General features: G+C 48.6%; 5 protein-coding genes across 11 annotated transcripts; 3 read left to right on the top strand and 2 right to left on the bottom strand.

Annotated features, from left to right (window-relative positions):
- Window positions 1–16,995: 16,995 nt before the first annotated feature.
- XIRP1 (xin actin binding repeat containing 1) lies at window positions 16,996–22,518 on the top strand. The gene has a single exon (XM_058549429.1). The coding sequence runs from the start codon at window positions 16,996–16,998 to the stop codon at window positions 22,516–22,518; it is 5,523 nt and encodes a 1,840-aa protein (XP_058405412.1).
- A 21,395-nt stretch (window positions 22,519–43,913) lies between these two features.
- On the top strand, window positions 43,914–57,145 carry CSRNP1 (cysteine and serine rich nuclear protein 1). 5 transcript variants are annotated; one of them, XM_058555470.1, is made up of 5 exons: window positions 43,914–43,987; window positions 51,654–51,907; window positions 53,783–54,042; window positions 54,543–54,857; window positions 54,954–57,145. In XM_058555470.1, the coding sequence occupies exons 1-5, from the start codon at window positions 43,977–43,979 to the stop codon at window positions 55,932–55,934; spliced, it is 1,821 nt and encodes a 606-aa protein (XP_058411453.1). In that variant the 5' UTR covers window positions 43,914–43,976; the 3' UTR covers window positions 55,935–57,145. The 5 variants fall into 5 exon arrangements, with proteins under 5 accessions (XP_058411453.1, XP_058411458.1, XP_058411467.1 ...); XM_058555475.1 differs by lacking the exon at window positions 43,914–43,987 and adding an exon at window positions 43,998–44,043; XM_058555484.1 differs by lacking the exon at window positions 43,914–43,987 and adding an exon at window positions 45,038–45,152.
- A 2,953-nt stretch (window positions 57,146–60,098) lies between these two features.
- On the bottom strand, window positions 60,099–92,987 carry TTC21A (tetratricopeptide repeat domain 21A). Its single transcript, XM_058555485.1, has 29 exons — window positions 92,934–92,987; window positions 91,502–91,631; window positions 90,549–90,659; window positions 89,686–89,852; window positions 87,762–87,884; window positions 85,676–85,833; window positions 82,297–82,381; window positions 80,471–80,569; window positions 79,298–79,490; window positions 76,120–76,217; window positions 75,752–75,952; window positions 74,933–75,062; window positions 72,725–72,882; window positions 72,285–72,500; window positions 68,481–68,719; window positions 67,558–67,630; window positions 67,352–67,462; window positions 66,871–67,009; window positions 66,589–66,692; window positions 65,159–65,347; window positions 64,110–64,220; window positions 63,351–63,432; window positions 62,316–62,466; window positions 61,915–62,076; window positions 61,586–61,778; window positions 61,265–61,489; window positions 60,611–60,731; window positions 60,374–60,441; window positions 60,099–60,273 (listed from the first exon to the last, which is right to left on the bottom strand). The coding sequence occupies exons 1-29, from the start codon at window positions 92,958–92,960 to the stop codon at window positions 60,196–60,198; spliced, it is 3,942 nt and encodes a 1,313-aa protein (XP_058411468.1). The 5' UTR covers window positions 92,961–92,987; the 3' UTR covers window positions 60,099–60,195.
- Window positions 92,988–93,192: 205 nt separating this feature from the next.
- Window positions 93,193–103,909, top strand: GORASP1 (golgi reassembly stacking protein 1). Its single transcript, XM_058555461.1, is given in 10 exon segments — window positions 93,193–93,310; window positions 97,098–97,178; window positions 97,809–98,012; window positions 99,339–99,425; window positions 99,571–99,701; window positions 99,956–100,039; window positions 100,041–100,119; window positions 100,926–101,076; window positions 101,560–101,712; window positions 101,895–103,909. Coding segments are annotated over 10 exon segments (1,287 nt in total). The 5' UTR covers window positions 93,193–93,247; the 3' UTR covers window positions 102,149–103,909.
- A 70-nt stretch (window positions 103,910–103,979) lies between these two features.
- Window positions 103,980–134,590, bottom strand: WDR48 (WD repeat domain 48). 3 transcript variants are annotated; one of them, XM_058555449.1, is made up of 18 exons: window positions 134,512–134,590; window positions 133,354–133,436; window positions 133,105–133,234; window positions 132,910–133,023; window positions 130,805–130,893; window positions 130,292–130,393; window positions 125,944–126,168; window positions 124,180–124,254; window positions 123,155–123,257; window positions 122,226–122,323; window positions 116,956–117,063; window positions 116,530–116,626; window positions 114,122–114,217; window positions 111,789–111,894; window positions 110,730–110,817; window positions 108,283–108,359; window positions 106,635–106,827; window positions 103,980–105,992 (listed from the first exon to the last, which is right to left on the bottom strand). In XM_058555449.1, the coding sequence occupies exons 1-18, from the start codon at window positions 134,567–134,569 to the stop codon at window positions 105,897–105,899; spliced, it is 1,938 nt and encodes a 645-aa protein (XP_058411432.1). In that variant the 5' UTR covers window positions 134,570–134,590; the 3' UTR covers window positions 103,980–105,896. The 3 variants fall into 3 exon arrangements, with proteins under 3 accessions (XP_058411432.1, XP_058411435.1, XP_058411429.1); XM_058555452.1 differs by lacking the exon at window positions 132,910–133,023; XM_058555446.1 differs by lacking the exons at window positions 130,805–130,893; window positions 132,910–133,023; window positions 133,105–133,234; window positions 133,354–133,436; window positions 134,512–134,590 and adding an exon at window positions 110,008–110,043 and having other exon boundaries at window positions 130,292–130,413.
- Window positions 134,591–141,627: the final 7,037 nt, after the last annotated feature.

Genomic DNA, 141,627 nt, shown 5'->3' with positions numbered 1-141,627 from the left:
AGTGACATCGAGAGTGGGTAAAGAGGACTGGGAGTAAGGAAGAGGGAATAGTGAGGAAGCCAGGCACACCTCCCTTCCCCACTGAGTTTCCAAGCTAAGCTAGGGCAGCCTTCCTTGGCCACACCTTCCTCCCCTCCTCTGCCTGTCCAGCTTGCCCTTCAGTGTTCTGACCCCTCCAGAGTCAAAGTTCAGGAGGTCAGGCAGGAAGCGAGGTAAAAGGGCAGGAGGAGATCACATGTCTGGCACTTCTCTAAAGCATGGGTCCCTGAGGTTGGCAGTCGTTCAAGGCTGGCTCTTTCCATTATGGGGTGTTATGAAGATTCTTTGGGGAGCCTCCCAGGCCCATACCCTCTGCAGTTACTGACACGGGTGATGCAATTTCCAGCTTGCTCCTGACAGTTGCCATGCAGCCACTGGACCTATTTCATCTCCACAAAAACTTTCTCTTTGGGGGTCCCTTTGGCCCCCCAAAGGGAGGGGCCAGCTTGGCAGCCCCCTTGGACAAGTCCTTTGAAGATGTCTCTCTCCATCTTAAGGTACGAAGGACTCCAGTATTCTCTACTCAAACACCCCAGTTCACTTCCAGGGCCCGTGTGGGTCTCTTTTCTAGGTCCATCCACCCAAGAACAGACTATTTTGCCATGGTACACACCTCTTGGCCCAGGGGTGGACAAGGAGAGGGGAGTTTATTGTTGCAGTTTGGACCTGCGGCCTGGGGTGTCCTCACATATACACAGTCCCCTCACAGTGCAGGACACAACTAGGGACAGGAAGAGAAGAAGGATGGGGCTGGGGTCCATTTACACTCTTGCGACCATCTGCAGATGTTAGGGGAGGGAAGGGAAAAGGATGGGGCTGAAGTGTCCCCAGCAGCTCAGAAGAGGGAACAGCAGGTGCTAAGACCCTGAAGCGGGAGAGAGATTTGTGCATTCTGGGGACAGGAAAGGGCGGGAAGGAAAGAGCTCTGTGAGGCAGGATTGGGAGTTCAGAGCCTTGTGTGAGCCCCTGGCAAACACTTTGGTCTTACCCTGGGAGCTGCGGGAAGCCTTGCAGTGTTTAAGCATAGGGGCAACAGGAACAGACTGGCATTTAGAGAGACCCCTCTTGCTGCTCTGGGACTGGGGGGTGAGGACACCAAGAGTAGACACTCAAGGGAAAGTTGGGATGCTGACGTGCTAGTGAGGGATGAGAAATGGTGGCCTGGGCTAGATCAAGGGCTCTGGAGATGGTGTGAGTGGGGACACCCGCAGGCCCATCACCCCAGAGCTGCCCCTGGACCTCTCCCAGCTTCCTGTGTGCCCTTAATAGCCATTCTCCCACCAGAGATCCACAATGACTCTGAGGAAAGGGAGGTTATTAGTACATGTAGTATTCTTGGAGATAACATAAAGAGGGGAGGTGCCTGGCGCGTGGTAACCTTGTCACAGCTTCAAGTTTAGGTTAGCCCTGATTCCTGTACTTTGATTACAGTCTGTTTTCCCAGCTGGACAGTAAGTTCCATGATAGCACAGACTCTGTATGTTCTATTTACCCTATATTCCCAGCCCCCAGCAAAGAGCCCAGCAGAGAGTAGGCCCTCATATATATTAATTTAATTAATTGTATCTATCTATCGCTGTATAACAAACCACCCCCAAATTTAAGCAGCTTAAACCAGTAACAGTCATCTATTTTGCTCACAAGTCTGCATTCAGGACCAGCTCTTCTCTGCTCAATGTGGCTTCAGCTGGTACAGCTCAACTTGAGACTGGAACATTCACCTCCAAGATGGCTTGCTCTCATGGCTAGTAAGTTGATGCTAGCTGTTGGCTGGAACTTTGCCAGCACCGTGGGCTGCAGGCCTTGGTTCGTCTTCACACAATCTCCCTGCAGGATGCTTGGGCCTCCTGACAGTGTGGTGGCTGGGTTCCAGTGTTCCTAGAGAATCAGGTGGAAGCTGTGTTGCCTTTAATGGCCCAGCCTCAGAAGTCATCGAGTGTCCTTCCACTGTAGTCACAAGCCCCCCTGGTTTCAAGGGGATGGCACATGGACTCTGTCTCTCAACTGGAGGAATGTCAGAGTCACATTATAAGAAGTATATATGGGATGGGAGATATTGGAGTGGCTGTCTGCGGAAAATACATTCAATCTGTCCCGCGAATAAGCAAACACATCACTTAGTGGTGGACCCAGTATTTGAACCCAAGTTCTGTTCAAGGAGGAAGGGATATATGTCACACGTTCTAGAAAGGTTACCTTGCAACTTGGAGAAGAAACAGCTTTGGAGTTTAGAGGGTTAATTGACAGTTATGAGGACAATTCACTTATTTGTGTTATCTGCCCCTTTAACAAAAATGTGGGCTCCATGAGGATATAGATGTAGAAATGTATCTACTCCAATATCTCCCATCTATAAAATCTGCAGTGCTTAGCCCAGAGCCCAGGCTATAGTAGCTGTGCAAAGAATTCTTATAGAATAAATAAACGAAATGATGAAACGCACTGCTTGGTCCTGTGAGATGACATGTCACTTGATGAGGTGCTGTCACCTTCTGGGCACTGGGGGCATTGCCAGCCATTTCCAATGCTCCATGCCCCTGCCTGCCTTCAGAACTAAGCACCCCTCTCTGGCCAGAAGCCACTCTCAGTTTACAGGGCGGTTTCCTGCTGGCTGATTGATCTGGTTTTTAACAGCAACCCTGACTCCTCTATTGATTCCCGTTTGACCAGTGAGAATTGTGAGGACTAGAGGAGTTATTTACCAGAATTGTCTCTACCTGGTGTCTCCATATGCTCACCCCAAGCCCTCCTCAGCCCTCTACAGCTTGGCTTTGCTGCCCCCACCTCACTGTGGTTTCTCACCAAAGTCCTCAAGGGCGTCCTTGTTGAACCAGGCAGCCGCTTCCCTCTCCTTATCTTACTCTGTGTAGCACTGGACACTACCGCTCTCTTCCCTCCTCAAAATACGTGCTTCCCTGGGCATCTTCCATGAATAACTCCTCTCCTGACTTTTCTCCTCCCGCTCTGGCTACCACTTCTCTAGAGTCCACCTTCTCCCAGGTGTGTCCCTGAGCCCGCCTCTCTCCACAGACCCCTAGGAGATCGCCTCCCCTCGCAGCCTCGATTCCCATCTGCACTGAATCGGGCCGCCAGGTCTCTGTCACTGGCCCAGTCTTCTCTCATGACCTCCAGATCTGATTATCTGGCCCCCTGAAGACCAGCTGTGCCTGGGAGACCCTGGCACCTCAGGCTTACCTTGCCCAAAGTCAAGCTGTCCTCTCTCCCTCCACCAACCACCCTGCCCTTCCCCTCACCCCCATCGCCCAGCTTAGGGAATGGCATCCCTACCCACTCACTTCCCCAAGCCAGGCAGCTGGGGTCACCCCTGCGTGCTCCATCTCCTTATGCCAAGTCCACTAAATAGATTTCAGTCTGCTACCTCACATGGTGCACCAGGCACTCACGCATCTCTTAGCTCTTTTAGGTGTTGTCTATTCTACCTCCTCAGCATCCTTCAGACTCAGCCCCTCCTCCCTTCCTCTCTGCCACCACCGAGATCTTCCTCATTTGGCACCTGGGCTGCTGTGACAGGCCCTCATCACCTGCATCCTGTGACCCAAATTGCCCCTGGTCAAAACCCTTCAGGAGGGGCCCAAACTCCTTGCCTGGCATTCACAGCTTGGCCTCCGCCTGCCACCCAAGTCCACTCTCACCCTCTGTCCATCCATCTGCACTCAAGTCACACTGTACATGTCACACCACCCACACCTCTGAGCCTTTGCTCACTCTCTTCCCTCTGACCAGAACACCTTTCCTCATCTGCTCATGTCCAAAGTATGCCATCCCCATGATACAGACAGGGAAACTGAGGCACAGAGGGCTGACACAACTAGTCCAAGTTTGTAGAGCTGGGAAGTGGTAGAGCTGGAGTTCCAAAGGCGGAATGTCTGAAACCAGCTCCTTTCACTACTCCGCAGCATCCAGGTTCGGCTGCAAGCCTCAGTTTCCCCAAGTGTAAAATGGGGCAAATGAAAGACTGTGGGTTCTTCCTGCTCTGAGTTTCCCTAACCAGGATTTCTTGATTCTGAGATGCTCTGGGGTGACCTGGGGTTACCGAGTACAGGATACCCTAGCTGGCCACCGGGTAGACAATGCTTAGGCCGAGCTTCGGGCTGACTGGGTGACTGTTATAAGTGGGCAGGCCCCCCGCCCGCCCTCGACTGCTCCAGTTCCCATTATGTGTTAGTTTTCTGTTGCTGTGTAGCAAAATACCACAAACTCAGCGGCTTAAACAACACCATTTATTAGCTCGCAGTTCTGTAGCTAATGCACAAGTCTGGCAGAGCGGGGCTGCGTTCTCTGCTCAGGGAATCACAAGGCCGAAACTAGGCTGAGTCCTCAACTGGAAACCGAAGAAAACTCCTGTTCCAAGCTCGTTCAGGTTAGTAACAGAACTCGGTTCCCAAAGTTGTAGGACTGAGGACCTGCTTCCTTGCTGGCCGCCTCTCTCAGCTCCTTAAGCCACCACATTCCTTCTCACATGGCCCTTCCATCTTCAAGTCACTGATGGTGCATCAGTTCCCCTCATGCCTCAAATCTCTCTGACTTCCTCTTCCGCCACCAGCTGAAGAAAACTTTCCACTTCTCAAGGGCTCACCTGATTGGGTCAGGCCCACCCAGATAATCTCTTTATTTTAAGATCAACTGACTTGGGACTTTAATCACACACACAAAATCCCTTCAGGGCAGTGCCTAAACTAGTGTTTGACTAACCACCAGGGGACAGGAATCTTGGGGGGCCACTTTAGAATTCTGCTGACTACACCCTCATTCATTGGACATTTGCTAAGACCTGCTCACACTAATCTGTACTCAGCAGTGCATGGGGACAAAACTTGACCCCACAACCTCTGGGACCCCTGAATCAATGCCCCTCTATCTGTGCTGGGCTCAGTCAGATTTTTCTACCTCCTTCCCTATATTTAGGCCATGCCTTCTACCTAAATGCTGTTTCCTACTATCTTAGTCAGCTCAAGCCATAACAAAATCCCACAGACTGGGTGATTTAAACAACAGAAATTATTTTCTTACAGTTCTGGAGGCTGGAAATCCAAGATCAAGGTGATGTCAGGTTTGGTTTCTCCTGAGGCCTCTCTCCTTGGCTTGCAGACAGCCACCTTCTCACCGTGTGCTCACCTGGCCTTCCCTCTGTGCACAAGCATCCCTGGCGCCTCTTCCTTTTCGTATAAGGATATCATTCATATTGGATTAGGGGTCACCCTATGGCCTCATTTAACCTTAATCACCTCTTTAAAGGCCCTATCTCCAAAAACAGTCACATGCTAAGGTGCTGGGGGTCAAGGCTTCAACATATGAATTTGGGGGAGACACGATTCAGTCCATAATACACTGTCTCCACCCATCACGTGTCTCCTCATTTGGGGGACTCAGCTATAGGCTGCCTCCTCCGTGAAACCACACCAGGTGCCCCCAGTTGGAGTTTACTTTTCCCTTACTCGGCCCCCCAACATCAAGCTGGTACCTCTGTCCTCACCAGGGCTATTTCCCACTGGACTGTGAGCTCCCAGGACAGGCTCCACAGCTCGTAAGCTGGTGTGTTGCAGGAATCATCCAGCATAGGGCCCAGCTCCCAGTGGGGCATCAATATGTGTTGGGGAAGGATGGGAGGAGGGGAAATTTGCTAGCAGAGGATGCTAACAAGGTCAAAGGTCAGGGACCCGTGGCCCAGGAGGCTGCCAACTCCAACCCTTCCCTAGCCACATAATCTTGTAAGTGAACATAAGTGAGCCCATCTTGTCACATCAAATGACCCTTTCTTAGTTAAAACCTTTCCAGCATGACGTAATCATTATAAATTACTACAAGCTTTCATGATTCTCTGGCCCTGATCCTGTGCACATACTCCTGCTGAGGTACTCTGATAGCTTTGTTCTTCACAATCTTAACAAATTTTCCCAAGAAACAAGAAGGCCCCCAGGAAGAAGGAACACCTGTGAGACGTCCATCATCACTGGCAGAAGAAAAGAACAATGATGGGCCCTGGAGTCCATCATGCCTGAAGGCCGACATTTCTAAACCCTCTCCTTACTGCCCATTTCCCTATATAACTGCCTCAAGATTCTGTAATTCTCTAAGATGGTTTTTTGAGACCCTAGCTTGCCATCTTCTGATTATGCTGGCTAATCGAATAAATGCTTCCTTTCTTGATCTCTAACTCGTTGTGATTAATTGGCTCAGGTTGCGGCGAGCAGAGTGAGCCCATTGCTCGTAACAATCTGAGGCCCCCAAACTGTGCTGCAGGACTGGTAACAGTTCTCCAAGCCCAAAGACTAAGGGGCAGCCATCTCCCAGCTTCCTGCTGCCCCCACCAGGCAGAGTTGGGGCATCTTGATCATGGCTACTTCCTTAGAGAGACCAGGTCTGTCTCATCCCCATCACAACCATCCTCACAAAGTATCCCCAGGGACTGGAAGTGTGCCAACCACCCTGGCCTAGGCGTTAGGAAACCTGAGTTCTAGTGCTTACTGAGCCTGTCACTCGTTATGCCACTTTAACATGTCAACCTAACTTCTCTGAGCCTTCATTTCCTCACCTGTAAAATGGGCACAAAAATATCTTTCTCATAGGGCCTCTGTGAGGATTGCATGAGATCAAATGTGTTGTAGGAGTTCAGAGCACTGGAGCTGGGCATCAATTAAATGAGGGGGAATTGGAACATTGGTAGATCCGGGAAAGGTGTTCTAAGCCAAGAAAAGTAAACCGAATGTTAGCCCCTTACCTTCCCTGTGCCTGTTGCTTTCCTTCACTGGGTCCGTTTTTTTAAATGCAAAATGAGAATCTGGACTCAAATCTCTCTCTGTCAGTGAGACTTTAGACCTGGAGAGGCCTTTAAATACCATCGACTATTGTCCTACACATTTCAGAGACAGAAAAATGAAGCACAGGAAGGGGGTTTGTTGGGGGCAGAGCTGGAACCAGGACCAGGATCCCTGACTCCCAGGCCAGCGTGAGCCTCGCACCTTCCTGCCTCTCTCAGTAAACAAGTCACAGCCACAGCGGGAGGAGCTGGGGACCACTCGGCACCAAGCTCCATCCTAATCTCCATACTTGAATGAACCCTCTATATCTGCACTGTCAAAAGTCGTCACTAACCACATGTGGCTACTGAGCACTTGAAATGTGACTAATGTAACTGATGAACTGCGTTTTTTATCTTATTTAATTTTAATTAATTCAAATTTTAAAACTGATACTCACATAGGTTATTGGAAAGTTTTAAGTATATTTGGACAACTCAAGTATCTACTTTTTCAACTGGAAATACCATTAAAGCTAAACAGAGATCAAGCATCTCTGATAAAAATTTAGTGTCTACCTTGAGATGTACTGTAAGTGTAAAATAAACAGCGCAGACTTCGGATTTCCGGTTCAGCTTGGACCTCGCCACTCCATCCTAACAACAAGTAAAAAGCTGAACAAACTGCAAAATCGACAATTCTTCTTAGATCCATCAGAGACGTGAAGTCACATGGTAAACTGCTAGCCCCAAAATTGCAGAGACAGACAGGTGGATGCAGAGAACCACAACTTAGGAGAGCAGAAGCCTCCGTGGGAATCAGTGCCAGGGTGGGAAAACCTGAGCTGTAATTGATGAACTGCTAGGGGCACAGTGTGGACAAGGCTGAGTGTGAATAACACCAGGGAACCCCCACATTTTTGTGACTTTTACCTCCTGAAGCTCTACCAGAGCTTATCAGAGAAAAATTCCCTCTTGCTTCCAGCCTCCTCCAGCCATCCTGTCCCACCTAAGACGAAGGGGAGGAACTGAGATCACGTGTGAAGCTCACAGTCCAGAGGCCCAGGCTCACTAAAAGACTGAGACCTAATCAGGGGACTATATAAAAGCTTCTCCTCCCTGCACACATCCCCACCACATCACTCAAGACCTGTTTACAGCAGTTCATTTAACCCCATACATCATGTCTGGCTTTCAACAAAAAAACTACAAGGTAGACTAAAAGGAAAAAACATAGTTTGAAGAGACTAAAGAAGCATCAAAACCAGGCTCAGATATGGCAGAGATGTTGGAATTATCAGGCTGAGTTTGAAACAACTGTAATTAATGTGCTAAGAGCTCTCATAGAAAAAGTAGATGACATGCAAAAATATAAATATAGTCAACTGATCTTTGACAAAGGAGCAAAGGCAACACAATGGAGCAAAAATAGTCTTTTCAACAAATGGGGCTGGAACAACTGGACATTCACATGCAAAAAAAAAAAAAAAGGAATCTAGACACAGACCTTATATTCCCGACAAAAACTAGCTCAAAATGGATCACAGACTTAAATGTAAAACACAAAACTAGAAGATAACATAGGAGGAAATGTAGATGACCTTGGGTATGGAGATGACTTTTTAGATACAACACCAAAGACATAATCCATAGAAAAAATAACTGATAAGCTGGATTTCATTAAAATTAAAAACTTCTGCTCCTTGAAAGATGCTGTCAGGAGAATCAGAAGACAAGCCATAAACTTGGAGAAAATATTTGCAAAAGGCATATCTAATAAAGGACTATTATCCAAAATATACAAAGAACTCTTAAAACTCAACAAAAAAACAAACAACCTAATTAAAAAATGGGCCAAAGATCTCAATAGACACCTCACCATATAAGATATACAGATGGCAAATGAACACATGAAAAGATGCTCCACATCATATGTCATCAGGGAAATGCAAATTAAAACAATGAGATACTGCTACACACCTATTAGAACCGCCAAAAATCAGAACACGGACAATACCAAATGTTGGCAAGGATGTGAAGCAACAGGAACTCTCATTCATTGCTGATGGGAGTGCAAAATGGTACAGTCACTTTGGAAGACAGTTTGGCAGTTTCTTACAAAACTAAACATACTCTTACCGTCAAATCCAGCAATCACACTTCTTGGTATTTACCCAAGGGAGCTGAATTTACCCAAAACTTATGTACACACAAAACCTGCATACAGATGTTTATAGCAGCTTTACTAATTGTTGCCATAGCTGGGAAACAACTAAGATGCCCTTCAAAGGCAAGTGGATAAATAAACTGTGATACATCCAGACAATAGAATGTTGTTCAATGCTAGACAGAAATGAGCTATCAAGTCATGAAAAGACAAGGAGAAAACTTAAATGCGTATGACTAAGTGAAAGAAGCCAATCGAAAAAATCTGCATACTGTATGATTCCAACTATATGATATTCTAGAAAAGGCAAAACTATGAAGACAGTAAAAAGATCAGTGTTGCCAGGAGTTAAAGGAGAGAGAGGGATGAATAGGTGGAGTACAGAATATTTTTAGGGCAGTGAAACAACTCTGATACCACAATGGTGGATACATGTCATTATACATTTGTCCAAACCCAGAGAATGTACAACACCAAGAGTGAATCCTCATGTAAACTATGGACTTTGGGTGATTATGACGTGTCGATGTAGGTTGATCAATTGTAACAAATGTACCATTCTGATACATTGGTTGATAGAGGAGGAGGCTGTGCCTGTGTGATGGGAACTCTCTTTACTTTCTGTTCAATTTTGCTGTAAACCTAAAACTACTCTAAAAAATAGTCTATTTAAAAGAAAAAAAGATACACACTGGAATCTGAAGATTCAATTCAAAACAAAGAATGCAAAATATCACACTAATAATTTCAAGTATTCATTCAATAATTTTTTATTCATTCATATAATATTTTGGAAATTTGAATCAAATAAATATATTATTAAAATTAACTTCCTCTTTTACTTTTTGCTTTTTTTAACGTGGCTTCTAGAAACTTGTAAATGACTTACATGGCTTGCATTATTTTTCTACTGGACTACACAGGTCTAAATCTTCAAAGCAACCACACGATGTAGGCACGTTATCATCTCACAGATGGGAGAACCTAATGTAGCAGATGCTGCCAGTGCGCCCCATAACCCCTCACCCCTCCCCAGGGGTCACCTGCAACTTCAGTGGACCTCCCCTGCACAGGCCCACAGCTGCATTGCACCTCAGACACCTGCATCTCTCTGCCTGAGGGGCGGGCCAGGAGTGTGGGAGAGTTAGTGCTTCTAGGAACAGCCCTCAGCCAGTGGGGGTGAGGATTGGTGGATAAATACCCTGGCTTCCTCACCCCAGGGAAGGCATGTTCTCCACCAGCTCTCAGAGGGTGCCCCGTGGGATTAAGCCCACTTCTTCACCCCCTCACCACACTCCTCCCCTCCCACTTGCACCCAAATGTTCATCTCAAATTCTACTGTTGGAAGATCCCAAACTAAGGTACCAGGGGACAGAGCTGAAGACTCTCAGAGGTCATATAAATAGGAAGAGATGGGCTGGCTGTTTGATCCTGGCAGTCCACCACCAGATCCCACGCTCTCAAAAACCACACTCTGCTGCTTCCCCTGTAGTAGCCACAACGTTCCGGTGACAGAACGGGGGAGACTCACCCCTCAAATCTGCCCACCCTTTGAGTGGACCCCAGAGCAGAAAAGCCCTTCTCTGGGTTCAGATGATTTTATCAAGAGGCTGAGCAGGCCTGTCTCCTGCAGGCCTGTCTCAGACCCAGCCTGGCCTGCCCAGAGCTGTCCCTTGGCACCAGTGTCTGCTTCCTGGCTGGAGGGAAGCCAGGACTGCCAGCCAGTGCCTTGAAGGGCGCTCGTCTTCAGACCAAGAGGACACACTGTGATCTGGAACCCAGAGAAGCTGGAGGTGGCCAGCATCCAGGGAAAAACTTACTGAACCCCTTTATTGAGTTTACAGAGTGCCGGGCACAGTTCTAAATGCTTTATGTTGGGGGTGCAGTGGGGGGAGTAATAAATGTATATTCCTCACAGCTACCCTTTGAGATATGCACAATTATTAGCCCCATTTTATAGATCAGGAAACTGAGGAACAGAAGGGGTAAGTAAGTTGCCAAGGTCACACAGCTACCAGGTCTAACAGGAAAGATTCAAACTCAGGCAGGTTGGCTCTTAATCATTCCTGGATCCTGCCTCTCCTGAAACTCCGGTGATTCTGCTGCCAGCTACGCACTCCGAGCTCCACTTAGAGTGCCAGTTCTGCAGGGACTTAGGCATGAACTTCTGCCCGATCCCCGACCTTGGTGGAGCCCCCCTTGGATGGAGGGGCTAGCAGGGGAAGGTGTCCTCAGGACTGGAAAGCAGGAGGCTCCAGAAGGAGGGACTGTGATCACTGGAAAACAGCACCCTTCCCTTTCCACCCCTGCCCCAAGGCCCCTCTGCCTCTTAACAAAGATCAGTTAACGAGCATAGCCATTCAACTTCAGTGTATTTATTTATTCCTAGCCTCATTTCCAAAATAATTTAAGGAGACTTAAAAGAATAGATGCACAGTTTCTCCACCAAAGGTACTCTGATAAATAATGCCTGATTTATGGCCTTAATGGCCTTGTAATTGACACCTTGATGATGTGATACAGTTAGATCATTACACTTAGAGTGACCAACTCATTCTGAATGTCTTAGAACTTTCCCAGTTTTAACACTGAAAGTCCCTTGTTCTGGGAAATCCCTCAGAGATGGGCAACAGGGACAGTTGATCACCCTCCTTACACAGGAGGCAGGCCACAGTCTACCTGCCAGAAGACTAAAAATTTAGCTCAGAGCTTCCTAACAGCCAAAGCAAAGACAGAAATACCATGCGTTATGAGATTTTCAGTGTCTATAATAGTACTACCCAATGGAACTTTCCTTAGTGATGGAAACGTTTTGCACTGTCTAATATGAGAGTTACTAGTTACATGTCTCTATGGAGCAATTAAAATGTGGCTAGTGTGACAGAGGACCTGGATTTTAAATTTCATTTCATTTTAATCTATTTAAATTAAATAGTCACATGTGGCTAGTGGTGACTGTATTGGACAGCACAGTAGTGTCAGATAAAAAACAAAACAGGTGAGGGCCAGTCCAGTGGCACAAGCGATTGGGTGCGTGCGCTCTGCTGTGGCAGCCCGGCGTACCACTTGTCAGGCCATGCTGTGGCGGTGTCCCGTATAAAGTGGAGGAAGATGGGCACAGATGTTAGCCTAGGGCCAGTCTTCCTCAGCAAAAAATAAAAAAGAAGAAGAAGAGGAAGATTGGCAGATGTTAGCACAGGGCTGATCTCCTCACAAAAAAAAAAAAAAAAGAAAGAAAAAAAAACAGGTGGTCAGGAAAAACCTCTCTCTTAATATTGAGGCTTGAGAAATTTCTACCATGAGCTATCACACTTGAGGTGAATACAGAAGTGAGTCCCACCTCGGTGCTTTTCTTTTCTTACATATATGTAGCAATAGCAAGGACTTCTATAGCATAGGCCATGTGCTAAGCACTCTCATTAAACCTTCTCAAACGTTCATTCACTCAGTTCTCGAAACCATGCTAGCAGGTAGGCTCTTTCAGTATCCCCAGGAAGAAGGTTCCTTCTGGGAGACCCTGAGACGCCTAAGGCTCCTCCTTTCCTGGCCTGAGAGGAAAGTACCGCAGTACCTCGGTACATCCCGTCCCCCTGCCCTCCCCTGGGGACAGCCAGAAGCCGGGGGAGCAGACGGAGAGGGAGAAAAGGGCAGGGGAAGCGGGAAGAGGGAGGAGACCAGGGAGAGGGGCTCCCACATGTCCCCTCCCCGCCCCCAGCGGGCACTGCATGACCCGACATTGACTCAGTGGAAAAAGTGAGCAGCGGCTGGTGACTCCCTGGCACCAGAGGGCATTCAGGATGTCGGAAGGAAGACCCTGTTCTGCCAGGTAACAGAGAGCACCTGCACGGCCTTAGACAGGGAGCCTGGGCGAAACGTCTCCTCCGCGTGTGCTCTGAACGCCCCCTGACGCCCCTCACCACACTGGCCCCTTCTAAACCTAAATGCCGGCGTCTCTGAAGCCTGCTGAGCCCCTTGGGCATCAAAGGAGGGGCAGGCATGACCCCCCCACTCTGCCTGTGACTGGGAAGCTGATGACTCCAGGGTCAGAAATAACCCCACAGTCAGCTCCCCACATGCTGCCCCTCCCCTCCCCTCCCCTCCATTCCCAGAAGGTCTGGGCCCTGAGTCAGAGGGAAGAGCCCACAAGTAAACATGGACCAGATCATCTGCTATGAAAACCACAGAACCATTCTGTGGAATTCTTTGATAAATCAGGGACCAAGTAAAGAGACGAGGCCTGGAAATTCAGATGTCTTTCCCCCAAATCCAGCGGCACTCAGGGCTGTGCAGATCTGTGCTGTGGGGCATGAGGAGGAATGGATAAGAGAGGGGGAATCTTTAGTGCAGAGGGAACTGGGGAGAAGAAGAGAAAGGCCTTACTCTCAGAGGCGTCCAGGCTGGCAACAGAGGAGGAGGGGGCCTATACCTGTCCTCAAGGGGCGTCTAGTTTCCCAGCATGGTGGACACACACACACACACACACACACACACACACACACAGGTCGGGACTAGTCAGAGGCCAGTCCAGAGTAGGGAGGTGGGGGCTCACAGGATTAGGGGGCAGGGCTGTCCAGGTGTCAGATGCCCCTCCTTATTCACCCCCTGAAAATAGTCTGAGATACCCGCACCCCACACCACGGCTGAGTCATGAGCCCAATCCTCAGATCAGACCTGGATGAATGAAGCTCTCCCCACTGCCTCCCCTTCCCCTCCGCAGCAGAAAGGACATGTAACTGATTCCCCAGCATGGAAGAGGGACTTCCACAAGCCCTAAAAATAACTGAACCACTTCACGCTCTGAACTTAGCCTCTCCCCTGCACCCCCACCTTGGCCCACCCCCTAGCCAGCAAGATAAAGGCAGCTGCTGGGGTTGGCAGGGGACAGAGACCCAGAGCCAGGGCAGCGAGGAGGCATCTGACAGAGACCACAGAGCAGGACCAACCCCGAACAAGGAGCTTGAGAGGAACAACAGACACTTAGGACGCACCTGCCACAGACCCCGAGCACCCCATCAGCCAAGCGGGCCCCTCACGTGAGTAACCTGCCCCTTTGTCTTTCCAGGGCAGGGCTGGCTCTCCAGCCTGGGATCCCCTCTGGGTCCTCTGGGATGGCTCTCAGGGTGGAGGCATGTATTAGGGCGTCTCTGGCTGAGGAAGGAGGTTGAGGGGCCATGCGTCTGGATATAGGTGAATGGAGGGGTCTCTGATATAGAGATTCCATGAGGAAGTTAAGGAAGAGTTAGCGTGAGCCCCACAGGAGCTCTCAGAGTGGCTGCCATAGGCCTGAGGCCCGCAGAAGGGACAGGTTCTTGCCAGTCTGGCATAATCCAGAAAGGCTTTCAGAAGGAGGTGGCCTGGAGTTGTGATTTTTAAAATACAAGGTGGCGCTCCTCAGGCTTCAGGGCTTCCTGCCAGGGAAGCCCCAGGTAGGCCCGGTGTCTGGAGGAAAGAGGGATGGAAGAGGGGTGGGAAGACATGGGCACTGGTGGGTGGTAAGAAGGCCCGACCCCGCATTACTAGGACAAGCCCCATGCCCAGCTGTTGTGGGGAAAGTCTTGGCATGTCTGACCCCAAGATGTCTCCCCAGGGCTGGCTTGAGCCCAGCTGCCCACATATCATGGCCTAGGACCTAGAGTGGGATGTAGACTCTGCCCCAGGGGGAAAGCCCTTGGGGCAGATCTGGGGGGCTCAAGGTGAGGAGACCAGATCCGAGTCTGCCCAGATGTGGAGATGTGTGGAAGCGACTGGGTCAAGGAGGAGCAGACCTGGGGGCAAAGGCAGGGTCACCCTGAAAGTCTGGCCCAGCCCTAGGAGGCCAAGCTCTGGGACAATTCTTGGGGCTCAGGCCCCCATCCTAAGTCTGGTCCCCGCTCTGAATTCTGCCCTCATCCCACCCCATCCCTGCCCTCTAGAAACTTAAACTCCAAGAGTCTCAGGCCAGGCAAGGGCAGGGGTGTGTCAAGGGTCGGGAAATCTGCTTCAGGCCTTGCCACTGCCCTGCAGAGCCTCTAGGACAGCTCCTCTCCCCTCTTTGGGCCTCAGTTTCCTGCCTGAACAATGAGGGGGTTAGGTTCAGTGACCTCCGAGGGTCCTTGGGTCTGACATCCCTAGACTTGGTGATTGTAACAATTTGTGACCATAGCAGGGATTCTGGAGATTCCTAGGGGTGGGGGTGGGGTGGAGCTGGTGGCCTGTACGTACCATCTGCTCAGGCCACACGGGCGGTTACAGGACAGGGGGGAGGTGGGGACAGGCATGGTTTCGTTTGGCAGAGGGTCCTCCTCAGAACTCAGAGACAAGGACCCACCCAGAGCACACGATGAGACTCGGGCTGCAGGTTTTAGAGTCCACACTCCTCAGGGCTCCTATGTCTTTGGTGGACCTGCTGGGGTGGGGGTGGGGCAAGCAGGTCTCAGTTTCCCCCCCTTCTGAGGTAGCCACAAGGAGGATATCCTGCCCCTCACCTGCTGCCAGTGTCCCTGCACCTCCCCCCACCCCCAGGCCCCTTTGGTCAGAGGAGAGTTCCAGGCCCCAGCACGGGTCATCTTACAGGCCAGGGGCCTGACGCCAGCTCAGGAGGCTGGGGCAGGATCAAGGAGCCCAGGGTAGAGAAGGAGATGAGGGGGGCCAAGGAGCCCGGGGTCCCACAGGCTGAGCCCGAGCCTCCCTCCCGAGCCTAGGGCTGCTCTGCTGAGGCCAGGACCTCGCTATATTTAGCACCGAGCGTGGAGCAGAGCAGTGGGTCAGGGGCAGCGGGAGGGGGGACGTGCTTCTCATTCCTTCACTACTGGCCTCTGGGGACTGTTAGTACACCTGTCACAAGACAGATAAGACACACAGAGGACAGAGACCAGAGAAGGGCTTGAGGGGTGGGAGGACATTAAGGTGGGGTGGGGCGAGCTAGGGGGAGGCTGCGCCTTGGTGGAAGCGATTGCCACAAAGAGGGAGAAAGAAGAGACGCGCAGGAGACTCGGCCAGCTGCACACGGTGGGGACGAGTCTCCACGAGCAAGGGTCAGGGCTATCTCTGCAGAAAGGCCCTCGGTCCCACTGCCTTCCCTCCCTGTCAGTGTCGCCCTCACACTCTCCTGAGGTGCCTGCTGGGGAACAGAGGGGCACGTAGCCAGTAGTAGAGCTTCATACCCCCACCCTCTCATTTCTTGGGAGCCAGGCCCCACATAGGGTGTAGTAACCCCGAGCCAGCATTGCCTGCCATTCATTCACCAAGATCTGACTCTTTCTGGTCTTCAGTTTTCTCATCTGTAACTAGGAGTGGTTGGGCTCGAAGACCTTTGAAATCCCCCAGCTCAGACCTTCTGAGTCTTGCCTTATGGCACAGAAAACCCCTAACCTGGGATTCAGAATCTGGCTCTGCCTAACCATGAGATATCTGGGAACAACTGCCCCTCGCAGAGCTGTGACCACCTCTGCTACCGCATGGGCTGCTGGCTCCTGCTTGCCTGCCTGGGCCTGGGAAAGGTTGGAGAGTGAGTTGAGAGCCAAGAGGTGAAGGTTGGGCAGGACTTCCCGTGAAAGTGGCAAGTGCGCCCTCTGGTGCTATGAAAGGGTATTTCTTCTCCATGGGAAGGGGTCACCAATTTAGGGACCCCAGGCCACTCACTTGGGAGTTCACCAGGGAAAACTGATTTTGGCAAAGGAAGGTGAGGATGGAGCATGTCCACTTTGCCAGCCAGAGGTTTGGGCATCCCTGTGGGGCTGAAGGACAGAGCTTCAAGGGCAACAGCAGTGCCCTGCTTACTCCCTAGCAACACAGGTGACTCTGGGGAAGCCGGGACCCACCTTGATGGACGGCTCCCTATGCCCTAAGTTCAAGACTTGTCATACACCAACCATGCAGGTGGCAGAAGGAGACCGTGGTGAGGTCTGGAGAGGGAGGGGGTCTCTAAGTACATGTCACCACAGGGCTACTCTGGCCCTGGGCCCTGCTCCCTGCTATTTCTCCCAGCAACTAGCCCCCATCCCACCTAAGGCTCCCAGCCCCATCCTAATCTCTGCCCCTTCTCCTCAGGAGGATGGCCAAAGCCCAGACACAGGCAGCCCCCACATCAGCCGTCCCCATGGCAACTGCAGAGGACCTCCCTCTCCCCCAACCCCCAGCCCTGGAGGATCTGCCACCACCACCACCCAAGGAGTCCTTCTCCAAGTTCCACCAGCAGCGGCAAGCTAATGAGCTCCGCCGCCTTTACAAGCACATCCATCCTGAGCTCCGCAAGAACCTGGCCGAGGCCGTGGCTGAAGACCTGGCTGAGGTCCTGAGTTCTGAGGAGCCCACCGAGGGTGACGTCCAGTGCATGCGCTGGATCTTTGAGAACTGGCGGCTGGACGCCATTGGGGACCGTGAGAAGCCACCTGCCAAGGAGCCCGTGCCTGGCGGCGACGTCCAGGCCACCTCTCGAAAGTTTGAGGAAGGCTCCTTTGCCAACGGCATAGACCAGGAGCCAGCTGGACCTCAGCCATCCAGAGGGGATGTTCGTGCCGCCCGCTGGCTATTTGAGACGAAGCCGCTGGATGAGCTGACGGGCCAGGCTGAGGCACCTGAGGCTACAGTGAAGGAGCCTGCAGCCAGCGGAGATGTCCAGGGTACCAGGATGCTCTTTGAAACACGGCCGCTGGACCGCCTGGGCTCCCGCCCCTCCATCCAGGAGCAGAGCCCCTTGGAGCTGCGCTCAGAGATCCAGGAGCTGAAAGGTGATGTGAAGAAGACAGTGAAGCTGTTCCAAACGGAGCCGCTGTGTGCTATCCAGGACGCAGAGGGAGCCATCCATGAGGTCAAGGCTGCCTGCCGGGAGGAGATCCAAAGCAATGCAGTGAGGACCGCTCGCTGGCTCTTTGAGACCCAACCTCTGGATGCCATCAACCGGGACCCCAGCCAAGTGCGGGTGATCCGGGGGATCTCCCTGGAGGAAGGGGCCCGGCCTGATGTCAGTGCAACTCGCTGGATCTTTGAGACACAGCCCCTGGATGCCATCCGGGAGATCTTGGTGGATGAGAAGGACTTCCAGCCGTCCCCAGACCTTATCCCTCCTGGTCCAGATGTTCAGCATCAGCGGCATCTATTTGAGACCCAAGCACTAGACACTCTAAAGGGAGAAGAGGAGGCTGTAACAGAGGTCCCACCCAAAGAGGAAGTGGTCCCTGGTGATGTCCGCTCCACCCTGTGGCTATTTGAGACAAAGCCCCTGGACACTCTCAGAGACAACGTCCAAGTGGGTCACCTGCAGCGGGTGGGTCCCCGGGAGGGTGAGGGGCTCGTGTATGAGCGTCCATCCAGTGATGGCTCCTCCCCACAGTCCCTTTCTCAGAGTGCCCCCCAGAGGGATGGGGTGAAGGGGGATGTGAAGACCTTCAAGAACCTTTTTGAGACCCTTCCCCTGGACAGCATCGGGCAGGGTGAGCCTTTGGCCCACAGGAGTGTGAATGGAGCAGAAGGAACTGATTCTGCTGGGCAGTCTCAGGACATAGGGTCCCCAGTGTACGCCATGCAGGATGGTAAAGGCCTCCTCCATGCCCTGACCTCTGTCAGCAGAGAACAGGTAGTCGGAGGTGACGTGCAGGGCTACAGGTGGATGTTTGAGACACAGCCCTTAGACCAACTGGGCCGAAACCCCAGTACTGTCGATGTGGTTCGGGGCATCACCCGGCAGGAGGTAGTGGCTGGAGACGTGCGCACTGCTCGGTGGCTCTTTGAGACCCAGCCCCTAGAGGTGATCCACCAACGGGAGCAGCAGGAACGACAGGTAGAAGAAGGAAAGAGTCAGACAGGTCCCCAGCCTGAGGCACCCCTAAAGGGTGACGTGCAGACCATCCGGTGGTTGTTTGAGACATGCCCAATGAGTGAGCTGGCGGAGAAGCAAGGGTCAGAGGTCACACATCCCACAACTAAGGCCAAGGAAAGGTCCTGCACCTGGATGTTTGTGCCCCAACCCCTGGACAGGCCAGAAGGTTCCTGGGAGCAGCACCTGCAGGTTAGCCAGGTCCAGGCTGGGGAAAGACAGACAGACAGACATGTCTTTGAGACTGAGCCTCTGCAGGCCTCAGGCCGTCCTTGCGGAAGAGGGCCTGTACGATACTGCAGCCGAGTGGAGATCCCTTCAGGGCAGGTGTCTCGTCAGAAGGAGGTTTTCCAGGCCCTGGAGGCAGGCAAGAGGGAAGATGAGGGATCCAGAGTAATCCCTGAGCCCATCCCTGCTGGCTCTGTGCACAAGTTCACCTGGCTCTTTGAGAATTGCCCCATGGGCTCCCTGGCAGCTGAGAGCATCCGAGGGGACAACCTCCAAGAAGAGCAGCCTGCAGGCCCCTCAGCCAACAGGGTGCTGGAGAGGCAGAAGACTGCAGCTGAGGGGACCCTGCGGACTCTGCATGCCACGCCTGGCATTCTGCACCACGGAGGAATCCTCATGGAGGCCCGAGGGCAGGGGGAGCTCTGCCTTGCCAAGTATGTGCTCCCAGGCCCAGGGCAGGGAGGCCCCCATATACAGAAGGAGGAGCTGGTGTCTGGCGAGCTTCCCAGGATTGTCCGCCAAGTGCTGCGCCGGCCGGACGTGGACCAGCAGGGGCTGTTGGTGCAGGAGGACCCAGCGGGCCAGCTCCGGCTCAAGCTGCTGAGGCTGCCAGCTCCAGGCAGCAGCGGGACCGTCGAAGACATGGACCCTGAGTTCCAGCAGTTGCTGGCTTGTGGCCTGGGGACCTCGGTGGCGAGGACAGGGCTGGTGATGCAGGAGACAGAGCAGGGCCTGGTCTCACTGACCGCCTACTCCCTGCAGCCCAGGCTAACCAGCAGGGCCCCTGAGAGGAGCAGTGTGCAGCTGCTGGCCAGCTGCATAGACAAAGGAGACCTGAGTGGCCTGCACAGTCTGCGGTGGGAGCCACCAGCTGACCCAAGTCCAGTGCCAGCCAGCGAGGGGGCCCAGAAGCTGCCCCTGACTGAGAGCATCATTCATGTTCCCCCACTGGACCCCAGCATGGGGGTGGGGCATCTGAGAGGCCGGGGGGCTACCCCCTGCCCACCACAGGCCATTGGAAAAGCAGTCCCTCTGGCTGGGGAAGAAAAGCAGGAAGACAGTTGCACTGGGCAGAAAGGGATGGCAGCTTTGAGAAAGTCAGAAGGAGCCACAACTACACCCCCAGGGCCCGGGACCCCAGACCCCCAGGCCGCCATGCAGAGTCTGCGAATGGCAACACCCAAGGCCCAAAGCCTGCACCAGCAAGTTGTGAACAAGCACAAGCAGGGCCCCACCCCTGGAGCCACCTCCAAGCCCTTCCAAGATGGTCTTCGGCAAGCACCGGCCACGGCCACTGTGGCTGCCCAGAGCAACACCAGCCCGATGGCTGGAGGTGACGCCAGGATCCCAGCAGTCCCCAGAAAGGTCAGTGGGGAACAGAGAGCACTGCCTGGAGGGCTGCCGGAGGGGTGGGTGACTATTCAGGACGGCATCTACACTGCTCACCCCGTGAGGACCTTTGACCCACCTGGGGGTGTCCAGCCTTCTGTGGGGGAACCCCTGCCAAGGGGTAAGGAGACTGCCCTCTTGGCCCAGGCTCCCAGCACACTCCTGGAAGGCCCCGGTCAGAGTCTTGGGCCAGGGCAGGAGGAGCCTGGGGGCTGCACACAGAGGGCCTGGGGGCCTCCAGAGAAGGCGATGGCAGGAATAGGCCCAGGGGGCCTCCAAGCTGCAAAGACCACCCTGAAGGCTGATCCTTTAGCTCACCACACTCTGGCCTCTGGGCCTCGGTCCACAGGTTCCAGCCTGCACTCCCATAATGCCTCTGTTCCTCCTCCTCCTCTCCCAGCTGCTGTGACAGGACCTGACTTCCCAGCCCAACCCCGCCATGATGAGGACTCCGTCCGCCAGGCCTCAGAGCCTCTGCAGGACCCCCTTTTCCATTCCCACAACAGCCCTGCTGGCCAGAGACCCCCTGGGGAATCACAGACAAAGACATCAAAACTGGAGCCCACCATGCCCCCAAGGAAGAAGCCCCAGCTGCCCCCCAAGCCTGCACATCTAAGCCAGATCCCCCCTCCTCAGAGGCTGCCCAGGCCCTCAGCTCTGTCTCCCGGCTGCTCCAAGGAGTTGGGGCGAGGAGAACACAGACAAGGTGAGAGAGACGCAGCCATCCTTCGGCCAGCCAAGGTCCCCACCACTGCGGGCCAGGGCCGCGTATCTCTGGCAGGATGCCCCGATGGACAGAGCCAGCCCAGCCCCCAACGTGGCCCCAGCACTGCGGCGCCCAAGCCCACCAAGAGTCAGGCTCTGGGCAGCAATAGCCAGAGCCCTGAGCCCCCCAAGCTCTCGGCTCTCAGCAGTGACCCCACCTCACCGCAGAAGAGCTCCAGCCCTCCAGGAGAGAAGCCCATGGAACGTTCCCAGCCAGGGGCCCCTGAGAGCCCTGAGATTCTGCAGGGAAGCCAGCAAGAGCTCCAGGGCCTCCTGAACCAGGTACAAGCCTTGGAGAAGGAGGCCGAAAGCAGCGTGGACGTGCGGGCACTGCGGAGGCTCTTTGAGGCTGTGCCCCAGCTGAGAGAGGCCTCTCAGGTTCCTGCTGCCCCCTGCAAGCCCGAGGCCTCGGTGGAGCAGGCTTTTGGGGAGCTGACAAAGGTCAGCACAGAAGTGGCCCGGCTGAAGGAACAGACCCTGGCCAGGCTGCTGGACATTGAGGAGGCTGTGCACAAGGCCCTTAGCTCCATGTCTAGCCTCCAGCCTGAGGCCAACGCCAAGGGCCGTTCCCAAGGACCCCCAAAGGACCACAGTGCCCACAAGGTCAGTGTCATGGACAGCAGTAGAGCCAGGCCCAACTGCTCAGGCCAAGAGGTCAGGGGTCAAACTGCAGTCAAGAGCCAAACCAAGGTTACATGCCATGCTGAGGTCCAGAGTCAGGCCAAGGTCAGAAATCACACCAAGGCCAGAGGTCAAACAGCCTCAACTGCCCCTTCCACCAGGGGGCTGGAGACATTGAGAGAAGATTCAGGCCTCCCTCGAGTCAAGTGTCCCAGCAGAGATTCACCCTCCTCCCCAACCTTCATCTCCATTGAGTCGGCCACAAGGAAGCTTCCAGAGGCTCCCAGCCCCAAGGGCAGCCCCGATGTCTCGATGAAAACCACACACCTGGCTCAGGATGTGGGCCAGGCCCTGCTCCACCAGAAAGGTATCCAGGATGAGGTCAAGAAGAAGGAGATCACCCAGTGCTCTGGACAGCCCGAGCCTGCCCCTGCCTCAGCCAGCCCCATGCCCACCGGGCGGCAGAAGAGTGTTGTGAAGCTGCAGACGGGGTCGGGTGGCTCCCACCACTATGGAGCCATGAGAAGCGTGACTGAGCAATATGAGGGGGTGGACCATTGCAGGAACACAGTCCTCACATCCTCCACCACTGTCACGGAGCAGGCAGAGCCGCCCAGGGGCTCAGGCCCCCACCTCGGACCCCACACCTCCCCCTTGTTGCGACAGTTCCTGCGCAGCCCAGCCGCCCTCAGCGGGGGTCTGGCAGAAGCCGGGATGGTGCGCGTCCCCTGCGGCCACTCCCAGCCAGCTGCCCAGTGAGCCCTACTGCCTCCCACCACAGCCTCCCACCCATTACTGGGGCGCCTCCCTCCAGGGCCCTGGGACTGAGGTGGGTGCCTACCTCCTGCGCACATGAGGCCAGGACCAAGCAGAAAGGGCCTCTTTGGAGACTTGCGGGCAGTTTCCCTTTCGTCGGTTCCATCAATAGGCCCAGTTCTTACAAAATGGGAGAAGAAAGGTTGGGAAGAGGCCCAAGGAGTAGCCCAGGCATGGAAGTAGGATGGGGGCTCACAATTGCTTGTAGAGGGTGTAATACGTACAGACACAGGTGCCCCTCACACAGGCCTGGCCCACAGGCTGACAAGCACGAATCTGCATGCCACTGCCTGAGACAGAGCCCCTGAGCGACCCTCCACCCTCAGCCTTTATGTCTTCTATTATGAGTCGAAGTCTTCTCAGTCATCTGCTCCTTAATTCCTGGAGCAGACAGGGCCGACTAGACAGGGGATTTGTTGGTCTCTGGGATTGGTCTGAGGGCTCCAGAAAGGGCCCTGCTGCAGCCCCTTCATCACCATCTCCATCGGCCTGCTGGTCACCCTGGCAGCCCACAGGTCACACAGACAAGGGTGGCAATCAGCAATGTCCCTAGAAGCCGCCTCTCCACCCACACCGCCCCACGCTCTGCACAGTCTGAATAAACCCATTTTATTCTCTCCTCTGCGTGTCTGACTATTTGTGCATCTGTTCCAGAGTCTGAGTTCCCACTGTGGGGGAAAAACAGCCACACCTCCAGGTGCCCGTTTTCCTGGCAACAGTGGTGTTGGAAGGCTCTGAAAAGCCACCCCTTCTTCTGCCACTTTGGCTGGGAGCCAGAAAGGCCTGCCCACTCCCCTCTTCTCCTGGCTTCCCTCGCCCACCCACACACACACAGACTGCTGCCCCTCCACCTCTGGCCTCCCCTTCTGGAGGTTCTTGGACATCATCCTGGAGTGGAATCTGACCAGAATCTTGCTCCAGAGTGGGAGAGCAGCCCAGTCAGGCCTGGGAAGGAGGGAGAGCCTCACACCAGAAGGCCGGTGGCCAAGATGGCTGGGCCACTTTTCTCTGCTCAGGCGAGGTGCTGTGTGCAGAGCAGGGGCTCCTGGGAAGGGGGTGCACAGATCCCAGCCTGGAGAACCAGAACGATTTGATGAAGAGCTCTTTTTACTCTTTCTTTCAAAAAGCATTGAGTGCCTGCTGCAGGCCAGGCCTGTTCTAGGCAGCAGGGACACAGAGGTGAGGTCTAACGGCGTCCTGCTCTCAGGGAACTCACTTTCTAGAATTAGGAGACAGAGAGACAATGAATAAACAGGAAAAATCGGATCAGGAATAAGGGCAATGCACCTGACTAGGCCATCTGCCCACTCTGGGGTAGGAGTCTTAATGTGACCATGACAGGTGATTGCCTTAGGGGATGTGGCCAAGGCAGACCTCTCTAAAGAAAAAAAAAATCTCACCTGAGATCTGAATAACAAAAAGCCAGTTCTGTGAAAATCAGGGTAGGTGCATGCTGGGCAGAGGCAAGAGCAGATGCAGAAACCCAGAGGTGGGGATAAGTTTAGCTCCTGGATTTCCTGGATACCCCTTTGCAGGAAGGGGCTGTAGCACTTCGCTTCAGCTGAACAGGTATGCTCTTATCCTCGGGGGCTCAGCCTCCTCATTGCCTGCTCAGCTGATGTGGGTGGGTTCCCCTAGGGCAGCAGAGTTCTGACCTGGAAGAAGCCCATCTCCTGTGGAAGACTGTGGTGTGTGGGAGCAATTAAGATATCAAATGTACCCACCTGAGCCTGACACCCACTTCTCACTGGGCCCCTCGCCACACGTCCCCCTCCCCTGCCCTCTGTGGGCCCTCACTGGATTACAAGTCCCAGCAGGTGATAGCACGACTGTTCTCAGTGTTCTCATCTGTAAAGTAGGCACAATTGTAGTATCTACTATTGTGAAGATTAAGTGAATTAATACGTGTAAAGGGCCTGGAGCTATGCCTAGCATCTGGAATTCAGAGATGTTCACTTTTAGTGTTATTGTAACTACCAGTTTTAATATATCTCCTTTCTCACCTCCAGGTGGAGTCCCTGTCTTGTTCATCTCAGTATCTCCAGGGCTTATCACAAGTGCCTAGAAGGCATTCCACGAATGTCAAATAAACGAAAGCATAGATGAAGGAAATGATTGAGTGAATTCACTGAGTCACCCAGCTAACATTTATTGAGCACCACTTCAGCCAGGTTTGTTCGAGTAGCTGAGAATATTGCTGATCACGGCAGAATTTATCCTTAACGTCGTGGAACTTAGGTTTAAAGAGGGAAGACAACATATTAGAAGCAGATAAGATAATTTTAGTAAGGGGCGATACTGTGAAGGAAATAAAAACGAGGTCAGTCCACGAGAAGAGTGTCGGCAGTTACTCTAGTTTGGGTGGTGGGGAAGGCATCTCTGCGGAAGTGACCTGAATGACAGAAGAGCCAGTCCTAATGGCTGGGGGCAGCGTTCTACGCGGAAGAGTGGGGAGACGCAGGTGGATGGGTGGTGAGCGCGCCGACGGCAGCGTGCACCAAGGAGAGCAGCGGCCGCTCGGTGAGGCCTAGCCGGGTGCGCGGCACACCTGCTGCCACACCTGCTGCCGAGCCCCGGGCTCCGCCTCACCGGCTGCGAGGAAGGGGCGGGGCTTCAGCGGGGCCGGTCGGCGGAAGGCGGAGCGCACCGCGCCCAGGCCCCGCCCTCAGAGCGGAGCGGAGGGGCGCGTTCCCCCCGCCGTCGCCAAGGTGACGATGACGTCACCGGGCCGCCGGGTTCGTAATGTTCGGGTGGCGGCGGCCGTTGCCGGGAAACGCCGTGCGGGCGCGCCGCCGGTACTGGCTCCGCGCGGCGGATGCCGGACGCCAGTACGCGCCGTCCTGGTAGACGCTTGCTCGTAGCCTCCCTCCAGGATTCCAGCGGGATGCCGGGTTCCGGTCCTCACTGCGTCTGTGTCCCTAGTTTGTCCACCAGTCCCCATCTTCTCCGCCATCACCCTGCCTCAGGCCCCCATCCATCCCCCCCTTCCTGGACCACGGCCATAGCCTCCCAAGTGGTCTTCCTCCCTTCCCCCGTCTGTCCTTACAGTCTGTCACCCACCTCTCAGCCAAAGCTCTTATCAAGAGTTTTCCAGACCAAGTCACTCCTGTGTAATACCCTCCACTGGCTTCCCAGCTCACTCAGTCTGAAATCTAACTCTTCTCAGCGGCCTGTAAGACCGGAATGATTTGCCCCTCTGCCTTCCTCTCCAACTTCGTTGCCCCCACTCTCCTCTCCTCCCCACATCCCCCTAGATACACTGGCGTTCTTGATCTTCACAGAACACACCAAGCTGATTCCTGCCTCAGGGGCTTTGCACTTGCTGTACCTGCTGCCTGGAAGTCTCTCTCCCAGATCTTGAGCGGTTTGGCTCCTTCTCACTCAGATTCCAGTTCAAATGTCTCTCCAGAAAGCCTTTCCTGATCCATACCTCCCCTGCCTATCCCCCACCCCCACCCCCGTCTAAAGAAGACTTCCTCCAAGTTAGCAAGCTATTTTATGTTTTCCTGAGGATCTATCACAATATGAAATTATCTTGCTCATGTATTTGTTTGTTTATTGTCAGTGTTCTAGATACTATTTCTGCATAGTAAACCACCTCAAATTTAGTAGTTTAAACAGCAACCATTTTATGATGCTCATGAATTCTGTGGGTCAGGAATTTGGGCAGAACACAGTGGGGATGGATGTCTCTGTGCCATGATGTGTGGGGCCTCAGCTGTGAAGTCAGCAAGGCTGGGGGGGGTCTTGACAGCTAGAGTCTAGAAACATCTAAAGAATCACTCACACTCACTTGTCTGGCAGTTGATGCTGGCTGTTGGCTGGGACCTCAGCTGGGATGTCAGCCAGAACACATGTGCATGGCCTCTCCATGTGGGCTGGGTCTCATCACAGCATAGCAGTCTGGAGCTGGACTTCCTACATTTCATCTCAAAGCTCCAAAGGCATGTGTCCCAACTAACAAGAGAGAAGCTGCATTGCCTCTTAATGACATAGCCTCAGAAGTCACACAAAATCATTTCTGCTGCATTCTGTTGGGTACAAGTGAGTCACAAGTCTGCCTAGATCAAATGGAAGTGGTATTAGACACCACCTTTTGATGAAGAAGAGGCAAAGTTCTAGAAGAACATGTGGCCATTTTAGAAAGTGCCATCTCCACAGTCAAGGCTTCCCTCACTAGAATCACCTCCATGCAAACCACTTCTCGTTTGTTTACTGTTGCATATCCAGTGCCTGGAATGGTGCAAAAGCACATAGTAGGTGCTCAGTCCAAGTTTTAGAGTAAATAAATGAAAGTTTGTCTTTCAAGGAGTCGTTCGAGCCCGGCTCTTCTCCCTGTAAGTGTATTTCCTGCCCCAGACCTTGATCTTGGCCTGGTCTGCTCTGGAGGAAGCCCAATGTTTGCATTGGAAGGTGGGAGTCAAGTCTAGTTTTTTGTTTTGTTTTGTTTTCTGGCAGAGGAGTGGGGGGTGGGGACAAGGAAAGGGCAGTTATTGGGGATTGAGAAATGTGTAGCCAAATGAGGTTCTGGAACAGTATTCTACTGTAAGGGGTGTTGAAAACCCAGTCTGTTTTTTCTCATTCTGAACTCTGGAAATGCCCAGGTGAGGGCTGTGGTTTTGTCCTCTGGGCCATGGGGAGCAAGAGAGTGGCCCAGTGGGAATGGAGCTTTGGAGAGGTGCCTCCGGCAGCAGAGAGGGGGTTGGAATGCCTATTAGGAGCCACTGCAGAGATCTGGGGACGAGGAGGCCCTGAAGCCGCCCACGTGCTTGTTAAGGTAGGCAAATTCTCCCTGCTTTGTGATTGGGGAGGGACCTTCCATTTGATCTTCCCAAAGTGCTGAAGCACTTACAGTTTCTCCTCTGGTTTTCTCCTTTCCCATGAGGGGCTGTGGCAGAGGGACAAGCCAGAGAAGTCAGCCCAGGGTGCTCCCTGCCCCACGCCCTCACATCAGTCTGCTGCAGCTTCCCAAATCCCTCCTTTCCCCTCCCTTCCATCCTCACTGTTGCTCGCGAGAGTTCGAATGTCATATCGCAGCAACAGCCATCCCAATGCTCTCCCCCGCTCCACCCCAAACTGTCAGTTGTCCAGTCCAGCCCTGCAGTGGCTCCTCACCGCCTCCACAATAAAATCCACGCTCCTTAGGTCATTCAAGGCCCTTCTTGTGCAGCTGCTGCCTGTGTTTATAACCTCTCTCCATCCACTCCCCCATGAGAATCGTACCTTCTAGGGGCTTCAATGTTCTATCCAGGCTGTGTCACACCACCCTGGCTTGGCCCAGGGCCAGCTTACCCACTGTGCACAGCAGGCCTGGAGCCTCGGACTCACACTAATTTTAGGGGCCCATGAAAATGTTTTAACTTCTTTTAAAATCAGAAGGAAAAAAAAAGAACTTTTAGGTAGAAGAAAATGCTTTAATATATAATATTAACATATCTGTCTTTATACCACCACACTTGTAAAATATATTTTTGATTATTTCTTTATGGAGGAAGGAGCCCAGAAGGCAGAAGTGTCTGGGGCCTACAAAAGTCATAATGCAGCCCTGGTTTTACTTATGCTGTGCTCCCCTGATTTTCCAAGACTTGGTCTTGAAGACTCAGCTCTGAGACAACCTCTTGAAGGAAGCAAAAACTAGTGTCCTTCTTTGACCTTGCAACCTTATACAGCTTTGTAGCTTGGAAAAGCCGGTTGTAACCTTTCGGTTTTGCGGCGTCTCTCTCCCATCATACTGCTAGTACCTGCGAATCAGTACGTTTTCTCCATCTCGGTACCTGCTCCCCACCTGTGGCAAAGCTGCCAAGTTAGATGTCAAGCTAACTTCCAAAGAAAACTCGGGCAGAGGCTCACCTAGGGGCACTTGGGAATCGCCCCCTGATCCCAACCCAGAAGCGATGGGGACTGGGGTCTGCGCCCAGAGCCACCCGCGTCCGCGGCAGGGGCGCGCGTGAGCCCGGCTCCTGGCCGCGGGGGCGGGTACTCGAGTCTCGCTGGCGGCAGCTCGGCCACACGCCCTGCCAGCTCCCCCCGTCCCTGATCGGAAGAAGGAAGCTGGCTCTGTGACTCGCTGTTTCTTCTTCTCCAACAGCTCCGCCACGCCCCCTTACGACGCACCCCCTTCCTCCCCCCCCCACCCCCGTTAGGTTTCTTACGAAAACGTGCTGCTGAGAATTCCCAGAAGGTCCCGGATGTGAAGTCACTGGCGTGAGGTCACTGAGCCTGGTTCCAGGAATCAGAAACTTGTGGGGGAGGAAGGAACGTGCAGAAAACGAGGGAGCGAGTGGAGCCGTGGGTGCTGTCGGCCCCCGCCTGGTTCTGCTGGGTCCCAGGCTCTCCAGCCGGCTCTCAGCCAGGCTGTTCTGACCCCAGGAGAGGTTCCTAGGAAAAAGATGCTTCACTCTTCCCATAGTGTAGAAATGCCAGTTAGACACCAAGATACCGATCCGATCCATGTTAACCAAGATCAAAAAGTCTGAGACTGCACGATGGTGGAGCAGGTGAGGAAAGACGAGTCTTTTTCCACTGTTGGGGGAGGCGGAGTGGAGGTAGGAAGAGCTGGCTGGGCCTTCGAGTTTGGAGAACAACTTGGCAATATGATCAGAATTTTAAATGAACAAGCCCTTTGACCTAACCAATTGTGCACACAGGGATTTATCCCACAGACATGAATACAAAGATAACTGCACAAGGTGGTTCATGGCAGCATTGTTTGAAATACCAAAGATTGGAACCCACCTAAAGGTCCATCCGTAGGGAACTGGTTAAAAAATCACATGGTCCTTCTGGACCCGGGAATACTATGCCTGTGGGAAAGGATGAGGCAGTTCTTTATGAGCCAAATGTCCAAGATATAGTGTTAGGTGAACACAACCACAGAGCATCCTCCAAACTCCTGTCTGTGCTCCCCACTGTGGTGATGTTTTTGAAGATGTTATTCATTTAACAAATGTATATTGAGCACCTACCAAGTACCAGGTACATTGAAGACGCTGGGGTTACAGCAGTGAACAAACAGATGGAGGTGCTGATTCATGTGGCTTAGGGGTAGAAGTCCACAAATGAAATGCATTAGGCGTGCATATGTGCTGTGAAGGAAAATGAGAGCAAAGAGTTTACAAAACGTTGGAGGCTGTGCTATTTTAGATGGGATGGTCAGAGATGGCCTCTTAGACAAGTTGGCATTTGAGCAGAGAATGAGGTGAGAGAGCTTCAAATATCTGTCAGGTAGAGGGCATAGAAGGTACAAAGGCCCTGAGGCAGGACTTTACTTGGTATGTGGGGAGGCCAGTGTGGCTGACGCAGAATGAGCAAGGGGCAGAGTGGTAGAAGGGGGTGTGGCCAGGTTGGGAAGGTGAGGGAGGAGGACCATGTAGGTCCTTGTAGGGGCTTTGGCTTTTATAGTAAGATGGGAAGCCAGTGAAGGGTCTTGAGCAAAGATCTGACTTAAGCTTTATTAGGTCACTCTGGCTGCTGAGTAGAGACAGATGACAGGGCACAAGAATGGAATCGGGGAGCCCAGGAGGAGGCTGTTGCAATAATCCAGGTGAGACACAATGGTGGCTGGACCAGAGTGGTAGAAACTGTCAAGCAGCGAGGTGCTTCTGGATCTATTTTGGTCACAGTGCTGATAGAATTTGCTGATAGACCAGATGTGACTGTGAAAGAAGAGTAAAGAGTGATTGAGTCACTGCAAGCATGGAGTTGTCATCACCAGGAGAGGGAAGACTGTGGGAGGAGTGGTTTTAGGGAGTGGGGTGAGGAATCAGTCGTCTGAGCTGCTTACGTGGGTCAGGAGTTCAGGGGTGATAGAAATAGGAGAGCTGTTTGGGATGTAGCAGAGAGGGTCCCAGAGGGAAACAGCTGGCACGCTGGGATTGAGGCATTTGAGAAAGGTCTAATAAAAGGACTCTTCACAGAAAGTAGGAGAGGATAGAGAAACCTGGAGGACCATGTAGGACCCCAGGGCTAGTAGCAATGGGGACTTAACCATCCACAGTTCTGAAGGGGTCGGGGGAGGGAGTTGCTGGAACCTGGGGACAGAGAGAGCCAAGTGGAGAGGACAACATCCAAACTTATGTGATTTCATTCAAGGACGGGGATTTATTTTTGATATACAAGTTTGAATGTTGCCAACTGACAGGCGCTGTTGAGTGTCGGTGGAGGAGTGCAGCCAGTCTCTCCTACAGGCGGAACATATATCCTGATCTCGCTCTCCTCCCTCCCTCCGAACTCATGGCTGTGTTGGCCAGTGGCCAAAGCCCATGGGAAGCCAGAGGGCATGGGAGCCCATTGAGGCAGCTCACACGGGGCAGTCCCCAGGCACAGAGCTGGGAGGAGAAGGCTGGAGAGGGGGTCTGGAGCAGCTAACGGAAGGATGAAAGCCGCCCAGAGTGGAGGCCAGGGGTGAAGACGATATGCAAAGCCATGGCTGGAGACGGGGCCATGTAGGGAGTGGATATAGATAGAAAAGGGGCAGAGGTTGCTGCCCTGGGGCCATCTGATATTTAGAGATTGAGAGATAAAAACAGAACCAGGAAAAGATCCTCCAAAGGAGCAGAAGAACTGAGAGGCATGCCCACGGCCAAGTGATGCGAGTTTGTCTAGGAGGAGAGAGGGAGGGAGCCAGAGGGAGGGCTGGGATAAATGCTCCTGATAGGTCAAGTAGGCTGAGGAGATATATCTGTCTGTGTGTGTATGAATAATGCACATAGACTGTTTCTGGAAAGAGAGAAAAGAAAAAAAATACTAAGCCAATGAATAGTGCCTCTATTAGAAAGACCTAGAGTAAACAGAAGGAAGGAGATCAAACTTTTCATTTTCTTCCAGTCTGAATATTTTTAACCATGTACATGTATGAATTTTATCAACGGGAAAAAAATATAGTTTTTTAAAAAAAGACTCTCCCATGGAAGAAAGATATAATTTTACAGAAAGAGCAGATCCAGTTTTCCCTGATTGACTGAAAGACAGGCTTGGGGTAGCACTGAGACCTGAGGAAGAGAACTGATGGAGTCTGGGAGGGGCGAGGCAGAGAAGAGAGTTGCTGGAAGGATCTCCTCCCTGTGTCAGTTCAGCCAATGGCTTTAGGAAAATGTGGTTTGAACTGTGTCCTCTTAGAGTTGTAATTCCCCTCAGTTATTTACCTACCCCACTCCCCACCCCTGCCCTGCCCAATCCATCAGGAAAACTTAATTCTTCACATCTTAGTATCTTTTTAATAATTTTACATGTCATGCTTTAAGTATTTTCAATCTTGTGTATCAAAAATAAATCCCCTTCTTTGGATGAAATCACACAACGTTGGATGTTGTCATCTTGCAAGACAGCGATTCCTCAGAATTCTCTTTCTGGTGAAGCTGTGCCTTGGACAAGGTATTTCTTCTCTGCAGAGCACAGAATCCTTTGGATTAGAAGCATTTTATTTTTCCAGTTAAGAATCAGCTCCAAGTGGAAATTATTTCAAGATTTTGCACTGATTCTTATCTCTATCCCAGATCCTGAGGTTGGGGACCCAGTTAAGGGTCCCAGTGGAAGCAGCCTCCCAGGAGCCTCAGGCCAACTTCAGGAAGCTTCTCACCAACAGACAGAGGGATGCGATGGAGAAAGGGCTGGTGGAGGTAGCACTGGGAAACTTGTGTCCTCTCATTTCCTGGGGCTGCTTCCTTGGCCTGGGAGGGCAGACTCCCGATCTAACAGGCTTGAGACTTTTCTGATTCAGAGTTTCTCCAAAGGGAAGGGCCAGAAGAGGGAAGGGAGCCACCAACACATCTCTCCTCTTGGGGACTGACTGTGACATGCTAAATCTGGGCTCCACTTCACTCTCCATCTCCCACTCCCAGAATAACTCAGACTTTTCAATATGCCCTATGCCTTTGAGTTTGTCTGTCTCTGTCCTGCTAAAAAGGAAATTCTATGAGAGCAGAGACCTTGTCTGTATTTTGCCACTAATGATCAGTGACTATAATAGTGTCTGGCACATAGTTCAGTAAACAACATGAGTGAATGTGCGCAATAACTTCTCCACAGCTCAACCTATATTTCAAGGAAGAAATCTTGAAGACTCCCCTGACCATCCCTCACCACACACACTATCTCCATCATCTCCTCAGAACATGGGTCCTAGGGTTGGCAGCCTCTGCTCAGTGGTGTACTGAAGCCAGCACAAGTGTGCACATCTCTTCCCCATTTCACCTGCAGTACCAGTAGCTTGAAATCAGCCATGGCGGGAGAATTTACACCATGGAAATTGGCAAACACTGCAAATCATGACTTGTTTTTTTCCTCCAGAAAACTGGTTGTTAAACATTTACCAGCACACTACTGCCTCCGGTCCTGTTTCTGCCACTTAGAAGCTCTATGATTCAGACAAGTGACTCAATCACTCTGAGCTTCAGTTCTCCATAAGGTGGAGATCCCATAGTATCTACCTAATAGGATTGTCTGGAGGATTAAATGTGATTATAATCCTGTAATGTGCTTAGCGCAATGTTTGGCTTCTAGTAAACACACCATACACTTTAGCATGGTTCCAGTTATTTACTGATGCATAATAAACCACCTCCAAAATTTAGTGGCTTAACACACAACACTTATTTTGCTCATGAATCTATAATGTGGGCAGAATTTAGTGAAGATAGCCCATAACTGGAGAGGCATGAAGGCTGGGGGTTGGAATCATATGAAACCATGTTCATTCATACATCTGGCATTTGATGCTGGCTGTCAGTGGGGACCTTAGCTGGGGCTATTGATTAGAACACCCACACATGGCTTCTCCATGAACCCGGGCTTTCTCACAGTATGGTAGCTGGGTGTCAAGGGTGAGTGTCCCAAGAAAAAGCCAGGCAGTAGCTATAACACTTTTTCTAACTTGTCTTGGAAATCACACAGTATCACTTCTTCCACGTTTTATTCATTAGAAGCAAGCTATGAAGGCTGCCGATTATCAAAGAGAGAGGAATTAGATTCCCCCTTTTGATAAGAAGAATGTGAAAGAATTTGTGGACGTGTTTTTAATCCATCGTAGCTAGTATTATTATTGTGGCCCTTAGTATACTCTAGCTTCTAGTAAATGAATTATCCCGCTTCTTAGCCTATGAGCTCCATGTGGGAGGGCAGGGATCCATTGGATTCATTAAGGTCCCTCACCCTTGCTGCTCGCATGTGAACCGAGGGCCCTGTGCACTGCAGAGTTCAGTAGATGTTACAGAGGTGAATTTCCTCTTGCAGGAGCTGGCCCTGGACATTTGTGCTCCAGTTCCTTTGGATGATATCCCTGTTGGCCCCATAGAAACTGAGGTGAGGGACCTGGGCAGGGCACAGCCAGGAGGGCAGGTGGTTTTACCAGCAGGACCATGACCCAGTGTGTTCTGCTCATCCTGGGATTGTGGGTGACCATGCCGGTAAGTTTATGGCTTAAACAAACTCGCTCCCAAGCCTGCACTGAAGTTGGGATGGCAAGTTCACTGTCTGGGTGTCAGATCACGGGCTCATGGTATAACTTCTTTCTTGGCTTTAGGTTTCCCAGTCTGTCAAATGGGAATAAGAAAAGGTCTGTGGGTTGAACATTTGGAACCGATTATCATATTATTTAGAAAGCTGGGCTAGAAGCCAATTTCTTCTTCTGGAAATGGTTGGCAGGGTCACAAACTTCTCTCATAGGAAATAGGAAAAGACAAAGCAGAGAGAAATGGACATGAATCCATCTCATAGTGTCTGTGAGATCCACAGAGCTGGGATCTAATTGCAGAGAGAAGCATTTGTGTGTATATGAGAGTGTGTATATGGGATGTTTGGGGAGAACTTGTTCAGGGAAGATTTAGGAAGGAAAGACCCAGAACCTTCACGTCAATGGTGGGGACAGTGAGCAGGAGGAGCACCACACAAGGGCTGGGAGAGGGAGCTGAGCCAGGCTCAGGGGAATGAGGAGATGAGAGCGGTCAGGCCCAGCCCCTCAACTGGCCCCAGGCCCCACCTAGCCTCAACTGCCCCTTCTCTTATTCCTCTCCTGCCCTAGCTTATGCCAGCAGGTTCCAGTCCTCTCTCAGAAGATCATCCAGGGAAGTCTAGGAAGGGCCGAGGACCCAGTGTGCCACACCTGGGTGGAGCAGTTCTGGTCAGACCCTCCAGTACAGCCCCCAACAGCATCAGGACCCCTGCCTGTGCTGAGGGCATCACAGGGAGCTCCACGGCTGACTGGGCTGCCTCTGACCACAGAGTGACCCTAGGCACATCAGGTCCCCCACTCTGAGCCTCAGTCTTCTCATTTGTAAAATGAGCAGAGTTGTCTAGAGCAGTTTTTCCTAAAGTTGGGTTCATGAATCTCACGGCCGGCAGGGATAGTTTGGAGAAAGAACTACCTGGGGCTCCTTTCCCCCAGAAGCGTACCCTGAGGCAAAGATTTGAGTGCAAGTCTTTCACTTGGGAGGTGATCCCAGGAAGCAATCGTGGAGAAAGAAGGTAGACAGGGAAGGGAAGGAAGCCAACTTAGGGTGTGTTGGTGAGTATTTGCCACCGTGGGCAACTGCGGCCTTTCCCACTGGGACCCCTGGGAGGTTGTGTGGAATGTGCCACAGAGGGCTCCACGCTAGCCCACCACAGTTAAGGGCTGTACCCAGGGGCATTAGCTCCCTGGCACTTCTAGCCTGCCCTGTGTGCCAGGGAGCATGGTCCTGTGGCCCGAGAAATCCCCCAGGCTGAGAGCCGCATGTGTTTGCAGTGAGAAGCCATCGACACATGTGAGAATTGTGAGGACGCGGGGACATGAGTAGGGCATGGGCAGGGCCTGCTACACAGACAAGCCATTTTGTTCATGTACGTTTCATAAATGTGAGATCAGTGATAATTTCCACAGAAATCTCATTACCTTTGTAATGATTATCATGGTGTTGTAGGTGCACCTGTGCCACCAGAACTGAGTTGGCCAGTTCAGCTCAGCTCATACTTAGTAAAGAGAATGACATTAACTGTATTCAACTTGCTCAAATATTTTCACGTTATTGTTTACATTTGTTGTGTTTACACTCTATTGTCATTATTATATGGTAGTATGGCCCCAAACCATAAAGATGGATCAGTAGTTCAAAAGAGGTTCATGCAAGCATAAAAGTAGTATTGAAAATAGTAACAAAAATACTGCAATATGAAATGTGATTATATATACCAGGGTAGATGAGTGTGTTGAATGAGATGATTTTACACAAGCAGAAAAAAAGTGTGAATCAGAAACATAGGTATGGGAATGAATATTTGAAAACGGGATTTTGTTAGCTGGTAACGCATTTGCTCTAGTCTCTGAGGCATCGTCTATTATGACGATTGTCATAATATGATTGTCAAATAGCGTTCTGAAGCCCACTGGGACTCTTGCATCATCTCCACATCAGCAGGTCTTGTAAGCTGGTTAGAAAACCAATCAAGTCTTTCCAGAATATCGGTAAAATAATAACGTCCAGAGTGAGAACGATGCATTTTGTCCCTAACGACAGAGAAAAGATCAAAACCAGAGAAGCATAATTAAAGTTGTTCAGTTTACAGTGAAAACTAACACAATTCAAACTATGGCTTGTAAATTGAGTCATAGGCTACTGATGAAAAACAGAACGAGCTCTTGACAAAATTACTTGATCAAACAACACTTGTGGATTTCTCATAAAATCAATGGCACATAGTGTGAAAGAGCAATTGCTGTCCTGAGTGAGTGCTAGCAGACAATTGGCTCTATTGTTGAATAAAACCATTTGTGGCAAGCCTTGTTCATTGTCCATCTAGAATTTATTCCATCCCTTCTTTCTTGATAACAGACTCCTGATTTTGATCCTGCACCAAGGTCCCCAGTCTCAGGTAGCTGATTACAAGTGGTCTAAATCAATCATGACCAGCCCACTTCTCACTTTCCTATGCTCTCTTGCTGCTAGAGGAGACCATGAAACCCAGTTCTGGCTAATGAAATACGATGGGAAGTCTGCTGAGGGTACTTCTATGAAAAAAATCTTTTTTTAAATAAAATAGATGTACGTGCTGATACCCCTCTTCTCCTTCTTCCTAACTTAACCATGGTCATGATGCCTAGTGGCGGGCAGCCATCTTGCAAATATGAAGCAACCAGCACAAGGTAAAGGCTGAGAGAATTCTAGAGACACCAGCACTGACATTATTGAATGTCAGTGGCAGCCTCCTTCCAGCCTTCCTGTTACAGTACAGAAGCAAACCCCTCTGTGTAAAGCCACTGGAACTTGGGTTCTCTGTTACTTATAGTTGACAGCATTTCCAATGAGTGTACCACTAATGTGTCAGCTCTCCACACGTTTTCGGAAAACATATGAGGGAAATGTACCTCATGAGTTTTTGTTCTATTTATCACTGAATTCTTTTGCAAGATAAGATGAAGGAGCTTCTGGCTTCCAGTTGGGTTCAGCCATGAAGATCCCCAGCAGGAAAAGGAGAGGGAAGAGAGTGAGATCAAGGCACTTCGACCCCTGGGTCCCTGCCTGTGAGTCTCCATGGGTTGGATGTATCCTTCACCAGGGGGCGACTGGTCCTCCCAAGGCAGCCAGCCCACTCTATTCAGTTCTCTCCCTTCTGGTGACCGCTCCCCCACCTTTTTCCTTCAGGCCTGTTGGTGGTAACAGCTCTACTGCTGCTCCTCCCAATCCCTTGGGGTGCTGCTACACCCACACATTTGTAAATAGTCCCTTTGTGAATAAGCTTTCCTCAATCATCCTATTTTGAGTGTGCCATTATCTGTTGGTACACTGACTGATCAACCAGCATCAATTCACAGATTTAAAAGAATTTTCTCACACACACAGAAAGACTTGCATCTGAACGCCAACCACACACCACTGTATTCACAAAGACCAGCTGTCAGGCAACAATCTGGCTCCTGATCTCGATATGTGTAGAGACAAATAGCAAGAAGAGTCAATGCCCTCGATTCATGGCCTCTCCAACTATGTCTCTTCAGAATACTGTGCAGAGAAACAGACAGCAAGTAAAAGACACTGTTGAACAAAGTATGCTGGCTATTTAGGAAAGATATTCACATGAGTTTAGAAATGAGACGGGATACAGCATCTCTTTGTGGCACTGAAAGCTCTCTGCCGTAGGTGGTTAGCTCAAGCAGCGTTTCAGTGGCACGTTGAGTATCTTGATCACCCTGCACCTTTGGCTTCAGGGTGAGACTATCACCATTTTTCAAGTTGTGTATTAGATATCAAGAATTTGAGGACACAACTGTGGTGCCAAGGCTCAGCCTTTGAGAACATAACTCTTTCCCTATATTTGAAGGTTTTCTTCTCTTTGCAGAGAAACAAATCAACATAAAGGCAACCACTAGAAAAATTAAAAACAGACTATAAACCTTCAAATCATCAGACAAAAATACAAATGCATGTGCACACATTCATGCATATCAAAGAAAACAAAAAAAATACACATAGAAAACAGAGGAAGCATTAAAATAGAAAACATAACAGAAGATAAGATGACAGAATTAAGGCTAATATACCAAGAAATGCAAATAGGATAAACCCATCCTTATAATAGAAAAAAGATTCTTATATTGGATCATAAAACAATGTCCTATTGTATGTCATATAGAAGAGATGCATCTTCACCAAAATAACTCAGAAAAGTTAAAAATAAAATATAAACCAAGGTATACAAGAAAATACTGAGCTGAGACCTCAGTGTTACCATCAGTCAAGGTTAAATTCAAAATAAAAATGTTAAATGAGACAAAAGGAAGTTAAACAGGAGAGAGAGCAGTACCACATAAAAAATCCAGTTTTAAGAAATCTCTGTGCACCAAATAGCACAGCTTCAAAATCAAGAATAAGGTACGACAGTTAAGAATAACAATATACAGAAAATGCAAGTAGAAAGTGGATGAAACACAAGAGTAGATTTTAATTGACCCTGTCAGCTCAGGAGCGATTTAGAAAACCAAAGAAAAGGAGGAATGTGGAGAATAACAATAGTAACTAAATATGATTGAATTGGAGATGCAAAAATCTCAAATAAAATACAAGCAAATATAAATCAACAATATCCCAAAAGAATCATTCATCACATCCAAGTAAGCTCATCCTAGTAATGCAGGTGGTTCAATAACATTACAGAATCTAATAAAATTGACCATATTAATAGATCAAAGGAGAACTATATAACATCTTCTCAATAGATGCCAAAAAGACATTTGACGAATATCCCACCTCCATTCCTGCTTAAAACAAACAAAACCATAACAGAATAGCAAAATTATGTACAGATGATGTGATTGAAAAATGCACAACTATTAGAGACAATAAGAGACTTCAGGATGACAGTTTCCAAAGTTAATATACAAAACTCAGTAGCCTTCCTCTACGTTAAAAAAATACCACCTATCAGAAAATATAATAGAAAGAAATTGCAGTTACAATAGCAATCAAAAAGACAAAACATTCAGAAAAATATTTAAAAGACATATAGGGCCTTTATGAAGACATTAAAATTATAGAGGGAACACTATATCGTGCTTTTGAATAGAAAGACACAATATTGTAAAAATGTCAGTGCTCAATTAATCTATTACTTCAATGTGGTTCCAATTAAAATACTCATCAGATTTTTTTGTTTGTCAGGTGGGTAACTTGTTAAAAAGGATAGGAAATTCAAATGGGGAAATAAATAAGAGCCAGGAAAGCCCTGAAAAAGAAAAGTAATACAATGGGACTAGACCTATCAGATGATAAAACACATGATGAATTTACAATTTGTAAAGCAATTTGATACCCAAAAATGAAATAGACAACCCAGTGGACTAGAACAGAAAACCAGAAACAGACCCCAGTACACATGAGAATTCAATTTCCATTTAAGGTGACCTTAAAATTAGAAGAGAAAGATGATAAGAAAATTAACTAATCATTTGGGGGCAAAAACAAAGTGGGAACTCTAGTCCATTCCTTAAGTCAAAATAAATTCCAAATGGATAAAGGATTTATACATTAAAAATCAGACCATAAAACTCTGGAGAAAAGAATAGGTGAATTTATGCGTAATATCATGTTAGGTAATGCAGCACACAAAACGCAGGATTCCTAGAGTAAATGTTTAAGAACTTTGACTATGTAAAAATTTAAAACTTCTGTCTGGTAAAATACACTATAAACTAAGGTAAAAAACAAACCGGGAGTAAGTGCAACATGTGTGACAGACAGAAGGGTTCATCTCCTTAATCCTCCAAGACTTAAAACAACCCAATACAAAATCAGTAAAGAATGTAAACCAGCAGTTTAGAGAGAAACACAAATGGCTTACAAAAGTCTCAGCTTCACTCATGATTAGAGAAATGCCAATTAAAACAGTAAGATCTCTTCTTTGTTTCTCCTATCAGAGTGGCAGAGATCAATAAGTTTGATGATACCCATTGCCAGGGAAGGTGTTGGGAAATAGGCCTGCTCAGATACCATTGGCTGAAAGTGAAATTGGTGCAACTCTTGGGAGGGTGATTTGGTAACATCTGTCAAAACCCTTTGACCCAGAACTCAACTGCTCAGATTTTTAATCCACAGATCTACACTCAAATGTCTTTCAGTTTACATAAATGAGAAGGTTCAAGAAATGTGCCTGAAAACAGTCCTCTTTCCTGGGTTTTGCTTTCCAAGGCCTTAGCTCACTGGGTGTCAAACTTTGATGTGCACCAGAATCAGTGAAGGGCTGGTTAGAACACAGGTTGCTGGGCCCCACTCCCAGTTTCTGATTCAGTGGGTCTGGGAAGGTCCCAAGAATCTGCATTTCTAACAAGTTCTCAGGTGATTCTGATGCTGCTCATCTGGGAGCCACATCTTTAGCCTGTTGCAGGGACTAGGGCAGGGGGAGAGATGGGGGCCTGGAGAGGTGAGTTCCTTTGAGGGCAAGGAGGAAGAGGCAAGGTGGAGAGGAGCAGGACTCTCCCCAGGACTGGGGAGAGGAGGAGATTGCGGGGTGGTGTTGTCCAGAGATGGATGTTTGAGCCTCCTAAGAAGACCTTAGTCCCTGCTCCCAGCCTCACTAGAGACTCCTTCCTTTCCTCTTCACAATGAAGGGTGGCTCAGAAATAGCAGAGCCCACCACCTACTCTCAGTGAATCCATAGGCTTGGATAGGGCCTTATTACCTGTGAGCAGACAACACGGACTGAAAATCAGAGAGCTGGGCCATCCTGGACAGGGGAAAGCATCCCCATTCCTCAGATAAGCCTTGGAGGGGGCACATGGGAGAGTATCCCTGCTGACTGAGGTTGAAGTTCTCCTGGGGAATCAGCTGCTTTGATTTGATTTTAAATAACATCTTTTCAACAAGTGGTGCTGGGGAAACTGGATTTTCACATGCAAAATAATGAATTTGGACTCTGACCTTAGACCATATACAAAAATTAACTCCAAACGGATCAAAGTCCTAAATATAAGAGCTAAAACTATAAAGCTCTTAGATGCAAAAAATAAAAACTTCCTTGCACCTAGGAATCACGATGGAATAAAATTCTTACCCGTTACACTAATTTAGATGGAGAGAAACCTAAACAGTTGAACCTGACCTATGAGCCCCAGGTATCCCTCATTGGCCAGGACATAGACTTACTGGGAAGGCTGAAAACAACAGCAACCCTTTCACAATTAAGGCACTACGATCGTCATCCCCTCCCACCTCCTTTTATCAAGGTAAAACCTCCATAAGGTGAAGTGAACAAATCTTAAGTGTAGAATTCGTATTTTTACATACGTATGTGCCTGTCCAACCACTGCTCAGATCAAGATATAGAACATCTCCAGCACCCCAGAAGGCCCTCTTGTGGCCTTTCCCAGTCAATATTCCCAAAGATAATGTTATCCATCACTGTGATTAAGTTCTGCCTGTTTTTAAACTTCATATAAATAAATGGAATTATAGTTATTCTTCTTTTGTCTTTGGCTTCTTTTACTCAATATAATGTTTTTAAGATTCAGCCCTGTCATTGCATGAGGCAATCACTTGTTCTTTTTCATTGCTGTGCAATATTCCATTATATGATAAATCACAATTTGTTTCTAGTCACCTTTGGGACATTTGAGGTTGTTTCCAGTTTTAAGCTGTTATGAGTGAAGCTGCTATAACATTCATATATCTTTTGGTGGACATAAGTACCTTGTTTCTCTTGGGTATATATTGAAGAGTAGAATTACAAGATCATAGAGTTTATCTGTGTTTGGCCTTAGTAGGTACTGCCCAATTATTTTCCAAACTGATTGTATCAGTTTACCCTCCCACCCACAATGTATGATAAATCTGGTTAATTCTTAATCTTGCCACATTTGGTACTTTTTTAATTTGTCCTTTTAATTTTAGTCTTTCTGATGGGAATGCATCAACAATTTGTAATTTTTAAAAATATTTATTTAAAACTATCTTTTATTTACCTAAAATGGGTGGTCCATGGATGCTGAATGTTTGAGAAACTCGTTGGATTCTCTTAAGCATTCAGAAATTCCCTGAGGATGTGTGGGTGTGTTTCTGCCTATGTATGTGCCCAAGTCACAGATGGAGGCTGCTCCAGACCCCACCCTCCTTGCCTTGGAACAGACCCTTCATTTCCCCACCAACAGAAAGAGCTTAGTTGGGATCCCAGAGGGAGATGTTTCCCATCACCAGCAACATCTGGGGAACATCTGGTGAGCCCATCCCAGGACAGGGAGATGCTTTTCTGGAGAAATCACATCACTTATTTGATTCTTTTTATTATCCTATATTTTCCCTTTTATTCTCTCCTTCTCTTCCTGCCCCCCAAATCCCATCACCCACTGGGCTCCCTGCTCTAAGCCTCCACTCCAGCTCTTACCAACTCCCGGCCCCGCTCTCTGTCCTGTCTGCTTTCCCCAATACACAGCCCAGCAGGACGCAAATCTAGGCAGCCTGAGAGACCCTCATCAACTCTAGTGCTCAATTCTGCCCAGTTCCCTGATCAGCAGGCAGCATCTTCTAGAAGGTAACTCAAGAAATGTTGAAGCCGGTGAGGTTCTCTGGTCCAATGCCCCTACTTTTCCAATTGGAAGACTGAAGGAGAAAGAGAGAGAGAGAAAGTAAACTAGAACTCCACTCTAGGTCACAGAGACCCCCCTTTCCCCTGGGGACCTGGCCAGAGGATGAGAGGTAGGAAGGAGGCAGTGGAAGAAAGAATTCCTTTGGACCAGCAAGGTCTGCAACCAGCCACCACAGGGAGAGCACAGCTGAGTGTCTGAGGGGGTGGTGGGTGGGTGGCCACCCGCCATCATAGCCTTAAGGGCTGAGTCACCTCTAGCAACTGACATCCAGCTCTGTAGCCTCCTGAGCTGTCTCAGCCACGCCTATGGCTTCAGTGTATCCGCTGTAGCGGATGACCCTTCCATCTCCACTTCCAGCCCTGCCCTCTCCTTGAGCCCCAGCTCCCTGTACACATTTACTAGGTACATTTAATTTATTCAACAAGTTCTTACCAAGCACTAAGGACTGTCAGACACAGCCCCTGCCCTCCCACTGCTCACAGACAACACACAAGGAAATGCACTAGTAAACCATACGACTAAGTGGGTGCAAGGCAGGTGCAGGCTGGAGATCAGCATCTTCGGAAGTTTGAACCAGGATGAGCAGGACACACCCCCAAGAACTGACTGCTGGCAAACAGGCTGGAGTGTAGTTATCAAGGACGTAGGGTGGGAGTGTAGAGGTCAGGCTGGAAGAAACTTAAAGAGATATAGAACAGAATACCTCGCGTGTAAATTAAAACTACATATGCTGCACCAACGTCACATGTACAATGTACAAATAAAGAGACATACACACATTAAAGACATTAAAATGGAGGAGCAGGGAAGGGAAGGTGGGATGGGAACATGCAGAGAGAGAGGCGAGGCTGCAAAGGTGGGCAAGGGCCTGATTACTCTGGCTTTGTAGGCCCCACGGAGTTGAGACTTCATCCTAGGGCACTGGGAAGTCACTGGAGGCTTGGCTCCAGCTGTCCAGACACCTCTCCCTGACAGCCCCCCCAGGTCCACACATTCAAGGCATCCAGAAAGGACAGGGGATGCAGCTTCCCCCAATCTGCTTTCCTTCCACTGTTCTTACCTGGAAAGACAAAGGGCAGGCAGACCCCTACTGGCCCCTCTACACACACACCTGTGGCCGAAAAAGGGCCCTCACCATCTTCTCCACTCCAGGCGCCATCCAGGCAGGACAGGTCACCCCCACCCCCACCTGGAGGAAGGTGGAAAGGAATCCAGAGGGCTGGGCTAGTCACTGACAGCACTCATCTAGGACAGTCAGGGAAGAACCCAGAATGCAGCGGGAGCTGGACTGGGAGGGGGAGGGTCAGGCTCCCACGAAGGCTCCCTGGAGGAGGCAGTGCAAGCGGAGTCCTTCCAGGCGATGGGATTCTGGTAAGCAGCGAGAGGGCAGGAAGGGATTCCAGGCCAGAGCAACGGCTGCAGCAAAGGTGTGAGGATAGAAACGTTCCAGGGACACGTGGTGGGTAGGACTGGACCAGCGTTGGGAGGAAGGGCGGAGGGTGGGTTCCTGGGCCAGGACTCGCTGCAGGGTTTGCACACTTTCCCCTGCGCCGTAATACAGGGAGAGTTGGCCCCTAGTCAGGAAAGGCCTTGGCGGGAGCAGAGAAGGCAGTGGGCCATCTTAAGTGGCCAGGGTCTGGCTCGGAAGAAACCAGCCTTTTTTTTTTTTTTTTTTTAAGAGACGGATGGGGTGGGGTGGGGGTGGCGGGAAGCTGGTTCCAAGAACTCCTAGCTCAGGGCTTCTGCAGGGTCTCTGGCCGGTGGGCAGAGGTGAAGGTCAGGCCCACAGATGACCTCCTCCCCCTCCCCCCTGCCTTCACCCCCATCCCCCACCCCAGGTTCTTCTCCAGTCATAGTTTATTTTTCAGGCGGCTCTGGGGGTGGGTGGTAGGGAGGGCGCGGAGGAGGGAACTTGTAGATTGTATTATAGTAAACTGCCTGGGACGGGGTGGGGGTGAGGGCGTGTAGGCGGCCGCGGCACTGCCACCTTCTCGCCCGGTGGCCTTCAGGACGCTCTGCGCTGTTCCGAGCCTCAGTCTACCCATCTGCAAACGGGGGTCTTGGGGTTAGGTCGGGATCTTTACGGCCCTGCTCTGCTGGCTAGCAGCGTCGGCGACTTGATGAAAGTGCAGGAGAGGGGACGGGGGAGGGCGGCGGAGGGCCGAGGGCGGAGAGCGGTCGAGGCGCCGTCGCGGGGTCAGAGTCCGTAGGGAGGCCCCGCGGCCGCGGCGCCCGGCTCCGGGCGGGGGAGGAGGCGGCGCCTCCGGGGCGGGGCTGCCGGGCGGCCTGGCGGGAGGCCCGGCGTGCGTCAGCGCCGTGAGCCCCGGAGTTTTCCACTGACGAGGGGGGCGGAGCGGCGGGCGGGGCCGGGCGCAGCCAGTCTCCCGCCGCCGCCGCCGCCGCTCCGGACGCGCAGAGCTCGGGGCGGCTGGGCCGACGGCTGCCCGGCCGAACGAACGCAGGGGTGCGGCGCGGGGGACGTCCCCGGGCGGGACGCGAGTCGCGTCGGTGTCGTTGGTGAGCGCCAGGATCGCAGGTGAGTGCTGAGGGGCTCCGGGCGCGGCTGGATGGGACCTTGGGGAGGGGACGTCCTGCGCGGGTGGCACTGCCCCTCCAGCCCCTGCCATTTGTCCGTCGTCCCCCTGCGCGGGCGCGGGGACGGGGACAACCCAGCCTGGCCACAGCCTGAGCGCCGTTGCCGGAGTCCGGGGCTGGGAGCCCGGGAGGCGAGAGTCACAGGTTTTCCGCTCCCCTCCCCCGCCTCGCCGCCGGTCCCCCCGAGAAGTCACGGCCCCGAGCTCGGGGTGGGGGGCGGCCGAGCCGAGGTTGCGCGCGGGCGGCGGGGTGACGGGGTGCGCGCGTCCGCGGGTGAGTTTCGTTTTGACCCAGTTGTCTGAGAACTTTTCAGAAGTTCCTCGCGTGGCCGGAGCAGGTGACATTTGTCGCCTTCCTCCTCGGGCTCCCCCCGGGGGCGGGTGCCGGGGCTGTGGCGCGTGTCTGGCGCCCCCGGCAAGGCAGGGGTCAGGGAGGGAGAGGAGGGATGAGCGAGGAGTGAAGCTCCGTGAGTCACGGACCCCGGGAGGGAGGGAGGGATTGTGTCGTACGCTCACCTGTTTGTCAGTCACCGTCACACGCAGAGGCCACCGCTGTGAGTCACGAGCGCAGCTACCCGGGCCACCCGCGGGCACACGTAGGCTCTCTCCCACGCGCTGCTCCCCTCCCCGGCACGTACTTCCTCCTGGTCCTCAGTTTCCCCTCCCCGGGGGCTCTTCCGTAGGCTGTTGAGATGCCCACACGACAGCAGCCCTCACACACTTAGTCACTCCTGCTCCCTGGCACAATCACACGTAGCGCACACTCCTGACACAAGAGGGTCCCTCCTGGGCCCGCTGCCCACCCGACACCTCCACTCAGATGTCTCATAGTTCTCTGGAACGGAACTCATCACCTCACCACCAAATCCTTGACATCACTGCCCTCATCGGTCTCCACATCCAGAAGTCACCAAGTCCATTCCCCTTTCTCATTTGCCCTTGTCCTGTCATCTCTCACCTAGCTCTGGCGGTGCGGTCCAACCGGTCACACCCCTTCCCACCCCCTCCAGTCCCCTTGCTGAGCCATCTTTTTAAAATGCAAATCTGTTATTGTCACTCCCTACTTAAACCCTCTGTGGCTTCCTGTGCCCTCAGGCTAAAGCCTGCCCTGTCACCCCTGGCGTCCTGCAGCCCCCTCTCAGGCCTCCCCTCCCCCCTCACTACTCTGCCTCTCTCAGCTCAAATCCCTTACACTGCTCTGCCCCCTCTCTGGAACTCTTCCTACTTCCCTTCCTCCGAGAGACCTGTCTTCACTGCCAGCTGTACCCCTCCTGCCCCACCCCTCCCACCCTCCATCCCAGTACTCAACACTGGTTTGTAACTCTGATTATACTCCTTCCCACTAAACTCAAAGCTCAAGGGGGCAGCACCAGTGTCTGACTTGCTCCCTGTGTGTCCAAGTGCCTGACACAGTGCTTGGCATGACATAGGAGCTCGATAAGTATTTGTTGAATGAATGAATGAATGAATGAATGAATGATGAGAGTGAAGGAGGCCTTGCTTAGGTGCAGGAAGCAGTCACTGTCAGGTGCAATTTCCCTTCTGCAGAAGCAATTGCCTCACATAGCCAGCAAACATTTGGCACCTACCCAGTGCCAGGCCCTGGAGGCCAAGGCTGAGGAACTGTCCCCTCCCCCAGGATCACTTTCAGAGGGATGGGTGGGGGAGGGGTGTGTCTGTGCTCTCTGGGCTGCCTAGGCTGTTTTTCCAGCCAATCCCAGTGGGGGCTGGAGGTGCTCAGAGATGCCCTCCCCTTCTCCCAGGAAGTAGCTCCTGAGGGCCTGGGGTCATGTGACCCCAGGTGTTAGCGGGGAACTGACCCAGCCAGGCTAAGGCCTGGGGCTCTGAGGTTAAAGCACGCATTCTTCAGATTCCTGGAGGAGGATGGAGGCAGCTTAAGGTGCCCCTTCCCCATACCAGCCCTGGCTGGGGGCTGGGGCACTGGGACTGCTGAAGTGCTCAGAGGAGTTGGTGTGACTTTTCAGAGGCCTGGAGATATTCCTTCCCCCCGCAAAACAGCCTTTGTTTGCTTGGTGTCCAGGGTGAGGTGGCCTTTCCTGGATTCACATCGTGTGGCCTGAGTGTGTAGACAGTTGTGGCAAGCAGGGTGGGAAGGCGTCCTCCCTCGTCCTGGGCTGTCAGCGCCTGTGTGTGGTGGCAGAAGAGCTGCCTGATTCTCAGGGCCCAGGCAGATCCCTGAAGAAGCCTGGTTCTCTTTGATTCAGGGCCTGTCTCCAGGGCTCTTCAGGGGTGTGGTGTTTCTGTCTGAGGCAGCTCCTGGGAATTGCTTTTCCTTCCTCCAGGACCCTAGGAGGGGGCTGTGCGCACCCTGGGAACGGTGCCATGGTCGGGATCTTGATTCCTGGGTAGCTGCTGAGGGCCCCTCCCCCACCCTCTGACTCACTGTCTGACACTTTTCTTGGACTCTTTCACTATCTTTCATTCCTTTTCTGACTTGGCCTCTCCTTGTCTCTGGCTGAGTCTTTTAGTCTCATCTCCCGCCTCTGCCTCTCTCAGCCTCTGGATTCCCAGGTGCAGGAGATCCAGGGGCTCTTCCCCCTCCCCCCACCCAAAGGCATATCAGGGAGGAGATAACTTCTCATTTCATCCCAGGTCTGCAGATCCTGCAAGGGCTTCCTCACTGGGACGTGCAGCACGGCCAGAGTCTCCTTACTGCCCTGTTTTCCTGTCTGCAGCCTTGGAGCTAATGACCCCTCACCTGAAGTTCCTGTTCTGTAGACATCCTTGAGGCACAGCCAGGGTGTCTGGCTGGAACCTGCTTCCTTGACATCTCTCTCTAGCTGTTTACTCTTGGGGAACAGGGACCCTCCTGAGATTCCTGCAGCCAAGCTTCCTTCTCCTGCCCTCAGAGCCATCCCTTTCTGAGTACCGTTCTTGCTCAACTCCTCTGGTACAGGCTGAGGGATGTGCATGTGGCCCCCCTCGTTAAACTAACTGTGGCAGGAGCAGGAGAAGATCACACTGACCAGTCAACCCCAGAGACCTCATGTACCTAAATCTTGTCTGTGTTTATACGTGGCGCAGCCTGTTTACTTCTGCTGGTCCTCAGGTGCTTTCTCTATGCCCAACTCTGTTCTAGGCACGGGCACAGTGACGGCTGGGCAGAGAGGCCCTCAGCCTGGTGTAAGGGAGATGAGCAGTTGAGGCCGTTGCAGGATGGGGAGATAAGGGCTGTGATGGAGGAATCCCAGGGCCCGTGGAGGCCAGAAAGGCGTGTAGTCACTGAGGAGGAGGGGGGTTTCAGGGTGGCCCTCTTGGAGATGACTTCTAAAGTGGGGTGAGGCTGGGTTCCAGCTTGTGCAAAAGCCAGGAGGTGAGCAGGTCATGGGCATTAGGGGAACTGCAAGTTCAGCTGGAGTACAAAGTGAGAGGAGGGTGGGGAGAGTCTTGCATGATGAGTCTAGAGGGCAGCAGCAGCCAGGCCTGCCTCAGCCTCTCCTGGAATTCTGGACTTGATCATTAGGGCAAGCTCCCCCAAGGGGAGCTACAGAGTGGTTCTAAGCGTGGGGGTGGGAGGTTGATCTAATATGTGGTTTAATAAGATCACTGGCTGCAGGGTGAAGAATGGCTGTGGGGAGAGGGCAGGAGCAGAGGCAGGGGACGGGGCTGGTAGCTGTGGGGACAGAGACATAAGGGTAATAAACTTTAAAAATTGATGAAGACACACATAAAATGCATAAAGTATATGAATCTTACATGTACAGCTAGGTGAATTTTTACAGTTTTAGACACCCATGGAGCTACCACCCAGATCAACATAGAACATTTCAAGACTCTCTCAGAAGATTCCCTCATGACATGCACCAACCCCACCACCCCATCACCACTATTCTGACTTCTGTCATCACTGCTTGGGTTTGCCTTTTCTTGAACTTCATTCACATGTATTCTTGTTCTGGCTGCTTTCACTCAGCATGATACCAGGGAGATCCATCTGTGTACTCATCCTTTTTCTGTGTTTTGTTTTTTTTTTTTACAGTGAAGAATTACACATTCACTGAGCACTTAATCGCTAAGAACTTGACGTGTATTGATTGTAGTGTAAACCTGTAAACATGTATTGATTGTATCATAAACCTGTAAACGTGTATTGATTCATGTAAACCTCCTAACCCTTTCCGGTTGTAAGACAAAGAATTGGAGATACAGGGAGGTGAAGGAACTTACTCAGGGTCACCCAGCCAATGAATAGCCAAGCCAGGGTTCAGATGCAGGCAGTCTGGTTCTGGAGCTGAGGTTCTTAACACTGTGCTGGGTGGCCTCCATGGTATCTACTGAGTCTGTGCCGGGCCTTGTGTGGATTAAATGAGCTAATGTGTACTTCCAGGACTGAGTGATTGGATGTCGATGGAGGGAGAGGGAGGAAGGAGTTGAGGATGACTGCAGGTTTCTGGCTTGAGTAACTGGGTGGGTGGCAGTGCTGTTACTAAGATAGGGAGCACAGGAAGAGGAACAGATGGCAAGGGGGGCGGGGGGACAGAGACAAAGGGTTCGATTTGGGGCCCGCGGAATTTTATGTTTCTAGGGACGGCCAGGCAGACACCAAGTGGGCATTTGAGGGGTCTCAGGCTTGGGGGTGTGATTAGGGAGGCATTCGGCAGCACCTTGTAGACAGCATCTGGAGTTGAGGAAAGGATGGGGTCTCCAAGCAGGACTGTGGTGGGGACAAGACGCGTGGGTGTGTTTTTGTCGGTGTGAGTTTCTGTGTGTCTGAGTGTCTCTGTGGTCTGTATGTGTGTGTGCCTGGCTCTGGGTCATGACTTCCCATGACTCCTGGGAGAGCCTGCAGGTCAGCGGGGAACTGGGTTGTTTTTGTTTGTGGTTTGACCCTGGGAGGGGGAGTGCCACGCCTGAGAAACCACCCGCTGAGAAGCCCCCGGAAACACCTGTGCGGCCTCTTCCCCCAGGCCCAGTGCGGAGGGTTGGCAAAGGAGGGGAGCTCTCTTGCCTCTTTCGTGCCTGCAGAGAAAGGCCGTCTCAGGACGGATTTTATCCAGCAAGTTGGTGACAGCACACCCTCTAGGTCCAGGATCCAGGGACTTAGTGAGAGTCATGGCAAAGGGGGTAGGGGTGTTTAGAAAGGACACCTGAGGAGGGGAGATGGCCAGCCTTCTGGTTGGTTTTTCCTGTTCTCTCTCATTTCCTGTGATGGCAGTGGGGGAGGGGCTCCCCAGCACTGGGGCCTCTGCATCGTTTCCCCTTCCTCCTGTGACCTCCTGAGGCCCAGCCTTGAGTGCCAAAGAGGACACGCAGAGAGACAAGGTAGTTGTGCTCAGCCCTTAGGACTGAGTCCTTTGGGGATTCCCAAGCAGTGGAAGGGGCTATTATTTGCTGCAGCGTTTAGGGGAAGGAACCCCAAGTCCTCTCCACTCGGATGAGGCCAGCCAGGCTCTGGGAGTTCCTGGTTGCACTCTTGAGGAGGGCTGAGACCCTCAAAGGGGGGACGCAGATGTGTCTGGGGTGTGTCCTGGGGCGCTCCAAGTCACCAAGCTATAGACAGGAGAGAGTGGGACGTTGTCTTGGCTGGTCAGTTTCACTAGAAGAGGGGTTTTTTTTTTTAAGGGGAAAAAATAATTTCCAAAGGAAGTTAATTCAAACAAAAAGGGTTAGATATTGGAGTAGAAGGCAAGATGTAGGTGAATTTTTGAGATCAAATGAGATGTTAAAGAGACATGACGTCTAGGTGGCTCCGGTCCCACAGTCGGGCCTGGGGACTTCTGCAGAGCGGGAGTTTCTGAGGGAAAGTCTGAGCAGCTCCATCTCAGGAGAAGAGGGGCTCAGGAAAGTCCTGGGTCTGGGAATTGAGGCCAGTGTCGAAACCAGCCTGTTTCCCCAAGTGCCCTGATCAGCCTGGCCCGGGAGGGAGGGCCTGCGGCCCATATGTGTGTATGCAGGGTGGTGTGTCTGTGGGTGTGCTGGGGGAGGAGGAGGAGGAGGAAGCAGAGCCACTGTACAAGGGCTGTGCAGGCTGTCGGTGCAGACGGCCTCACACACACAAAGGCGCACAGATGTGAGCCATGTGAATCACCCAGCCAGTGACTCAGCCCCCGGGATTCCTGTTGGGGAATGAGCGAGGCTGGACCGAAGGCTGTAGGTCCATCTGTCGGTCTGGTGTATGTGTGTGTGTAGGTGGGTTGTAGGAGGTAGTGGGGAAGGTGCCTGGCCGTGTCCTGGGAAGGCTTTAGGGCAGACATGGTGGGAGTCTGCAAGCGCCAGGACAAGGGTTGGGACCTTGGTGCTCTGTCTTGTGCAAAGAAGCCTCCTGGAGATGTGCCCCCTGCACGGAGAGCCGCATAGGCCCAGCTGGGAGTTCTAAGGGGAGGGACATTTCGGAAGGTAACTGGGAGAGATGATGGTCATGGCTGAGGTCCCACCTCTTGCCCTCAGGCCTGCCACTTAGAGCTTTCTCCTTCCCCTTCCAGGCTGTCTGTGCCCAGACTCCGGAGCACCCCCTGCGCCACCATGACTGGGCTGCTGAAGAGGAAGTTTGACCAGCTGGATGAGGACAACTCCTCGCTCTGCTCCTCCTCCTCCTCTGTGTCCTCCTCGGGCCGCCACTCCCGCTCCTGCTCCCCAAGCTCTTCAGTTTCCCCGGCCTGGGACTCGGACGAGGAGGGTCCCTGGGATCAGATGCCCCTGCCTGACCGTGACTTCTGTGGCCCCCGAAGTTTCACCCGTGAGTCCTCCCTCCCCTGGGAACCCCACTACACCCCTCTTCCTTCCTGAAGATGAATTTGGGAAGCCCCTAACGAAGCCATTCCAGCCCCTGGAGGTTGTGTCCCTATGACTTGAGTGCCTTACTTGACTCCCCACCTTGTCCACTTTCCATAATGCAGTGGTCACTCAGGAGTGCCCACTGTCCAGAGGCACTTGAGCTGGGCTAGATTGACCTTTGACCTTGGGACTCCCCTCCTCAGAAGACGTGCAGGATGGAGCTCCTCAGAGTGGCCCTCAGGCTTTCCCCTCTGGCTCCTCCCTTCTGTTCCAGTTTCGTTTCTCCAGCTTGCACCCTGTCCTCCTACCACCTGAACTGCTGGAGTCCCACGCCCCACACTCCTCCACTGCCGGGCCTGTTAAGCCTGTCCCTCTCCTGTTAAAGTGCTATTGGGCTTTGCCTGAACATAGTGAAAAGGTTTTTTCCCAGTTATTTTTCAAGCTGGTGTAATTCTGATTCCAAACTGACAAAGATGGCCCTACAGCAGTGTTTCTCAAACTTATTTTTCATTTTTGCTCCTCCCAACGCCAAGGAGCCTTTTTAGACTTTTTTTTTCCTAATTACCCTCACCATGACATTTTAATACCACATATATGATGTCTGGTTATGTATTATATACATATCTGCATTATACATTAAAAAAGAGTGTGATTTTTAGCACATAGACTCTAACAGTACATTAACTGGCTAAACTACTCTGGGCTTATTCTGGAAATACCAGGATGGTTTAATGTTATAAAATCCAATCTTATAGTTTACCAAATGACTATGTTAGAGGAGGAAAAACATGAGAACCACTGTTGATGCTGAAAGAATATTTGATAAAATGTAATGTTCCTTCTAGATAAGACCCTTGGTAAGATAGGAATGTGTAAATTCTACCTTAAATGATAAAAAATATGTCTCAACCCAAAAGCTGGCATTCTGATTAATGAGGAAATACTGGAAGCAGTCCCATTAAGTCAGGAACAAGATGAGGACACTGTCACCGCTGTTAGTTAACATTGTTCAGGAAGTGCTAGCCAATTCAGTTAGCAAAGGGAATAAGAATTCTATGTATTGGATTGGGATAGGCAAAATTGCCATTATTTGCAGATGGTTAACTACTTGGTGAATTTAAAAATAGAAACAGAAAACCTTTTAGAAGGGAATTCCATCAGGTAGCTGGGTACAAAATTAATATATTAAGTTGAAATATATGCAATTGCTAGTATTCACCTATTTTATGGTAATCTCTTATGGTTCAACCTAATAAAAAGCAATAATATACCAATAAATGTATTGAATATACCAATACATAGCTTACTAATCAATATACAATCAATAACTTAAAGAGAAGGCCTTTCTAAGCCTGATGCAAATGCAGAAGCTATAAAGGAAAATATTAATATATTTTTTAGGAGATAAACCTTAGAAATTATTTTGTAAAATGCCATGAACAAAAATAAAAGACTAAAATATTTGCACAGATAGGTTAAACAGATGATTGATGTCTCTAATATCGTATATAAAGAGCTCCTACAAATAGATAAAACTAGAAAACTGTACAGGAGACCTATAAATGGCTAATAAAAACGGGAAAGCTGTTTAATCTTACAAGTGCTCTTATTTGGACTGGTAAACAACAGTAAGCCAGTGTTGACATAGGGGAGGTATTCAATTTTACCAGCTCCAATCCCAGCCAGGCTGGCTCCTAAATTCAGACCCATTTCTTTTTTGGGGGTGGGAGGGAAGTGGGGGAGGTGTGAAGAGAGACAGTTCAGCCTCATCTTCCTGGAGGTTATGCTGTGCCTCACAGAGAACTAATGCCCTGCCCCCTCCCTGCCTGCCTTCCAGCCCTGTCTATCCTGAAGCGGGCTCCCCGGAAGCGCCCAGGCCGCGTGGCCTTCGATGGCATCACCGTCTTCTACTTTCCTCGGTGCCAGGGCTTCACCAGCGTGCCCAGCCGTGGCGGCTGCACTCTGGGTATGGCCCCTCGCCACAGTGCCTGCCGCCGCTTCTCCTTGGCTGAGTTTACACAGGAGCAAGCCCGGGCCCGGCACGAGAAGCTCCGCCTGCGCTTGAAGGAGGAGAAGCTGGAGGTGCTGCAGTGGAAGGTGGGGAGACCCCTCTACAAGGTCCACGCCCTTGGGCAGCTTCTGAAGTCCCAGCCTTGAGGGGAGGGGGCTTGGGGTGGTTGCCGGTTTGCTCATTATGTATGTGGGGAAAGAGGCCCATGGGGCCGGTAATTGCCTGATCAGGGTCCGTTGCCTGAATTATCTGCAGACAGTGCAGAAGGGCACGGAAGGGCTCGAGTGTGCTGCAGGGGCTGGGTCCGTGATGCCTGAATCTGAGTGACCTCACTGGGGAGGGGGACGTGGATGTGGAGTTGATGTAACATTGAGGGTGGCTGTATCTGTCTGGCTGGGGGAGGGAGTTTGTCCATGAACTGGGAAATGACGTGAGCAGGAAATCTTGTTGCAAATGCCCTAAGAGCGGTGTTCTTGGTTATCCCATTCACTATGGTATCCACAGTGCCCAGCCCAGAGTAAGCACATGGGGAGCGTTTGTCGAGTGTCTGTGCCTCTCACATCACTCCTCTCTCCCGTGGACGCAGCTTGCAGAGGCTGGGGTGCCTGAGACGGAGGCCAGCCCGCCACTTACCGTGGACGCCATTGATGATGCCTCTGTGGAGGAGGACTTGGCAGTGGCCGTGGCAGGCGGCCGGTTGGAGGAGATATCCTTCCTACAGCCCTATCCAGCCCGGCAACGGCGGGCTCTGCTGCGGGCTGCCGGTGTGCGGAGAATCGATCGTGAGGAGAAGCGGGAGCTGCAGGCTCTGCGCCAATCCCGAGAGGACTGTGGCTGTCGCTGCGATAGGGTCTGCGACCCTGAGACCTGCAGCTGCAGCCTGGCGGGCATCAAGTGCCAGGTATGGTGTCCAGACCGGGCTGGGAAGGGGAGCCTGAGCTTGGGGGCTTCTTGGGACTCCACGGGATCCTCACTCGTGTCTCTACTTGCTCTGCAGATGGACCACACAGCATTCCCCTGTGGCTGCTGCAGGGAGGGCTGTGAGAACCCCAAGGGCCGTGTGGAATTTAATCAGGCACGAGTTCAGACCCATTTCATCCACACACTCACCCGCCTGCAGCTGGAGAAGGGGGCTGAGAGCCTTGGGGAGCTGGAGCCTCCTGCCCAGGGTGGCCCACCCAGCCCTGGTGAGCAGGTCTTGGCCCCCACTTTCCCACTGGCCAAGCCCCCTGTGAGCAGCGAGCTGGGAGACAACAGCTGCAGCAGCGACATGACCGATTCCTCCACTGCATCAGGCACCAGTGAGGCCCCTGACGGCTGCACCCACCCGGCCCTGCCTGGTCCTGGCTTCCCTCCTAGTGTGGATGATGATAGCCTGGTTCGGATCTTGAGTTTCAGTGACTCTGACCTGGGCGGAGAGGAGGAGGAGGAAGAAGAAGGGGGTGTGGGGAGCCTCGACAACCTCAGCTGCTTCCACCCAGCTGACATCTTCGGTACTGGTGACCCTGCTGGCATGGCCAGCTGGACCCACAGCTATTACAGTTCTAACCTCACATCAAGCATCCTGGATGAAAACGCCAACCTGGATGCCAGCTGCTTCCTAAACAGTGGCCTTGAAGGGTTGGGAGAAGGCAGCCTCCCTGGCACCTCAGGGCTGCCCAGCATGGACGCCGGCCAGAGCAGCTCAGTGGACCTCAGCTTGTCTTCCTGCGACTCCTTTGAGCTGCTCCAGGCCCTGCCAGACTACAGTCTGGGGCCTCACTACACCTCCCGGAAGGTGTCTGACAGCCTGGACAACCTTGAGGCACCCCACTTCCTCTTGCCTGCCTTTTCTCCGCCTGGGGATGCCAGCGCTTGCTTCCTGGAGTCCCTCGTGGGCTTGTCCGAGCCAGCTGCCGAGGCCCTGGTGCCCTTCATGGACAGCCAGTTGTTCGAGGATGCTGCCCCAGCGTCTCTGGTGGAGCCTGTGCCTGTGTGAGGACTGAAGTGCCTTTCTCCGGCCCCAGGAGCCCTGTTGCTGCTTTGTTGTAATTTGGGGGCTTCCTGAGGTCTGTCTGGAACGGTCTCCCGTGGGCTGGCTCACCCACGTGGGCACTCCTAATTTTCAGGCAACACTCTGGATTGATTTATTTATTTTTGTCATTTTCTGTGCTAAGAGGGGGTGGGGAGGGGGCTTCCTCTTTCAGCTGCCCAGCCCCCGCACCCTCTGCCCCCACAGTCCCTTCCGCTTGCACGGCGCCGTGCCAGGAAGCGGAGGGAATGTGGCTCCTCTGGAGCTTTGCAGACCCCTTTTCAGTCTTGTATGATGTTCCTTGGCCCAAAGACAGCGAGACAGGGCTGAAATCAGCCACTTCTTATGGCTTCTCCTGCCACCGTGAGCCGTAGACCCATGGGTGGCTGAATCCTCTGGACTGTGAAGACTATAATTTATTTCCATAATTTATTTGGAGACTAAGTGGCTTAGGCTTCTCCTCTTTGGCTGGTGGGCAGTGCTGGGGTCGGGTGGGGTGCAGACCCCTCTGAGTCCCTTTTGCCTTATAGTCCTGCAGCCCTGCCTGTCTGGTCTTTGGTGTAGACCAGACAGGGTGTGGATCTGAGCCCTATGTCGACTATGGCAGCTGCCTGGCTCTGGATGGCTGAGCAGGGAGGGGCTGCCCGGGACAGCGTCTGGGCAGGGGGAGGGGCTGGGCTGACCAACCATGACCAAAACCCTGTTCTGCCCCACACAGCCCTCTCTGCTTCCTGTCCTCTGCCCCATCTTCCCCGTTCCCAAAGGTCACAGCCTTTATTCGGCCCTTTAATGTAGGAGGGGGAAGCAGGAGGCCCAAAGAGGGCCAGGGGTTTGCCTCAGGGCCTGCAGCATGCCCCTGACTACTATCTCAGGGCTTTCTGGGCACTGCACTCCAGCCTGGTCCACCTGCCCATGCCCTAAGGCCAGCTGGCCAGGGACAAGGGGTGGCTCCTTATGGCTTTTATGCCCTTCGTTTGCTGATGTTGAATTCCGCATCATAATTTCTATATTGTCCCTGAGTATTAGAACTATAATTTATTCATTTTTCTCTGTGTCTGTGCCAAGAAGCCCAGGCTCCGGGCCTTCCCTCTTACCCAGGAGGCCTTGCCAGCCTGCGTGCTTGTGGGAACACTTTGTACCTGAGCTTACAGGTACCAATAAAGAGGCTCTATTTTTAACAGCGTGGTCTGCATTTGTGAAACAGGGAGCATGGGTCCTCCCTCAGCAGGCAGTGGGAGGGTGGGGAGACAGGCCCCGCAGGGCAGTGTGGACATAGGCTGTGTTGAGGATGGGAGGTGGGGGGCACAACACATTAGGCTTCTTCCACGCAGCCAGGCAACTTGGAGACAGGAAGTCAGCAAAGAGAGGCTGGTCAGGCAGAGGGAGCAGTTTTCCTTCTGGATGACCCCATTGCTCTCCAGTGGTCACCTGGGATGGCCGTGGGGAGCAGCAGGAGAGCAGTCTTCTGAGACAGAACTATCTGCTTGGGATGGGAAAGGGCTCACTCCTTCCCACTCACCTACCCTGAGCTGGGTCCCGACCCTGAGAGTGAGGTCACCTGCACTAGATGGGGGCGGGCAGTGGGCTGTGGCTGGTGGAGGCCTAGTGTGGGGCTTAGCGGCTGAGGTCCCTGGGGACTTGAGCACAGGAAGCTGCAGAACCTCATCCATCTGCACCAGCCAGACCTGTCTGACCTGTCCCCGGCAGCCTGGGCTGCAGGCCAGAGGAACAGGCTGCACCTTGCCCTGGGGAGCCCCAGTCTGGGGGCCTGAAGAGCAAGGTTGACCTCCCCCTTAGGAATAATAATGATTATACAAGTGCTGGTGAGGGGGACCAAAAAATGATAACTGACTTGGGTGTCCTTTTCTTGCTCTGCTTCTCTGCCTCTGTTGATCTGTGCTGGCTCCCCTTACTTCATCTCGATGGCTTATAGGTTAAGAGCACAGACCCAGAATCCAGCTCTTCTACTACCTGGTGAGGTGACTTAGACAAATTACTTCCTCTCTGCCTGGGTATCTTCAATACTGTGCAAATAATAACACTGCTCGTCTCATCAGCTTGTTCAGTTCACATATACACAGCACTTGGAAAAGTGCCTGGAACATGAGCCTCGTGTGCGTGTTTGTGACTTCCATTCTGTTTTCATGTTTCTGCCTCTATGTTCTGTCCTCTGGTTTGTCACTTCTGTCACCCTTTAGGTATCTGTTTCTTGCCTCCAGGCATGCATGGACATGGCCACATGGCCATATTGGCAGTGGCCATTAAAGGACTCCGCTTGGAGTCTGGCCTATGGTGGGGCAGCCTGTCCCTGTATCCAGCTCAGGCAGGGACAGCCAGGTCTTAAGTTTCTCAGGATGGAGTATCCTGGTACATTCAATTGTCCTGTCTGCCCTCTCACTGGTCCCTGGGAACCCTTTTGTAGAGATTGCTTCAGTATGCAGGAACTAAAACTGGGGTCTCTCCAAGGGCTCTGAGGCTCTGCTCTGCCCAGCCTGGGGGTCTGGATGCCAGCTCCCAGCACCTCTGATACCCTAGCTGGAAGCCCCTGCTAGCGCATAACCCATAGACACAGCCCAGGCAGGACTGAGGCTGCCCACTCCCCATCTAGGGCCACAGAGTCACTTCTTGGCTTTTTTTTTTTTTTTTAAGATAAATGAAGACAACTTAGGTTTTACAGCAATAAAAACATTATTAATGGACAATCCTTTACAGTATCATTCTCCATACAGACAGACCTGCCTCTCAACACAACCTGCCCCAAGAAAAAGCAGCTCATAGTAAAGGGGACTGCTTTCCATAGGAATGATGGTAGTAATCTGGGGAAAGTTTCCAGATCATTGACTCAGACAAGAGGCCATGCAAGGGATCAGCAGTAGGTTATAAAAACAAGGCTGGGCAACCATCATGGACAACTTAGGCTGTTGTAAAAGCCTCACCCGTTCCCTGTTTCCAAACCTTAGTCACTAAGATAACTTCTCTTGAGAACTTTGCCATAGCTGCATTCTCCTCGTACTGAGTATTTTACTTTATATCAATTATATCAATATACTTAAAAGTTAGAACCATTCTTTGTAATAGCACCCACAAATTCATGAGTTTGTTGTGCTAGTTATTTTTCTCTATTATATAAAAATGATATCTAAACACAGTTATTAGACTTTCAAATGTTGGCTGTGTATCATTGGCAGGGATTTGTACAGTGATTTGGGAACACACAGATCTAGTCTCATTTCCTGCCACAGATGGGGACACTGAGACCCACAGAGGGGAATGGTCTTGGGAAGATCACACAGGAAGATTCTAGACCTCCTGACTCCCAGATCAGAGTTCCTCCCCGTCAGGTCAGACTGGCCCGTTACTGCCATCCTGAAAAACAGGAAGAGAGGTACTGGGAGCACAGCAAAGGTGACCTCTGTCACCCTCTTGCCAGTTACAACTAACATTATTCATCTAAATAGGGAGCACTGCTTATGTCCCCTTAAGTGTTAAGAGGGTTTCCAGAGGATGAATTAGTTGGTCAGTGTCTTTTACAAAAGCTGAAGTGGGAACTCTTTTTTCTTGGGAGGTATTTCCCTGCACCAGGCTGGGGTAATCAGGTTTGTCCCAAAACAGTGAGGACCAGCAGAGGCCTGCTCAAGACTTGGGGAGGAGGAGAAAGGATGTATGGACAGAGTGGGCCACTGGCCCTTAGGACCTGCAGGATGACGGCCTCTCTCACACAGCCTCAGCCTTCTACAGCTGGTCCTCCTGCCTGGGCCCACTGCCAGGGAGCACGCAGCAGGCAGCATGGCAGGGACGAGCAGTTGCTTCTTTAGCTCTAGGATTCTGGGGACCAGACAGGAGAGGGGAGGCATTTATGGGCTGACATAACAATATTAAAATAGCTGTAGGCTATTTTTTTAACCACCTCTTTGTTCCCCTCTGCCCCCCACAGTCTTGGATAAAAGTGGGGCCCATTAGAAGGTGCCCAATGAGCCCAGCCGAAGCTAAGCTGGTTGACGTCTTTCTTCCTCAGAGCAAAACTGCTTCTTGTGCCTTAAAAACATAAAGCTTTGGGATGCCCTTTAGACCAGATGAGGCATGCTTCAAATAAACCACACACAACATAGAAATGAGGAAGAATATGTCATTTTCTGAATCTCTTCGCCACTGACCCACTTCCCACCCCCCTCCATGAAACTTCTGTAAGTTGATGGCTTCTACCCACCCTGGCTCCCACTGACCACAGCTAGGGTCTCAGAGATCCTTGGGCCTTTTCCAAAATTTCTTCTCTGATTTTGGGGTAGTTGGGGTACTCCCTGAGGACCTGGGACAGAGTGAGAAAGGGTGTGAAACATCAGGCCGGGCTCCTCGCCACTGTACCAGGCCACTGCCCCAAGCCCTCCCTGCCAGTGTTGGTGGCTTACATTGTGGCAGACTTCGATGGCCTCCACGTATCTCTTATCCTTCAAGTAATTGAAAGCGAGTTTGAAGCCTGTCCAGGGGCAGCGAGAATATAGATGGTGGGTAGCACCCTGATGACCTGAGAGCCCCTCTGATTCCCACAATAGCCAGAATACAGGCCTTGAGTTCTGGGGTCAGGGTGGTGGTCCTCCTGCCCAGCTCCCTCCTGCACCCACGTGCACCTTGGCTAGCTGCCTTACCAATAGCAGGGCTGGCATGATGACTGTACTTCCAGGCCAGCTCGTAGTTGGTGGCTGCGTCCTTGTAGGACTGCTCCTTCTCCATGATGAAGCCCATGTACTCGTAGGCCTTGCAGCAGGACTGCAGGAAAAGCCGGTCAGAGCCCCTGCAGGGTAGGGGGAAGCCACAACGGGTCCCAGAGCCTGGGGTTGGGGGGAGGAACCAGCCGGGGCAAAGGATGGCTGCGAGCTGCATTCACCCAAACCACTCAGGGACTCCAGCAACACCCCCACCTTTGCGAGGGGTGAACTGTAACCCTCTTCTCAGCTATTTGGACTCTGGCATGACCCCTTCTCCCGCAGCCCTCCTGCTCAGACCTGCAAACACCGTCCTGGCCAGACGGACCCCTGCATGCCCCTCGACCTCATGAACTTTTGCTAGCTCTCTTCCTCATTCCGTGTTCCCCACTCGGGGTTGCCCGACCCTGTGCACCTCCTCTTGCCTTTGCCCCATCCCCCGTGGTCCCCCTTCCCATCCTGCTCTGTCGTCCATGCGCCCCTCTTGTCCCACCTCTTCTCATCACATTTCTACCCAGCATCTCCGTGGCCTGAAGCCCACTCGGCGGGCCCCGCTTCCCCCAGCCCCGGCTGCCCGGACGGCAATGCGCCCCTCGCCTTGTTGTATTGCACGCAGCGCCGCAGCAGCTCCGAGGCGAGGTCGAACTTGCCGCCCTGGCAGTAGATGTCGGCCAGCAGGAGCCAGCTCTTCTCCAGGTCCTCAGCCTCGGCCAGCGCCCACGGGGCCTTGGCCAGGCGCTTCAACTGCGTGCGCGCCTTGGGGACCTGCTTCAGCAGCGCGTAGGCCTGCGCCATGGCCAGCAGGGCGGGGACACTGTCCTTCTGCGCACCGGGTTGGGGGAAGAGGGGTGGAAACAAGAGTCTTCGCTCGGCCCTTGGCCTGGCCCCGCCGCCCTGCCGCCCCGCCCGCCGGCGCACCTCGGCCTGCGCCATCTCGATGAAGGTGCCCAGCGCCGCCTCCACGTTGGCCTTCTCCCTGGTGGCCAGCAGGCAGAGGCTCTTCAGCAGCCGCAGCTGGGTCTGGCCCCAGGCCGAGTGCGGGTAGAACTCGCGCAGCAGCTTCTCGGCCGTGCGCACGCCGTGCTGATCCGACTCCCTCCTGTCGGGGGAGCTGCCGGCATGGGACGCCGAGTCGGAGGCCGCCCCTGCCCATGTGGCCCTCACCTGGCCTGGACCCAGAGGCCGCAGGCTCTCCCCGCCTTCCCCAGGGTCCCACCCCTGCCCGCGCAGGCCAGCCGGGCCCTTACTTGCTCTCAGCCACCAGGTTCTCGAAAGCCTCTCCGCCCACGATCTCGCTGTCTGGGTTCAGACAGATCTGCACCATATAGTATGTGGCGCTCTGGCCCCAAATGCTGTCCTTGCGTGCTTTGTTTAGGAACTTCAGGGCTTCGTTGGGCTGCCCTATGTGCCTGTAGTGGAAGAGAGAAACACCAAGCATCAGGGAGGGAAACTGAGGGGTGGGGAGTGCAAAGACACACAGGGACCACTCCAAGTGTCTGCACAGAGCAAGGGCTGGACTGCTGGCCTCCTGGCTCCCTGATCTGGAAGGTGAATTTCTGCTTCCCTAGTGCTGAGCAAAAGCCCAGCATGTCTGTTAGAGGCAGCTTCCTGCACATACCTGCCCTGGCACACCCACCCCCCAACTCACCAGGAGTAGATGCCTCTGCAGTAGTTGAATCCTGGCTCCAAAGGCACACGACTGGACATCTTCTTGGCCAATTCAAAGAAGGCAGGGGCATCTTCAAGTTTGCCACTTCTTCGTAGCAGATCAATTAGTTTATTCAATATGAGAAAATTGTCTAAAATAAGAGAGCAGAAATCTCCAGGCTGTGATAACCAACAGCTGTATCAGGTGGGGTGCTATGGCCTGGCAGGGAGAAGCAGCGAGGACCAGGAGACACTACTCATTTGGGCTGAGCAAGGACATCTCAGTGGCTCTAGTGTCTCCACTGGTCTCCAGTGTTGAGAGAAGAATAATGCTTAAAAGTAGTAATAATAACAGCTAACACTTACATACCACTTATATAGTAGTTGGCATTAAGTGCTTTACCTATATATTAACTACACAATGAAGTAGGTACTCTTATTGTTCCGATTTTACAGATGAGGAACCTGAGACACAAAGAAGTTATCTGCCAAAGGTTACACAGCTGGTAGGTGGAAGACCAGGATTCAGACCTAGGCAGTCTGGCTCCAGGACCCGCATTCCTAACAGCTGTGATCCGCTGGGCCTCTGGGCAGACTCTGCTGTGAGCCTGTGGGGTTCCAGCCTGAGCTTCCTGTGAGGCCCCTTCTCCAGCAGGTTTTATGCTGCCATGAGTGTGAGTGGAGCTACATATCAGGAGAGAATTTTGAGCCACCTCCAGTTGGCTGTGACCTCAGAGGGGACTTATGTGGAGCCCCGGTGTCTGTGATTTGGAGACAGACAGGCTGTCCTGGGTCCCGGGCCAAGCACTGCCGTGCCTGAGACCAGGAACTGGCCCCGTGGACTCGGAAAGGCCAGCACGTTCCATCGGGGCTTTATCAGTTTCCTGCCTCTCTGGGAACAATCAGAGAGGAAGGGGCTTTCTCTGCCCAATCAGGAAGGAGGGGAGAGGGCCCACCCTTCTCGGGGAGAGCAGCCCTTGCCCGGTGGGAACTGAGACAGGCAGTCTCACTGGGCGGTCTCCATGCAGGCAGTTACCTGGCGCTTTCTCCAGGACTTGGTGGTAGAGATTGATGGCGGCTTCGTATTTCTGTTTTCTAAACATCAGGTCAGCCATCATCTATCAGAAAACACACAAGGCTCCGGAATTCCTGACAGTAGCTTGCATGGGTGTGGAGGGGAGGCTGGGGGTGGATGCTAAGGAGACAAGGTAGAAGAGGACTTCCAAGGTAGCCTTTCCAGGCACCCGGGAGAAGCCGCCACAGGAGGAGCCCAGAAGGTGGGGGCCTGTGGGGGAAGAGGGGCTGGGGTGAGGATGGAAGTGGGAAGATCAGGCCAGGGGTAGACAGCCACAAGAGCCAGCCCCTCCACCCACATCTGAGAACTGCCAGCTCAGGTGGTGAGGCAGAATGGGGCACCCCTCCTCTGCTGGGTGGCCCTGGAGGTGGTCTGGGGGATAGGAGGAGAGAAGTAGGACTGGGGAGGGCTTTTCCCACACACTTCCCCAAGCCTCAGTAACCTGTCACACCCCTGCCTCCACCAGTGGGTGTGGTTTCCCCTGGAGCGAATCAACCTCACCGCCGCCCTTGGGATTGGTCCTGGAGGTTGATGCTGCCCCCTGCTGCCAGCCCACCCCTCCAGTCTGAAGGGCAGCAGGTCCAGCACTCAGTCTCCTTGGCCCGACAGGCCCTCAGGGGTGGTCAGCCAGGCATCTGAGGTTATGGGGCTACAAAACATCCTGCATGTGGTCCCAGGGACCCTGGGGAGGGAAGGGAAGAGGTCTCGGGGGCCTCTTACCACGGAGGCGGTCTCGTGGCTCTTCTCAGTCTGCAGGAGGATAGCACAGTGCTGCTCGCACAAGTCCAGGTGCCCCTGGAGCAGGTAGAGCTGTGCCAGCTCCAGCACCACCTGTGACAGGACCAGGTGGAATAAACTAACCAATGAACATCGTGGGAAAACTCAGGGATGGAAGCCTTGTTCTCACACCCCATTTCAATCAGCTCTGCCTTCAAATGTGTCTACAATCCCTGGGACAATGTCTCTGGCTCTCCCCTTCTCCCACCCAGTACTCCATCATACCATGAGTTTTACTAACTAACCTCTGAAGTTGGAGCCTGGTTAACTTATACTCATCCTTCAGCTTCAGCTCCGACCTTACCTCTTCTGGGAAGCCCTCTGCACCCCAGACTCTGGGACAGGTACCCTTCTGAGTTCCCAGTGCCGTGACCCACATGCAGGCACAGATCGCATGGTGTTAGAACTGCATAGGTACTTGGCTGTACTCCCTTGCTGAGGACAATCTATGGCAGGGACCACATCTTGCTCCACTGTGTCTCCAGGGCCTAGCACAGTACCTGGGACATACTGGAAATCTGTTAAATGAGTGCACATTGAATGAATGAATGGACCTGTCACTAAGCTCTTCATTTACTCTCTTAGGTGAACTCCAGCCAGCATTCTCTATCCGGAGCCACACTTCCCTCTTTGGAAGCTTAGCCTGGGCTTCATGCCCAAAGAGCCCTGGCAGCCACACTCTCACTCCCCACCTGCAAGGGGAACCTGAGAATGCCAGACTAACATGACTTTCAGCAGCATCTTCCCCCCCAATCCGCCCTCCACAAATGGCTGTCCCAGGTGAGGCTTCCCTGCCTTGCTCCAGGGGCTGCCGAGGGTGAGGGCCCTGGGGTCAGCCAGAGCAGGCTCCCACACCAGGGGTCCCATGCCCCATACACCTGCAGCTCCTCAGGGAGGCACAGAGAAGGAACTGGCCTCTGCCTCTGGTCAGGGAGCTCTGCAAGGCATCGTGCCCCAAGAGAAGAAGCAGGGTCTTGCTTTGAGGACCCCACCTTATTGTCAATAGGTGAGTAGGAGAGGGCATCCTTATAAGATCGCACAGCCTTCGCATACTCCTTCTCTGCCAGGTAGTGCTCCCCAAACTGGACGCAGATGGAGGCCGCCAGTTGCTTCTGAGAGGGGATCATTTCAGGTTGCTCCAGTGGAACACGCTTCAGTATCCGAGACTGAAGGTCCATGGCCTCGGGAAACCAGTAAACTCAGGATCAGAAACCCAGAGTCTGATGTGCCAGATCTCAAGCCAGTTCCCAGAAAGTCTCCAAGCTCTTGTTTCAGAGCCAGTAGTGTTAGAAAGGGCATCTCAAGTGCCCTTTAGCAAATCTGGGTCACTCTGGACAAGCAAGGCCCCTGGGTGAGTCCTCAGGAGGCAGGCTGGCACTGCCTCTGGGCAGGGGCAGAGGCAAAGGCCCTCAAACAAAGCACTCTATTGTACTTTACTTGTTCACCTGTTTCCAGCACACCTTGACACTTACTGGGTCTAATTTGCTTTGGCTGTCCTACAGGCTAGAACAAGCACACAGTAGGTATTGAATGCAGGCAATGTTTTGATGGATGCATATGTTCTGAATATTGACCTGCTGGGAGTTTGAGGCAGCCCCCACAAATGTCCATGACATTCAATGACCAAGCGAGTAAACAGAGAGCATCAGGGCAAAGGGAAAGGATGATGCCAGGGTTAAGTTTTGGGAAGTGGGCACAAATCAGCACTCAGTTTCCCGAGGGCCAAATAGAGGAATGAGAATCCAGTGGGAAAGAAGGGAATAAATCATCTCAAGCCGTCAGAGAGTGGGCTCTCGCTCTACAACCACAGCACACCCCCCGAGGAACAAGTGCCAGGCCATAGCCTTGGGTGGGAAGAGTGAGGAAGGTGTGGCAGGAAGGGCCAGGAGCTCTCCTATCAGGGGCAGCTGAGCAGGGAAAGAGTATAGGTTGGGACAGGCCAGACCTAGTTCAAAGCTCAGCTCCACCACCCACTAGCAGTGGGGCTTTGGGCACATTTCTCAACCTCTTTGAGCCTTACCTGTTAAATAGGAATGTCACAGTGCTTATCTCAAAGGGCTACTGTGAGAATTAAATAAGAAAGCAAAAACCCCAGTACAGAACTCAGCATAGCACATTCAATGCATGAGAGCTACTGGCATTGTCTGTTGTTATCACCAGCAGCATCCTTGAGGACAAAGGCACTGTCTTACTCCCTGCCTTCTCCAGCCCAGCCCAGCCCAGCTGGGCTTAGAGCACCTTGGAGCACTGTCAACGAATGAGCAACGGTGAGGGAATAAATGGAAGTGGAAGTGAGAGGTGTAACCTAGGTCGTCTTTTGAGGACCAGGCCTGGAGCCTTCCAGACCTGCAGTCCTATCCCTCCTTGTTCAGCTTCCATCAGGAAATGGCCGATAAAGAGCTTAAGTCTACTTGTCAATTACCTTGTTCAAAGTTGCCAACACATCTTCTTTTTTATGGCTCTTGTAAACTTTTGCCAGCAAAAGTAGGCACTTGACATCATCCATCATGGATGGGATGTCTTTGACTGCAAAATGAAAACTCAAATTAGTGTTTTCTGGCCCCTGGGAAGCTGGGGATGGGGCTAGGTTCAGGACCCCAGCTAGTGCCCACCCCTAAACCATTCTGCAAGAGAAGAGCGAGGCGGGGTGGAAGGCAGTGTGCTTGCTCCAGATGCTGGGGTGTGAGTTCGAGTGCTGCCTCACCAAAGTCATGTTCCAGGGCCTGCTTCAAAACTTTTTCTGCTTTGTTGAACTTCTTTAACTTCAGATGCAGTTCAGCCAGATCGCAGCACAGAAAGTCCTGTCCGCTAATCTTCTGCGCAGCCTCATAATAATTAATTGCCTTAGTGCAAACAGGAAATATTGGCATCAGGTCTGGTTCTACACTTGAGCCCCTCTCACCATGTTCCCCTCAGTGGCCACCACACCTGTGTGCCCCTCCAGACGCAGAAGCCTAAGACGAAAAGGCCCTCCCAGCTGGCACAGGGCTCAGGTCTCAGCTTAAGCAGGTGTGGGGGGATGGTGGGGAGTTGCTGAGTTCTCCCCTTGGCACCCCCTTAGGCAGAGAGCTAGGGTGGAAACTCAGCCACTCCCCTCCCATCCAGACCTTCCCACATGTGCACTCTCCTCCATCTTCCCTGCTGGGCTGGCCCTCCCCACCCTTCCCACCCCAGCCCAGCCTGACCTTGGTGTACTGGTGGGTCTTCACATAGGCTTGCCCAATCCTGCTGACCAGGGAGGCGTCGTGTGGGTTCTTTCGATAGGCCTCGTCATAGACCTCCAGGGCCTTCTCGGGCTGGTGGGGAAAGTGTCCAGGGGTCTCTCTCTTCCCTCCCACTGGAGAAGTGAGATTGGGGGGCTACTTGGCAAGGCCCTGAGGCTTTCACTCACCTCCTGAATGTTCATGAAAGCATCACCCAGTAGCAGGCTGGTGTGGGGGCCAGGCAGATGTTCACAGAGCTCCCTGGAAAGGAAACCAAAAGCTTATCTCAGACCTGTGCACCCTTCATTTTCCTGAATCCAGCTCCTTCTCTTCTTTCCCACTAATTCTGGCTGACATTCATTTATTATTTCATTCTTCATCCAATACTTATTGAAAGCCTACTGGACAAGAGGTATTGTGCTAGCTACCTTAGTTTAGGCTCTCCTCATCTGTCATCTGGACCATGGCCAGAGCCTCCACCCATTCCTCTGGCCTCCAATCCCAACTCTCCAGACCCCTCTCCATGAGGCAGCCACCCTGCTCTTCCTAAAATTCCAATGTGACCATGTCACCCCACTGTTTATTGGTTTCCCGTTGCTCTTGGCATCGCCTCCTCTACCTCCCGCCCAGCACTCCCCTCCCACCTGAATTGCCTAGACAGGGTTTTGCCTGAGGAAGGGGACTGGGAAGGTACTCTTGAGGTCCCAAAGTCAAATCACAGAGACAGCGGCTTAGGGCTTCCAATCCCTGCTCTCCATCCTCCTTAACCTCACATTGGTCACATCCTAGTCATCGGATATTTCCTCAAGGACAGGCAGAGCCAGGGGCCAGGGCAGAAGTACGTTCCCATGGTTCCCACCAGTATATGAGCCATACAAGGTGGGGCAAGCAGGGCTCAGGGCAGATTCAGTTCTGTAACCTCAGAACTCAGCAATAAGCCAGGCTAGCTGACCTGTCATGCTTAAATTCTAACCCACAGGAAATTCCATACTTTTATCAAACACTCTGAGAGGACACATTCCAGAACTCAGGATGAAGAAACACAATCTGGAGAAAACACTCTCTAAAACGCCATTGGAAACGAGGCTGTCAGTCGCCGCCTGGGGCGTACCTGTAGCATCCTATGTAGAGGCTGATGTCTTTGCGGGTCTGCAGGTAGATGCTGGCCATCTTCTCCTTGGCTTCTGTGTAGCAGGGCTGCTTGGGCGTGATGTTCCTCAGCATGCTCAGCGCCATGTCCACATTCCCCTTGCTCAGGGCCAAGTCCACGTTGGCGATAGTGATGTGGATCTCCTCTGGCGTGCCACTGAACTCGTTGATGGCATCCTGCATGACCTTGGTGGCCTCATGCTAAGACATGGGACCGCAACAGACCCTCCATTTGCTGTCATCCACCACAGGTGGCCTGACAACACTTAAAACCTCTTCTAGGAAACTTAAAGCAACCCCCCTTCCCACCCTTGCCCCTGGAGAGAAATGAAACATGGAGACAGCCAGAAGCAGTCCTGCTACACACATAAAATGAAAACAAAATAAATTGACAAAAAGCCCAAGAGCATATATCTGTGATAATAAAACTGTAAATGAAATAAATGTACCTATTAAATAAAGAAGACATTCATAGTGGTTTAAACAAACAGACAATGGAACGCCTACTGTCTATACTCCAAAAACCAAAAGGCCGAGAATAAAAGTTAAAAGATGGTACATACATACCAGGCAAACAAAAAGAAAGCAGAGATTGGGGAAGAAATGTCTGGTGAGGTTGAATGCAAGGCAGAAAGCACCAAAATGGGCAAAGAAGAGTAACTTAAATAGTCAAGACTACAAATATAATGAAGATATAATTCAAAAGAACCTTTCTATCAAGAAATATTCTGTGTAAACTTTTATTTCATATTCTCCTTTACAAAGATGGAAAAAATTAGCATGTTTATAGTCCCCCACCTTCCTTTCACATCCCTCTCCCTGAATTTTTTCATAGGATATTATTGTTATTTTGACTTTAATAACTTCTATTTCCATAACTTAGCAATATACTGGCCTAGAGTCAAAATTACCATAGTTATTTCAATGTAACTATATTTAGATTTATTTAGATTAGTTTTATGTTTAGAACTAATTGAACTTAATTCTGTCCTCATACCTCAAATTTTTTCCCACTCATAAAAACTTCATTTTATTTCATGTTTTGGTTGTCTGGACTATATCTACAAGCAGATTTTTCAGAAAAGTTTAATTAACACCATAATTCTTGAGTTATTCCAGTTTTTAGAGAGTCTTTTATTGCTTTCATACACGAAAGATATCATGGGGAACATCCTTCCACCCTCAACTCTTTGTAAATATTGTTCTGTTGTCTCCCTGAATTTAGTATTGTTGAGTAAAAGTCTGAGGCCAAGCTGAGTTTTTTCTCACAGTGGGTCATATGCTCTCCACCTAGATCATATAGGAACCTTCGTTACATTGCTCATCCTGGATTCCCATAACTTCTTTAGGATATTATTATGAGGCTGTTTCTTGGTCTTAACATTTCACTGCTATTTTCCTAACACAGAGTGCCTTTCTGAGCTGTGGATTCATGCCTTCCCTAAAGGAATTTTTCTCCTACTACGTCTTTGAGGTTTTCTCTGTTCCATTTGTTCTCTCTTCTTCAGGAACATCGATTATACCTTTGCGGGATATCTGTTGTCTGTCTTTCTTATCCATCATCCTCTCAAATCACTTTAATCATTTTCCTGGTTTTCTCCACCCTTCCCTCCAGTCAGAGAGCTTCGGCAAGGGCTGGGCTACTCTCTGCTCTTCTTCGTGGGATTCTGGCTTTATAATGGTGTCACTGTTTTCAGTGGTTACTTTCTTTAACTCTGCTAGCTGACTCTTCATCTTTCCCTGTTTTACTAGGACTCCTGTCTTGTGCTCTACTTTGAGCTTGTTTTACAAGATTCCTCATTCTTTTTATTTCCATTGAGTGCAGAAAAGTTTTTTGAAAAAAATATTTCTTCTATTTTTTATAGTACTCTTTCTCCCAAAGTGTAACCTTTACTTGTCTTTTGCTTATTATTTTCTGTTTCCTCCCTCCCTCCTCTCTTTTCCTCCTTCCTTCATTTCTTTCTTTCTTTCTCTCTCTTTCTTTCTTCCCTTCCCTCCCTCCCTCCTTTCATTCTTTCCTTCCTTCCTTCCCTCCTTCCTCTCTTCCTTCCTTACTATCTTGTAACCACCTATCGTTCTGCGTTAGACCCGTTCTGATCACTGCTAATGGGATCTAACAGGAACAGCTCCATCTAACCTGCCCTTTTCTCAAGTACTAGGCTGGGGAGGGAGAGTGCCCCAGCACAGCAGCCCTGGGAGCACCTCTCCCCTTAGCTTTCTGTGGGTCCTCCTTGGGGGTAGCGTTTGTGAGAAGTGGGGGTCAGGATGGAACCCCTTGGCTCACAATGAAGGCCACAGCCCACAGATCCATTAACTCAGCAAAGCAAGCCGCAAACCTGATTTTCAGGTTACGTCTCCCCTTACTTGCCTCTGGCCCACCCCTCCTGTAAAGGAGTTCGGACAGAGAAAACCAAGGAGGCATTTCAGCAGGGAGTTCTTGTTCGGCAGCCCTGCCCTTCTGTGGGCTGGAACTGGGTTCCTCTAAGAATGGCCCTGCTTTTCCGGGCTTGACCACATCTCCAGTTCAGAAAGTTTCAAGCACATGCAGGAACCTCAGGCCCCCCACTCACTGCACCCCGCTTTCTCTCTTTCCCACCAATGGTAACTTCTGAAAGCATAGGGGCCTTGCTGGCCAGCCCCAGCCCCCATCACACTGCTTGGCACAGTAGGCCCTCAGTCAATAGCTGAATAAATGACTGACTGAATCAACTATTCTTAGAGGCAGCTGTTCCCTAATTTTGTTACAGATGGAGATTCCTTCTCTACTTTTAATTCTTTTGTTCCTTTTGGCAGATTTAAAGGAGGAAAGTACAGTCATGTGTCACTTAACGACAGGGATACGTTTTGAGAAATGCGTCGTTAGGTGATTTCGTCATTGTGTGAACATCATAGTGTACTTACACAAACTTAGATGGTATAGCCTACTGCACATGTAGGCTACATGGTACTAATCTTATGGGACTGCCGTCATATATGCAGTCCTTCGTTAACTGAAATATCATTATGCACCACATGACCATACAATAAACAGGCTTCCACATTTCCATCTTTGCCCAGAAGGCAATTTTTAACTTTAAGGAGAAGAGACTTCCTGGGGTGGTTCCTTCTCTATGCCAGGATCATCATAGGAGAAGGCGGGATGCCCAGTACTGGGGGATCCCAGAGATGGTCTTGGAGCTCTGCTGACACACCCCTTCCCAGTAAGCAGGTGAGTGGGTGAGGCCAGAGAGGCCAAGGGAGCATGCAGAATCCAGCTCCCGCCAGGCCTTGACCCTGCCTCTATGTTCTTCTTTGCTCCTGTGTACCAGCATAGGATGCCCAGGTGCTTCCTGCCTTTGCCCAGCCAGACCTTCCAAGGCCCCAGGGCTGTCTTTTACTGTTGAGCACTTTGTACACTGCAAATCTCCAAGGGGATACAGTTCATAAAGATTGTCAAGTGACTAGCGTCCACTGGAGCTGTGCATTGTCCAATCTGCACAACCACCTGTGGTGGCCCTAACGTGCTCCACCTCCCTGAGATCCTCACGGGGACAGTGAGTTGGGCAGGGAACAGATCATACAGGACTCACTAGGATTTGGACTTTATCTTGAGGGCAATGGGAGCCACTGAAACCTTTTAGGTAGGGGAGAGATATGCTCTCAAATGAATAAAGGCTCAAGTAACAGCACAAGTAAACATCACCCAGAATCAGAGCCTAGTTCCCAGGCCTACTCTGGACCTCCGACATGCCCCACTCCCAAGGGAAGAGAGCATGGCGTTTCTTACCAGCTCCCCATTCATCCGGAGGGCATCCACCAGCTCCAGTAAGATGGATACCCGTTCGCTGGGTCGCACAGAGGGCCCCCGGAACTTCTTGCCTTCTTCCATCTTCACAGTTGGCAATTTTATGATCATTTTCAATGCCTTTATAGCTTCTGGATAGTCCCCAGACTTGTTGAGGGCCCTGGCCTTGATGAAGTGGTAGAGGGGGTGGTCTCGGACCTAGACGAGCATAGCGGAGTGTGGGGATCCAGTTCCCCGCTGCTGCTCACAGTACCCAGGGCCGAGAAAGCCACAGGAGCCCACTGAGCCTGCCCTGCCTTTGGGCCAGCAGAAGGGTCTGACGGATGTAGGTAGCTCCCGGGGCTACTCTCCCAAGGCAAGCGGGGCTGTAGCTAGCTAGGCTTCTGGATGCTGAGCGGGCAACAGGGACAGAGGACCCCCACCTGGAAGTTGTGGCTGACACCCAGCTCTAAGCAGTGGGAGCACATGGCAAAGTTGCCCTGAGCCAGGTAGATCTGGGACATGAGAAGGTGAGCGTCCACGGAGGTGGGGTCCAGCTCCAGGCAACGCTGCAGGGTGCTCTGGGCATTCTCTAACTCTCCTAGAAAGAGGAAACAAACCTCTACATCCAGGGATCCTTGGGGACTCCCAGGACCCAATATGTAAAGGCAGAATGACTTTTACATGTCCTATGACCCAGAAATACCCAATTTGGGCATTTACTCAGTTCTGTTCTGCTTCACTCAGAGGTTTCTTCCTAAAATTAGAACTACATAGTTTTTTCTTGGACCCAGACAAAAGCCAGAAAACTCAAACCTTGGTGTAACACCTCCCTTCTCTCTGTTACTCTCAGGGAGATAGCCAAGTCACTACACTGCTCCATCTGGAAGCTCAGGGGAACAATTACGTCTCAATTCCCACACCTCAGAGCAGCACAAAACCTAATAATAACAGCAACTGTAATAGCCACAACTTATGAAGCAGCTGCTCAATGCCCAACACATGCAAAGCACTTAAGACAGGCGGGCTTAATAATTGTCCAGCCCTACAAGGTTGGTATTACCATCCTTGTCCTTTAGATGTAGGACTGGGACTCCAGTGATTTAAGTCACTCCACTCGGAAGGGACAAAGTCAGCGCTGAAATCCAGGGCCATTGGCTCCTGAGGCTGAGCTTTGAATGCCCTGGCACTATGCAGCTGAGAGGCCTCCTTGCAGCCAGGCTGGCCCTTAGGGGGCGGCAGTGGCAGGGGTGCAGTGCAACGAGCTGCCAGGAGAGCCCTCCTCCCTCTGCAGCCAGGTCCCTCAACAGCTCCTGCTTGGGGTTCATAACCCGGTGGGTGGGGAGCACCTGCTTCTGGGTCCCAAACCTCCTGCTCTTTCTCTGTGTGCTGCAGAAAAGTGAAGATGTCACCATGGCAACCTAAGCACCTGGAGACCTTGCTTTGGTCCTAAACTTGCTGGCAGCTGCCAGCACCCCTGGGGGAGTGCCCCTGCCCTCCCTCATACCCAGGAGACCTTGAAGCTGTGGATAAACCTGGCACCCAGATGAACACTGGCAGGACCAAGGATGAAGACAGGGGAGCTCTCAGCAGAGCGCAACCCACACAATGCAGTGCCAGAGGACAGATACACCCCTTGGTATTCTGGATCCTTTGGAAGCTGCCAGGACATCAGAGATCAGCTTGGCTTTCAGGCAGACAGGGAGAAGGGCCACAGGGAGAGTACTTCAGAGAGGACAACAGGGCCCCTAGGGAAGGCTCTCTCCTCTTTCCCTCTCTTTCTAGGATCTGGGCTTTGAGGTGGGAGAAGCTGGAAGCGTACTGCTCTGGCCGCCCGGGGGCTCTGAAAGCCTAATGGTACAGGGTCTCACTTCCCTATGAGGCCTGCCTGACAGCCTTTTAAAAAGTACAGCCCTGACGCCGGCCCGGTGGCGCAGCAGTTAAGTGAGCACGCTCTGCTGTGGTGGCCCAGGGTTCGGATCCCAGACGCGCACCAACGCACCGCTTGTCAAGCCATGCTGTGGCAGCGTCCCATATCAAGTAGAGGAAGACAGGCATGGATGTTAGCCCAGGGCCAATCTTACTCGGCAAAAAGAGGAGGGTTGGCATCGGATGTTAGCTCAGGGCTGATCTTCCTCACACAAAAAAAATAACAAGAAATTAATATAAAAAATAAATAAATAAAAAATAAATACATAAAAAGTGCAGCCCTGCCACCCCTGCATCCCCTTCCCTGCTGTAGTCTTCTCCATTGCATTATTGTCTCCTAACAAACAACACAATGTGCTTAGGTGTTATGTTTATTGTCTATCGCCCTTACTAGAATGCAAACTCCACGAGGGAATGTGGCTTATTTTGAGTACTGCTGTACCCCAATCTCAGAGAGGTGCCAGCACGGAATGGAAGTTCAGTGACTGTTACCTGGCACAGAACAAGTAAGCGATCAGCAGAAGGCCGGGTGGGAGAGACCCCTGCTGGTGAGGAAAGTCAGGAAGGTTTCCCGGGGATTGGAGGCTGGAAGGAGTGGGCAGGCCTGGTGAGGGTGTGTGTGTGTGCGCGTGCTCGCGTGCGCGCATGAAGTATTCCAGGCAAGGAGCCTGTGGACACTAACCCAGGGGCCCCACCTGGCCACAAGGACCCCAAGGGCTCACCTGAGAGATACTTGACCTGAGCCATCACATACAGGGGGTCAATCAGAGCTGGTGCTGCTTTGACTACAGGATTCAAGATCACAGTGACTTGTTTAAGAAGTGGTGACACGATCTGGCCTGGCGACCGGGGCTGTAAGAACACGGGGGTCTGGTTGTGCGGTTTGCCCTATTCCAAGAGAGACTCCTGGAGCTCTCAGAAAACACTCTGTCATGAAGGAATGTTACTTGATTCCACACATATTTATGATCCACTCTGTACCATAAACTCCAGAGAATCGGGACTTTGTTTGGTTCACTGTCGTGTCCCCAGTACCTCACATGGTGTCCGGCACATGGTAGTGCACTCAATAAATATTTGTGGAATGACTCATTACAAGGCACTGAGGGGATATTAGGCGTGTAAGATAAGATCCTTGCCCACAAAGAATCTTGACTGGCTGGGAAAGCAGGACAAACAAGTAAAGACTAATATACTTGTTAGAAGATTTCTGGAAAAAAAGGAGCCCAGTTCTTCCCCAGGATAAAGGTAGGGGCATGGGCCAGTGTCCTGCTCCTCCAAGTGAGGACCCTGGACCAGCAGCACTGGCATCATCCGGGAGCTTGTTTAAGATGCAGGGCTTCATGCCTCACCTCCCAAGTCAGAATATGCACTGGAACAGCTCCCAGGGAATTTGTGTGCTGCATGTTCAAGTCTGAAAAGCACTGGGCTCCCCAGTCACCTAAGATTCAGAGCAGCCTGGTGACAGGGCAGGTGAGGTCCCTGCCTCTGTCCAAACCTGTACTTCAGGCCCCTGCCAGGAAGATGTGCCTTTCTCTAACCTGCTTGGGGCAGAAGAACAAGTACTCCTTGGCGATGCAGATCAGGAAAAGGGGGTCCAGCTTTTCAAAGTACTCGGAGCTCAGGGGGAGGCCCTGCATGCTGGAGAAGTGCAGCTCCGCCGCCTCCTTCAGGAGCGCTGTGGCCTCCTGCTCCCCCTTGTGCTTCTTGGACGCCAGAAGGGCTTGGAGGAAAACCAGCACCTGTGGGAGGCAGGCCCTGGTCTTGGAATCAAGGCCAACTGGGCAGAGTAGGTAGGCGAGGGCAAAGTAGAAGTCCAGGCCATCTTAGCTGCTCTCTACTGGAAACTGGGGGTAGGAGGAAGGCGGGGGACACAATCCTGGAGTAACTCAGGATTGAGAGCTCTGACCTCAGACTTCCCAAGGGACTGCTGCACCTCCTCCAGGAATTCCAGCTGGTGCTCAGCCTCCTCCAGGTGGCCGTCTAAGATCTGGCACCAGATGATCCCTGGGAATGGGACAGAACAAGCATGAGCAGCCAGCTCTGAAGCAGAGCCAGCAGTCCAGCAGGCCGAGGAGCATGGATGAGACAGTGGAATGAAGGGGTCTTAGGGCAGGGGAACTTTTCCAACATCTTCATAAACTTAAAGACTGATGCACGCTCACGGTAAAGATTCGAACCCTAGGGCGATACAGAAAAACATCTCTAGCTCACGCTCTGGCTTTAACCAAGTCTCTCTCTAGAGATAACAACTTGGTTGTTATATACACACATTTTCCCATCAGTTCATACAAATCTACCCTATTCTATTTAATGACAACATAATATTCCACTGTGGATGTAACCATTTATTTAACTATTGCCCTATTGAAGGAAATCTCACTTCACATTTAGTTTGTTTTCAATATTTAAACATTACAATGTTATGGTGAACGTTTTTGTGTGTTCTAATTCCAGAAGTAGAGTTGATGGGTCAAAGGGCATGCATATCTAAAACACTGATAGATAAGGCCAACTTGTCCTCCAAAGATATCTGAATTAATATTACTGCCAAGAATTTGAAAGTGTCCTTTCCCCACAATCTTGCAAACTGCTTTACTCTTTGTCAGTCTAAAAAGTGAGTAGTAACTCACTTAAATTCACATTTTTTTTCATTATTAGGGAGAATGAATATCTTTTCATATATTTAATAGCCTTTTCTTTTCTACTGGGGATTTCCTGTTCATAGGTTTTGCCTGTTTTTCTTTTGGGGTGATTTTCTTTTTCCCATTATATATTATTAACCCTTTGTTGCAAACATTTTCTATTAGTTTGCCATTTATTTTTTAACTATTTTTACCGTGTCTTTTGCCATCCATTAGTTTTAAATTTTTACGTAGTCAAATTGGTATTTTCCTTTATAGCCTGAGTTTGTGGTCAGGCTTAGAATCCCCAAGGGAACTCAAGTCCAATTTAATTTTTTTGTTTAAACATTTAATTCATCTGGAATTTGTTTTTGAGTATGATGTGAGACAGGTACTTACCTTTATTTTTTTCATGATGGACAGCCAGGTGTCCATGAATCATTGAAACTCTTGGTTTGAAATGTCATTTTTATCATAAGACCTGTTTCTGTCTCATTTATCTATTTATTTATCCTGGCGTTGGCCTCAAACTGACTTAAATACTCTCTTTTTGTTATGTGTTTTGATGTTGGGAGGACAAATCTCTTCTCTTCCTATTATTCTTCTTTTATAAGATATTTCTTGGCCATTTTGGTGTCTTTAGTCCTGACTGTCTTCCTAATCACCATCTTGGTTTTCAATTATATCCGTCTCACTATTTGGCTCATCTATGGAATTTTTTACTTTGCAATCATATTTTTAATTTTCAGCAACTCTTTTTTGTCCTCTGTATTTTTTTCATAATAGCATGTTCTTTACTTATTGACATAATAACCTCTGGAGCCAGCCAACACGGGAGATGTTTTGGGGGGGAAATTCCTTTTTTGTAACTCGCCTTAACTCTGCTCCTCAGAGGGCACTGCTTTGCATGTTCCACTCAGCCCCTCTTCCAAACTGTTAGTGGATTTCTAAATGGACTACACTGATGAGTATCAGCAACTGGGGAAGATCTCCCAAATTGTTAAGGTCACTGATTTTCCCAGCCAGGCCAGATAAGATGGGTGACTCTAGGACACACATGAGTGGGCTTGGCCTGGGCTGGAGTGTGTGGGACGGACGTTGTGACCAGTGGACTTCCCTTCTGGCTGACCAGCTGGGGCTCTCCCTTGAACGAGGAAGTGGGGAAGGACTTAGCCTGGTGGAGGAACATTTTAGAGGATTTTGCCTCTGTGCCGAGCAGCCAAATCTTTTTATCCTTTGTGTCTCTGGTGGTGGTAGGAAGTCATCAGGGACTCTGCTTTGCTCCCTCCCACCCCCCCAGTAGTAAGAGCCTCCTTGATTCCATTCTTTGGTTTTCAGTAATCCTCCCATTATCTAGCTGACTGTCCCATGGCATGTTTTGCTCCCAGCCTTTGGTGACCCTGAGCTTGTGTTTTTAATGCTTGTTTTTCCTGGAGCTCTTTGGGGAAAGCTGATCGACTCATTTCTTTAGCTGACCCATCTCTGGCCATGTTGGCTTATGGGTTTCCAGACCTGCTTGGAGTTTCCATGTATTTGATGTGATCTGCTTTATGTCTTCTAGAAACGTGAAGTTCTCAAAGTTTCTGGTCCACTGAAGGCAACTTTCCCTATTTCTAGAGCTGCAGTGGACTCATTAGCTTTTTAAAATGTCTTCTGTTATTTTCATGGGATTTGGGGATGGAGGAAGAGGCAGTGACTGAGGAGTCAGTCTGACATGTTGAACCAGAAATCAAGACCAACCACTCTGACAACTGCACTGCACAGATGAGAAGCCTGGAGTGTAGAGAAAAGTGACTTGCCCCAAAAGACACAACTCCTCAGAGCCAGGGCAAGAAGCCGCCCTGCCTTAGGCACTGGATCATACAGCTACTGCAACTAAAATGAAACACTGCTGGTTCAGAATTTACCAGGGATTTTGAGGGCTTTTAAAAAATGTGTAAGATAAAAATTGAGCTCTGAAAAATGCATTTGACATTTATATAAAGGAGGGAAAAAGCATGTAGACAGACAGGGAAGTAAAACTCTCAAAACTCCTCACTCTGGTGGACTTTCAGCTCAGGGGCCTGCAGAGGAAGGGTCTACAGAGGTGAGGCTAGAGGCTTTGGGGCGCGGGTGTGTTGGGAGCAGGACTGTCTCCAGCACTGGCTTTGTGAGGCCTGAGAAGAGGCAGGGCCGACCAAGCATTAGGAGCCGGCTGTCAGTCTTCCAAGGGGGTCAGAGTGTGGATATTGGAGGTCTGATGTAGATCAGAGTGGCTTTGACCACATTTTCGAGAATTCCTGTGCCTCTTACATCCATACTTGTGGATTTGTGGAAAGGCGCCCCATCATACAATACACCCCCAAACTCACACACCCTCTGGGGAGAATGCTTCCCAGCATCTCTCTTCTGGATCCATGGAGGCCACCTTGCTTAGCTTCCAACACCCACTCTCCCCCACCCTCAACCCCAGCCTGCATAGACCTGTCAAGGCAGCCATACTGCTCTCGTCCCGTTTCATCGCCTCCGAGTACCATAGGGATGCCTCCTTCACTTGGTCCTGCAGGATGAAGAGATAGCCCAGCTCTGTGGCCACATGGGTGTAGGAGGGTGTGGCCATGAAGATGCGTTCAATGAAGCTACACACTAGCCGTAGAATCACCTGGTGCCTCCCACACTGCAAGGAACAGACACATGGGAATGGGGAGACCAGTCAATCCAGCCTGTCTGAGCAAGGCCATGTCAGAAATGGGAGACACTTTGGCAGGCCTGGGGGCTGCTCAGGAGAGCCCAAGAGGCACCCTGTGTCCAGGCAGTCGGGTCTGTGTAGCTGTCCAGCTCCCAAAGAACCTCCCACTGGCCACATCTGGGGAAGCTGCCTCCAGTTACAGGGCCCTCCGGGGGACCCACCCCCTGTCTGGCCACAGTAATTGGCCCAACAAGTCACCAAGAGGTTTTTCACAAATCAAAGCTGGGTGAAAGAAGCTCTTTGTGTCCCATTGATGGGAAGTGGCCCTGAAGACCGTGAGCAGCCACATTCCCCGCCATGTGGAGAATGAGGCAGAGAGAATCTAACACAGACATGAAGGCAGAGATGGTGTCCCAATGGCATTTGACCCCACAGTTCTGCCCCTGTTCTTACAGCAGTTCCTTCTAGTAAATCTTGCTTTGGGGCTGAAGGGTCTGACAGAGACAGACAACCTGGCAACCTGGTCTGCTTGCACCTTACCTGATGTCAGAGAGGCCTCGGCAGGCCAGCCTTCCCAGGTCACTTCCATAGAAAGAACATGGGAGTTGGGCACCCCAGCACCCCGAGGCCAAAGCTGGACATGGCTCTGCTGCACAACAGCTGTGATACTGCCCTCTGTCCCCAAATAAGGCGCCTCCCACTCTAAAAGCACTTCCACACCTCATCTCCCTGACCTTCAGAGCGTCTCTGAGTGGCACGTGGGCCAAGGATACAGAGCCCAGCTGACAACAGTTATTGGCCAGAGGCAGGTAGGGGCCCCAGGGTACGAGCCACCATCCTGAGAGGCCAAGGTTGAGCCAGAGAGGGGAGGGGCAGGGTACTCGGGGAGCTGCCACGGGGACTGCAGGGCTCCCATAAGCAACACAGCGAGAAGCACTATTTCAGAAACCAGGAAAGAACCTTCTTACCAGTCTGCTAATCACAAGAATCTTTTTAAGATGGAGGCTTGGATTTTGGGGTTCTCTTGTCTCTAGTGCCGTAATCAGATTTCTAACGTAATCGGTAGCCTGCAAGGACAGAACAGACAACGTCAAAGGCAATATACAAAACAGGAGTTGGGCAGAGGTTCTCAATCCTGGCTGCACATTAGCATCAGCTGGGACTTAAAAATACCCATGCCCAGGTGCCAGCCCCAGAGATTCAGATTTAACTAGACTTGGCTGGGCCCAGGCATCTGTATTATTTTAGAGCCCCATAGGTGGAGAGCTTTTGGGAACATTATTCACCCAAGAGTTGGCTCTGCCCCTTTGTTCATGAATTTGTGAAGAGAAGGTGCCGTTTCAGACCCACCAGTCAGACAAAACCAGGAGCCAGCTGTCACCGCACCCACACCGCGGCCCACCAGGCTGGCAGCAAACCTGGCCCAGGAGCAGATGGTCAAGGCAGGTCCCTGGTCCTGAGCCTCTGCTCCATGTTGACATGAGTCACCACACTGGTGCCTCCCTGTCATTCCACTGAGTCCTCCCAATAGCCCTGAAGTCAGTGTAACTCTCCGAATTTTCCAGTACAGCAGATGAAGGGTCAGAAATCTTAGGTAATTTGCACGAGGTTACCCAGCCAACTGGGTGACTGACTGACTCCATAGCCTGTGTTCTTTCCCATGGACTCTTCTGCCCACTCCCTATGCAGGAGTAGGAAGTTCTTAGTTCCCAGCTGCAAAGAAGTGCCAGAAGAGAAACCCAGGATGGGGTGGGTTCACTCTGCTCAGTAAACATGAGCAAGATTAGAACTGGACAGGCAAGGGGTAGATCCAGGGTTTGATGGGGGCAAAGGAGGGGCATTAAATGCTCACTCTGCCCATGGGATTAACCCGCAGGCCAGGCCCCAGGAAGGCCTGCTCAGGGTTTTGGGGTCTCAGGGATCTGAGGACAGGCCTGCTCTCTTGTTCCTATCCAGAGATGGTGCTGAGGCCCTTTTCGAGAATTCCTCCTGAATATGGACTGTCCCTTACCCCTCACCCCACCTTGTAAAATCCACAATCCCAGAGCTGTGAGCAGGGAACCAGAAGCTTCCTCTTCGCACCATGACCCCTTAGAGAGTCTTGATTTGCCACACTTTCCAAAAAGGCAATGTATTTAGTCAAAAGGCAATATTTTGGCTGAAAACACAAACTCTTTTTGAAAATAAGAACCTGTCTGGACATTGAGGGTTTCATTAAGAATTCTAGGTATTTCTGACTGCATTTGATGGCTATTTTGGGTTTCTTTGGAAAACTACAAGGTTTTGGAGCAAGTCTGGGGTGAGGCACTGCCTGGTCAATACTTGAATAATTCCAACCATTCTCTAAAAAAATGGCATTTCCTGAGATCGGAAAAACAACCACGACGTCTATCAGTTAAGATTGATCAAACTATTGTAGTGCACCAGGCACTGTTCCAAGTTCTCCCACTTGTCATCTCATTTAGTCGTTATAACAACCTCACAAAGTGGGTGGAATTATCTCCATTTTATAAGTGAGGATCCTGGAGCTTATCCAGATGGAGACACCTGCCCAGGCTCACACAGGGAACAGTGGCAGAACCAGAGTAAAACTCAATGCCTGCCTTTGGAACTGTATGGCTCAAAGACCAAACCAGAGCAGACCTCCTTGGCACGGAATATGGAGGAGGGGGACGAGAGGGAGCTGAGATACAGGGAGTACCCTCCAAGGCCTTGGGGATGTAGGTGCTATGAGGGGTTCCTCCTTGGCTGTGTTTGATTCAAGGCTCAACTTCTAAGTCTTGAAAGAACTTACTGTGCCCATGTTTCCTTCTCTTGCAAGCTCATGCACAGCTAGCATTTGGCAGGCATCAATATTGCTTTCATCTTTTTCTAGGATTCTGAAATAGGAAGAGGAGCCACATGAATTGAGAGTATTCACAGGCAAGGCTAGGATGGTGTGGCGGCAACTTCTGATTGTCTTCTAATATCCATTCTCCACTTTTCCTTTTAATAATAGAACTCCCAAACTGGTGGGGTGCATGGCTACCCAGAATAAAGACTACATTTCCCAGCCTTCCTTTGCAGCTGTGGCCATGTGATTAACTTCTGGCCAATAGGATGTAAGTGAAAGTGCCCAGTGCGATATCCATGCTGAAGGTGCCCTTACAGCATGCCTTCCATTTCTTCTTTCTTCCTTCCTGCTGGCTGTAATGTGGACCATGTGAACAACATCCTAGGAATAGCAGGGCAGTGAGACAGAAGGGGCCTGGGATCCTATAGAGTTAAGCTGCTGTCCCAGTCCTGGACTACCACCTAAACTTTTCCCTGACAGAGGAATAACCTTTTATGTTATTTAAGTATTTTGGGGTGTCTTTGTGACAGAAGCCTACTTATATCCCAACTAACAGATATGACCATGGTACCATGGTTTGGGGGGCCAGAGAGGTGCTTGGGGGGCAGTCTGTGGCTGTAAAATGGAAAGGGAACCTTGGTTTCCATCATGTATCATTGTGAAGATACAGATTCTGATCATACTATGGATTTTTCAATATTGTTTCTTTATAGGAAACTACATATTTTTCAGCATGATCAGGGAATGGCCTTCTGCTTAATAGAGGGTTACTCTAATTAACATATAAAATTCCAACATGATTAGGCACAGTCAACAATCAAGGAATTCTAACCATTTATGATGATTCTTTTTTTTTTTTATAATTTTATTTATTTATTTTTCCCACAAAGCCCCAGTAGATAGTTGTATGTCATAGTTGTACATCCTTCTAGTTGCTGTATGTGGGACGTGGCCTCAGCATGGCTGGAGAAGCGGTATGTTGGTGTGCGCCCGGGATCCGAACCCGGGCCGCCAGCAGCAGAGCGCGAGCACTTAACCGCTAAGCCACCAGGCCGGCCTCATTTATGATGATTCTTAAGGTACTGGGAACCTCATAATTTGGAAATTAAAAAAAAAACTTTTAAATGACTTATGGACTAAAGAAGAATCAGAATGGATATTAGAAAATTCTTTGAACCAAATGATAGTGAAAATACTACACATCTAGATATGTAGATACTGTTAAAATGGTACCTTGAGGGACATCCATAGACTTAACATGCTTATATTCTAAAAGAAGATTGAGAATGAATGAGTCAGGCATCCAACTCAAGAGATAGAAATAACAACAGAATAACTCCAAAAGAAATAGTTGGCAAGAAATAATAAAGATAAGAGCAGAAATTAATAAATTAGAAAACAAAGATAAGATAGAGAGCGTCAACAAAAGTCAAAGCTGGTTCTTTAAAAAGACTAATAAAAGAGACAAATTATTTTAATATTGATGAAGAAAAATAAGAGAGAAGGGAAAAATAATATTAGGGATGAAAGGAGAAACACACCTAGAGAGAACAGAGATTTTAGAAACAATAGGAGACTTCTGTGAACACCACTGGCTGTGAAAGCCTCCGTGAGGGAGGGCGTCAGGTGTTGGCTCTTCCCATTGGCACCAAATGCTGTCTCCTTGCCATGGGTGCAGCAGGGCCTGGGTGAGGGAGGTGGCGCACACCCACGGTGGTGGCCTTCAGCCAGGCGCTTCCAGGTATCCTGCTGGCCCGAGGCCGAGCCTCCAAAGCAAGCTTAGTCCAGCTCCTGCCAAGGACACTGGAGAGAGGGGGAAGCTGAGGGCACACACAGCCCTCGCACACGAGGGCCCCTCTGAGCTGAGCAGGGTGGAATCCCTTTACTTTACTACCAGCACCTCTCTCTGGACTCAGATTCCACTTATCATCACAGGAATTATCATCCCTCCACAGGGAAGGAAGAGGTTTGTTTGTGTTTTGTTTTTTTCCATACAATTTAGTAACAGTTCATAGTGATGACTCATAGTCATTCAGAAAAAAACAGTCCATTCACTCGTTTTAGGGAGAAAATTAGTATTACACATTTTAGAATTACTTGATAAAAATAGTTCAAGTGTTAGAGTTTGTTGGGGCCCAGGGCAGGCCACCCCAAAATATCCCACCATAGCATATTGATTATTTTGAATTAAAGTTACTTGAGAAGCAAAAAGGGCATTTTGACCCTTCTCTCTCTGTTCCCCTGAAAGCAGGACATAAATCTCCCCCGTGAAAGGTGCTCTCCCCACACCCTTATCACCAGAGCTAGGGGATTCATGGCTGAGAAGCCTGAATAAACAAACTTTGTTAATTTACTACCGAAAGCCTAAACTCCGCTTAAATTCCTCACTAATTACGTACCTCAAATCTAAGTTTCTTTGTCTTGTCATTCCTCACAAATTTATTGTTTCTTTGTGTCAAAGATATACATACTGCCTGCTTTGTTCACTCTCTGAGCATCATTTCTCTATGATCTCCAATACGTATGTATTAAACTGGGTTTTTCTCCTGTTAATCTGGTCTTGTGTCAATTTTATTATTAGTCCAGCCATAAGAACACAAGAAGGGAAGAAAGGGGATTTTCCCCACCCCAACAAGTTTAAAGAGATAAGCTTCAGTTATCTAGAAAATGCCATTCTCAGAAAACCTTCCAACAAACACTCCTCCCCCTGAAACTGTCTTTATTTCTAATCACAATGAAAATGCTTCAGGCCTACACTCGGCGTCTGGCTTCCAAGGGTCCTAATAACTCCTGAATTCAGCTGTCTTGCTGATACGCCCAGCCTGCTAAAAGTCTTCTCGCAGTTACCAATGATGTTTTTCCCCTGCAGTTTTTATTAAAGATATCATACCCATAGTTTAAAAGAATTAAATAACAACAGTCCCTAGTTCCACTCTCCCTTCACTCTCCCCTCAGAGACAACTGCTTTTCACCCTGTAACTCCAGCTGCTTTGGGTTCTTTGGGTAGTTCCCTCCATCTCCCTTCTAAACAATACTCTTATACCTCCTGATATACCTCTTTCTTGATTTGTCCATCGTAGGCACAGCTGCTCGTTTCCTGCTATGACAGGTTAAGTGTTCAGTTTCATCAGTTCTCCCTCTCCTCCCCCACCCGGTATGATCACATCACCATTCACAACCCCTCTACTGACAATATTTACCTTTAAGTCTTGGTCCATCAAATACATCGTATCTCCCATCTCCCCACCTTGTACAACGGGAACATATTAGCATCCTTGGCTTGCAAAAAAAAGGAAGCAGCACATTTGTGCAGCAGCACAGGTTGACCCCAGCCCCTCACCTGTGTCCTATTTCTACCGTCTGCTCCCAGTCCTGCTGAGCCAAGAACAGCCGCATCTTCAGGACCAGGGCAGGCAGGAAGCTTCCCGAGGCGACGGTGATCTGGTTCACCAGCTCCAGGGCCCCTGAGTAGTTCTGCTGCATCATGAAGTAGGTTGCCTGTGGAAAGTCAAAGAGACAAGCCTCCATCAGTGCCCATGAGGGGAAGTGGGGGGTGTCAGTGTCTCCACCAGCACAGGAGCAGAGCCTGACATATGGGCACTGTGGGTCCCCTCAGCTGGGCCAGGGAGTCCCTTGAAGCTCCTGGGGAAGGAGTCATCACTCAGAGTGACAAATCAAGGTCCATAGCAGTCTTGGGTTCCTGGACAGGTAAGGCAGGGGCTCCAGGGCGACAGCTGAGCCCTAAGCAGGCTTAGCATGGAGCCAGGCCATGTGAGGGCCACTCCTAGCAGGAGAGCTGGGGTCGCTGGGCACTTTTCAACTCCACAAATGGCCCAGTCATTTCCCACTTGCTTTCCTGAAGTTCATCCCTGAAGACGGCTCACCAGAGCCCCGTGCAGCAACTCAGAGTCAGTCAGGGTTTGCAGGCAGCCCCCTCTATAGCAAGGCTGTAGCGCTTTTCCTCTGTCAAGGCCCACTGGGCTGGAGTCAGGGCCTCTGTAGGCCAGTGACAGCTACCAGGTCTCCTGGGTGAGTCATGACACAGGTGCCTTAGGGCCAGAGGGCAATGCTCCTAAAAGACTTGAAAATGGGCTCTTGAAACAATGGCTAATGTTAGACCTATAGTAACCCTCCATTAAGAGACTGATTAAAAACAAGAAAACGGTTATTCTAAATAAAGATTTATGCATAAACGTGTTCACTGCCACACTCTTTCTAAGTGTACAACTGAACACATTCTCAATATTAAACGACAGGAGATTGGGATGGTACTTATGTTAGGCCCACACAATAGGGGACTGGCTTTATGTAGACATTCAAAATGACAAAATTTCATGAAGAAAAAGAAACCAAATGATAATATGTCCTGTGATTACAACTATATTAAATAACACTATCTCCCACCCTGCAGTGGTGCTGTGTGTAATCCCCACCAGGACCAGGAGAGCTGGCAGCTGACAGCTCTCAGGGGAGCCGCCCTCCGGGGATGGCCCATGGCTGAAGAGAGCTGCCTCGTGCCAGGTTCCACTCCTCCCTAGTGGCAGCCCACATCCAGCATCGTGTCAGTGAGGGGGGGTCAGTGAAGGGCCATCCCAGCTCCACAGTAACAAGTGGAGTTGGCTGAGGCCTTTGCTCCACAGCCCAACCTCTCCCTCTGCCCAGTCCTGCTTCTTTCACTCTCCCCACAGGTGTTGGTCCCAAGGGCACTCCCTGATAAACCTCCTGCACGATAATCTCCATGGCATCTGCTTCCCAGAAAATCAGCCCAAGGCACGCTCTGAACCCAAGCACAGAACTAGTCTAGACTGGCAGACACTGCCCTAAAATGTTACCAGGAGTTGTTTGGGAGTAGGAGGGCTAAGGATGTCCTTTTAATTCGTCTTTTGACTTTTTTAGACTTCTGTGTTTTTAATGCGTATGTATTCATTTTACCAGAAAGATATATACAAACAGAAGAGAATAAGGGGATAGTTTTTCTCTCATAGACTGATTCAATGAGGGTCACATATGAAAAAAGAAACTTAATTTAAATTAAGCTCAGAAAATAGAAAACACATAACATACCTCCCATTTCTCATGGCCAAGAAGAGAAAGTGCGAAAGAAAGACGCAGAGAAGAGGGCAGTGAGTGAAACCAAAAGGCAAAGCCAAGACAGCCTGAGAGACCAAAGGAAGACAGACCTTGAGGAGGAGACCCTGACAGACACCTGCAGAATGAGACAGAGACTCAGACTGAGCAGGAAGGAGCGTGAGGACTGGAGTGGGCCCTGGGCTGCTTTGTGACCCTGACCCTCTCTGGGCCTCTGCTCCTCATCTACCAGCTGAGGGGCCTGGAGACCGAGGGCCTGGCCTGAAGTCACCTGGTGGGGCTCTGGCTCCAATGGCCCAGTAAGGGATACTCCCACTTCTCCCCTCTCCACTGCCCACCTTTCCCATCAACCCCAGCACATCTTTGGTGGCCTGAATTCCTTGTTCCAGGTACTTGATGGATTTCTTCACAGTGTGGGGCTTGTCTGATGTGAGGTCCACCCAGCCTCTGAGCACATAGCCCTGGGATGAGAACAAGACGAAAGATGAAGTCCTTGGTCCTGCATAGCCTCCACTCCGCCTGCCTTTCTTGCCTCATGCCCCACCCTCTGTCACTCCACACCCGGAGGCCCTGCCAGGCATGACTACTTATAGATCCCAAGGCAGCCCTGCTCTCTCTCACTGCCAGGGCTTCGTACCCATTGTTCCTTTGCCTAGAATGCCCTTCCCAGCACACACGTCCAAACCAAGCCCCTTCACCTGATTAACTACCCCTAGACTTTAAAACTCAGCCTAGGAGGCCCTCCTGTAGGAGGCCTTCTTTGACCTTCCAGGCTGGGTTGGCCCTCCCTGTGACCCCCAGCTCTCTTACCCCTTACTGAGGCAAGTCTTGTGATTGCTCGTTTACTTTACACTGGGATCAGGAGGCCAACACAGGGCCCAGGGCAGGGCTGCGCCTGCTCTCTCCACTCTCTAGACCAGCACAGGGCTTGGCCGGTATGTGAAGGGGGGAAGGTCCTCTGAGTGGCTGAACAGGAGCCATTTTGAGCTCATGGCCTTGCCAGCTCCTCTCCAGCCTTCACCTGGTCTCTCCTGGCAGATGGGGCAGGCCAGGCCCGGGAGGTAAGACCAGAGGGGCACTCGGAAGACCCTGCCCTGAGGCATCCCTCATGGCCTAGACCAGGGTTTCTCAATTCTTTTCCCTAATTGGCCTCCTAAGGAGCCTTTTTAGACATTTTTTCCCTAATCATTCCTTCCCCCTCCAAGAAATTTTAATATTACAGATATACTGTATATCTGTTTATGTACTGTGTGTATATCTGTGTTTTACAAATAAAGAGTAAGATTTTTTTCACCCCCTCCTCCAAGAACCAATTTTCACCCCCTTGGGGGGTGATATCACCCCTGCTGAGAACGAACGCATGGCCTAGACTGAGGCTTCAAATTCTACCATTAGTACAGATCTACTGTGTATGAGATCTACTGCATACAAGATCCACCACACAGGAGATTCACCGCATATGATCTAACATATATGAGATCTACTGTATGAGAGATCCACCTCATGTGAGATCTACTGCATATGAGATCCACTGCATATGAGATCTACTGTATGTGAGATCCACCTCATGTGAGATCCACTGCATGTGAGATCTACCATATATAAGATCTACTGCAGGAGCCACCACTGACACCTGGCAGATCACTGCAAAGAAGGAATGCAGGCCCAGTATAGCCAGCTCATCTAGTTTTTCAAAAGAACCGGGAAATCTGAACTTTTAGGTAAAAATCTTATGATTTATAAATGTGAGCAATTAATTCAAGATTTTTAAAACATATAGTGCAGGCCACAGAACACCCAAATGCAGATTGGATTCTTTTTTGGTGAGGAAGATCAGCCTGAGCTAACATCTGTTACCAATCCTTCTCTTTTTGCTGAGGAAGGATTGTTGGCCCTGGGCTAACATCCGTGCCCATCTTCCTCCACTTTAATGGGACACTGCCACAGCATGGCTTGATAAGCGGTGCATCGGTGCGCGCCGGGGACGAAGCCCAGGCCACCGCAGTGGAGCGCGCACACATAACTGCTATGCCACCGGGCTGGCCCTGAAGACTGGACTCTGTGGGCAAATGCCAGCGTGTACTCAGCTCAGCCCCGAGACAACGTGGGTGGGGCAACTGTGAGACTCAGGGTCTTGTCAGTGAATGGGTGTGGCCCTTCCTCAGTCCCAGGGCCCTCAGGGGGAACAATGGCCACCCTACTAAGATGTGTTTGGACGCTGCTTTCTTAGGCTGTTGCCCCCATGATGCCCATGGCGGGTACCTCTCTGGAGCTGTTGGAGACCTTCAGCATGCGGTCAATGTACTCCTTGGCCTTGTCATGGTGGCCCATGAGCCAGAGGAAGAGGCCACCATAGTACAGGGCAGTCCCACTGGCTGTCTTGCGGATTTCCTTCAGGCTGCTGTCCAGCTCCTGAATCGCTTCTCGGTCTGTGAATCCAAGAGAGGAAGAGGACGAGTTAGGGTGAGGAGGTCTGCCTGGTCCTGCAGGGAGCACTGAGGGCCCAGGGAGCTGCACTGGACACTCTGGGCCTCTCAAAATATGTAGCTGACTACATGCCAGCCTGGGGCCTGGAAACCAGCAACATCGGCCCCTGTGATGCCACAGAGACTGCCCAGGCCTGGACTTGGGTTTGCTTTCTGGGATTTATCTTTTCTCCTCTGTGCCCTGCAGTTTGCTGAGCAGACAGACTACGCTTAAATCTCCCACCCCAGGCCCACAATCCACTCTGGGTGGGAGGAAATAGTAGTTGTAGTCTCTTGGAATCTCTCCCTGACTCTTGAGAGGTGGAGATTAGGGACAGAGTTACTTATATCAGCTTGATTTTTCTCAAGAAGGTCTTGGCAGAGAAAAGCAGGGTGTCTCTCCAACTCTTGGGATCTGGAGGGAGGACTCCTCCCACTGTCATGCTCTCTGCCTGTGGCTCCCACTTGCTTGCGCCTGGGTATGGGGTCTTCTTTGAGGCCTCCCGCGGGAGGGCAGCAGCAGCCACTCCTCGCTGGCCAACAGCATCTGCAGTCACCAGCGCACACACTTCCTTCGGCAGCCCTTGAGGGGCTGTGTGTCTGGAGCAGAGCTCTCTTTCCCCAGCAGGTTCAGGCCTAGCTGAGCATGGGTGTACTCACCGATGGTTTCACAGCGCTTGTGAGCATAAATGAGGGCCATGATGGAGCACAGGGACACGTCTGGGTGATTCCGGATGCTCTCCAGGTTGTTGATGGCATCCTGGAGGCGCTCTGCAAAGAAAGCCCATGTGGTTATATTCTTGGGCACCAGGCCCAGAGGACAGGAAGCTCCAAGGCAGACACATGGGAGCCCTTATCAGGGCTGACCCAAGGCTTGTCACCACCTGGTTTCACCCAGAACCAGAGGACTAACTGGTGCAAAAGGTCCCCAATGGCCCAAGTTCCCGGAAGACAAGCTCTCTGAGAGGGCTGCTGGCACCAGAGCCCAGGCTGCCGGGGGCTGGAGAGCTTGGAGCTGAGAGATGTACCTGTGAGTATTCGCAGGGATACCTGTGAGGCCGGGAGTTTTGGCTGGGGGTCAGTTCTGAAGAGGGACCTCAGGGCATTCTCAGCTAGCTGCTCAAGAGCCACCGATTACATTTATCCCTCCACATCCACTGACGTTGCCTATGGAACACTCAGCCGGCCCCCAGCCCAGGACCACTTTCTGAGTGTCAGCAAGTCAGCACGTGCGTGGGCCCCAGTCCTCTCTCTGCTCCTGTATCATACCCGCCTGTACCCACACCTACCGCTTCCTCCTTTTCCTGCACTATTGGCTTGCAACTTCTGAGCCTGGGATTAGTTCAATAATCGTGCAATCAGCTCTCCACACACTCATTTTACAGATAGGGAAACTGAGGTGCAGAGCAGGAGTAGTGAACTCTCTGAGGTCTCAAAAGTCAACTAGATGTGAATTACACAGGCTTCTGTGAATTAACCTGGGAATCCAGTTACTGAGTGTAAGACTGTTTCCACGGAAACATGACTGGGGTATAAGCAGGCAACCAGGTGGAGCCAGAGTGTTAGTGGGGGTGGTGCCTGGGGTCACGAGGCCAATACTGGTGAGTCCTTACCTTCCCTGAGGACTCCATAGGCTTTAAAGAACTGCAGCACGGGGTCATTGCTGAATTTCTCCAGGCCCATGGCCGCAGCCTGCTGCACATGGCGGAAGTACTTTTCCTGGCTGTAGTAAATGATCCCAGCCTGCAGGGAGGAAGACACAGTTGCAATAACCCCAGTCCCTTCTGTGTCTCTGTTCTGACGCACTCCCTCCCCTATTGCCCGCTCTTCCTCAAATCTGCAAAGGGAAGAGGAAGAGAACATTTAGGCCGCATCCTGCCCTTGACCAGCCCCAGCAGTAGCTCCATGCCGTTTCCCCGGGAAGGAGTTTGGAGGTGTTTGTTTTGGAATTATCCACAGATTCTGGTTCAAATGTGATGGAGACTTCAACTCAAGCTTTGCCTTAGGAAGGGAATAAGGGGAGAGAGAGAGGACCGATAATAATAATAATTACACCAATAGTTAGAGTTACAAGATACTGTGGGCTAACCACCTCTTGGGAACTGTATCAAGGGCTTTACATCCATTATCTTATGCATCATCCTCTCTATATCCTTCACAGTTAAGGAAGCTGAAGCCCATGGATACCATGGCTTGACAAAGGTCACGTGTAATAGAGGGTGAGATTTCAAAGCAAAGTGTCACTTCCCCTAAGGTTTGTGGGTGCTGGGGTTGGGGATAGCCGTGGTTGGATTGTAAACGGCTTTGTGGGCTATATGAAAGGGCCCAGACATCATCCTGAGGGTAATAGGAAGCAGTTGGAATGGTTTTAAGCAGGGGGAGGGATGTGTTCAGATGTGTGTTTTTGCAAAAACCACTCTGGCTGCTGAGTGCGTCTGTGTGTGTGTGGTGGTGGTGGTGGTAGTGGCAGTAGGGGGAACTGCTGGTAAAGAGGGCTGAAGCAGAGAAACCAGTCTGGAGGGGGACTGTTGCAGGTGCCCAGGGGAGAGATGGGGTGATCCTGGTCTAGGAGATAATCAGGAGACACTTAGGAGCTGACATTTCTTGCTGATAGATAGGACCAGGAGTTGGGCATGGGGAAGAGTTAAGACTGGGGACCAAACGGCGGTACCATCTACCGAGTTGGGGGACACAGAAGATTCACAAGCAAGGGAGGGGGAGACGATGGCAAGATGACAAAGATGGGTTTTGGATGGAAATGGGTTTTGGATGCGTTGGTTTGGGGGAGCTCGCGGACAGGGCTGGGTGGGGATGCTGATTTGGGGCTCAGGGCGCACTGAGAGCACCAGAGAGGATGCACTCTCCAGGGAGAGCGAGGCGAGAAGAGGCCAGGACCGCCTGCAGCGGCCGGGGACGGCGGAAGGCAGGTAAAGCGGACAGCAGGAGCGGTCAGAGAGGTGGCAGGAGAGAAGCAGGGTCGGGGGTCACCGGGCCAGGGGCGGAGGATCCCGCAGGGAGCGGGCGGGCAGCGCCCGGGCCACGCACCATAAGGGCGGAGTCATCGCCGCTCATCTCCGGGAGCTTGTGGCTCCGAGTCCGGGTCTGGTGGTGCCGCGCGAAGCCAGATGCCCCTTCAGAGTCCTGGGCACGCCTCTCGTGGCCGGAAGCGGGAGGCGCGCGCGTCCTTGGAAACGGTGTTGCCGGCCAGTTGCTAAGGGCGTCAGAGTCAGGGGTGGGAGCAGCCAGGCGCCCACGTGACCAGGCGCTGGTAATCGAGCGCCGAGAGGGCGAGCTCGCGCTGGTGGCGCCAGGTCGGGCAGCGGGTTACGGGACTGGGGCGCCGCATCCGGGCCGCTGCCATGGGCCTGGGCGCCAGCGCCGAGCAGCCCGCGGGCGGCGCCGAGGGCTTCCACCTGCACGGGGTGAGTTGCCCCGCGGCGCCGGTCACTGGCGGGGCGCCCTCACCGGGACTCCTGGTCGCCGGCCTGAGGGCGGCAGCGGCGGGGTCCCGGCCCTAGTGCAGCCGCCCGGGGGGGAGGGGGGCGCCCTTTGCCGGTGGGAGCCGCCTGCGAGAGGCGGCCCTGCGGCGCCCCTGGCCCCCAGCCCGTCTGCGGTCGCGGTCGGCCCAGTGCCCGCCCCAAGTGCCAGCTGTGCAGGAAGCGGGAGCGTTTCCTCGTCAGGTTGGGCCAGGCCGTCCCGGAATGGCACTTTTCTCTGGTGAAAATTGCACCAGGTCCAGTTGGGACGCATTTGTGCACTTAGGTCACATTTATGATTGCCTGCTGCGTGCTGCGCTCCGTGCTGGGCCCGGAGAGAGAGCCAGCAACGCCGAAACCTCGGCAGTCCCCGCCCTTGGATCCAGGGGGTCAGGGTAACCAAGTGGGCGCCAGCTGCGGGGGAACCGGCCGGCGCGCATCCCGCCTCTCGTGGTTTCGGAGAAGCTTCGGGGGATCGAGGACCAGTGCGAACCAGCCGGGGAAAGTGGGAAGCGGGAGAACCAGGAGAATGCTGCAGAAGGCACGGGGAGAGCGTTTGCAGCAGGGGGCGGTACCCAGGGCGAAACATTGCAGATAGGAGCCGGAAGGCCGGGGCTGAGAACGTCCTCTCGGTGTTGCTACAAGGAGGTCTGGACAAGCAGTCCTGGGGAAGTGGAGACGGAGTTGGGTTGCTAGAATGTGAGGTGACGAGAGGGGCCCGCAGCCAGGTGGAGAGTTGGGATCGAGACTTGTACGGCAGAGTGGGAGGGGCTGTAACCGAGGTGAGAGATAGGAGGGCCTTTGACCCCGGAGCGCAGCGACGAAGGGCCCCCTTTTTCCTGGCGCACAGTGGACGGATGCAGGGGTGGGTGTGGGCAGGCAAGCTTGTCAGTTTGGTGCCTGGCTCTTGAGTGGTCTCTGTATTGTGCTGGCAGGATCTGTTATCGGCTCCCAGGGGGGAGGGCTAAAGAAGGGGTTTCCTGAAAGGAAAGCAACTCGGAGTTGGCAGGGTTTGTGCTCAGTGATGAGCTTTCTCTAGTGGACATCATGGTGAGGCATCAGACGGTAAAGGTGGACGGTGGAATGCATCCAGCCCAGAGAGTCTTCCAACAGGTTTGATGGAAGGCAAAGGAATTGAGGATATTGGCAGGAGAGAGGGGTGGGGCAGTGGTGGGAGTGAAGATAGGAAGGGCCTATTGGAGAGGGACAGAGTGGAGAGGGATTGTAGATCTTCATTCACAAAAACAGGTATTTGTGAGCACATACTTTGTGGCAAGCAGGGAGAGAAGGGAGAGAGACAAGAAAGAGAAATATATGGTGGGTGGTGATCATTGCTAGGGAGAAAAATAAAGCAAGGTAAAGGGATACAGAGTGATGAGTGTGTGCTATTTTGCATAGAGGGGTCAGGAAAGGCTCTGATCAAGGAACACTAGAACAGACACCTTGGAAGGAAGGAAGGAGTGGACAGTACAGATATTTGGGCAGAGCGGGTCCCTGAGGTGGGGTGGTGCTTGTTGTGTTTGAAGAGAAGGAAGGAGGGGAGGCTGGTATGCTTGGATGGGCTGGTCAGTGGAAGGAGAGTGGTAACAACTGAGCCTAGATTGTGTGGGGCCTTGCATGTTGTCCTGAGGATCTAGGATTTTATTCCGAGATGTGGAGCCATTGGGAGGTTTTAAGTGGAAGTGTGACATTACCTACTTACATTTTTAAAAACTAAAGAACAAGTGTGCTGCCTTCTATAAATATTGGGGTTTCCACTGTGTGCCAGGGACATGGGAGAAGTTCCTGCCCTCAGCAAGCTTAGAGCAGTGGAGGATTTCCCAGGAAATGGCTGTTCCAGGGCAGTGGTTGGGAGCGGGCTCTGGGTTGGATTACTGAATAACTGAGTGTTTTTCCCTCATCTGTAAGTTAGGCTTAGTAAAAGGGTTAAATGATAGGTAAAGCAGATGGTGCAGTCCCCTGGCACTCAGCCAACCCTCAGGAAGTATAAACCTCTGTCACTGTTAATTACATTAGGTTCCCTGGTGGGGAATAGAGCAGGGAGTGTTTTGAGAGCAGCATGCATTGTGGGGCTGCAGGGTCGGGTGTGATGGGAGCCCCCAGGAGAGCTGGACAGAGAGTGGTGCTTGTTGAGGGAGTAGGGGTGTGGTAGGCAGCAAGGATTATTTCCGCTGTGGAGCCATAGTGGACGATGACAAGGCCCAGGACAAGGGCAGTGCAGTACAGCCAGACAGAGGACAAGCCACGGGAGAGGGCGGATAGAGGCGCTGAATGGGCTGGGAGAGGGCCAGGCCTGGGGCTTGGGGGCCTGAGCCTCTGGACCTCATTAATGATGGAGGGCAGCTGCCTCATAATGTTGAGGAGGGTAGCGGGCAGATAGCTGGGCGGCACCAGCCCCAGGAGCAGGGGCCTCACCTGAGGGAGGTGGAGTGGCCTAGAAATGGCCCTGAGCAGGGAGGAGCACCTCCCACAAGCTATCCCTGATTAACTGTCCTATGATTTTCAAAAGCTGCCTTGTCCCAGCTGTCTGCTGAAGGGACAAGGTGCAGGCTCAGAGCACTTGCCCTCTGGGCCAGGCCATCTAGAGCTGGACTTGGTTTCTGGGTTCACTCTCATTGGAAGCCATGGCAGCTTCTGCAAGTGGCAACAGGGACTCAATTGGTCACACTCCCGGGAGGGAATCCTAATTCCAGAGGCAAATTGGCCTTGTTGCAAAGGCTCAGTGGTGAGCTCTCCTTCAGCTTAAAGACTCCAGGACTGGAGGGGCTGGTGGGTGGCGGAAGCCACAGGGCCTTCTCCTTGTGGGTGCCATCCAGAACCTGAGGCCGCATGAGCCCTGTGCCCTCTGGGCTGGGGCCTGACCAGCAGGACATCAAGTGCTCACACCAAAGGCCTCAGGGTGTGGGGCCCAGCGTCAGGGTCGTGGGCTTGGGAATAAAGGCGGCCTTGTCTGGGCGAGGCTCTGTAAATGGGGCCTGTGAAATGGATTTCTGCCACCGCCGGCAGCCTGCTGTTGTGCTTTTGGAGATGGCAGTGAGCTGGGGAGCTCAGGGCAGGGCAGGGCTGGGAATGGCTCCTGGAGGAGATGTCCTGCATGGGAGGAGAGGCGGGAACGTGAGGCAGGATTGGGCACTGCTCACAGGCTCCTTGGCTCGGGCTCATTCCTGTCCCTGGGGTCTGCTCCCCTCAGCCACCCACTCCTCAGCAGTCCCACCGCCTGCTGGACTGAGTTTGGATCTGTCACCACAGGCTTGGGGGGCCCTCTGGGATCTGCTACAGGCTGCCTTCCCCACTCTGTCTTTCTGGGCACAGCCCTGGTTCCATCTATCCTGGGGACCTCCCTTCCTGTCCACATCGAAACCTTTCTGGTAAACCCTCCAGCTTTCCAGAGGCCCCAGCCCAGCCCTCTGGGGCAGCATCCCCACAGGCCTGCACCACCCTGTCTCCATATGGCCTACTGGTAGCCCCCAGGCTGCCCTGGGCTCTCTTAGGAGGCATTTCTGGAAGCATAATCAATGGATCATGATCAGGAAAGAGTCGTTTTCCTAAAGATGACAATTTGTGCCGAGGAAGGGAGCAAAAGAAGAGGGAGTGATTCTTGACGATGACCATTTGTGGCACAGTTCACGCCAGTGTCCTTGCTGGAACGTGGGAGTGGTGATAGTTTCTGAAGTTGAGGGCCAGGGGCTTCGGGAGAGTCATGGGGTTGGTGCAGTGACTGTGGCCTCTGCAGGTGCAGGAGAACTCCCCAGCCCAGCAGGCGGGCCTGGAGCCCTACTTTGACTTCATCATCACCATCGGGCACTCGCGACTGGTGAGGCTCCCCCATTGCACCTCTGCTTTGCGTGTGTGTGTGTCTCCTTCTGTCCCACAGGAGGCCCCAGCCCTGCATGTGTGTGTGTGTGTGTGTGTGTGTGTGTGTGTGTGTGTGTCTCCTTCTGTCCCACAGGAGGCCCCAGCCCTGCTCTCCCTCCCTTTTCTTCTGGAGGGAGGCCCATCCCCATCTCACCTTCTCCAAGGGCTAATAGGGGCCCTGCCCAGAGCTCAGCCCCCGAGCCCTCTGGGGTGGACTGGAGGCAAATGGACTCTTGGAGTTGGCCACAAGGCCTAAGGGGCCTACCTCTTGGGGCATGAGAGGTGTGAGGGCTCTGGCCAAGGAGCAGCTCAGAGTGGGGCGGCACTGCAGTGCTCTGGACCCAGGAGGCTCTTTGCTTACTTTGTTATATTTTCTGGGGAGCTGAGGGAAGAGGGTTTAGCAGTGCTTGGGGGTGGTGGGGTCTCAGTGGCTGCAGGCCCAGGCGTGGCCTGTGGCCCTGGACCCAGCCGCTGCCCCGGCCCATCCCTGCACCAGGCCCTGCTGGGGCAGCTGGCCACCATGGCCCTTGCCCCATCTCAGACCCAGGCTTGTCTGAGGGGTATGGAGTCAGCCCCGCTGCCCCCACAGAACAAGGAGAATGACACGCTGAAGGCCCTGCTGAAGGCCAATGTGGAGAAGCCCGTGAAGCTGGAGGTGTTCAGTATGAAGACCATGAAGGTGCGCGAGGTGGAGGTGGTGCCCAGCAACATGTGGGGCGGCCAGGGCCTGCTGGGCGCCAGTGTGCGCTTCTGCAGCTTCCGCCGGGCCAGCGAGCATGTGTGGCACGTCCTGGTGAGTGCTGGCAGGGCACATGTGTGGGTGGAGGCAATGGGCCAGGCCTACAGTGAAGGTGGGGCCAGAACAGGTAGCTGGGGGCAGGGGTGAGGTCTGGGGGGCAACAGGGAGAGGTCAGTAGCCAATGGGTCTATTGGAGGACTCCCTGAGGGCAGGTCTCACTCATTCCGATGTCCCAGAGAGGGCAGCTCATCACCTGAACTTGTGTTCAGGTGCACAACAGCAAGTGCACCTTGCTGCTTGTTAGCCATGTGACTTGGGGCACTTTCTTAGCCTTTGCACCGTGGTTTCTTTTGAAAGGTGGGATCCCATCTACTGGAAGGGTGGTTGTACTGCCAGAGTGCTGCTCTGTTAGTCTTTGTATCTAGTGGTTTTTTGGTATCCTTTCTAGTATACTGGTATCATGTTTTTTTCTGGCAGGTCCCCTGAGAGCACCTTTAGCACTGGCCTGGTGCCTGGGGTCTGAATCTCAATGAATCTCAGTGGCTGAGTTGTCACAGATGTTGCTGTTAGTGTCTGTTCACAGACACACGTGCACACGTGACATGTACGTTCACTGACGGTGTCCAAGTTCTCGAATGCTTGGTCCTATGTCTTCGGGGAAGGAGGGTGCCCTGAGCTGGAAATCGGCTGCTATGTTTTCTAGCCTCTTCTGTTGCTCTCGGACTTCTTGGGGGAGCCTCCTCAGCCTTCTCAGCCTGCCTCAGTTTGTCCCTGAGTGCGGTGGGGGTGATGGTGCAGATCCCTTTGCATTCCTCAGGGAGACTGGGAGTGGTAGAACTTTCCAAGGGCCCTCTCCAAGGGAGAAAGCAATCCTTGTACCCAGTTGTGCTCACTGCCCCCGCCTCCAACCCCTACGCAGGGGTCTTCAGCCATATGCCTGCAGCAGTAACAGCAATGCAATTGGGCACTTACCGTGGGCCAAGGTGTGGTTTTCCTTCTTTACATATATATTTTTTAAATCTTCTCAGCAACCCTATGAGTAAGTACTACACATCCTACTTTTAATTGTGAGGAAACTGAGGCTGGGCAGTTAAGTATTTGTCCACAGTCGCCCAGCTAGCAGTTGGTGGGACCAGGGGTTGAACCCAGGTGGAAGTCCAGAGCTCAGTGCTGTGAGCCATGCCACAGTGCTACCCTCTGCTGGGCAGGCTCTGGACCTGAGGGAGGGAGGGGAGGTAGGAGGTGAGGTGGGAAAGTCTCAGCTTGAGGCCCTGGCCTGGGGACAGAGGACAAGTGTCCTATTCACTGCCTGGAGAAGCAGCTCCCTCGCTCCTGCCCCTCTGCAGTAGCAAGGCCAATAGTGCGCGATTCTTTCCTCAGGATGTGGAACCCTCTTCGCCTGCCTTCTTTGCCGGCCTGCGCCCCTACACAGACTATGTGGTTGGCTCAGACCAGATCCTCCAGGAGGTGAGAAACCCTTGGCTTTCCCCTTCCCAGACCCCCTGGGTGGAGTGTGGAGAGATGGGTGCTGTCCATGAGAAGTGTCTTGTTTTGTTGAGGTTTCCAGTTCCAGCGCTGGGAGCAGGGCTCAGGCGCTGTGTGTCTGTCATAGTCCGAGGACTTCTTTACGCTCATCGAGTCCCACGAGGGGAAGCCCTTGAAGCTGATGGTTTATAACTCCGAGTCCGACTCCTGCCGGGAGGTGACTGTTACTCCCAATGCAGCCTGGGGTGGAGAGGGCAGGTACTTCCTGGGGTCAGAGGGCTGCAGGGTGGGGCCCTAGAGGGGCCCTGGGGGGGCCTGGCGAGTGGGCATGGACCTCCAGAGTCCCATGGTGGGGGTGGAGGGCTGGGCCCTGGGCCCAGGGATCCTGAGGCTGACCATTGGTCCAGGAGGCACCCTTGCAGCACCCTCACTGCCAGTAGTGGGTGGTGGTGGCAGAGATGGGAAGGGCTGAGGGACAACCCCCTGGATTGAATGTTTCTGGCCTTTGGCAGTCTGGGGTGTGGCATCGGCTATGGGTATCTGCACCGGATCCCAACTCAGCCCCCCAGCCACCACAAGAAGCCACCTGGTACCCCCGCCACCTGGACCCACCCCCCAGGACTCTCCTGCCCCTCCTAGCCCGGACATGGGCTCCAGGCAGGGTGGCTACCTGGAGGTATGTGGGGAGCATCTGCCAGCAGGTGGAAGAGGGGCGCTTCATGTGGGCAGAGGGGCCTGTTAGCTGGGAAGAGAGAAGACTCTGGAGGCTACCCTCACCAGGGGCCTGTCTGTGGAGCCTTGGGAGGCCCATCTGCCTCTGGGACTCTGGGAACAGATGGGCCTGTCCTGGGACAGTGAAACCCACTTTGGTTCTCCTGCCACTTGGGTCTGGAGGTGAGGGTAGTGGCGAGGCACTAGTTGTCATTTTCATTTCATGAGTGGAAAACTGAGGCTCAGAGGTGGGCAGAGCCTTGTTCTGTGCCTCAGTGAGTCTGTGGTAAAGTTGGGCCAGGGGCTGGGTGTCCAGAGCTCCAGTTGGGCTGGTTATCTGGCCAAGTCTACAGGGGAGCACCGGCCCTGCCTTCATGGCGTTTGAGCAGGTCCCCTGAGTGCCTTTGGGCCCTGGACTGGTGCCTGGATTCTGCACCAGGGGGCACTCAAGGATTGCTCTCCAGGCATGCTGGAATTCACAGAAGGCCCTCTCCTTGTGGGTCATTGATGGGGACCAGCCAGGTGGGCACCTGGGGCTCCTCAGCAGAGTGGGAAGTGTGCTTCCGCTCTGTGTGGGCACCGCAGAGGAGGCCAGCCAGGTCCCTGTGGCCTGACTTTACATCCTCTTTAGAGGAAGAAGCAGATCACCAAGGCTGTTTGCTCCTTCAGGCAGAGTGGTGTTCCCAGAGCAAGTGTGGGCTAGGGGTTAGGTTGGACTATACTGTTCCGACTGCCCTCGCCCGGTTCCTGCTTCTTCCCTGGCTCCCCTAGGCCCTGCTGCAAGCACCTGGCTCCTCCATGGAGGAACAGCTTCCGGAGCTTGGGAGTCCCGGCCATGGCGCTCCAGACCTTGGTGATCTTCCACGTTCCATGGAGTCTCCTCTTTGGCCTCCGCCTCCAGTGCAGCGAGTCATGGACCCAGGTACTGAGCTGGCCCTGGAGAGGAGGCTGAGAAACGTGCAACCCTCATGCTCAAGTGGGGCCCAGGCTCAGTGCTGGACTTTGGCTGTAGTGCCAAAACCTTCCTCAGACCTGTTGACTCCTCCTATCTCATATATGCCGAGATGGTTACAGATAATCCGATCCAGTGTACGGATGGGAGACTGCATCTGAGAGAAGAAAGGTGGCCTGCTCAAGGTCACACAGCACACTGGGGACAGAGCAGAGTCTAGGTCCTCTGCCAGTGTGCTACTCCCATGAGGCCCAATCCCAGACCCCTTCTTTCCTCAGAAACAGGCAGTGGGGAACCTTTCTGGGGTTGGGTGGCCGGCATCACCATAGGCTGAGGAGATTAGAGTTTCAGGCTGGGCCAGATGCCCCAGGAACCAGGCAGAGTGAGCCCAGGGTACTGGCCTTCCAGCATTCAGGGTTTTGTGCTGGCAAAGAACTATGCCCCTTCCCCTAGGCTTCCTGGACGTGTCGGGCCTCTCTCTCTTGGACAGCAGCAATGCCAGTGTCTGGCCCAGCCTGCCCTCTTCCACAGAGCTAACCTCCACAGCTGTCTCAGCCTCAGGACCAGAGGACGTCTGCTCCAGCAGCGGTTCTCATGAGCGTGGAGGTGAGTAGCCAGCACCTTCTGAAGCCTTTGGGAAGGACCCCGGGTTGTTGGGAAGGTTGCCCCGAGTTTCTCAGCCAAGTGAGAGGCCTGGGCTGGGAGTTGGGGGTCAGTGGGGTTACTGCCCCAGGCCACACTGGCCCCGGGTTCTGCAGTCCTCCTCAGCCCCACCCTCTGTGTTTCAGGTGAGGCCACATGGTCTGGGTCAGAGTTTGAGGTCTCCTTCCCGGACAGCCCAGGCACCCAAGCCCTGCCAGACCACCTGCCTCAGCTGACCCTTCCCGACAGCCTCACCTCTGCAGCCTCACCAGAAGATGGGCTGTCTGCTGAGCTGCTCGAAGCTCAGGCTGAGGAGGAGCCAACAAGCACAGAGAGCCCAGATTTCGAGGTGGAGGCTGAGGGGGCAGCCAGTGAGGTCCAGCTCTCTACCCCAGAATAATGCCCTGGACTATGACAAGGCCCCTGATGGCATTTCATGAGGCCCAGATGTGGAGAGGCAGCCTAGCCTCTTGCCTGATCCCAGCCTAGTGTGTTCAGCTTTTAGGCTGTGGCTCTGAGTGAATGCAGGGACTTCTGCTGGTGGTGGGCTTTTGTGTCCACTCAGACCCTACTTCTGGTCTCTAAGAGATGACCTCCCAGCATTAATTCTGCCTGATGGTCCTGGCTTTAGGGAAGTGGACACTTGTCTGGGGGTGGTAGAGGGCTGGGAGCAGCACCCCAGGTTAAGTAAGTTTTGCAAGAGCTGGGATAGGGGAGGAAAGGATTCTCTGCTGCTTGGGTGGGGCATGGAGCCTCAGTGGGTAGTAAGAGGAGGCTGTGGGCCTTAGGGAAGGGCATCTTTTGGCCATGCACCCTTAAGTCCAGTGCTTACTCCTGTTCTGGTCACTATGGCTGCCCAGGAGACAGCAGGGTCCAGATACCATCAGGTGTGAAGATGGGGTGAGGGAGGAAGGGTTGGTGTAGAGTGTTCGCCTTGTAGGGCTTGCCTTGATTCCTACTGCACAGCTCAGCCAGCCCTATCTGTACTGGAAGGCACCCCCAAGCCCTGGGGACCCCTGAAGCCTCAAATACTGTCTCTTCCATCATGTACCCTCGTCCCTGTGTTACACTGCACAGTTGGCTCAGGCTGCCCGACGTATGCCAGTCATGGTTAGAAGAGAGAGACAGTGAACTTGACTACCTCTCCTGGGGGTGGGGGGCGTTGGAAATTCTAGGCTCTTCAGCAGAGACTCACTTGTGCTTGGAACACAAGGTTTCTTCTTCCCCAGGGTCCACACCCCACAGACCTAGTATTCCCAGTGGTGACTCCTGTGAGCTCCCAAACTTATAGAACCGTATCTTCTAAATATCCAAGGCATCCGGCCAGCCCCAATGGTGAATACAAGTTGCAAATTTAAGTTCACCATCCTAAGCAGACTTTCTCAAAGCTAGTCCACCTGACTGGATCTCTTTACACAGAGCCCCGACCCCAAGGGGGATGAGGAGCCTGTTCCCCCAACCCCCAGGTGCCTTGGGAGGCGGTGGGCCTTCTGCTCTGTCCAGGTCCTGCAGAAAGAGAAGGGCTCCATCCAGGGGTGGTCCCTCATCACCTGAAGTCCTCTCCTGACTTGGCTGGAGTCCCGCACCTTCCCACGCTCCTTGCTCAGCACCATGAAAGCTGCCTCTGGCCTTGTCTTCTAGCCTCTGCCCAGTTGAAAGTCCTACCTTGACTGCTTGATTCATCATGTCTGCACTAACAAGGAATTCACAGAGTTCCGTTGGCCCACAGGACAAGGACTGTCAGCTCTTGTGGGGGGCACAGACCAAGTATATGGAGGAAAGCCCCCAAATTAGTAAATACTTAATTTTTCTAGCACTGTGACTGCATTTAAAGCAAGCCCTTGTCAAGCCTACCAGAGCAGCTGATAAGCCTGCAGAACAACGAGGCATTGTGTCCGAAGCCAGTGCTGGAGCTGGTTCCTGGATTGTCTGGGAGCCCAGGGTCTGCTCGCAGGAATCCAAGGAGTGGAACAGGATTGCCACAGGACTGTTCTGAGGCCAGCTTCCCTCACTGTAGCCTGGCGGTCTGACCCAAAGTCACCCTCACCCACAGGTTCTGGTTCTTCCCTCCCTCACCTTTACACTTTCCACTCCCTAAACTGGGGGACAAAATGAGTATCAATGGTAATTATTTCCAGGCTAAACATGAAACCAGAAGTTTCTTACTTTCTCTGTAATCTGCTGTGAAGGAAAATGACAAGTGAAAAAAATAAATGTGTACTACACTTGGAAATATTTTAACTAAAGCCTTTATTCTATACAACCGTGAAATACAGATTTTTACCCTTTTGGCATTGCAGACTGTCAAATTTTCTGGAAACTATTACTGGTGTGACTGGAAGAAAAAGTACAACCATGCTAGGGGTCAGATCTATGACAGGAAGGGAGCACAGCTGTCCCTCGAGGCTCGGCACACAGGGCAATGGCCCAGCAAGCTCCTTCCTTCAGCCCAAGGGCCCCTCGTGCAAACACACCTGAGGGCTGGTAAAGGAGTTTTTAAATTTTTTTTGCCATTAATTCACAACTATTGCTAAAAAATGTGCACGAAAAGCGCACTGTTGTATCCAACAGATAGAAAGGACTTTTTTTAAAAAAGCAGCCGGGTGCTCTCTGCTAAGGGAGAAAGACTCAGTGGAAACGTGGCATGTCTTTGCTCACTTCTTCAAAGTGCTGGAGGCAATGACCTGTCCACTTTCCAAAGGAGGCTGACCAGCAGTGAGGGACCCTGTCTCTACAGTTGTGCGGATCAGAATATCTCAAATAGTAAGGTCTGGACCCAGGCCCATCAGCTGCCTCCAGCTGAACCTGTGAAGATGTAGAAAAGAAAAAGCATTCCCACCCCCTCCCCAGTCCATGCTGTTGTGGGGACAGGCCACACACAAGCTGGGGAAGGAACTGGACTGGAATCAACTGCCCTCTGAAGGCACTTGTGCTTCTGGCTTCGTACAGGAGGCTTGTCTTGTGTACTTTTATGGGGGTGGACCATTAATCTATTCTGAATACAAATGACCTTGGGGAGAATCCAAAGTATTTTTTTTTCTGCCAAAAGTTGAAGTGTTTATCCCCAATAAGTTATATTCTGTACAAGATCCAAATGATTCTATGAAAGCTTTAGAGTTTTAGAAAGAACAGTGAAAAGAAATCTGGATACAGGTACAACAACAAAAATCTGCATATAAAACTCTGGAAAAACAAATACATATATTTCCAGGATATGAATATTAACTCACTATGATATCCTTTTACTCTGACACCATAAATTTTAGGTAGCATTTAAATGAAGGTAAAATTTCATCATGGACTTAAATTTTGATGGTGTCATGCTGCTCACCCAGAGCAAGAAACTGTGGTGTTACCTGGCTTTGCTCGTGAATAAAACTGGACACAGTGGAGGAAGGACTGAAACAGCTGCACCTCCCCATGACCACCACACAGGCCGGGGCACTGTGGGGGTGCGGCATCGCTGGGCACGGGCTGGGAGTACTCTAGTGTGGCAGTCCAAGTGCTGTGATCCAGCACCTGGAGCAGTGTCAACAGATCCTCCTAAAAGAACACATCTGAGATGCAATATTAAAAACAAGCCCAACAATAATCATTTATTATGAAATGGGCTGGCTCAAATTGTGCAACAGCAAATTCCTATTAAAAATAACTGTCTTAAATGGTGAAAACAATTTGTTTTTAATGACAAACTTGGAAAAAGCCTTCATAGGTACTGCATGAATGGAATGTACTCTCTTAGAAAAGCTAGAGAGTGTGGGTTTAAAGTTGAAACAGTGAAAGATGTGGCCCTACCAATGTGTCTCTAACAAGTGCTAACAGACAAAGATAAGGTCCTTTGAAACAAAAGGAGGAAGCAAAGTCTGCGCTGGCCTGTCGTCAGTTCACTGTACATCTCACAAGACAGTCTGCTCGGGGCTCTTCTGCTCTCACATCCTGCCTCCCTGGGGACAGCTTACTCTACACATGGAGACTGGTTTCTATATTACATCTCAATTAGTCACTTCAATTGAAAGAGAATCTCAGTCCACACCAAATCGGCCGTTAGAAGTCTTGCTCCCGTTGGGGCTCAGTGGGCTTCCTAGGACTACTCTTGGGGCCATAGAGGAAGGTCAGTAAATGAATAGCCAGGAGCATTTGCCCAACCTTCACGTGGACTTCTGACGGTAATGCAGGGTGAGGTCACCACCACTCTTCCATATGAAGTGTTTCACTGTTCGAAGGTCCATATTTGGATCCAAAACCTGAACAGCAAAAATGAATAATACAAAACGTCAAAGCCTCTAATATCTAAGACCTTTCTTGTTAACTCAGGGACTCTCATCAGGTGGTCCAGCTTGTCCTCTCCTCACCCACACCTGGTAGCCTGCTCTTGTTGACATAGCTGCCATGCATACAGGCACAAACCCGGGCACAGTGAGGCGTGCACACCGTGTGGCTAGGCCAGAAACACCATCTTCAACCATTCCTCTGAAGAAATGCCTTGAGGGCATCTTTCTTTAAAACAGCTCCACCAACTTCCACTTCAAATCTTAAACTAACACGGCAGATGCTGCTCTGCAAATCAAGATGATCATGTGTCTTTTTCTTGTCAGAAGAAAAGCCGCCAGCACATCCACATTTGTCTGTGTATGCATTTAAATCTCCGTGTCCCTTTCCTGAAAACCTCCCCAGGGGTAAATGGAAGCTTTAGGATGGGCTGAAGAGCCCTTCCAGAAAGGGCCTCACAAATAGGGGGGAGAGACCCAGTGCTCCTTACAGTCTTTCTAAAAGCAGAGGCCCCTCAAAGGCAACAGACTTGGGAATCATAATCACACCACATTATGTAACCCTTTCTGAGCACCAGCATTGGAAAAAATGGGGCTGTGGTTCTCAAGTCCACTTACCTGGTCCTGGCACAAAAGTTCAATTTTTTCCTCCGCCAACACAGCAATATCCTCTTCTTTTTCCTGTTCTCCTGGTTTTTCATTATTAGAAGAGCTAGTGGTTTGAGACTCATTATCCAAGTTGATGATTTTCTCATAAACATGTTCCATTACTTTCCGGACTTGGAGCATGTCACTAGCAGAGAGTCTATCTCTGTAAAAATCAAGGGTAGATTGTGACGTCAGGATATCACTGGATATCATCTCTTCCAAATTCTTTGGTGTTAACATTTGATAAAGATGAAACATAAACCAATAAATGTTTTTAGTCATTGCCTTAATCCATTTTTTGAATTGCCAACAGATTTTCTATAGTGTCCTCCTAAGACTAGATTATGTGCAACTAAGTGAGATTAAATACATGTTCCTAAAACTTACATATACATAAAGAATAGCCTTCTGGGTTTTATTCCCTTGAAGACTTTCTCAGAGCATGGGCTCCTGGAAGGGAAGGCAGGGCTAGAACTTACCAGGCTCTGAGGCATTCGGTGCTCATTTGTCCCGGGGTTTTCCTCCCTGCAGCCAAGACCTCGAGTCTCAACCTCCTGCCTGAACTCCAGGCCCACAAGCCCAACAGCTAGCTGGGTATCTCCAGCTGAATATCCCACAGGATACTGTGGATATTGAGGTGATATTCAGCACCTCAAACTCTACGTGTCCAAAATTAGAATCACCAACTTCCTCATCCCCAAACCTACTTCTGTATCTCCAACATCAGTTAATGATGGTTCAACCAAGTAGCTCAGGTTCAAACTCTGAAAGCCATCTTGAACTTCAGCCATTAAATCTAGTTGAAGTGATATCTAGGACTTGCTTTAAAATAATCTTGTATGTGTGTGTGTCTGTGTCTCTGTGTGTGTGTGTAGGTAGGTAGGTGGGAGGGAGGGCAGGTAGAGGTATAGATGAAGCACAATCTTTAGCCATGTAATTTGATAATTACTGAAGCTGTTTGATGGGACAATGAGGGTGCATTCTCCTATTCTCTTTTTTGTATATATTGGGAAATTTCTCTAACAAAAGGTTTTAAAGTCTTGCTGATTTTATGTGCTAGGATATACATCAATGAAACCTCTAATTTCCTTTCGGGCTTCCCTCCTAGTATCTTCCCGCCACTCCTCCACCGTATGGTGTAGCTACATAGGTCCTCGCTAATTTTCAGTATACTGTGCACGGTCCCACTTCCACATCCCTGATCAAACCACTTCCTGGACCTGGAATCTCTCTCTCTTTTGAAGTTCTATCCATCCTTACATGTCCACCTCAAATTCCATGTCCTTCAAGAAGCCTTTCTGGAAAGCTCCAGCCAAAAGTTCTTTTCTTTCCTCTATTCTCGTTCCCTAAGTATCCATAAAAGCAGTTACTATACACAGGTTGTGTCCTAAACTGAATTATGGCAAGAGAAGAATCCATGTCTCATTTATTTTTGAACATCTGCAGACTACCAGAGTAGGTACTTGGGAAATCATTAAATTGTATAAACTTTTGATATTATAAAACTAGCCTTAGATCTAGTACTTGCCTCCTTTGCTATAAAAGCAATCATAAGGAATAAGATATCTCTCTGGCAATTAATTAGATCAAGCCATCACATGACAATACATTTACTTACTTTTTTAAGGTTTTTGCTCCTGAAGATGCATGAGGTTGGAGGTAGAAAGGAATTTTGTTGAATTTGGGCATATTTTTCTGAAATATTAGAAGTAAAAGAAGATATAATAATTTCTATTAGCAGATAAACTGATGTCAATAGGAAAACATGATTTACAAGGTAAGAGTTATTTTACAATTAAAAGTGACTTTCTATAAAATTTATAGTAAGCTATCAAGTTGTCCAAGTCAGCCTTAGAGAAAATATATCAGAAAAGTATAACATTTAGTTTTTTAATAAAAGATATGTAAAGACAAATTATATATTATGCCAGGGGCAATACGAAATTGCAGCTTGGCTCTTCTCAAACAACAATTCAAGGTATTAACGGGAAACAAATTTTATTTTAATTCTTTAAGCCATACAAACCAAAATCTCAATTCTGTGTTAAAATATTGGGGCTGATATCTAAAGGCCCGAACAAAAAATTTAAGTGTCTTGACAGAAACCCACACCATTCACCTTTGAGCAAAACCATACCCTCTACACTGGTGAGGCCTATCATCCCACTGATAAGGCCAATCAGGTCCTCCCACTTTCTTTCCCTCTGACATCAGAGCGAGGGCTGAGGTTTTACGTAAGAGTGGAAAGTTCAGCCAACTACCTAAATGTCTACCATGAAGTAAACCACATACTTAGATGAAGGATAAAATTAACTGGTCATCTTTTCTCTGGGTATTAATCCCCTCCGAGCCTCCATGTCATATCCTGTCTGGATGTCTCCTCTCAGGCATAAGCCACAGGCCTAAAGTCAGCAATGCATCTCAGGTGAATTTCACACTCAAAGGAGTAGTGGTTTATGGGGAGCTCGGACTTAGACAAGACCATAGAATATCCATCAGGTGTCACACTGGCTCTAAGTTCTTGGAGGTATATCTGGGACAGAAAACAAATTTTCTGAAGGTCCTAGAGATTAAATCTCTTTTCATATGGCTTTAGGAATATACAAAATAGGTCAACAGCACGTAAGAGTCTAGAAACCGACCCATGTGTATATAGAAATTTAGTATATGGTAAAGATAGCATTTCAAATTAGTAGGAAAAGGACAGATTATTCAATAAATTGTGTTGGCACATTTTCTATCCATTTGGAGAAAGTTAGTATCCTACTTCACACCAAACAGAATTCTAATAGATTAAAGATCTAGACATAAACAATTATCATAAACATACTAGAGGAGAATACAGGAGAACATTTTTGCTTCTTTGGAGTACACAATACCTGAGCAAGCTATGAAACTCAGAGCCATAAAACAATATGATTATATAAAAATTAAAACTTCTTGCCTGGCAAAAGACACCATGAACAAAGTAAAAATTTAATTAAGAGGCACAGATAATAGTCAAAGGGTTAATATTCAATATGAAGAACTCCTACAAATCAATAAGAAAGATAAATAACCCAACAGAAAAATGAATAAAGAAAACAAACAGGCAATTCACCTAAGTAATACAAATGGCCAATATGAAAAGATGCTTAACCTTATTAAAAATTAAAAAAGAAAAAACAACATATTAAAACAATGAGATAATATTTGCCTATCTTGCAGCAAAGATTAAAAGTATCCAGCTTTGGTGGGGGTGTGGGGAAATGGGCACTCATCCACTGTTGGTGAGAGTGTCAACTGGTACAGCCTTTGTGGAAGGCAATTTGGCAATATCTATCAAAATTTAAAATGTGCATACCCTTTGATCCAGCAATTCCACTTCTAGGAATTTATCCTAAAAAGTACACAAAGATATATGTACAAGGATGTTCACTGAAGCATTGTTTGTAATAGAAAACATTGGAAACAACCTAACTGTCCATTAATAGGGGACTGGTTAAATAAATTATGGCACATTTATACAATGGAATACTATATAGTCATTAAAAAGGAATGATCTATATGTAGAGACATGAAAAGATGTCCAAAATGTATTTTTAAGTGAAAAAAAACACAAGTTGCAGAACAGTGCAAGAACAGAACAGTATCATAGGAGATTTTGTGCAAAACAAAATGAACTATATACATATATATACACACAAATAATATATGCTGTGTATGCACACAAAAAAATACTGAAGGCTATGCACTAAACTATTAATAGTTATTACCTCTGGGAAGGAGTATAGGGAGTGAATGGAAGAGAAGGAGTGACTGGGAAAGGGATGGGAGTTTCACTTTATATTATTTTCTTTAATAAGCATATATTATTTTTATAACTGAAAACTAAAAAAGATATAAACAGATGTATAAACAATTATCAATACTTTTGCAACTTAGGAACTGCAGGGAGCAGAAAAAGGTTCCACTTGGCAGTCTAGTTTTTATTAAAGTTTAAGATTATACAGTCTAAAGCAGTTCTTAATTTCCTTCATGATTTGGAAAAAATAAAAGGGCAAAGCGGGAGTGGAAGACACTTACATCCACAGTGATGTCAATTACCCATTGTGGCACCGTCTCATTAAGAAGCATCGACTCCGTCTCACCCCCGGAATCTCGGCAGAGCAGCCTAAACATAATGGATCAGGTAGTAAGTGACACAACAAGCACAGATGACAAAATCACTGTCAACAAACCTTAGAGGGAGGGACCCTTATAGAGGTGATTTAGGATAGGCCCCATTTGACAGCTGAGGAAAAAAGTGCAGCCAGGCAGAATGACTCACTCAGCTAAGAGGGAGAGCAGGCCCTAGAACTCAGGCCCCAGGTTCTGAGGCCAGGCACACTATAGCTGCCTCTCTGAGTCCTTGGGTGATGACAGGAAACCTAGGAGTAGGCAAAACACTTAAGGAAGGCCCCCTGCAGTGCTACAGTGCATGGCACAGGCCTCCGCACATAATGGGGGTCAGGATACTTTTGGTAACCACACTCTCAGGAAACCACCATAAAGGAAGAGAAGGGCAAGAGCAAGACAAGCATTTTTCTTACGTTTGGCCCTACAGAAGACTCTAGTGAGCTCCCCCCGTGATTCCATCAGGGCCTTATTGGCAACTTGGAGGTGAAGCCAGTCCAGCTCTTCCCTGCAGGGCCTCAAAAATGACTGCCTCACACCTCAGGTCAGGCCACTTTTGGGCACAGCAGTTCCCAGGAGCAGCCCAGTCCATCTTGCCTGGCCCAGCCTGAGGGAAGTTACCTACTCTGATGCTGTCCTGGGGGCAGGGACTTCTGGAAATGCTATCTGTTCCCTGACCCTGGCAGTCATGCTTCCTAAGTGAGAGAAAGTGAGAGTTTCCTGTAGAAGCCACTAGAGAAGCTGCCTCGAGGCAAGGTATTGAACTCATTTAACACCAGGGGCTCAGCTCTCAATTAGAATGTGGTCTAATAGCATCAGACACTTAACTATCTCATGGAGACAGAAGTTTCCAAATCCAGGACCACCTAGAAGTTAATAATAAACACTTTATAATATCTGTTTGAATCAATACTTCTTAGCAAATGGGATGCTTTCTTAGGCAGGGCCTCCAGCCCTCCTTACCCATACCTGAACAGTGTGCGACCTCCAGCTTCACCAAAGATCACAGGGGTGTGTGGGGGGACTTGAAAATATCCATTTCCCTTCTGTACTCGGTTCTCCTGCTCCCCATTTACTAGGAAAAGATGCAGATGGTGTTAGCACTAAAAACACAGATTCTAAACATTCTGTTTCCACAGGCTTCAAACATCATAAGATTTTTAAAGTCAAAAGTTCTATAAGTCAGCCAAAGCAGAAATAAAAGTAAAAAACAAACTACAGTTATATTCCTGAAAATAAAAAATATGGCAACTTGTGATGTAACTCACGAGAAATGACTGCATTTTAGAGTATTTTAATAGAGGAGATTAATGTTGGACATTTGAAATGAAAACATAACCATCTACTTCAGCCACAGGGAAGTCTAGGACAGCCTGTTTATAAACGGCAGTCTGCTTTTTTTTTTTTTTTGGAGAACACCAAGCTCAGAAAAATTTCTTGGTCCAGAAAAAAAGATTTGTTTAATGGTAGCCATAACTAATGGCAGAGGTATTAGTGAAAAATAAAATCCTCAGAGGTCATAATCTCATTTTTATCGTTCTCTGCAGATTTCATTTCACTCTGCTTTCTTTGAAATCTTTTAACCCAAGGGCAGTAGACCCTCACTCAAGTGCCAACTTGTTCACAAATGCTTCCCGAATGAATCTGGAAGCAATCTCACCCTCTGAAATCCTACAGCACTTTCAGAACCTCTCTGATAGCATCCAACACTTCTCTCTGATCTCATAATGCTTTATGTGGGTAGCTCTCTGCCCCAAGAGAATGTCAGTTCCTGAAGGACGGGGTCCATACCCATTTATCTTTATCACTCCCAACTGCAACTCACTACGGGCCTCTGAATACTGGAGCTGCTCACCAAGTATAATCTAAGCAACTAGTGAGTATCCGCTGAGCACTGTGCAGGTGCAGCAGGAGATTACCAGACAGGTGGAGCATGCAGTGTCCTGAGTTTTGGCTGGGGAGGTGGGCGGGCCCTAGCTGCCTTTACAGTAGCAGTTTGATTTTAAGGATGACTTGGGGTTTCCTGTGACTTCCTCCTTACTCCCCCAACGAAAGCCTAGATCCAAGGGGTGCTGACTGTACCACTGTTTTTTAATTACTTAATCTTTATCGTCAACTTGGGCCTCTGAGGACATCCTGTCTAACTGTCAAGTTATAGATGGAGGACAAGCCAAGAACAGGAAATGACACGCCCATAGTTACATAGCTGATCAACGGCAGAGCCCATACCATAAATTAGCTTTCTCAACCCTCTGTGGAGGGATCTTTCCATTGAGTTTCTCTGGCTCATGGTCCACTGTACAAATTCTGACAGGGAGCAAAGTGGGCCAGGTGACATAAAAGAAAAGCCATCATGGATGGGGTGAATGCCCTCTCTCTGACAGGGACATCAGAAGACTGGCTTTCAGAGAAGCATGCCATCCTTGCAAAAGAAACTTAAACTCCAAAAATCATTATGGATGAATCAGTCAGCCAGAGCGAAATCTCCGGCAGGAGGTCCTCATCATTGCTGACTACCAGAAGCAGGCAATCTTCAGCAGAATCTTCAGAGAATTCAAAGAATCTTCAGCAGAGTAAGCCCTCAGTACGTGGGACTCAAGGACTCTTCAACCGGCTGTAGGTTACATATGTGTTGCAAAATTTTAAGTTCTTTTTTTCTCCTTTCTTTAATCAACCTGAGCCAAACTCATACATTCAAAACATGTTCTCCTCTGCTGCCCAGAGAAAGTTACTGCATGGCACATACAGCTTTTGAGTGTCCTCAATGACCTTAATTCTTTACATATACTTGTTCACTTACCCTGACACTTCTGAGTTGGAATTTGATTTTTTGAAACATCCAGCGCCAAGATCAAATAGATTATCAGACTGGGTAATATATCTACACTTCAGGCCAACACGAAGTATGACTACACAAGGACAAACCTGGCTTTCTGATGCAGCTAATTAGCTAGCTTTGGAGGTAAATCCAGCTGGCCCACAAATACTCTAAGAAATATCTTTGGAATAAGCCTGCTTTTAAGGACAAAGGTCATTTGAATATATAGGATTTATTCTGTCCATCTTGAGCTGTCTCACTGATTGAAAGCTCTCTTGGAATCTCAGTTCAAGACTGGATGTATATTCTTACTTCAGGATGTGGAAAGGAGGGGAATAAATTGGGCACACCACAAATATTTATTATGTCATAATTTAGCAAATGCTTAAAATGTTTCTTAAAAATTCTTAGCATAACAAACAGTCTAAGTATCTTTAACTTCTGAGTAATTTTTAATCAATTATCCTGACATAACAACACGAACCATGGTTTACTTCATTTTCTTCTTCATCCATTGGATTCACATGTGTTCTAGGCCAATACTCGAGGAGTGCCTGGAGCAAAAGTCCCCCTAAGTTCACTGCAAAAGAGTTAATTAAAAAGAAAAGAAATGGAAAAGAGAGTTACTAGTTTTAACCTAAAAATAGAGGAAAAGAAATAAAAATGATAAGTATCTAATGCTAAATTCTTAACCCAATACCAACGATGTTTAAAAACAAGACTTGAGAGATTTTGACAAGTCTATTAAAATTTTATCTTAGAATGCTTAAAGCAGTGATAATATGGAGCAAACAGATACTCTATTTGGTTGTTCAGACATAAGTATTCTTTAAAAATGAACAAACAAAAACAGGAATTACATTCTTTAAAGGGCTATTTCCACACAAAACCACTAAAACTATATTTGTATATATCAGGTATTTCTCCCCCCACCCCCAAAGCCCCAGTAGATAGTTGTATGTCATAGCTGCACATCCTTCTAGTTGCTGTATGTTGGACGCGGCCTCAGCATGGCCAGAGAAGTGGTGCGTTGGTGCGGGCCTGGGATCGGAACCCGGGCCGACAGTAGCAGAGCGCACGCACTTAACTGGTTGCTAAGCCACGGGGCCGGCCCAATATATCAGGTATTTCTACATGCTACATTCTTAAGAGAATACTGACCAATGGAATAATCAGCAAAATATAATGGACTCTTATAAAGATGAATCTCTTATCATTACACACAAAAATTAACTCAAAATGGATTAAAAACTTGAATGTAAGACCTGAAACCATAAAACTCCTAGAAGAAAATATAGGCAGTAAGCTCCTTAACATTAGTCCTGGCAATGATTGTTTTGGATCTGACACCAAAAGCAAAGGCAACAAAAGCAAAAATAAACAAATGAGACTATATCAAACTAAAAAGCTTTTGCACAGCAAAAGAAACCATCAACAAAATGAAAAGGCAATCTACTGAATGGGAGCAAACACTTGCAAATCACTTATCTGATAAGAGGTTAACATCCAAAATATATAAAGAACTCAGACAACTCAATAGCAAAAAAACAAACAATCTGATTAAAAAGTGGGCAGAAGATCTGAATAGACATTTTTCCAAAGAAGACATACAGATGGCCAATAAGTACATGAAAAGATGCTCAACATCACTAATCATTAGGGAAATGCAAATCAAAACCACAAGGAGTTATCGTCTCACATCTGTTAGAATGGCTATTATCAAAAAGATAAGAAACAAGTGTTGGTGAGGATGTGGAGAAGAAAGAACCCTTATGTACTGTTGGTGGAAATGTAAACCGGTGCAGCCACTATGGTAAACAGTATGGAGGTTCCTCAAAAACTTAAAAATAGAACTACCATATGATCTAGCAATTCCACTTCTTGGTATTTATCTGAGGAAAACAAAACACTAACTCGAAAAGATTTATGCACCCCCACATTCACTATGGCATTATTTACAATAGCCAAGGTATGGAAACAACCTAAGTGTCCATTGATGGATGAATGGATAAAGAAAATGTGGTATGTGTATATATATATATATGTATGAATGAAGTACAATGAAGTATTATTCAGCCATTAAAAAATAATGAATCCTTGCCACTTGCGACAACATGGATGGACCTTGAAAGCATTATGCTAAGTGAAATAAATCAGAGAGAGAAAGACAAACACAGTATGATCTCACTTATATGTGGAATCTAACACAAATTTTAAAAAATGAACAAACTCATAGATACAGAGAACAGACTGGTGGTTGCCAGAGGTAGGTGAAATGGGTGAAGGGGGTCAAAAGGCACAAACTTCTGATTATAAAATAAATATGTCATGGAGATATAATGTACAGCATGGTGACTATAGTTAATAATACTGTATTGCATATTTGAAAGTTGCTAAGACAGTAGTAGATCTTAAAAATTCTCATTACAAGGAAAAAAATTGTGTACGGTGATGGATGTTAACTAGACTTATTGTAGTGATCATTTCACAATGTATACAAATATTGAATCACTATTTTGCATATCTGAAACTAATATAATGTTATGTCAATTATACCTCAATTTAAAAAAAAAAGGAAAAACAACAACAACAAACCGGTTTCCCAGCTTCACTTTTCCTAACCTAACAGATTTCCAGAATGGTTTAAGGGTAGAGCGTGTGTTGTATATTTAATTGTCAAACTGTAGACTGTGACAAAAATCAAGACACCCAAAACATTTAAAATTGAATAGTATTTTCCATTTCCATATGAGAGAATAAACGGATTTCTTGAAAAATGATTTTAAAAACCCAAATATTGGGGGGGAAAAAAAAGATGAGCACATAGCAAAAACAGCACAGATCCACCTTCTCTTTTGGAAGGAGGAGGGAAGAAAGGATACTTCAACTCACATTTTGGATCTGACCCATCAGGGCTGCTGAAGCCAGCATCTTTTGCAGAAACCCAAGCAGCAAAACAGTCACTCTCATCCAAAGTAATAGTCAACATCTGTCAGAAGAAAAAAATTGTCAGTGGCATTCCATTTGAACACATTCTCCAAATAAGTCTCTAAACCCTTATTTATTTGTTCTATTTGACTAAAGTGCTAAGCCACAGATTCAGAACCAAAATGTGTTGCATGTGATTCAATGTAACTACAGCTTAATTTACTGGAATACCAAAAGGCATTTAAACTGCATTTTGCAAGAATTAAAATGAAAATTTTTTTCCTTTCACACTTAAAAACATAGGACTTTGTAACTAATAATGCTTAATTTTGAGCTATATTAGAAATTTTCAACTATCTCAAATTACACAAATATCAATTGCTAACTTACCCCTGTTTTTAAGTCTACTGAGAACCAATTTGGCACATATACCATCTTAAATCTTTTCTTAATTTCATCTTCAAAGTCCACTTTGCCCAGATCTTCAACTTTACACGCCTATACATCAAAAAGAAAGTATGATAATTAATAATATTAAGTGGTAAATTGATTTGATTCTGACTTAGCTATTTAAAATTTTATCCATTTTCACATTTGACTAAATGAAACGGAGTCTAAAATACATTTCAAAAAGAATGTGGTCAAATATTTTTACCTTAAAGCATTTACCTTTAAATAACTATCTGCTATTAAAAGTTTAAATTAAAAAAATCACAAAATATTCTTTTTTTGGAAACTATAATTTAATTTTGCTGATATTGATATAACATACCACCACATTTATCTGGAAGCAATGTCAAACGAAGCAAAAATAATCTTCAAGGAACAAATAACAGTTACTAAGCACTTTAAGAGAACTGTGAAGCTACCTTCAGACAACAGCTGTAACAGGCAGCAATTTTGTGTTTCACTTTCTTGACCATTATAATCCTTCCTTATTCTCATTCTCTAAATATGTGTGCTCCCCAAAAGTATGTCCTGAACTTCCGCTGGTGCCATGCAGCATGTCCAATTATAGCTCATCTCAATCCTGAACCACATCACAGAATGTTCCATCCACCCCCTCATCCTAACAGCAACACTCTTTCCTGAGGGTCCCACTTCATCAGTCATCTTCTCAAAGGGTGATTCTGCTTCTTCTCCCACATCCCATAGCTCCCTAATGGCAATATAGAGACCTTTATTCCATCATCTCCACGTAAAAACTCCTATTCCTTTGAGGCCCGTGTCATTTAGCTGCAGTAAACTGTACTTTTTTCCTCACTGCCATCTAGCAACCTCTGTGGTCACTCTCCCTCATTCACTGGAGACTTGAGCCCTGGCTCAGTGTCTTGCAGTCCATCTTGAGCTTCTGCTTTCATCTGGGACAATATCAACATCCACATAGACAACACACAGGACATGATGGCCTCTCAAATCCTTGACAATATTCCTAGTATAAACGTACAGTCTCCAACCTCAACTGGATCATTAATGCTAACTGGGATTTCTTCTGTTTCCAAAGTCAGTTCTCCACAACATCTTTGTCAAATATTTACTCTCCTCATATTTTTGACCTTAACACCTCCTCCTTCACTACCCTCAGCACATGAGTCTGACCTCTTCTCAAAAAAAGAAGTCTTGACAAAATCCCCTTACTTTCTGCTACCATTCTTCCCGGTGCAACAAAAAAGGTGTCCCTTCTTGCTGCGCTCTGGATCCCCTCACTTCTCATTTCTTGGGGACCTTGTACCATCATCTAGCCTTTCATGTCTCTACTTGCTTTGCCCCATGAGCAACGAACCATGCTCAATTTTTTCCCATCTCAAAAATACACAAACACCAAAACAAAAACCTTCCCTTTCATCCCTAAATCCTCTCCAGCTACGGCCTCTTCTTGCCCACCTCACCAAAGCCAAATTTCATCAAAGATGGTCTCCACTCAAATTCTCTGTCTCTTCACCTCCCAATCACTACTCAACTCACTCTATCTTGCTTTTGCCCTTAGGACTCCCTAGAAACTGTTCTCCCCAGACACCATCCTCTTTATTGGTTAAATCCATGTGCACACTGTATTCCATACCTTACATGAACTCTCAGCAGGGCAGTGCTGCTAACCACAAGCTCCTTTCTGAAAATGCTTAATTAGTTCTTGAGCTGTCATCAGCTCTTGGTTTTCTTACCCTTTTTTATTATACACCTTTGTGGCTTCCTCTTTTTCTTTTTCTTTCTGTTTTTTTTTGTGAGGGAAATCAGCCCTGAGCTAACATCCGTGCCAATCCTCCTCTTTTTGCTGAGGAAGACCGGCTCTCAGCTAACATCTATTGCCAATCCTCCTCCTTTTTTTTCTTCCCCAAAGCCCCAGTAGATAGTTGTATGTCATAGTTGCACATCCTTCTAGTTGCTGTCTGTGGGATGCGGCCTCAGCATGGCCGGAGAAGCGGTGCGTCGGTGAGCACCCGGGATCCGAACCCGGGCCGCCAGTAGCGGAGCGTGCGCACTGAACCGCTAAGCCACCGGGCCGGCCCGGCTTCCTCTTTCTCTAACAGTTCCTGAAAGAGTGATGACTTGGTTTCTTTTCTTTTCAGTATAGATGTATCCCTTGGAAACTTTGACACTTCCCATGGCTTCAACTGTAATCCATGAGCTGATGACTGCACAACCTATTTCTCTAGTCCAGTTCTTTCATCTGTGCAATAGGTTGTACAGCTGTCTGCCCAGCAGACACCTCCACCAAGATACCCCATATAAACTCAAATTCGTTGTCTTTCTCAGCATGTCCCTTTCCCCTAACAACGCATTTTTCCTCTTACGTCCCCTATATCACTTTCACTCACCAAACTATCTAACCCAGAAATCTAGGGTTCATCTCTGCTCCTTCCTTTCCTTCATACTCCCTTTCATTCAAGCATCACTCTTACCCACAGGCCTAAATATCTAATCATTCTATTTGTTTTCATTCCACTTGTTCCCACACTACTCCAGATAAATATCTGATGATGCTATTTCACCTGTATTAGTGCAATAGTCTCCTATTATGTGCCAGCAACTATGATAAATATTTCTTGAACATCTCCTTAACATCACCAAGAAATAGTTACCACCCACATTTTAGGAATAAAGACAGAGGTTTAGAGAGGTTCAGCATATTCTAGACATCACTTGGTTAACAGCTGGCAAAGTTAAGATTAGAATGTAGCTCTATTCAACTCTGAGCCTATGTTCTTAAGTGCTCCTGACTTTCCCACCTCCACTTAATGTCATGCCCTTTATACTCGATCACTTGATCTTGAAACTTCAAGATCTAGTGTCTGGATATGAGAAGCTGCTAGGGACACAAAAATGCCAATTATGGTGCATGCCAGCTCAGTGTCCCATCTATGCAGAACTAACTCCCATTCAGAGAACAGGACTTTATTAAGGCTTCAGCTAATTAGACCAAGAATGGACATCAGGGGCCGACCTGGTGGCATAGCAGTTAAGTCCGCGCACTCTGCTTTGGCGGTCCATGGTTCACTGCTTCGGATCCTGGGCGCAGATCTAAGCACCGCTTATCAAGCCATGCTGAGGCTGCATCCCACATAGAGCAACTAGAAGGATGTACAACTATGACATACTATGTCTTATGTACAACTATCTACTGGGGCTTTGGGGAGAAAAAAGGAGCAAGATTGGCAACAGATGTTAGCTCAGGGCCAATCTTCCTCAAAAAAAAAAAAAGAGAGAGAGAGGAGACATGAGACTCATAGGCAGAAAATCAGTAAGTCAACCCTCAAAGAGTAGCCAGCCTGATTAGACTTTATTAGATATTCTGGAGAGCATCAAGTGCTGGGAAGCATAAGGTGAAGCTGAGCCACAGAGCAGAGCTAGGGCCACATCAGCAGTGGAGTACCCAAGTTACTGCTGATGAGGTCCTTAGGGCTGCTCTGGATCCTCCCCATCTCCACGAAACCCTTTTCTGAAATAAACGTTGTGTTTCTAGTCCCCTGATAAGCATATCTCTATTGAAAAGAAAAATCAATCAGACTTTTGGAGCCTCCTGTAATTAAATTTTCCACTCAACTAAGGCCTCTTGTTCTGAAGCCACACTCACCAAGCAACTGTTTTGTAATGTGACTTCCCACACAGCTGCCCCACAGGGAGGGAAAAGTGTTAGGCCAAGATTTCTATTCAGAGACCGTCTCTTTTTCCCAGAAAAGAAACTTGTTTATCCTATTCTTTAGATCCAGAAGTTAACTTAAGTGAATCTCTGTTCCTTATAACCAGGAACCTAACAGAAACACCAGATCTTTTCAATTCTCCCTTTATAATATACCCAACATCTGTCTCTTCCATTAGATCTCCAAATCATTATTCTTAAGTCAACTGTCTTACAGCTTCTTTCTCATTACACATACTACTACTGCTCTGAACATGGGATTTTCCTGCTCTAAAACCATCTAAGATCAAGATTCTTTAGGGAGTACCAAAGAAAGGCCAACTCTGGGGCCTGCAATTCAAGACTCTTCGGGAAATGACTTGACTCTCATCTTTCACTCTTACACCCCTACTCCTCCCTTATACTCACTCTAGTCTCCAATTACACAAAACTGCTCACCTTGCCCTGAATAGTATGTACCTTCACTTTTCTGTGCCTGTGTCACTCATTGCCTCTTCCTAAAATGCCCCTCCCACTATTCATCTGCTGGAATCCTGTAAGCCCCTGTTCAAATGATTTCTCCACCATGAAGCTCTCCTGACTTCTCCAGTTGTAAGTAATTGCCCTTGACCATAGCTATCCTGTGATCTGTTTATTCTTTACCTATAAGGCTTTCACATTCCCCCACTCTTGTCCCTCCTCCCAGAAGGGATCATGGTACAGACTTTTCTGTCACTATGACCCTCAACCCAGTCCTTTGCACGTAATATTCATTCAAATATACCAATAACACTAAGAAGGAACATTTGTCAGAACTCTAAAAGCAACTTTTCAGTCTGCCTATAAATTCTTCAGTACTATTTAGAATGTGGTTGAACAACTTAATACATCTCAACTATCCCAGAGGGAGTCACTGCAACATGACCCAGAGTTGTAACCGATGCTCACAGAGATGGCTGTAAATCCTAAGAAAAGGCCAAACTTATTTCATACACTCCAGTGGTTCTCAACCTAGGGTGATTTTTGCATCCTTCTTCCTCCACCTAAACATTTGGCATGTCTGGAGACATTTTTGGCTGTCCCAACTGAAGTGGGGTGGGTGGGGGTGGGGAGAACGTGGTTACTGGCATCTAGTGGGTAGAAGCTAGAGATGCTGCTAAACATCCTACAATGCACAGGACAGGTCCCTCTCCCCTGCTCCCCAACAAAGACTTATCTGGCCAAAAATGTCAATAGGGTCAAGAATGAGGAACACTGATGTATTTATTTTAAGGTACGGCAGCATATAACACAGTTTGTAACATACTAAACAGAGAAAATTGTTCCATTCAAATTTTAGGTGCTTAAAAAGATAAACTATGGCTTTACCTAATATTCATATAAGAAAGTATCCACCCCCAAAATAAGGTATTATTGCAATTAAGTCTTAATTTATACATTTATCTTGGTTACTTTATATATATACACACATATATATTTTACAATAAAAAATAAAAGGGATACATGATCCAATAACCTATATTTAATACAAAAAGATACTCACCTTCAATACATCCCAATATGCCACATTATTATTAGTATCTTTGGTTAATATATGTCTCTTATCATTAAGAATGTGGCACTGAATAATACTAGCACCCCCTAAAGGAAAAAAAACCCACACAATTAGCAAAACAATCTTTCTAAGTTTAAATTCACAGTACAGCAATAAACTGTTAACTGTCATGTAACAGAACATAAGTCATACTAGCACCCCCAGAAAGGAGAAGGCAAATCAGAAGACTATATAATTATATCTAAGGCAATTTAAGGCCAATCAAAGAAAAACTATCTGATTTTAATGATAGATTATGGGTTAAAAGACTCCTCATTTCAAGGGGCTACTAGTGGAAAATTGTTAAGGGCAAACAGTTTTACCCACTGGAAAATTTGGAAAAGTTCAAATGATGGCAAGAAATCTCTGAATTAGTCCCATCTCTCATTAACTTCTGCTTCTTAAATTCCTTCTCTTTTATGTCTCCTGAATGGACATTCTATTTTAAAGGTAATAGCATGGACATCTAACTACAGATGAAGGCACCACTCAATATTCTAATCTCAAACTCTGACATTAGAGTTGCCACTCCCAGATGTAATATGTAGAATTCGAGGACCAGATCTGACCTTTTGTCATTCGTGCCAAAAGACAACATTAAACTCTATATATTTTACAAAATGGCTATTGGCTTTATCAAGACCATGACTATTCTGATGCTGGGCAAAAACATTAACTCAAGAAAGCCCACTTTTTAAAGTCACTAAATAGCATGTCTTAAATGTTTTTCTTTTATTAAAAATAAACCAATAGACAGTCTTTTGTTGACATTCAGAATTACATTTAAAGGAAGGTCATTCCCTTTATTTTTGTCAATCACTTAGTAACTATAATTAACCTCAACAAAAGATAGGATACCTTTCAATTTCCTTACTCACCTTTAATAACCTGGTCAGGTTGTGTACAAAGGGGTGTTATAGGATTTGTACAGTCATTGTCATAATCTCCAGAGGCTCTAAAATTATGAATTCCCTTCAATGTCTAAAGGAACAAAATTCATTATTTAATCATTTTATGCTTTATAAGCTTTGCCAATCTGTTAAAAGTGGCAAGAAAAACAAAGAACAAACAGACGAGAAAAACCCAACAATAATAACATCAACCAAAAATTACTTAATCACAAAGTACAATTATCTACCACGATTAAAAACAAAACAAAACAAAAATTAAGAAGGGGATATTGTCTTTTTGGAGAGAACACTAGGCACTCCTGCAGGTAAAGCTATGTTGCTCTCAAATTGTCACAATGAAATTTAGACAAGATATATAACATTTTTTACAAGTATAGAGAAAGACTACTTGACCTGCATATAAACAGGAATAAACACAATCACTTTTGTTTTATTATTCACAAATAGTCTGGTAAGTAAGAAAATTTAAATCTTCTTTAATTAAGATTTAAGATTAATAGTACTTTTGATGACTTCTCTCTGCTTATCCTCCATTTCTATCCCTGTTCTTCATGCTATGAAGAAAAAGGAAATGAATTCCAAAGCACAATTTTCTGCTTTCTCTGGTTTAGAAAAACAGAATCCTGACGAGTTTCTCCTGCTGTGTTGGTCCCTGGGCTGCCTATTTTCAAATGCAGCTTCATGAGGTCAGAAGCTGTACTAATATTTACTGGTTTTATCAGGCAACAGTGCCTATTCTAAGCACATCAAATGCATATCTCGGCTCCTGACAAAGAAGTAGAAGCCAGAAGCTTCATTTTGACTATCACCTTAATTTTAGTAAAATCCTAGGATCACATTTGCATTCATAGCGGCTTCCAGATTATTGCCACTGTCCAAAAGCATGCTGAGAGTCAGGTTCATAGCGAACATTTGCTCCTGGTATCTGGCAGGTCTCTGATAACAAACCACACATTTATAAACCTTTGCCAGGTAAACAGTGGCTCACTTACCCATTTATTTACTGTAGACTTAGTTGTTGCAACCCAGATTGCAGGAGGGGGATCAGCTGATCTATCAAGCTCCATCTGAAAATAAAGCCCAAAAATATTGCTTTATGGAATGTCGACTCTTCTGAACTGCCAGGACCAGCTACACATTATTAAATATCAACTCCTTCATTCAACATTTGTGTGTTGATTATATCAGGCACGTGTTAAAAGCTAGGGATACACAGAAGAATGAGGGAGTCTCTTTGCTAAAGGAATACACGCTCTATAAAAGTGTAATACAGGTAACTTCTCATCAAAAACAGTGACAAAGTTTTAAGTGTTAATTTAAGGAATCTAAATGGGTACATTCAAAAGGATGACTTACCATAAATTTTTTTTTCGCTACTCTTTTGTTTTCATGTTTTTTCTCAATAACAAGGAAATACCTTTCTTTTTTCTTTGAAAGTGGTTGCAGCAAAAAAACATTCTAACAACATAGCAAAAGTGAAAAGTATCCATGTAATTCAGGGCCCTCGCCTAAGGACAGCACATTTGTGAACAGTTTACTGTGCGTCCTCTGTATTTTTAAAATACTACACATATAAAAACAGACGTATACCCATGTATATATTATGCAAATGCAATCACTCTTCATTCGTCCACCATTCTTCCTGTACCAGGAAATTGCAGGTTTGGAGTCGTGGGGACAGGGCTGGACTAGCAAGCAGGAATCCTCTTCAGTTCAAAGTGATGTTCCTTATAACACACCGTTATGTCTGCACTAAGTTCTTTTCATCTTTTTCTCCACAGCGAAGAGATCCTGGCAGCTGCAGGACTCACAATGCAGAATGTTTCTCCTCCATGCTTGTCTTTCCCCATCAGCCTGCTTCCTGCACACATTCTGTGTCTATATTTCAGTCTCAACACTTTTGCTTCTCTAAAGGATTATTGGTTTTGTTCATTAGGGTGTGCCATCTATTTTAAAGAACTATACTCGGCCAGTTTTGCGGGAGCTCTTAGACCACAGGCATCCTCTCAACTGTCTCATTGGACCTCTATTCCCCTTTGCAGCCCCTCCTCCTATCCCATGGTCTGGGTCAGATGGCACTTAGATTCGTAGATGATGAGTATTTGCAGTTCTGTTTCTTGCTTTCCTCGTTGTTTTCAGATGATTTCTGAGAAGAGGGGGTAGTGCTGTCTTTATGCCTCCATTTTAAATCTGGAAATTTCCTCACTGTTGTTTTAACATGCAAGTCTATGATTATTAGTGAGGCTGAACATTTTGTCATATAATAACTGGACATTTTTTAGTCTAGGCTTCACTTTTAGCAGGTGTCAATATGGATGGCCCCTCAAGTGTCCTTTTATCCACATACCAGATCCTGATTGTTGGCACTGTTTTGAGGAAGTAATGGTTTGGAGTATGAACCAGCTCGTGCCCTCTTCTTCAGGAGCACTCTTCCACACCCTCCCTCTTGAGGCAATGTATACATTTCTGCTTTGCTGTCTGCTCACAGATACCTGAACTCCTCATATTCCTCCTCTGAGGACAGGTTAGAAAAGCCAGGAGCAATATGGGGCAATCTCACTAGAATTTGCCAGTGGGAAAGCCATGGGTCCCTAATGTACCCCAAAAGTCACAATTTCTTCTACAGGTGACTAACAAAAATGTTAAAATATCTTTTTTTACAACCCCACAGTTGATTCACGTTTTAATATAGATCTTGCTGTATTTGGCTAGCACATGTAAATATCTTAATTATAAAACTAAAATATATGACACACCTTGAGAACTGGTGCTTTTTCTTCACAAATGAGCACCCGAATGTCAGGGTTTCTTAGATCTGTACAATAAATCTTCCTGTCCCTTCCTCCGGAATAGACGTGGGTGAAGGCATCATTGACTTGCAGAGCCCAAACACCTTCATCATGGACTCGGTATGTGGCTATACATCTCTGCTGGCCAAGAGACCAAAGGCGAATTGTCCCATCAGAACTGCCAGAAAGGCACTGGGAACAAAGAAAGTTAAAGTTAGAAACTTGTCACAAAGTTCTTGCTTTCCTGTGATTTGCACTTGGCTTCTCTCCTGACTCCACACTGTCAAACAGTCACCTCTAACAACCAGTATTTCTGCCTCTCATAAGGACTTCTGACATGCATGCACCACAGGCTGAAATGACCAAAGGTAACGGTACATGCTTAAGCAGGGGAAAACTCTGAGCAAAACTGCCTTTGTCTTCTCTACCTGGGCACCTGCAACATCAGCAGGTGTTCTAATAATTTCAACTTATTAGAAATGTAAATTTCTGAGTCCCATTCCAGACCTAATGAGGCATAAACCCTGGTGGGGCCTCGCAATCTTTGTTTTGACAGCCTCTCCAGGTCATTCTGGTATGCTAAGTTTGACAAGCACTATACTAGGCTATCAAGCCTTTTGGAGCCCTGGGTCACACCTCTGTCTCGTTCTTTCCCTCATGGCTCTGGATTCCTGATAGCCTGCCAGGTCTCTTGGATTCTACTGACAGGAATCACAATCAAAATCTAGTCCCAGGCTTAACACTCACTCTCTGTGACCTTGAATACTTCCCATATGGGCCTCAAGTTCAAGATCTATTCATATAAAATGTGGGCCCTCAGCATTCAGAGTTAACATTAGCAACTCTGACAATTTCTAAAGGCTCAGGAGCGTCAACTACATGGAAGTTGTTGGCACACAAATTAGGGCTGAGCACACTGTGAGTCTGACAAAAACCAGCTGAATCAGCCACCCCACATTTGCATTCAGCATGCCTGGTGTTCTCTACCAGTTACTGTGGTGACTTACAGAAAAGGATAAAAACTTGTTTCTTTGGGGGAAAAAATGACCCCAAGGAGAAAGCAACTGCTGGTGCTGGTATATGAAATTAAGTAGGCAAAGAGCCTCAAAGAAGAGAAGATAGTTGTGGGCTTGGAGATTCGGAAAGTGTGTGAACATATAAGGCCTTCAGCAACATTAAGGATTTACTAGCATGCCTGCGACTTGAAGGGGCCTTTAGAACTCTGGACATGTTTAATTAAATGAACACACTATGAGACTCCCCCAGAAGCTGCCAGGAGCATCTGTGTTTTAATCACCTATTCCAACTAATTCATAAGGGAACCAAGAGACTAACCAATAAAGAAGCTCAGGAGGAAGATTATAAGCAGACCTTCAACATGTGTGTGGAAGAACTGTGGCAGTCTGGTGGGGAGAGGGCAAGCAGGGATTCCCCATTCCAGGAAGAGATGCTACCCTAAGGGGGCAAAGTTGTTAGCAAAGCTTTGATCACTCAGATTCTAGACCATGTATCCACAGGGAGTAAGGTCTGGCAACCTGACAATAAGGAAGGCGAAGATGATGGGCTGAAAGTCCTCATAGCCTGGGCAACTTGCAACAGGAAGAGAGAAGTCCCAGACCCAGAGTGCACAGCTGAAAGCAGGTGAGGAAACAGAGGTTTATCAACCCTGATATAGAACACAAAATAATCTTTGATGGTAGTCAATATTGTACGACTGCTAAAAAGCAGGCCCCCAAATAGCAGCAATCACTCTCAAAGTACAATGTTGGCAAAGTTCTTTGCAGTGTTTGGTAATATGGTTGAGGGGTATGCCTATTTTACAGGAATTCTAGTGTCTGATATCTTGTAGGAGCTAGAAGAGTCATCAAAACATTTCCCCCTCCCTTCCACTGGATAAACATGAAGACCCCCTCATTACGAGGTGACTCCTGGGACTAGGGCAGGAGGCCCCAAATGGTTCTGCTAAATTAGACTTAGGAACATAGATTCTATAGCCCTGATCAGGTGCTACGTGTTTTTGCCAATAGATATGAGAGGTGCCAGTGTATTGGGACCAGGCTGCTGTTGACCAACACAAGTGTTTCTGGGATGGTCACTCATACACAATTTCAACTGCAATAGAGAACAGTCTAGTGGGCAAGGTAAGTCAGGGGCAAGGAGTGGCCTAATGCTCAGAGACCCCTGGACCCGTAAGCTAGATTCCGCATGACTTGTATTACCAGGAAAACCCTGTGAGTGACACATAAGGTCATGACTGACTCAAACCAACATGGCAGGTTGTCCCAGCTCCTCAAGCAACTGCCTGAGCAAGTACAAGGAATGAAAAGTCAGGTGGTTTGGCCCAGTAAGGTTAGCACAAATCAAAACAACTGCAAAGGTGACAGACCTCAAATAGTAAGACGTGCTAAATAAGGATCCTACTCTGTAACAAAGGAAGTGAGGCAATAGGCTGACATTCATGGGATTCACTGGCCTGTTATACATATCTTACCACAAGTCCCTGACTTACAATGCCACCAGAGACCCTACATTAGAAGTTTGCAGGACAACTCTGCAGGATGCAATATATACTCTGGTCCAGTAACTGGTAACTATCTCTTTCATATTGCAAGAGTTTGAGAATCAGTAAGTAAAGGTTCTTTTTTCCTCCTCTTTTTTCCAAATGAGTAGTTATTATAGTTGTTTTGTTGATCAGTTCCCTAATGTAAATACACTGTGCTGTTGGTGGTTAAATTTACATTTAGTCTATAGTTGCCAATAAGGAAAATGGATGGAGGGAGAACTAGAGGAGGAATGAGATCTACTTAATTACACACTATAAGGCTGACAGGCAGCTTTTAAAGTTGCGCTACATCATTGCCTCTGCTTACAGTAAGTGTAGCTGACTTCAGGTGAAATGCATTTGTAACTACATGTGCTATTTAAATCATCTTAGGTAAAAGCACATTTAGAATTGTATATATAGGAATACATAAACAAGGCATGGAATGTAGTAGACAGGGGGAGCTTTAGAAAGTCTTCCAGGCCCATAGCCTCCTTCTGGAAACCAACCAGTCGAGACCCCCTACTTAAGGGCAGGCCCATGGAGACCATATGATCCAGGCCACTCCTGGATAAAGCTAACAGAACAAGGCACGGGCGACCATCTCATGTGCAGCCTTGTAGCTACACTGCAAAACTGAGGAGCTGACTACACTGGCCTCTCAGACTCACACGAAAGTGGGGCTGCAAAGGAACTCAAGAGCTCTAGAAAATGCCATGGCTTACAGAAAAGAATATACTTATTACTTCTAATCTTCTCACCAACTATACAAACTAAATATTATGATTCTCACTTTGCAGATGAGCAAACTAAGAACTAGAGAAGTCCACACAGTATATTAACATCGAGATCCTTCCACATCTCCAAAGACCTCTATGGGCATCTTCAAGCCTCTCTTCACTTGGTTCTGAAAAATGATTTCCTTCCTTTGGCTAGTTTTTTAAGCCTTCTTTACCTCTGGAGACAAAGGTTTCTCTAATTCATATGCGAGGCAATTTCCACGAGAGTAACAGACTGATGGTGTTTCTCATCTCATCATCTTCCTACACTCCCTTTTCCAATCTCATCACAATCAATTCCAATTAGCTCTGAACTTATCCCTGCCCTCTGAAAAAATGGCTGGGGAAGGCAGGGGTATGTGGTAGAGGTATGTCTTAATACAAAACGGTGCTCAGTTTTTGTTTTTTATTATCTACATTGATGAAAAATCATTTTTCCACTGCTACAGCACAAATAGAACTGTGATTTATAATTCACAAATTATATAGCCAACAGAGTACTGGTACTTGCTCAAACATTACCAGAATGTTTTTCTTTAAAATGTTGACTCTCAGTACTATGTTAGATAACTAACCTTATAGACTGTATCTACATAGTCAACTGGTAAGATCTGCCCTGAAGTCAGACCCACTGAGGAAATTTTTCACTGAATACACTGGCAGAAAGCATTCAATACCAAAGCTTCCGTCTGCTTTATACAAGGTAATATTTTAGCCTATACTTACAACTGCACATACTTACCTGCATTAAAATTATTCTGAGGAAATTCCTTATTTAGTCTTTACTTAAAAGTGATTCAAACAGAATAATTAAAAAATGTGGATTATTATATGTGCAATTGAGTATTTTAAAGATTTAAAATTAGACAAGTTTATAATATGTGTGGCTTTTGGTTCAAATCAACTTATGCAACAGTATACAAAGAGGGGAAATTTCTGCTGTATGAAATTTTTGACAAAGTCATTAGGTAAACGTCCAAATGAAACCGCGTACCTGTGTGCCATCTCTGTTCAACAGCAATGCTTTTACATTATCTGTGTGCCCTTTAAGCTTCATTAGTTTTGCACATGTTCTTGGATCCCACACCCTTAAAACCTGTGAATTTTAACAAAATATTACACAAACTGAGTATACACAACATAAAATTTAAGTAATAGATGACCTTTACAAGTCAAATGACAACCATTAAATTCTGAGAAGGAAATGCTGCTTCTGTCCACGGACTCTGCCTAAGGCCGCCAATCTTTTCAAATATGAGGAGGGCTTTCTAATGTCAAAAAATGCACAGGCCTCCCCCAGCCCATCCACCCCATCCCGCCACTCCCATTACCACACACATGACAGTAATTATATAGTTATACTCTTTTATTTGTTCAAATAAAACCTTTCTCTTAGCATCCACCAGGCAAAACCACTGTCTATATATATTTAGTAATTACACAAATCAAATGATTTTGGTTTCTTTGTTTTTTAGCCTTAAAATATACCCTTTAAGTTCCCCCTTACCTTCTCAGTGGACCCTGATACAATGATTGTTCCCAGTTGATTCATTGCCAGGCTATAAATGGAATCTTTGTTCCCACTTAAAGAAGAAGCTATTAAGGATAAATGGAACTAAATGTTAACAAAATTATCAGCTGTTTAGTAGCTAGTCAGCAAAAATTACAAGTTTAATAATTTGACTCAGAAAATCTTATCTTTATGAGTGCTCTAAGAAAAAGGAATCTACCTATAATGGAGATAATTCTAAATAATATTGTTAACAAAATTGACCTCTTTTCTGGATTTGAGTATACACAAGTACCCAACAAACATTTGCTACATTGAACTGCACTGCCATTTAAAAATGATCCACATAAGTAATCTATTTTCAGAGATATACATGTGCCAATAAATATGAAAAATACGTCCAAACTCGCTATTTTCAAGGAAACATAAATCAAAACAAAAATACTATTTTCATGTAACACATCAGATAAAAAACAAGGTAAAAGTTAATACTCAAAAAATACAGTAAAATGGCACTCTCATACATTACTTGTGGGAGGATAATTTGATACAACTCTTCCGGAAGGAAATTAGGCAACGTGTGGCAAGAATCATGTTCATTCCCTTTTTTTTTTTTTTGTGAGGAAGATTAGCCCTGAGCTAACATCTGACGCCAATCCTCCTCTTTTTGCTGAGGAAGATTGGCCCTGGGCTAACATCCATGCCCATCTTCCTCTACTTCATATGGGACACCGCCACAGCATGGCTTGACAAGCAGTGCGTCGGTGCATGCCCGAGATCCAAACCTGCGAACCCCAGGCTGCCACAACGGAGCATGCGCACTTAACCGCTGCACCACCAAGTCGGCCCCTCATGCCCTTTGATTTAGAACTCAGTATCACTGAAGTGGAAAAAGTTGCATATAAAACTATCTATATAGTATGATCCAAATTTTACAATAAAGAATAAATATAAACAAAGATACTGAGAAGTTATGAGTAAAGGAATTAAAACGTCAAATATTTAGAAAAGTAACTGCTTGTAGTAAGCGCTCAATAAATGTTAGCTATTAGTATTATTTCTATAGTCATAAAAAAACTTATGTGATATTCTCTCTAAACAATTCTAAGCAAGACATATCTGTTGCAGAATCTATAGCCACTAAGCCTGGTCTCTGACCTTGTGAAGGTCCTGCTTTTTTTGCTTTGTTCCCTTTTGTTAGTGTCTCTTTGAGGCAGGTCTTACACCTAGAGAGAGCTATGTGATGTATCATGATAGCTCCCAGCAGGGACCAACTGCTGAATCACTGAGACAGCATACAGGTGAAAAATCAAGGAGAACAAGGGGAGAATAGTGATTAGACCTTCACATATTTCCTGGGAAACAGGGCAAAAAATTATTCAAGAAATTATAAACACCAGTCTCCCAATTTGCCCTTCTTGGCACATACTAGGTTATATTCGAACTGTTTTACCTATGTCAATGTGAGTATTCCACAGAGTCATGACAAACTGGACCTACAATGTAGGGATCTAGAGAGTTTAGGCCCATGTCTTGAACACAGACCTTCTGGGCCAGGCTTAGCCAAAAATGTGTTCCTAAGAGTCCCTTCTGACACCTGGCCTAGAGGACTCTAGTAGGTTGGGCCACGTGTGAGACTTGTATGGATCTGATCTGGTAATCTGAGATCTCTCAGCTGATGAAGCATCCATGCTATTAACCTGCTGTGAACATCTCTGAATTGCCTCTAGAAGCACGCTAGCCCCCCTGAACTCTTCTGGAATTGCCTGGATTCTTTAAGGTTGCTCTGAAAGGGTCCCACAAAATTGGCACTGAAAACTTTTTCTTTCTTTCCTTTGGGTATTTATGTTCCATCATGGCCATTAATTCAAAGGCTCTTAATTATACTAACCCTTTTAAAAGTCAAAAACTGCCTACTTTGTCAGGTAATCACTGCCTCCATCAATAATACCTGCTGAGGATGGCTTTGGGCCAGGGAATGCTGTGAGAGGTGCAAAGCAGTAATAAGACAGACTCTCTGCCCTGCAGGAACTTAGACTTTAGCTAGCGAGGTAAGACATGCACATTAACAAAAATAACCAGGTTATTCCTGGAGAAGTTACCATTTTTAGACCACAGTGAGGAACTAACTCCTTGTTGTTTAATCAAACTTTTGGGGAACAGAACACTGTAGGTAAAAGGATTCTCAAAATACAAACCACTATCTCGATACAAATCTATCAAAGATGTTTTATAAACCATTCCTTATTTATGTCAACTTGGGTCACTTTCAAAGAAATTTTTTTCAAACATCTTACTTGTGACAGTGTTATTGGAGGCAGTCAATGCTGTTAGAGTATTCACATCCCAAAGGAATATTTGTCTGTCCAACCCAGCCGATGCGACCAGTTCTTTATCCTTGGCATATGCTAAGGCCTTTACATAATCCTATAACAGAACACACATGCTGTGATCTACCCTGTAGATCAATAAGAAAATGAGCCACATAAAGTAGTGAGATCCTAATATTGCACTAAAGACACCGAAAATTACGTAAGTTGTTTTACCTTATGTGTCCTTAATGTTGACATGCAAAATCCCTTATGTGCATTCCATACTTTTACTGTTGTGTCAGAAGAAGCAGATATTACTAGAAGAGGCAAAGAATTAACAAACCCCTTAGTAGTGTGACTTATCACCATTTTAAAGACTTATCTTAAAACAGTGTAACATTGTTTCAAACTAATGTTCAATCACATATACATACTTGAATATTTATAATATTGCTAAAATTAATTCAAACATCTGTTAATGTTCATACACACACACACACACACATATATATATCTAAAAGCTCTTTCTAGAACCTATCATATTTTGTCTCAAATATTTTTTTAAATAGGCAGGGCAAACTTTTTTAATGTTCCAGTTGAAGGTGCAACTAATCTGATTGAGAAAAATTACTCTAACAGACTGCAAAACCAAGAAACAGATCTCGTTATAATAAGAACAAAAGGGGATATTAATAAGGCTAAAAGAATAATACCTATTTTTTTAGCCTTTATTTTACTTATTTTTTATTGAGATATAATTGACATACAACATTATATTAGTGTCAGGTGTACAACATAATGATTCGATATTTGTATATATTGCAAAATGATTACCACAATAAGTCTAGTTAACATCCGTCACCATATATAGTTACAGAATTTTTTTTCTCGTGGTGAAACCCTTTATGGTCTACTCTCTTAGCAACTTTCAAATATACAATACAGTATTATTAACTATAGTCACCATGCTGTACATTACATCCCCAGGACTTACTTATTTTATAACTGGAGTTTGTACCTTTTGACTCCCTTTACCCATTTTGTCCAACCCCCACTTCCCACCTCTCGCAATCATCAGAATAATATACATTGTGTAAGTCTATTTAATACAGATGAATGCAGTCAAAACTAACCTATAGTGGTTAGGAGACAGGAAAGCAGTTACCTTAGGGCAAGGGGTAATGACTGAAGGGTGGCACAAAGGGGCTTCTGATAATCTGTTTCTTGATATGGGTGTTCACCTTGTAAAAGTGTATTGAGCTGTACTCTCAAGGCGTGTGTGCTTTTCTGTATGTATGCTATACTTCAATAAAAAGCTTACATAAAGAATGAAAAATATATTGAATTGAATTAAAAACTTCCAGAAGCCCAATAATCCAAAGAAATACTTACATGTTTTCCCATTACAACAGAGCACAATGTCATTTACCCAATCAGTATGGTGTTCCATAGATGCTATATACGGATCTTGCTGAAATTAACAGAGAAATCAAAAGGATGTCATTAGTTTATATTAGAGGATGAAATATATTAAAAATTATAGATATGTCTAGATTCTTCAATTAATGTGACACATCGCTGTAACGTTTTAAAATTGACAACTGAATTCAGAGTAGAATTTCATCAAACAGTTGAGGCTTCCAGATAACAGATATATAAATAGAAGTTTTGTTTCAGCACAGTTTTATTACTGATGACAGCCTAGGTTTCCAGGGCAAATGCTTAATTTTTATGCCTTGAGTTAGAGAAAGCAACAAGATCTGGGCTAGGCACCATGTGTGACACAAAAGTGCTATATGAAGGGGTTTACTGGAAAGGATGGGACATCTGCAGGCTGGGGGGATTTGAATCAGTACTGGTGAAGGCTCACAGCAGATGGCAGGGGCAGAAATGAGAGTGGTGAGGAGACTACCCTGACTGCAGAAGGAGATGAACACTGATTTTAGCTTGCTACTGCTGTTTTTACCTTCTGAACTAAATGTTTTGCTCATGATATCCACAGTCCTTCAGAGAAGAAATGGAAGCCAAAGGCTAAAGAAGTACTACCTGTGTCACCATTTCAATTCAGTAACTTGAGACTCTTCCCTTTCTCTCACTTGACTTAATTACCAGGAGAGGCCTTTTAAAGAAGAGTATTTAGTTACATCCTACACCTAAGACAGGCAAGTTCAAGACACTTCATGGGCAAAGAGAACAGCTCTCTATAAGTCTATTTGAGAAATGATGCAATTTAATCTTGTCATAAAATGAAGAGAAGAAAAAAGATGTTTGAGGGCAGGATAGGCAGATTTCCAGATCCTTCCAGGTTAGTTCTTAAAGAGTATTTTCCTTCATTTGTTTGAAATACTGTAAATTCCCAGAAAGGTGACATTCCAATTCAAATATAAGTTCCAAAAAGCATTTCAAAGCCACAGTTTTCTTACTTTCCATGTTTTTTGATATTGGGCCACCACTGTTTACTGGTTATAGAATCCAAAGCCCACTGGACCAAAGTCCATTTAAAGAAACATCATCCAGCAACTGTGCAAAGTAGTGGTTCTTTTTTGGACGAAATATCAGACTTGTAGAGCTTGGTAAAAACACAAAGACTTTTTTTTTTTTTTTTTTGTGAGGAAGATCAGCCCTGAGCTAACATCCATGCTAATCCTCCTCTTTTTGCTGAGGAAGACCGGCTCTCAGCTAACATCTATTGCCAATCCTCCTCCTTTTTTTCCCCAAAGCCCCAGCAGATAGTTGTATGTCATAGCTGTACATCCTGCTACTTGCTGTATGTGGGACATGGCCTCAGCATGGCCGGAGAAGTGGTGCACCGGTGCACGCCCAGGATCCGAACCCGGGCCGCCAGTAGCGGAGCGTGTGCACTAAGCCATGGGGCGGGCCCAAGACACAGACTTTTAAACAAACTCCAAGGTCTAGCACCAGGGTTTTGAAGTTAGATTGGGCTCTAATTCTCTGTCACTTACTAGCTAATTAACCATGGATTTTTCTGAGTCTGTTTTCCCACCTATGAAAATGGATCATAACAGTTACCTTAAAGGATTATTGTGAGAATTAAGACCATATTGAATATGAAAGTGCTGAGTGTCCAATACATGGGTAGGAGCTCAATAAATGCTCCTTTTCCTTCCCTGAATCTTCCTTTCTATGCCATTCACAATACAGGCATTCAAACAAATACACAAAGAGTTCCTTTCCATTTGACTGGGGACTTATCTTTACATATATTTAAATTCTGTTTCCTATTTAAGAAAGCAGACTTTCAATTCCTGAAGAAGGGGGGAGCATATTGTCTTCAGATTTTTATACCAATCTTAATAATATATTATCTAATAAGGCCCTATGGGTTTTGTGGGCAGCCTAATCACTTTTTTTTTTTTTTTTAAAGATTTTATTTTTTTATTTATTTTTCCCCCAAAGCCCCAGTAGATAGTTGTCTGTCACAGCTGCACATCCTTCTAGTTGCTGTATGTGGGACGCGGCCTCAGCATGGCCAGAGGAGCGGTGTGTCGGTGCGCACCTGGGATCCGAACCCGGGCCGCCGGCAGCGGAGTGCGCACACTTAACCACTAAGCCACGGGGCCGGCCCTAAATGAAGAAATCAAATATTTGTTCAAGATTAATTATAAATGTAAAAGCATATTCAACCTTTTTTTTAGTAGCACTGAAAAAGGTTGCCAAGAAGCTTTTCGGGAACCTATTTAAAGCAGAAAAATAAATTGTTGAAAGTAATCCCCCTACCAGACACATCTCTGTGCTCCTTTGTAGCAGAGACACAAAACCTTATCACAAACCTTGTTTATGGAGTCCCTGCCACAGCTAAAACGCTTCTAAAACTCCCCTAGGGGTGTTTTTCTCAAAGGCTTACAGAATTCTGATTGCAACGTCTTTATAGAGTGTACCAAATAATTCAGTTCTCAAAGAGATTATATCTGAAACTGTGAAAGGTGTCATGTTCGATAGACCAAAATTTACTGAGTATAGATTTAAAATGTCAACTCAATCCCTGCGTTACCTTGTGCTGATTGACACTCCATATTCTTATGATGGAGTCTCGACCGGCCCGTGAAGAGTCTATTTAGTGCTGGATCCAGCTGCAGGGCATTGACTCCATTTCGATTGTACTTTTCCACTTCATCTCGAATAACATAGGAAACCTGATAAAAATGTCAAGATTTGCTTTTTATGAAGCTAACAAACACGCAATAATAAAATGTAGCCTACTAGTGGCCAATCTGGAATTTAAAATCCCACATTTTCCAACATAAAACTTATTTTTCAATCCAATAAAAATTTTACTTTATGGAGACTGAAGGGCTGAGAAGAGAAGAATGACATTAATGATGGCCTCACCCAAGCAAATTTGATGCTAAACTACTACAACTGCTTCCTAACTGGACTCCTCTCCCACTCTTGTCTGTCTTGAATCCGTTTTCCACAAAGCAGCTGGAGTAATCTTTTAAAAGTATAAACTGGAGTATGTCTGACCCCTGCTCAAAAATCACTCTGGTTGCCTACTCTACTAGACTCATGATTTGATCTGAATTCCTTAACATGGCCTCAAACAGTGCCTCATTCGCCTCACCTGCCACTCATCTTTGCTCACTCTGCTCACTGGGCCTCCAGACCATCACACATGCCGGTCCCTTATGTTTGGAAGCTCTTCCTCCCACTCTGTCTGGCTAATTCCTACTGCAGTCTTTAGATTTTTGCAGACCTCAAAAAGGCCTTCTCTGACCTGCCAAGCAAAATGAGGTTTTGAGTTCCTATAACACCCTAAACTTTCCCTTCAGAACACTTTCCCTTACTTTGTTACTCCTGGTAATCTCTGTCTGCTCCATGTGAAAACCCAAGAGAACCAATCAAAAGTAATTACAATTAAGAAAAAGTCAACAAGCTGGCTGGCAGCCAAAAGCAAAACTTGCCTAACTTAAGGAAATAACCAGTTAAGAATATAATGGGGGCGAGGTAACCCATTTAGAATAGCAACAAGAATAAACACCTAAAAATACATTTTGCAAGGAAGATATGCAACCGACAGGACAAAGTACATAAGAAGAAAAACCTGGATAAAGGAGACACACCATACTGTAGCACGGAAGATTCAAAATTGACAATTCTTGTCTAAATCTGTGAATTTAACCCAACTTTGGTCAGAATCCCACTGGCTTTCTTTCTAGAAGCAGACAAATGAATAGTACAATGATTTTAGGGGATGGGGGTAGAATACTAAGTCATTTTTTAAAATGAAGGTAATTGGAAGGATATTCTTTAAAGAACTTTAAAGGTATTATAACGCCACCAGAATTGCAATGGAGTACCACAATAGGAATATATAACAGGATCAACTGAATAAAACAAAATTTGGAAACATACTTTCCTATTATGAATTTTCTATTTTGATATAAAGTGTTTCAAATCAATAAGGGCATGATAAATTGTTTAATAATTATCTAGGAGCATTTGGTGATTCTATTGGGGAAAATTATATTCTTTCTCCAAATCTTAAACCAAAATGAATTTTCATAAGGATTAAAGATTGAAATTTACTAATTTAACCATAAAAATACTTTTAAAAAGACAGGTGAATATTTACATACTCTACATAAAGAAGGCACTGCTAACACAACAAGACAGCAATCTTTACAAAGGAAAAGAACAACACTGATCTGACCAAATACAAATCAAAACCATTTGTATGTACAGAAGTGTTCATAGCAGCATTATTCACAATAGCCAAAAAGTGAAAACCCAAATGTCCATCAACTGACATAAGGATAAACAACATGTGATATATCCATACAACAGAATATTATTCAGCCACAAAAAGGAGTAAAGTACTGATACATGCTACAACACCGATGAATCCTGAAAACATTATGCTAAATGAAAGAGGCCAGTTACAAAAGGCCACATATTTTATGATTCTACTTATATGAAATGTCCTGAATAGGTAAATCCACAGAGATAGAAAGTAGATTAGTGGTCGCCAGGGGCTTAGAGGAGTAGAGATTGAGGAGTAACTACTAATGTGTAGAGGGTTTCTTTTGGGGGTAATGAAAATATTCTGGAATTAGGTGATCAATGCACAACTTTGTGAATATGCTAAAAGAATCACTGAATTGTACATTTTAACGGGTGAACTTACGTGAATTTATCTCAATATAGCTAGATTCCTTACAAAACAATAAGAAAAAGTCAAACTCTTGAACAGAAAGAAGAATAAAGAAGTAATTTTTTAAAAAGAAAAGAAAATGGCCAACAAACACATAAATAATCAAAGACGTGAAGAGGGCCAGGGTTGTATATAGAAAGACAACAAGGATGTTGTCTTCACCCAGTCTTTTGGGTACAAGCAACTGTAACTGAAAGCTACTCAAACCAGCTTAAATTAAGTTTTTTAAAAAAGGGAGAATTTAACATAAGCATACAAGGATATCTAACAGAGCCCAAGGGCAGGAAATACAGTCATGACTCATAAGAGACATTTTAAAATAAAATCATGGCACTTCTCTGCTGAAGCGTTCCAAAGGCTTTCCACTGCATTTCTTCACATGCTTTGGTTCTACCCTGCATCTTCACATTCACCTCTAACTTCCCCCAGCTTCTTTCATGACAGTCACACCAAACTCCTTTCTGTTCCTCAAACACGTCAAGCCCTTTCCCATCCCAGGGCGTTCATTTACTGTTCTCTGTGCCAAGAAGACTTCCACCTCTCCAATGCCCACAGGCATACTCTTCCCCCAGCTTTTATCTTGTCTGGCTCACCCTCACCTTCGCAGAAAGGCCACCCCTTCTGAAAGGCCTTCCCTCATCCCCTTCCCCTATCACCAACCCTACTTATTTCTTTCACAGTTCTCACCATACTCCATATTTATCTTTGTTATATCTTCACCATTAGAATAAAGGCTCCAAGAGGGCAAGGTACTTGTCTGTCTTGTTCCTCCCACAACTGTATCCTCATTATAGTGTCTGCCATATAAAAGATATCTAATAAATACTTGCTGCATGAATCAGATATTGGAAAGCCCTCAGGAACCAAGTTAGTTTCAATGTCAGCTTCAGTCTCTCTCAATCTCTCTTTCTCTGGGGCTTCAAGGCCCCTCATCTGCTTCTCTCAGGACATTTCCTTTAACAGAGACTATGTAGCATATCTGAACCTTAATTTCCAAATTTCTGGGAGACTACTGATTGGTCCAGTCAGTGGGAAAGGGTCAGAGAATAACAACGTGATTGTCAGGTCCTTGTTCCAGGCGGAAATTCCTAGCAAAACAAGTCTGGGCCAGCCTCTTCAAGGGTATCTACTACAGATGTGTAATTAAAAACAGCAAAGAATTAGAACTATCCTAGATGGATAAATTTCGGCACACACGTCTATAAAAGAGAGTACTATTTAATCATTAAAAATGTTGATGTAGAGCTAGACTGACACAGGAAGAAAGCCATGATATATATATATATATATATATATATATATATATTTTGTGTGTGTGTGTGTGTGTGTGTGTGAGGAAGATCAGCCCTGAGCTAACATCCATGCCAATCCTCCTCTTTTTTGCTGAGGAAGACCGGCCCTGAGCAACATCTATTGCCAATCCTCCTCCTTTTTTTTCCCTTTTTCTCCCCAAAGCCCCAGTAGATAGTTGTATATCATAGATGCACGTCCTTCTAGTTGCTGTACGTGGGACGCCGCCTCAGCATGGCCAGACAAGCAGTGCATCGGTGCGTGCGCAGGATCCGAACCCAGGCGGCCAGTAGTGGAGCGTGCGCACTTAACTGCTAAGCCACGGGGCCGGCCCAGTCATGATATATTTTTTTAGGAGAAATATGCACAGTCCAATACAGCTGGGTACAATAATTATTATAAAAATGTTTTTTTAAAATAACATTTAAATAATATTAAATATATATTTAAAAATAAATATACAAGTTTGGAAAGATATACATACACAAAATTACCACTAGTTATTCCTGAGTGATGAAATTAGGGTGATTTTCACTCACTCATCCCTTTTTTATATGGTATCAATGTTTTACAATGGGCATATATTAGTTTTTTGAATTCATAATTTGACTTTTATCCAAGTATTCTTGCCTGTGTTCAGAAAATCAAATAGTACTAAAAGACTGAAATGAAAAACCATCTCCCTATCATCTGGGTAAGACTCCCCATACCCAGTCTTAATCTTTAGGGGTAACTAATTTCAACTCTCGGTTGTTTCTTCTCAATAGTTACTGCATTTCTCTACATATCGTGCTTATTCTACAAACTTTTGGCTCACTTTAGACATTACCTATTTACTTATGCTATGGTAGACTAGGATGTAGCTCTGAAACTACCCTTAACATCTCTTCCCTCTACTCTTTTGATACAGATAGATATATCACTATTTTTGGTTATATCAATCACTATTTTTGGTTGAATCAATAATCAGTGCTACACTGTTGTGACTTTGTTGTCTACTGACTAGTCAACTACTATATTAAGAATACATTTCCTTCTTCAGAGAG

Source organism: Diceros bicornis, chromosome 2 (assembly GCF_020826845.1).
Source record: "Diceros bicornis minor isolate mBicDic1 chromosome 2, mDicBic1.mat.cur, whole genome shotgun sequence".
Lineage (NCBI taxonomy): Eukaryota > Metazoa > Chordata > Mammalia > Perissodactyla > Rhinocerotidae > Diceros > Diceros bicornis.
The sequence above is the reverse complement of the archived record's forward strand: the minus strand, read 5'-3'. Positions and strand labels throughout refer to the sequence as shown.

Excerpts from the sequence above, each read along its gene's own strand:
- XIRP1 (XM_058549429.1), top strand. The coding sequence starts at position 16,996 with ATGGCCAAAGCCCAGACACAGGCAGCCCCCACATCAGCCGTCCCCATG.
- CSRNP1 (XM_058555470.1), top strand. Across the intron at positions 51,908-53,782 it reads TGGCCCCCGAAGTTTCACCC|CCCTGTCTATCCTGAAGCGG; the intron begins GTGAGTCCTCCC and ends CCTGCCTTCCAG. Across the intron at positions 54,043-54,542 it reads TGGAGGTGCTGCAGTGGAAG|CTTGCAGAGGCTGGGGTGCC; the intron begins GTGGGGAGACCC and ends CCGTGGACGCAG.
- TTC21A (XM_058555485.1), bottom strand. The coding sequence starts at position 92,960 with ATGAGCGGCGATGACTCCGCCCTTATG. Across the intron at positions 76,218-79,297 it reads CAGTATGGCTGCCTTGACAG|GGATCATCTGGTGCCAGATC; the intron begins GTCTATGCAGGC and ends TCCCATTCCCAG. Across the intron at positions 60,274-60,373 it reads CCATCGAAGTCTGCCACAAT|GTCCTCAGGGAGTACCCCAA; the intron begins GTAAGCCACCAA and ends ACTCTGTCCCAG.
- WDR48 (XM_058555449.1), bottom strand. The coding sequence starts at position 134,569 with ATGGAACACCATACTGATTGGGTAAATGACATTGTGCTCTGTTGTAAT. Across the intron at positions 124,255-125,943 it reads AAAAAGCACCAGTTCTCAAG|ATGGAGCTTGATAGATCAGC; the intron begins GTGTGTCATATA and ends CTTTATTTTCAG. Across the intron at positions 116,627-116,955 it reads CAGTAGACTTAAAAACAGGG|ATGTTGACTATTACTTTGGA; the intron begins GTAAGTTAGCAA and ends TTCTTCTGACAG.